Source organism: Carassius carassius, chromosome 41 (assembly GCF_963082965.1).
Source record: "Carassius carassius chromosome 41, fCarCar2.1, whole genome shotgun sequence".
NCBI classification, from domain to species: Eukaryota; Metazoa; Chordata; class Actinopteri; order Cypriniformes; family Cyprinidae; genus Carassius; species Carassius carassius.
Window position 1 is genome coordinate 16,265,211 of NC_081795.1, and position 144,179 is coordinate 16,409,389.

Sequence of the window (144,179 nt, forward strand, 5' to 3'; positions counted from 1 at the left end):
ACTGCACTCTAATTCATCAGAATTGAATTGTCTCTGGAACTCAGCCAAGTCCTTCTGGTAATCCTCTCTGCTAGCTTTACTACACATCATTTTTTATCTGTATTTTAGTTTTTCAGAAGACGTGCAGGGAAAGAACAAAAAATAATGTGTGGAAAATTGCTATACACAGGGGGAAGGAGTGCTGAGATTGCAGTTGACGTTAATGTTTCCAGTAGACTCTGGGATGTATGGCTATTATTAAGGGTAATAAATGATGTAGTTTTTGGTGGATTGTAGCTTTATTTCAGAGAAATTGGCGTGAAGCTTGAAAAATAGAACTGCCAAAAAATTTGTTTGGCATAATGGAGTTATCCCTTTTGGGGTTTTAATGTTTCTGTATTTTATTCATTGAGCAATTCAAAGGCAAATCTTCATCATAAGTATGCTACATTGCTGACTGATGAACGCTAGTCTAAATATGGCAGATTGGAAACCTTGGCGGAAAACAGCACTGTATGGTGTTGATATCCATTATGAGCACTATTATTAACATGTATGACTCCTATCTTCTCCTAAACTTCTACCTTGATGCTGATGCTTGATGAATCTTCTGCGTTTATCCATTCTGAGTACAAGATAAACCTAAAATCACTCCAAAGCTGTGAGTCATAGACTATGATTTAATGGATTGCAGGGGGCAAAGGTGCATCTAAATATGGCTGTAAATATCCAGGCTCTCTGCAGCATGAATCCGTTCACCGCAGTGACCCATTTCACTGTCCCTGACTAGAAAGAGACAGGTAAATCTGCAACTGTCACTTACTGTCATCATCCAGTCTTCTGCCCTTAATTTCTCTTTATTTGGGAGATTATGCAGTTTCTGTTACAAGATTATTGTTTCGCTGTTGGCTGACATCATTTAAACTCTTGTTTTGTCATTATTGTTCGTTATTTGTTGAGTCGTAGTGTAATTGAGGGAAGTCGTGGCCTAATGGTTAGAGAGTCGGACTTGCAATCGAAAGGTTGTGAGTTCGCGTCTCGGGCCGGCATGTACAGTTCTCTCTCCTCCTTCAATACCACAACTTAGGTGCCCTTGAGCAAGGCACTGAACCCCCAACTGCTCCCTGGGCGCCGCAGCATAAATGGCTGCCCACTGCTCCGGGTGTGTATTCACAGTGTGTGTGTGTGTGTGTGTTCACTGCTCTGTGTGTGTGTGTGTGCACTTTGGATGGGTTAAATGCAGAGCACGAATTCTGAGTATGGGTCACCATACTTGGCTGTATGTCATGTCACTTTCACTTGTCTTGCTGATTGTCATGTTCTTTAGGTTTGTGTGTCAAGTGTTGAGTCCTATACAGTACGTTCAACCATTAAAAAAATATATATATTTTGGTTATTTATATATATGGTTTATTTATTTATATATGGTTATATATATCTGTTTGTATGATGATTGTTCCTTCACATGGCTTTTCAGCAGTGTTAAGGCAAAGGCAGGGGGTGTATGGTCACCAGTAAAAGTGTTCTTGCTGGGGGTGAGGGGTCACCGGCGGCCCGCTGGATGGAAGGCCTTTCATTGATTGAGCACATTGTCTATCTGCAGGCTGAAATCAATCTGCCTGCATGCAGACAAACAGCAGATCAGGTTATGTCACTTCCTCCTGCCCTTAGAGAACTCAATGGGTGGCGAGAACTACTGGAACTGGCTCAAGTCTGCAAACAGTTCTGTTTGAACAGACCGACTTTATGGGCCCTGGAGAAGTGGATGGTATTGTGGGGCTTGTGTGCTCAAGGCATGTGTTGGATGGGCCTTGGATGGGTGAATATGTCACCTTTGACCCCTCTAGGAGGAATATGGGTAATTGCTGATTAAAGGGAAAGGTTTGTCACCTCTACTCTCAAATCATTCAATTTCTACAAAGAGATTTTAACTACAACCTCAGCAGCTATAAGCCCCTCTTCATCACGCTGAAATGAATACCCCCTCAGGGCAATTACAATCTTATGGCACGATTTCTCACTGGTCCTTGACTTATTGAGTGTACTTATTGATTATACTCATGTTACTTATTGATTATACTCATGTATAATCTGTTGCACCTTTTCTGTTGCATATTGTATGTGTATATATGTCTACATAATGTAGAATGTGTTCATACTGTGTATAATGCTAACTGTAAGTATGTCTGTAAGTATGTTACACTGTGTGTACTGAGTATATGTATGTGCATATTGCATATTGTCATTTGTTGAAGTCTGTATGGTTAAATGTTAATTGTTTCTGCACTGTCTGGAGCCCGCTCCCAAGAATTTCACTCGCCACGGCACATGTGTGCTGTGGTGATGTGACAATAAAAGTGACTTGACTTTGCTTGAGTGCATCAAGTATCTCGCAGATAAGATCAGCAGACACAGGTCATGTAAGCAGAGATGCTGAGTGCACTGATTGGCAATCAGGCACTTTTCTTTTGTTTCACTCTTTTCTTGCTTTGAAATTTGACATTAGAAGTGTTCTGGATGGTTTGCTGTACTCCATCCAGTTGTTACATTGTAAGTTGTAAGATCTTTTAAAGGAAATGTAATCTTTTATTCATTAAAAACACATCAAACTGATCTAAAGTGACAGTAAAGACATGTTAAAAAAGATTTCTTTCTCAAATAAATGCTGTTCTTTCTATTCTATGTTCTAGACATCAAAGAATAATCAAAAACCGTATCATAGTTTCCACAAAAGGGAAATAGGAATAGTTCACCCCAAAATAATTTTTTTCTGAAAATATATTCACCCTCAGGCCATCCAAGATTTCTGGTGAGTTTGTTTCTCCATTGGAACAGAGTTGAAGAAATGTAGCATTGCATCACTTGCTCACCAATAAAAGCTCTTCAGTGAATGGGTGCCGTCACAATGAGAGTCCAAACCGCTGATAAAAACAATAATCCACAGCACAACTCTTGTCTATCAATTAATTTCTTGTGAAGTAATAAGCTGTGTTTATAAGAAATATTCATTATTAAGGAGATTTGCTTCTGGCTAAAATATGAGTACTCTATCCGTATATTGCTTTCTCCAGTGAAAAAGTCGTTTTGTCTGAGTCAGGAGAGAAATAGGCACATTTTCACTTGAGGAATCTTTTTTATGGATTATGGACTAAGATTATGAAATAAATCTTACTTGGTGAAACTTTTTTCAAAAACTAAAAAACAAAAACACGTACCGACGCTTAACCAGTATCTTGTAATGTTTTTCTGCAGATGCCAGTTCAGCGGAAAAACAAGTGTTTACTGCAACCACTTTCTTTTATATTCACACAATTCTAAATAAAACACTCAAACTCATTACAGCTTTTTTATGTGTTGCTTGTGTTGATTAATGTAAATGAACTTGAACATTATAGAATTTATTCATTTATTGGATCTGCTCATTTACCCTGTAGAAACAATTAACAACATCAGGAGCTTGTGTTTATCTGAAATGAAGCAATTTATTCTTAGATGTTAAAGCAGTTCTCTGATTCCCAGTCACACCTTCCGTCATATCAGTCTTTTATTCCAAACTCTAACTAAACACTTGACAATCTTTAAAATCATTCATTGTAAATGATTACAAAAATAAAACATCTGTGCGTCTGTGCATAGATAAATTCCAGTCAAATTTAAAAACTGTCATAATGGTGTGCACAGCAGAACAAAAATGGCACAAATTAACAACCATGACAACAAATCAACTAAGAGGAGATGGCGCAAACTGAAAAGTCCATGTGATGTGTGTCTGTGTGACAACAATAATTTTTTTGCTGTTATCCATAAAGATTATAATACATAACAAATAATTTTCAGTTGCATTCCAAATGTAAAGTGTAAAACAGTTTAATATTGTTGTTCTGCAAGCACAGTGATCCTCCAGATCCCAGTGTCCTGCTATGAGGGGGTGGGCATTAAATATCATATTACTGCACACCATGGTATTATTTACAGTGGATTTCGCTCCAGCAACACAAAACAGTCGTAAAACAACACAGCAGAATTTGTCATGGTAGCTTGTTTTTCATTGAGCTCCATTGTGAGCCAGTCTGAACACTCTTCCACCCATGCATTTGAACTCTAGACTGAAAAAGTCATAGTAGTTTCATTGTGGAAAAGAAAATGTCACTTAAGCACAAAAGGGTGGAGGGATGAGAATATTAAAAGTATGTCTGCTCCTTACTTCAGGCAGTAGATCATATATGATGAGATATTGTCCTCTCTAAATCTGTTGGAGGTGGGGGACACAGGAAATCAGGGTACAGGATTTAGAGGAATAACAGCAGGAAACAGGTTGCTAAAAAAATCCTTCACTCACAGGTGAGTGTCTTTCCACTTTTCCCTAAATGATTGTATTAGTCAATGGAAGTAATTGCAGGAGTGCAGACAGGCAGGCTGCTGGTATAATTACACACTTCATGAGCAGATGATGTTCATCACTTTTGTATCCTCATCATTTTATCTCCGCGTTCCGGCCACCCCTTGTCTTCATGAAGGATGGCACCCGGATTGTTTTGCACTTCACTCTGATTGTGAGTCCTGGCAGCGTTCACTGTACTGTTCTCTGTTAACTCCCACTGTTCCACCTACAGGAGGCTGCATTTTGTCTGTCTATCTATCTATCTATCTATCTATCTATCTATCTATCTATCTATCTATCTATCTATCTATCTATCTATCTATCTATATAGGTAGGTAGTTTTCTATCTATTTATCTGTCTGCATGTCTGTCTATCAATCTGTCTGTCCATCTGTTTCTGTTTGATAGCGCACACTAGGAAAAGAAGACGAGAGCTCCAGCATTCAGAGGTTTTACCTTTAATGGTGCCAATGTTCCCACGGCTCAATGGCGCATGCACCAAAAAAAAAGATCAGCTTGTAATAAGTATGCCAACAAAAGGTCAGCATACTATTGTTAAATTCTCTACATGCACTGATCACATATGACAGATTATCAGTCTACATTATGGATTCCAGTCAACTGGTGCATATTTTATTGACTTTGCTGCTATTAAACTTGAGTCTAATGAAGGACTAGAGAATTTTTTACCAGAGATTAATGGCTTTTGCCAAGGATAATTTACTGTGCAGAGACTCTGGCATTACTCATGGAGGTGAAGTCATTGTAGAGGATGAGGAGCTCTTCCCATGATAGAAAACGTAATTGTCCTAACTTGGCTTTGTCTTATTTACAGCAATTTGTTGAAGCTTGTAAAACAGAGGTATGGCATGGAGTTATGGTCACACACTCCATCAAACCAAAGCTATCTCAGGCCCTGTGTTCACTACTGGATGATCTACAGTCATCAGAGGATGCTAGAGCTATACACCCAGCTGTGTCTAACCCTCGAAGACAGAAGCATGCATCACTGGGTTAGTTCACCAAACTGGGCCTTAAAGTCTCCAGTAGTATGCTTTCAGCTCGTCAGGCAGATGTCTCCTCGCCATTGAAGGTGGTTGGAGAGACACGCACACATTTTCTAAGACATGGGCACATTCTCTTTTTCGATGGTCTCGTGGTAGAAAACTTGCATTCGGACATCAAATTGAATTCTTGCTGGCATCCCCTTTGTGAAATGTAATGACATCTCTATCCACCCCACTAGACATCAGGTTTGTGAGGGGTCAGACACATATGATTGTGGTGCTAATCAGACGTTTGAAGACAGACATGCTATTTGGCAAGCTCATGCTCTTTGTGTAGCCTGGGGACTTTGTCAAACTTGAACTTCTAGCAGAACTTGTGAATTTTAGCCAGGAGCTTGCTGTTGAGCCACATGAGGACTGAACATACTGGTTTGCTCCATCGTTGTTTGTAAGGGTATCCAGAAAATTTTCCAATTTGACTGACGCACCACAGGACATTAAGAAACATGATCATGTATGTTGCGTTCGCATGACCTACATACTGGAGTCCCAAATTGAACAGGCCGAGTTGGAAGTTCCTTAGGCTTTTGCTCGCAAATCCAGTTTACCCAATACAACACTATTCTCTGACCTTGTCTCATTAGAGCCCAATGGCATTATGATGGTGGACATTAGAGTTACATTTCGAGAGGTTCATAGGGAATTTAATGACGGGCTATAGTGTTTCTGCTGGCCCCTTCAAAGTGAGGGTAAAGGTGGGGACCCTTCCAACCGCCATAGAGAAAGGGAAGAGTTCTGCAGTACTCCAGAGGCCAGTTACAGGAACTGTAGGCTCAATTTAATGCGCTGGAAACACTAGCTGTTTTTCAGAAACCTGAAGACATAGATATCTATGTTGAATGTCAACCAATCATTTCTTATCAAAAAAGTGATGACATTGATGAAAAGGTGCGGGAGAACAGCAGACTGTCAGCAGACACAACGCCTGGCTAACCACCCCCACAATGTTAAGGTGAATGCACCTCTGAATTGAGGTACATCTAGCCCTGATATTAGCCCTGGTGACGTTCTGTATTTGGGTAGCACTTTATTTTAGGGACCAATTCTCGCTATTAATTAGTTGCTTATTAGCATGCATATTACTAGCATATTGTCTGTTTATTAATACTTATAAAGCACATATTAATGCCTTATTCTGCATGACCATATTTTAGATCCCTTAATCCACCCGTACCTAAACTTAAAAACTGCCTTTAATATATCTTGTACTCAGTTCAGACGGGATATGGTTGTAATGTCCGTAAGTTTACGGGTTCCCAGTTGTGGAATGTTTCTTATAGGGTTCATGCTTATTAGCTGATTGTTATAAAGTTGACTCTTTGCCAAGTGTCGGAGGTCATTGTGAAGATGGTGCAGCATCTAAGAGCGAAGAGGAGTGCAAAGTGCCCCTTATATCCCCCTGGTCGATAGCGACACCTGCTTCACACCCCAGGTGTAATGGCAGTGAATGAATAGAGGGTAGGAATGTGTCCCCATCGTGTTTGGTGGAAGTCCTGTGCCATGAGTTGGCCTCACTCTCAGCTGTCCTGGGGCAGGCTCCTCTGCAGTCAGTCCATCTCTGTTGACTTCCAGACAAATTAAAGGATTATGAGCTGTACAAGACTGGTTGCTTTCACCAGTATCCTTATTTTGGCTTAAAGAAAGTTGTTTTAAATCATTGGCACTACACAGATGTTTCAGTCAATTTATCTTGAGTTGTCACATGCCACTTTCTATTTTATCCTTGTTATGTGTGTTTCAAATGTGAAGAGGTGCCGGAGAAGATGGGGTATAATCTGGAGGGAAAATGGGTGGTGCAAGTATGTGGAGTGTGATTTGGTTCCTGAGGTTGAACGTGATCCCGCTGACCCATGGGCTATGTGTAGATGTGTTTTGCCATCGCCATTAAAAAGGCTTGATTAAACTACACAATGGTGTGGTGGCAGCGTTATCGTATCCACTCCTAAACAGTCCACTATAATTAGCATAAGCAGGCCATGTTGTGGATATCTCAGCTGATGAGTTCTGCCATCGCGGTTAAAAATGCTTGACCATTCTATTTTTCTACCTGTCTGCCTATCGGTAAATCTGTGTGTCTATCCAGACCGTTCTCATCCCGAGGCGTCATATACTGACCCTTTTGACATTTCGTCAACATCCTACGCACATGGCACCCTCTAGCGTCAATATTAGAAGCAGATAAAAATGGGCCAGAAGGCGCCTCCTAGCGGTCTAACCCTAACCCTAACCCTAACCCTAACCTTAACCCATAATCTGTGTCTCATATTGACGCTAGAGGGTGCCATATGCGTAGGATGTTGACGAAATGTCAAGAGGGTCAGTATATGACGCCTTGGGATGAGAATGCGTTAGTCTATCTATCTAATTTTCTGCTATTCTGTCTAATTTTCTGCCTTTCAGTCTGTCCATCTATTTTTCTACCTACAGTATATGTCTATCTGTTTATCATTCTGTCGATCTGTCTGTCCATTAAAATGTTGTTCTGTTTTCTCGAGCATCAAAGCTGACACCTCAGCACTGCCTCATTTTGGAGCAATGTTCGACGAGGTTTGTTCAGGAAAACTTGTTTAAACATTATTATTGTAATTCTGTTTGCTGACACTGGGGGCACAGGAATTACACGTCACCTTTAAAAATCTGGGTTACTTACACAAAGTTTTACATTTTAATCTCAAATGGGAGTAACAAAAGTGTAGAGTTACTGAGATCACAAACAACTTTTGTTGAGTTTCGAGTGAGGCGTTAACCCATAGGTTCCTATTAATGTTAGCCTTTTACTCTAATAATATAGTGTAATATAAATCCCTATGAATAAGTGAATAAGATTTTTTAGAACTGTACCATATGCAGGTTTTCAGATTTACTGTTGCATTCGTTTTGCTTTGCTTACATTCTTTAATACAGCAGTTCAACAGTGGCCAGATGCCTACTAGGAAGACATTAGAAGACTTCCAAGATGATCTAAACATAATTAAAAACGAAAAACAATTTAATTATGTAAAGATGTACAATGTGTAGAACATAAAATAAAATATATTTGATATATGCTGCCGTATTTATTGAGGAACATGCAATTATTAACTTCTGGAATCAAAAACAAGTAGCTTTGCTATAGGTCTTGGATTTTAAAAAAAAGGAGAACAACTGCTTTAAGACATGTAGTTTTTAATGATGCATACTGTCTGAGAATGTCCCAGTGCTGTGACACTTGAAACAAGACACTCCCTTTTAGCAATTGGAATTCCCATTATTGCAAATTATGGTCTCTGTCAGTGTGTTGACCAACTTGACTGTCTGCAATTACTGTCTGTCACCAGTAAACCTTTGCCCTTTCCTGCCATGCAAAACATTCAATTTACTCTTTGTTTGCGCAGAAAACAATAAAAAGTCCCAAATGACACAAAAAGGGTTGGTGGGCCATAACTGGGCATGGAAGTGTGCGTCAGCGCAGAGGATAATGTGCTCCATATGTTGAAATCCGACACTTTGCATTAAGGCACAGCAACTTTAAGAGGTACACTGGTGATGGAGGGCTTCCTCCTGAGCCATAGACATGGGGCCAAAACGTGGCATAGCCCCCCTCCTCCACCCTAGCTTGCTAAACTGGAACCCAGCTCCCTCACCCCATCCAAAAGGCCTATAACTGGATCTGCAGACCACTGAAGGCTACTAATATAGAGTTGAGCCACAGCACAGAACAGATTATAGTATGATGGTATTTCTCTGGATCATGGCATTCCCTGGTGCCTGAGAGATGTTAGAAGTTCTGGATGACTCCACAATGTAATTAACTCTCCCCTTGTGGGTTTTTCTTCACATTCCCAGCTAGTTCCACTTTGCCCTACAGAGCAACTTCCTCTGTTTTGGTGACTAATATGACAAAAATGAGCCCAGCCCCCTGCACCGAGAATATGCGTGAACTATAAGAATAATGTGTGTCATACCAATACTTTTTAACTTTCTTCTCTACATGAAAATCTTGGCCCAGTTTTCAATGACAATGATTGCAGTCCCTTTCATAATCACATTAAGTCTATAAAAGATGGAGGTTTCAGCCTGTCACTAAAGACAGTGGTGTAGACTTGACTGTCTTTAAATTTCTTTCAGATATATCTAATTCTCCAGAAACATGTGGCTGGGTTTTAATTTGAAACAGACGGGCTGGATCTGTTCCTTAAACTCAATCAGAACGGATTTATAAAGTTGTGAACAATTAGCAGTCATCTGCCTGTCTTAAAGTAAACGTTTGAATTTTGTCAAATATTACAGAAATGTTCTACTTTCATTCCAGGTGTTATATGAAAACTTTTTGTATTTGTATCTGTTTCATGTTGTTTTAAATAACTTTTGTACCATTTTCCATATAAATGTGCATTTAATGACTCTTAAAATTCTTGACTTTAATAGCATCTGGTAAAACCATGTAAAAAGTAATCACAAACTTGCACATGCACACATCTAAAATGTATTAAATATTACATTTATAGTTTATATTAAATTTTTCATGGTTAAAAGGTTGGCCACATCACATGACTTTGGTAGACAAATGTTTTTCAAAAATGTAAGTAGTTCTGCGAACAACTTTTTTGTAAGAAATAATAATAAAATATTATGCCAAACTTTTTAATAAGATTATCTTTTCACTAATTTTCTTTTAGCAATGCTATTTTGGTATAGTATAGGGACCGATTCTCACTATTAACCAGTTGCTTATTAGCATGCCTATTATTAACATATATTGGCTGTTTATCAGTTCTCATAAAGCACATACTGTACAGTATTCTGCATGACCATATTCAACATCCCTAATCCTACCCAATAATAAACTTAACAGCTACCTTACTAACTATTATTAAGCAGCAAATTAGGAGTTTCTTAGTTAATGGTTTGTTAATGGCGAGAATTGGACCTTAAAATAAATTGTGACTGTTATATTTAATATGATTCTGCACTATGGAAACCCATTTTCACCACAAAAAAAAGAAAAAAGACATAGAAGTCAAAATTTTGACATACCTAGTTAAAATTATAAGATAAAGTCAAAATTATGAGATAAAAGGTCTTCATTGCTACAATAAAATTATATTGACAACATTTTTTTAATCATGAGATTATTTAAATTTTGTCATAATTATGACTACTGTGTCATTAATGACTTAGCATGTCAGAATTTCAACGTTTTTGTCAATTTGATTTGATAAGTTATGACCTTTATCTTATATTAAACTTTATGTCAATTATGATTCAAAGCATTTTTTTTATGTGGCAGAAATGGGCTTCCATACAGGCCAGTTGGATCACCTTGATAAACTATTTTTAAAAACAGAACATGAAAACCATACTGATCACAGAAGAGTTGTTTTGGTGTGTCTAGAGTACCGTTCTCTGTGGTCATTCCCAGCCCTTTCAAAAGGTGACATTTCCATTCCAAGGAGCATCAACCTGAAATGTGTTTGGCACACTCATTACAAACTAGAGTTGTTCCGATTCCGATACTAGTATCGGAAATATCTCCGATACCACAACAAATTCTGGCATCGGCGAGTACATGAACCCATATACCGATCCGATAACCTTTTTCTTAAACAAGACCTAGTTATGACCACTAGCTTTGCCTAACCACTGCACGGTTATTCTTCGCTGCTCAGAATGCATTGCAAACACAGGAAGTTGTGCTGTGTTGCCACAAGCAACCATAGACAGTAAAAGAAATGGACACAGCGACCCCATTGGAACTCAATTGAGACAAGTGAAGCCCATTTTTAGCGATTTTTAGCACTTCCGTTTCTGACGCACAGACTCAAACTAAGCTTGATGAGGTCAGCAACCTGCCTGACAGATGTAAATCTTCTAGTAGCTGTGCGTGCAAACTGCCATCGTTAATCTTGTAGAGACGGCGAGCTTGAGCGGGGAGTTCTTTGGCGTGAGTGAGCAGGAGTAAGTATTCTGATTAATTATTTTGTATAGTATTTTAAAATGTAACGCCAGGTCTTGTATCTATGGGCTTCTCTCTTGAGGTCTCCCCGATTGCCTGCGAGCTTCTCCTCCTGTCTGTATGTTAATTTCTCTACTGTGCGACAGAGAGTCGAGTGGTTATGACGCAATCGTTAGCCTATTTTTACAAAAACTGTTTCTACGGGGCCATAATGTAACATATAAGGTAATGGAGCCCTTTATACATTTTTGTGTATCTTTAGAAATAAATAATGGACAAATGAAGTCTTTAAACGCCTCAGATATAAAGTAATTCGCTGTCAAAGTGACGCCAAAATGAATGGGAGTCAATGGGATGCTAACGCAAGTGAAATTCTGCTACAAGATGGCGGCACGCGGCCGACTTCAACTTCCGGTCGACATCCTTCCTGCCTGTAAGCAACCCCTGTTTAGAGCAGCGAAGAAGAAATGATAACGCGCTAGCAGCACTGATCTATATATGACTGGATCGCTCATTTCATTTGAGAAAACTGTCATATCATAAACACAGACACTCAAAGATCTTCATGGCAGCCCATTAAAATAAATGTTTGGTTTAACATGAGTAAATTGACAATATATTAAGCTACTGTTGTAGCCTACAGTAGATTTAGCTATGTCTCTATGTAGTAATAATAATACGTCTCTATTAATAATAATAATTATGCCTAGACGGTTGCTTGTTTTCTACTTGTTTTGTTGTAAAGAGATTATCTGATTAATATATCTTTTTTTTTTTATATTCCTAGACTTATTTGTTGGAGTTTTTTATACAGTTATATTGTAAAACTAAAATACCTTTTTTAGTTTGCGGTGTTAGATTTTTGGCTGCATTTGAAGTTCTTTTTCGCTTAAGAAAATAAATAATACTGTCAAATTCATGTCAGATAATAAAAATACTGTAATGAATACAGTAGTTCACCATGTATTTGTTCATGTTTCATTAAGGGATCAGTCTGAAGCACACCATAAAATAATTCTAGCAATTTACACAGGGCTAGTAGTATATACAGCTGTATATACAGATACACACCCAGGTATCGGATCAGTACTCGGTAAGAGAAAAAGGGTATCGGAACATCTCTATTACAAACCTCATGAGGGATTTGATTCATTGCATGGAAACAGTCCGCGTGTCCCAGGCTGTCCTGCATGTGCAGCATATGTGAGACAAGAAAACAGAATGAGGGAAGGGCAGATGGATAGGAGCTCTGGCGCCTGGCTCCGTTATGTGGCCACAACTCCAGATGTACTCCGTCTTTGGATCTGCAGATCCCACCCACGCAAAACACAATGATCCCAAAACAGGGGCTGGCCTGCTCACTCCATCCACAAACGCCACCCACCCTCCACATGACTGGTGCACGTGAGCAGCTCATTTAGACGACTGAATAACTACAGCTGAGTCTCTTAAAACCATCAGACCCTCACAGAATAAACTGATATATGGCGTTGTATTGGTTCAAATGCTGATGACCTGCCTTGATAAGAGCTTCCCTATCAGTGAATATAACACACTGCAGGCGGATTGGATTAATTGGAGGTCTGCCTTTATGATCTTAATTCAGCTACCTAAATAAAGGCCATCGCTGCTGATTTACATGTAATTATGAATGTGGGGAAGTCCATTTCCATCTCCATGGCCCCCCATTCATTGTTGTCACAGGCAAAGGATTAATGCAATTAAAATCAATTGTTTCAAATCACGCTCCCTATTCAATTACTCATGCCCAACTGGCAGTTTCTGTCTGGCAGCCCCGGGCATGAGTGTGTGACATTAAGATACACTATCATTTCACATTAGACTAAGATTACCACTTATTAATTCATTACAATATGAAAGCTTGTTTACTGATTGTCAGTCTTGGTTCCTGGAAGGTTTCTTTTGCACTGAGTAATCTGCATAGACCATAGTTTATATTTGATTGGAGATTTGCAGCATAATTGTGGGCGCTCTATCTCAACATCTTAGTTGTCGTTGTCCCTGAGTGAGAGAACAGCCAGGGGGCTAAAATGACAGCCAGACAAATGCAGTCAGTGTTGGTTGATTTTGACGGTATGCTGTCTGCCATCATCCCTCTGAGCTGTGGACAACAAAATAGCTGTACACTTCAACGTCTGTGTGGATTGACAACATATGGCACTGAAACAGGGGAGGATTATTATGTAATACTTTAAAGGGTCAACCCAAAAATGTAAATTCTGTCATTCTTTACTCACCCTCAAGATGTTCCAAGCCTGTATGAGCTTCTGTTGCCTGTTGAACACCAAACAGTTGCTGGTAACAATTTACTTTCATAGTACAGAAAAAAAAAATACTATGAAAGTCAATGGCTACCAGCAACTGCTTGGTTAAAATCTTGAAAATGTCTTATTTTGTGTTCAACAGAACAAATACATTTATAGAAGGTTGGAACATCATGACAGTGAGTAAATTATGGCAAAATTTTCATTTTGAGTGAACTATACGTTTAATAATAATCATCTTATAAGAACACAATGATCCTTTTTGTCACAAGTCAGTCTGGCTCATCACCCACCACGTACTCTCTCACCTGAGTACTAATCACCAGCACCTGTTCTCTATCCAGTCACCATTTAACCAGCACATAAAAGCACACACCTCAGTCTTCACCTTGTCTGATCTCGTAGCTTCACAGTGGAACTTTTCTGTTACAAGCTACTTGCATAGACTCCTCTAACCTACCTCTCTACCTACCTCTTTGTCAGCACGAGACTAGACTCCTGTATCCCTCCAGAGTTCCTCCAATGTTCCTCCTGTGTGCCTCCAGCGAATCCAAGTTCTCCTCTCCTGGGTTTTCCCCAAGGTGTGTGCAACGATTCCTCCATCCTGGTCACCCCACTGGCAGAAAAGAGAAAGCCCATATCAATTCGAGCTATCGAAACCATACTCAAAGCCTCCTCCAGATTCACTCACCTGCATCTCTCCTTAATTTCATATATACCTGTTTTAAAAAAACCGTACGATCACTAACTTTCTGTTCCCGAGTCTGTGTATTACACTTTTAAAAGTGTATAAAAATGCTACACATACAAGGAATATATAAATGCTCTATATTTAAATAATATATTCAAATTTAAATAATGTATCATTATTTTGTATGATTAACGGACAATAATTACACAATTTTTATTTTGTGAACCATCGGCATCAGAGTGCTGGGTGTATTTTTCACAAAATACTTTTTTAATATTTCAGTGTTTTTTTTTATTTTGTGGATATTTCAGCCAACAGTTTGACTTGTACATTCAGTTGAGCAACATTAAAGGGGTCATATGATGCGATTTCACTTTTTACTGTCTCTTTAGAGTGTTACAAGCTCTTGGTGCATAAAGAAGATCTGTAACGTTTCAAAGACTAAAGTCTCAAATCCAAAGAGATATTCTTTATAAAATGAAGACTTGTCCACGCACCTCTAAAACGGCTTGTTCTAACATGCCCCCACATCTCTACGTCACTATATGGGGAGATTTGCATAACGCTGCCCAGATGTTCATGCAAAAAAAAGGCGTAACTTTTATTCTCATTGTAGTATTGTTGTTTCTGCCGCCATGTCATATAGACACTGTGTGTTTGGTTGTGAAAGTGAGACTACTTTGTTTGGCCTTCCAAAAGAGGATGATATCCACTTTGTCATACCTGGAGCTGATCCGTGCTGGTCGCTGAGGAAATACATCAACTTCACGCTGTGGATCGCCAGATTGGCTTTCACTGTGGATGAAATAGAGTCCACCCTGGGGTCGTCACACGTGGTTGCTGCAAGCCCAACGGATGCTCCTTCGTAGAATCCGCTGGATGTGCCGTTATCAAAACCGCTCACTCTAGGCCTCCGGCGTCTGCTCACTCAAGGCCGCGGTGTGTGACGATGTTTCATTAAGAAAGCAAAACTACTTTGTTTGGCCTTCCAAAAGAGGACACAAATAGAAATCATGCATGATTACATGTTGATATCACGTTTATAATGGAGTTTAATGTTTATGTAACATTTGCGTCACACCCTTTTGGTATTCGGCAAATCACAGCTCACTGGATAGCTGGCCAATCCAAGCACACCTCGCTTTTCAGATTGATGAGTCTTGTAAAAAAAAACGCGTTTCAGAAGGCAGGGCATAGATAAACAATAATGTACTGTATGTGGAAAATAATGCTTTTTTTTAACCTTAAACTGCATACACATTTCATTAAACCGAATAGACAAAATAATGTTCTTTTAGCAACATTATATGTCCCCTTTAATTTAAAGTTAAAGACTGTCTGTGGCAGCTCAGAATGCTATTTCCAATCCTGCTGCACCACAGAGTGCCACTTACATATTTGTACCATAAAAATCACATTATATTTGTCCCAAATTATTGTTAATGTTCATAATGACTTTATCCTAGACTGGAAGATTGTGTATCTTTCCGCTGTCCATATGCTTTATATAGGGAGCTAATAATAGCCATAGATTGTGCTTTCTCTTTCCGTTTGCTCAGTTTTGTCAAACATTGTACTTACAAAAACATATATTTAATTGTTTGATCAAAATTATTGCTAGGGACAGTTTGGCAGTCGCTGGTTATTGGTAGGAACACATCCCTAGCGTCCCCCACTAATTCTGAGCCCCTGGTAAAACATTGTTCTTCATCAGCATGGCTGTCTAACCACAATGGCCCAGATGACAGCACAAGAGTCTATCAACGAGCAATACATAGCAGCGAGAGAAAGAGTCATCAAACACCAACCCAAAGGAGACTATTATTCATGCTCGTTTTTTAAAATGAGGGCGGATTCATCTGTCATGTGGCTCCAGTTCAATAAAATATGTAAATAGAGCCAATATTCCACACAACTGAAGTGCGATGTGTTTTACCTACCCCTTTACTTAAATTTAAAGCATATCTTTTAAACAGCCAACTAAATTTAGATTTGATAGAGACCTCCTAAATTAATTTTGCTGACGATGAATTTCCTAATAAATCTCTGTTTACATGCTCAGAAAGGTTTAATGTTAGGTTGCCCTGGTGACACAAGATATGGAGCTACAATATTCTAACTCTTTATATTTAGGGTTGCAGGCTCTGTATAGTCTATAAGTGAATTCAAACCCTATACGCTATCAGAAAGGGAATCTTAAAGCTTCATAGATTCTGCTAAAAAAAAGTACTTCAGATAATAAGCTGAAGAGTCTTAATTTGCTATAGATGGCATTCATTTTAAACCTATTGGACAAAGGCTTTGCCAATAAATGTCAGCTTTATGGAATGACTTAGCCCTGGTAACAAAATAGTTATTGTTTCCAATTGGCAGGATTCCTTTCCCTCACCCTGGCAGCCACTTTTCTCTACCTTTCCCAGTTGGCAGGTTTTCTCACAGGTGGACAGTGATAACCGCACGTGCTCTCAACTGTGACTCGTCAGTTCTTTATCATGAGGTGGTAACTGGTTTCTAAAATCCTGCAAATTTGTTGAGTTAGACATTACCTAACTGTATGAGTACTATGTCCACATTGATTCAATTCCAGTGAGGGAATACATTCAGTCATTCATTGATTTATATTTTTGTTTAATAGATTTTTATACCTTCACTTTTTAAATTAAGCTTGCATTTCTAACTGTTATTGTTATATTTGATTGACCTTATTATTGTCACCTAGTTTCCCTTTATTGTTTTAAAACAAATGAAGATTAGAATATGGATAAAACAGATGGCTGGATTGCAGTGTTATTTGAGCCTCAGCACAGATGATTGTTTGGCAACAGAGGGAGGTGCTGAATATTCCCACACACACACATGTGTTGGTTGGAAAACAGTCAGTGCTGTAATAAATATACAGAAATTACACTGCAAGCTCAGCAGCTTCGCCCTATTTGAAACCCTAAACAGAGAATGTGTAGACTGTCATGTCAGACTTTTCTCTTATATGCTGTGTGAGCGGCGTGGAGAGGTCATGGATAATCTTCCAATGACCATCTGCTGCAGATTTTCCCCTCTCATTGTTTGTTTTGCCTCCTTTTAATAACTAAATCTCTGAGGTTTATGAGAGAATAGACAAATGGCGTTCATACAGGCTCCATGTGCTGAAGAACCCACACAAACGTTCATCCTCTTAATGCATTCAAAATCTACATACGATTTTTGAATTCTTATGTAGAATTGTTGTGAAAGAAAATGCAAACTTTGAAACATTGCCATGTTTATTACAATTTTATTACTACTTTTTTATTACTTATTACTAAGTTTTGAGGGTTAAAATAATTGGTACTTAAAATTGATGTATGTTTTTGAGATGTTGAAATATGTTCTGCTGTTCAATCTTAATATTTATAGACAATTTAGAATTTTAGCCATTTCATTTCTTTTCAGGCTCAAGCAATGACATGAGTTTGGGGAAGCCAGTTTGATACAGTCATTAATATTCTTGCAATTTCCTTTGCCCTTTCAGCAATTTTGAGTTTACAATTCGGAATAAAGTAGGAAAATATATTGCTACTAATATTTATTGCAACATTTTTACTTTTGACAAAGTAAAAAAAGTTTACACCGTCTAAAAAACTACCTGGAAAAATTTTCCCAACATCTGCATGAGCATCAAAACAAAACAGTTTTACCAAATTGCAATATATTACAGCGTTTTACCCTAGTCCTACGGCTAGAGAGGGCAAATCTCTTTTGTTGGCAGTGAGGAAAGGCGGTTATGATGTAAGTGGGTGTAATAGGATTAGCACAGTTTAGCAGTCGCGCTATGATGTGGTTACAACAGCGTATCGCAATCCCAGAGTGAGCACTTCAGAGCGTGACCTTTGCCCTTGACAAATTATGATGGTCAAATCTGACTGTGCAAGATGAAACAGGAACATAAATGACAATTCAAAACAATAATTATTATCAGCTGCAACCGGCCTGACATTAAATCTTGACAGCAGCATTTATGAAATCAATAATGGCACTCAGCAGACAGATGAGAAACCATTGAACTACTTCAGTAACCCAACTTGACCTAATTTGGCCATCGTCTCCTCCAGGTTTCTGAAGGGTGCTGTCCTCTAAGCTCAGTCTGGTAACAGTGGATGGCTCTTCCTGTTGGGCCAGAGTAAAGGCCTCTCAGTCACATCCCTTGTGCACTCAAAACCTGAAGCCTAAACACTGGAAGTCCTGAGAATAATTCCAGGACATTCCAGTTGAAGGGATGTAGGTTCAAACTGAGTGAATACTGTGATAGTAGTATGGTTGTGGCCTGGAAACTGCTTAATATAGAACCACTACAACAAAAAACACATTGTCTGACAAATCATTGGACCTCAATTTAGGGGAACTTTAAATGAAATATTATTGTACTAATCTCTAATTAAGCTTTGTGCTTTTTATATAACATAACACAGAGGTCTTCAACCCTGTTTCTGGGGACCCACTGTCCTGCAGAGTTTAGCTAACCCTAATCAAACACACCTGAAGCAGCTATTCAAGCTTCTCTAGATTGCTTGAAAATACTGAAGCAGGTTCGAAATAAACTTTGCAGGACAGTGGATTCACAGGAGCAGGGCTGAAGACCTCTCCCCCTTCAAGTGGAGTTGGAGATGTTGTTATTATGAGTTGCAAGCACATGAATGACCAAACAGTCTTATTTACAAGCGGGAAACTCAAAATGCACTGGTATATGAGTGTCTGAGCTGTAATGTCAAAGGGGGCATGGGGGAAACACTGATATATAATAAAGTGAATATCATACATCTATTATTTATAATCAGGGATCAATGAACAGAAACCAAGTCTGAAGTGGAATGTGTAAGTTAAAACCTTCATTGTTTACTTTACTTTACTATGACTAAAATTCTCCAAAGTCTCCACTCGGTTAATAAAGATCTTAAGGATGAACCCACACTAAAGCTGGACTCATGTCCAATCAACTGTGAGAAAAAAATTGCAGTGTTATAAAAGTTGCTATAATTGTAAATATATTTACAGATGATATTCATGGCTAGTGTAAGAACAAAAAATTAAATTCACAGTAGGGCCATTCGCACTGCTTTATTTCCAGAACTAAATGTACAGTAGCTACTAAAGTACTGGGACGATTTTGTGTGAACTATTTCCCAGTACAATTTAAAGGGTTGCATTCGCACCGACAGTGTGTACTAGGACGTAACGTAAGCCAGTCGGCAGCGATGTCATTTGTGCGCCACGTTCAACAACGTTAACAAAGTAGAACAATGTTAACAACAGGAGAATGGAGGACGCTGTGATCGAAGCTGTGTTTTTGTTGTGTCTCGCGAGTTTCACAGTAATGGACGTGGAATGTCAACGTATACATAAAACGACTGAAAGAACGAAAAGGAGGACTACAACTGGCAGTGCTACATTTGCTACAAGTGCCTGCACTTCAGCGTCTGTCCATCTATCGCTGTTCATCATACTTGCGAAATAAGTTGACACCATTTTTACAGTATGTTTACTCAACGTTTTAAATAATGACGGGTGAGGAAGTTTTCGAACGTGTCTGGCCAGTCAATGTCTACTTACATCCCGGTTAGTACCTGTTGTGCTGGTTAGACCCTTCTCTGGAGTAGGAGTTAATTTGGTTCTCGAAAAAGGCAGTCCGGTATTAAAATCGCACCCAGTTCCTGCGGTGCAAAAAGGCCAAAAAGTGGGTAGTTCCACAATTAGTTCTGTTACTATGAAAAGATTCTTGCCGTGCGAAAGGCCCTAATAAGTGCAGTCACATTTATCGTTGCTTGGTAAAAAGTCCAGTCATTTTTATTGGGATCAATTTAGGAATTTTGCATGAGGAAGAAATAAGTTCCCTATGCAATTTTCATCCATGTTCTCAAATTCTCTGCACTGACCAACAGTAAAGTGCTTGGTTTGAAAGAACTTCATAAATTACTACTGTCCTTTTTTATCCGCAAAATTTAGGCCTAAAATATTTCCAGTGTGGTTGTACTCATTCTTACAGTAGCAACTGTTTGATAAAAATGTATTAGTAGATTTATTGATATGGTTGAAGGGCTTTTATATTGCCAAAGCACTGGTACACTTTAACCTACAGACATACAGGTGTATCTCAATAAATTATAATGTCATGGAAAAGTTCATTTATTTCAGTAATTCAACTCAAATTGTGTAACTTGTGTATTAAATAAATTCAGTTCACACAGACTGGACTATTTTAAGTCTTTGGTTCTTTTAATTGTGATGATTTTGGCTCACATTTAACAAAAACCCACCAATTCACAACAAATTAGAATATGGTGACATGCCAATCAGCTAATCAACTCAAAACAAAGGTTTCCTGAGCCTTCAAAATGGTCTCTCAGTTGGTTCACTAGGCTACACAATCATGGGGAACACTGCTGATCTGACAGTTGTCCAGAAGACAATCATTGACACCCTTCACAAGGAGGGTAAGACACAAACATTCATTGCCAAAGAAGCTGGCTGTTCACAGAGTGCTGTATCCAAGCATGTTAACAGAAAGTTGAGTGGAAGGAAAAAGTGTGGAAGAAAAAGATGCACAACCAACCGAGAGATCTGCAGCCTTATGAGGATTGTCAAGCAAAATCGATTCAAGAATTTGATTGAACTTCACAAGGAATGGACTTCCAGACCACCTCAGCAGTGCCACAAACTGATCACCTCCATGCCACGTCGAATTGAGGCAGTAATTAAAGCAAAAGGATCCCCTGCCAAATATTGAGTACATGTTCAGTAAATGAACATACTTTCCAGAAGGCCAACAATTCACTAAAAACATTTTTTCATTTGTCTTATGAAGTATTCTAATTTGTTGAGATGGTGAATTTGTGGGTATTTGTTAAATGTGAGCCAAAATCATCACAATTAAAAGAACCAAAGACTTAAAATACTTCTGTCTGTGTGCATTGAATTTATTTAATACATGAGTTTCACAATTTGATTTGAATTACTGAAATAAATTAACTTTTCTACGACATTATAATTTACTGAGTTGCACCTGTATATTTACCAACAATTTCATATGAATGGAACATTTTGAGAGTCACACCTGTAAAATACTTGTAGAATCCCATACTGAGACTTCAGTTTTCTTTAAACAACCTTTCCTTCATCTCTCATCTTTACTTCAACTATAAAAGCAACACTACCTTGTTTAAACTTACAAAGCTTCTGACCAACAGTTTCCTGGCTCGGAAGAAACAACTCCCAGTTTAGCATGAAAAGACACATTCATCAGCCCGTCAGTAAGGCTCATTTTCCATGAGTTACAGTTCATTTAAGTTAGCAGGGATACACACTTCAGCTGAGAGGAGTTCAGAAATTATGTGCACTGCAATTCAATTTATTCTATAATCTAAAATAAGAGCTAAATGATGCATCTCACCCATCATCGGCATTGAGCTTTTGTGAGGGTGAAACTCATGCCCACAGGCTGTGAGAATGCCATTCTGTCTCTCATACCCAAATAAAGTGCCCTCCACAAAGAGAAGAGAGCATGACTGACGCAAACTGACTGAAAAAGACATGATGTCTGCTCCCAGGAAGCATGTGTGTGAATCCAACTTCACAAAAGACCTGCATCACTGGACACTAGTGCGTAATCACTCTGTTGTTTGCGGATAAAACATCACTAGTCAATGTCTATTCTTATCTGAGAGACAGAGAAAGTGAGTCATGCATATTGGACTAAGTGGATATTTACTTGTTTCGTCAGGATTTTTACGTCAAACATGTTGTGCATAATAAATGTAAATGTATGCATACTGCTTTTGCTCTCGTGGTGCATAGTGTCGACTCTTTGCACTGTAAAAAAAGAGTTTGGTAAAACTGAACATAATTTCATTAACGAGTAAATTAAAAGATAACTGACTTTAAAGGCCCCGATAAACTTGAATCTATATGATGTCAATTTGGACAATGTCAGGCCAAAACAAAGTTTTGAATTCAACTCTTTTGAACAAGCGAAAGCAAAAAGAAATAATAATAATAATAAAAAAAACTTGTTTGCATTGAACAAATTCTTCAAGACATTTTATTCAAACCACTCCTTCCAGGTAAAATACGAGATCCATAATATTGCTTTGCCAAGAGAAAAAGTAATCTTATCTGAATCAGAAGAGAAATATGCACAGATCAAGCAAAATCAAAAATGTTTTGGACAGCAGCAATGGTTTAAAGTTAAAACACCTTGATGATGGATTTGTTTCTTACAAACACAGCTTTTCACAAGATGTTTGTTGATGGACTGGTGTGGATTACTGGCGGATTATTGTGATGTTTTTATCAGATGTTTGGATTCTGACGGGACCCATTGACTGCAGAGGATCCACTGGTGAGCATGATGTAATGCTATCTGTTTTGATGAGGAAACAAACTAATTCACATTTTGGATGGCCTGAGGATAAGTACATTTTCATCATATTTCTTAATTTCTGTGTGAACTATTCCTTTTACTAATCTGCAGAATTAATTAATCTGTTATTATTGCATTCTCACAGGTAAAATATTATTAACATAAAGTGAACTCCACAATCTTTCCTTCTGAAGATGAAAACAATTTGCACAGCCAAGACATCAAGTGCCATAGTTTTAAATAGATGCACATGGACAACATCGTTAAACAAAGAGATGCGCTTAACATCAACACACAGCAAATTAACAGTGATGATAAATCAACAACAGCACAGAGTTGGGGGGGCTCACGTACCCTAAACAATTCCGCAACATTCTCTAATAAGAAATTAAGTGTCCTGTGAACTCTTTAGGCCATCAAAAGACATTGAGAGTTGGACTGTTCTGTCTAGAAACACACCTCCATCAGAGTGTGTTTATATGTGAGGTAGTGGAAACTCTCATGTTCATGTTAAAAACTGCCACTGTTGGTGAAAGAGAAAAAAAAGAGAGGAGAGAAAGAGATGGAGAAAGGGAAACTGAAATAGAAAGCTCTTGACTCCCTGCTGTTGTCACACTACAGGAAGTCATCTTTGATTTGAACATCCTTTGAACTTCTATTTCAAAGCATTTTAGCATCCAAGGACAGTGCCAAAACCAGACCCTTCTGAAAGCACGTTGGAAGCAGATGAAACGCCAGTGATATGCTTAATTTACATATTACACAGTCTGACCAATAAAAACATTACTGTTATTGAGATGAATAGACCAGATTATACTGGAGGTTATCCATCAGGTTAACCTCCCGTCAACCATATAGCAACTATTGAGAACACCCTTGCATCCACTAATATTAACCCCCTTGAAACGGTGTAGCAATGTGCTAAAACACTCAGAGTACCTTAGCAACCACTTAACAACACCCTGGCAACCATGCAGAACATGTATTTTGACAGACGTGCACCATTCACATTTTCTCACAATCACATCTGATGGAAACGGCTTCCATCAATAATGTGGTCTGTGGTAAGTAAATAAATAAATACATACAGAAGACACAAGTTGTTCACTGAATAGCCAAGAGCAAAATAGATTTTTTATATATAATAAATAAGAATATTCTGAAACCATTTTCATTGTGAGGGAAACAAAAAACAAAACTATTTTTTTTTTTTTTTCCTAAATAGATGTTCACATGGTGTTTCTAATAAATATTTAATGTCCATTTATTTAGCTATTTCATCGTTGGCACTTTAATAACATCATATGTACATGATCAACCTACCATCTTACTGCAACAATTTTTAACAAAATGTATTAGCTTATGTGCTAAATTAATGTTTTCCAGTTGAATGCATCACAACAGAAGAGTTAAACTGTTAAATTCAGGACTTAAGAATGTTTTTCATTAAAATACCCTTCATTAGTGTGTCGGTTAGCATGCATCCAATCCTATGCCTCTCCTCAGCACTCATTCAAGTTAACACACATCACACAGTGACATCTTGTGAAGGAGTTTGCTGAGGGTCTCACCTGCGGTAGGAAAACACAAGCAGAATTTGAGAGACAGGCTTTATTGTTGACATATTTCGTCAGTGAGCCACGAGACGCCTGAGCTGTAGCTGTGTCTGCATCGCACGTGACTTTTCCACGCCGAATGGGAAACATTTATGATCTAATGTGTAATTAGATGTTACTATTTTCACAGAGCTCTGCCCTAGAGGAGCTGCTGTTTAAACTCCCTGTGCCAGGAAACTTAAGGGCCATCACTATGGCTTTGGGCTCTTGCAGTTAACTTTAAATAACTCTGTGTTCAGCCCGGCAGTGGAAAACGATACGGCTGAAGAAACTTTCTCAGAACACTCTCAAAGCCTCTCTTTTAGTTATTATGTGTTGAAATATTATCCACATGATTTCCCATATTACAAAGCTTATATATTAGAAATCCCCATGTTCACATCTACAATACATTTCTTACAAAAAACATGGGCAAGTCATATTTCGCCACAGAATTAGAAGATTATTATACGTTTATCTGAGATCATACATAATATAATTAAATAAAAAATCATATAGATATAAATAAAACAATACATGAGTATTAAGATTTTTCCTTGACGTTATTTAAAAATGTAAGTAGATTTTCACTCAAATTCTTGTTACGGTTTTTTTTCCCCCATGATTCTTAGTTGAGATTCTGATTTGATTTTAATTGCTGTAATGCAGTAATTCGGTTTCTTTATGCAAAATGTAATTGTTTAAAAAAAATTTTTTTTATTGTTTTGTATTTTAATATATTTGAAATAGTAATTTATTCCTGTGATTGTAAAGCTGAATATTTAACACCATTACTCCTGTCTTCAGTGTCACTAATCCATTAGAAATCATTCTAATATACCGATTTGCTGTTTAGCAAAAAATATTATTATTAATATATTTACCTTAACTTTTAATTTCTTTTTAACAATCAGATGCTAAAATTTGAACAGTAGTGTATCCATGACATTTATCCCAAAAAACACAGCTTTTCAAGTGATTTTTCAGGGCTGGCCTGTCTCAATAATAAATCAAACAGCTTTTCTCCTCTGGGGGACTTGAGTAGCTTTAATATGCCTTATTTAAAAAAAAAAAAGAAACCTCCCAAACACCCATACAGAGTCCAGAGCAAACCTCTGGCACAACATCAAAGTTGAGCACGTGTCTGCTTCACTTCCTCCCTCTTCATCTCAGGGGGAGAACGGCACATGGAGCAGCGATGTGAGCCTAGTAATGAGATCCAGCCCCCTCTCACTTAGCGTTGTAAAACAAAGCCATAAAAAAACTTGTGCAGACTTGGCACTCATCATGAATGCTTAGAAATAGCATGAATGAAATTAAAGCTGTGACATTATGAGACATTTCAGCCGAACTGTAGCTGTAAAGCCCTTTACACACCTTTTCGCATTTCTGTAACCTTTCCAGCTGTTTGTGATCTGATTGTTTTTTTTTTTATCATTTCATAGAGATTGCACTCAAATTGAGCAGCTGATGCAATATTTTCAAGCGAACTGCAACTAGAAAATGACTATTCACAACATAAATTTCCATTTTATTACTTTTCCAGACTGACCTCCTTATTATTCCCCAAATCTTCCACAACTGTGGAAACACTGGCTGCACATTATTTTATTCTACACTATTGACACTAATGCTTCACAAGAAGACTAAATCGGAGGATATGCTATTCTTCAGTCAGCTGTGGTTTGTTTCTTCAACAAAAGCTTTGTGTTGCTGGTCTTGTGGGCGGTTCCTGCGGGATTGGTAAACATTTGCGACTGCGGGCCATGTAAACTTTGAGACAGCCAACGGTCACGTGAAAGAAACTGAGAGCTCAGAGAGGTTTGTTTCAGTGAGAGACGACACCAGATCTTGTAGACATTGTTTTATTTCAAGTGATATTCGGCAAGCAATCATCAGATCAACATATAAAAACACCTGCACCATTTCGTGTCAGGTTTATGTCATGGCGCTTTAAAATAAATACTTCTCTTGAGGAAACAATACAGACATAATATGCAAAATACAAACCAGACAAAAACAAAATGCCACAGAGGTGAAACATAAAAAGGGTCCATAAAACTTCAACATACAGCCCTTGAAACGAATCGCTAAAATGTGTAGTAGAAAACATCTTGAGTACTTTGTAAAATACAGAATCTTAGCAAAAAGGTTTTATATATTTTTTTTTTCCAGGTTTTCTTAAAATCATTGCAAAATATTAGCTGGTATCGTAGCAAGATTAAATGTTGAAGAAGAATGTGCTTTTGCATTTTTTTTTATTAGTATTCACATATATATTAAGTATCAACAAAGTCCTCCACTGGTCTGTATGGAGCAATGGCAGCCATATTGCACAAGGCTCATCTTCCTCAGGCACATGGAAGAACTCTCTTCTCGTTCACATGCTGCGCTAACAGGCATGGGGTAACCATGGCTAACAGCGGCGCGCTAACAACAGCTATATGACCCCCTCGCACTCGACGCGCTTTAGGGCGGTCGTTGCAAGTGCCCACACCTTTCTATTCATCCTCTGCCAGAGTAAGACAAAGAACAAAAAGAATCAACTGAGCATGTGAGTCCAGAGTTCACATTCGAAATCATCCTCCGTTTATGACACAATGTTTTTCACATTTTAGTTTTTTCACATATAAAAAAAAAATTTGGTTCCTTTCGCTCGTCCATCCGTCTCAACACAACAAGCCCTCACATGCTGGTTAAGAATACATGTTACAGTACAAAACCTGGTCCACATCGTAGATCCTCACCATCACCCTCAGACTGAATGTAAACAAGCTCTCGCATGGCTTTCGATCCGAACCGGAGTGCATGAACTTCAAAAATGTGTCGTTTTCCAACGTACAGTAACAAAAAAGCTTTAGCACCTCGGAATCGGTCCTAATGTTAAAAAACATAACTTGTCAAGTACTACAATGCATCAAACAAGTCTCGAACCGCTAGAGTAAGTTATATATTTAGTTCACAGCCGTTGTAGTTAGTTTACTTAAAATGAGCTAAACTGGGAAAAAGTTCTGTTGAGTTTGTTTTCAAGGGCCGATGCTGGGCGAAAGTGTGTACACAAAAGGGTAAAAAGAGGATTAGTGTGTGTACGCCGAATGCCTGCAGTCTTATCCCAGAGCTCCGAAAAACATTCTCAAAGTGCAAAGCTTACGAATAGCCTTTCACAATCCGCTTCAATCGTTTACTTTACATCTGTGAGAAAAATAACATTTAAATTAAAATAAATGTTCTAGGCACTACTGAATGTCCAAAGGCATTGCTGTAGATTGAGGAAGAGAGTGCTGGAAAGCAAATCCAAAAGTGATGACTTTGCGAAACACTTCTACGTGGAGATACAGACCCCAGTCGAATAACCAGACAGACGAGCTCCGAGTCTTTCGGCAGAGTTTCTGACAGGAAGAAGGGTCCACAAAGACGTACGTCAAGACAAATCGTCACTCGAACAGTCTCAAGCCATGATTTTTTGCGGGATCTCTATGGAAGCTTTGAGGAAGATGGAGTTGTCGCGAATGTAGTTCCTCTTCTTGATCTCCTCGTGCGAGATGAACTTGGGGTAGCCGAAACCCAGCGTGCTCTCGTCCAGCGAGTTTCGGCTGCTGCTGCATGGTTTCTGGAAGTTCTTCCAGTTGGGATCAGGGTTGAAGGTCTCCGTGATATGCTGAGGTTTGGACAGCGACGGGTCACTCTGGTCCAAAATGGAGAAGGTCACCTTGTAGGAGAAGGGCCATTCCAGCAAGCTGTCGTACTCGCCGGGCAGCACGCGGATGTAGATGGACAGATGCGAGCCCTCGCCGCTGCCGTTACCGTTCAGGAAGGCGGACACCTGGAGCTTGTAGCCGTAGCGGTGCGTGTAGAAGGGTGGGCTGAAGAACTCGTGGTTGTTGCGGAGTTTGGCCTCCTGCAGCTTGCGCGAGTAGTCGGTCAGTTTCCAGATGAGGACGCCGTCATGACTCACCGACAGCTCTTCCATTTCACGTCTCAGCTCCATGATTTCCTGCCTCTGCCGTCCCACCAGACTACACATCATGGTCAGGTGGGACTTTGTGCTCTCTTCCAGGTGTCGTCCAATTGCCAACTTTGGGCACTATAAACCAGAGCAGAGAAGCATAGTGTGAATTGGCTTGCAGTTCTCATCTGCATAATGCTATTAGCATAACTATAGACCTTGATCATCATTATAGACATCATATTTAATTTGAGACAATGTATCAGTGAAATAATTCAAAAATATAAATGTAAATAAAACATTTTTTAACTGAGAAATAAACAGACGTATTTAAAACTTTTTCTTAAATTTGTTTTAATAAATTAATTGATAAATCATTTAAAAATATAAAACATTTCCTAATTACTTATGTCTGTTTATTTGGTGTTATTATTTTATTGCTACATCTACCTAAATTGTTCAATGTATTAATGAAAAATAAAAATGTAAATAAATTAATAAATCACTTTTCAAATGGAGATACAAACAAACAAACATATTTAAAAACTATTATATAATATCTGTCAAATAATAAAATGCAACATTTAAAAAAAAATACAGTTTTAAAAAATAGCTTATGATTATTAAATAAAACATTTTAAATATTTGTCAATTTGAAAAAATGATTCATTAATCTTTTACTGTTTTTATCATTTAAAAAATATATATATTTTACTGTTGTATTTAACTATATTTATTACATTAAACAGTTGCCCTATGTCTATTTATTAGTGATTATTAATTATTTTACTGTTACATTTACCTAAATTTAAGTAAAAATGTAAATAAATTAATGAAGTATTTTACAAAGTTTTTGAACATGATGAATTTAATATTTTTTGTATATTTTTATATATATTTTTAAATAATAAATTAATAATTTCTTTTAATTTTAAGTAGCACTGCGATTCCTCTATACACTTAGGTCTATATACTGCAAGTAAAGGAAAGAGACCAGAAACGGTGCCGCTTGCTAAATGCATAAAACTTATTTCTCCAAACTCCCTTGATCTCAAAAACTAGAAAAGATGAAATCTCATAGCAGACATCCCATCATTAAAAATAGTTTTATACTATAAGCATCAAAGAATTTGTTTACTAACACAGACACAATTTTTACAGGTGTAGAGGAAGGAAAACTGCATCGGAGGCAGGGGAATTCAGTGAAGTTACAGCACAGGACTCACTCTGTGTTTGCAGCCAGCATCTTTGAAGGGGCAAAGGACCAGCGCACTGCCACAGCTCTCCTTCACGTGGTTGGCCAGATCCTCACGTGCGATGTTCGGGGTGCCGCACTGATTAGGACACTGCACAGGAAAGCGAGGGCAGTGGTACTGGTGGTTCTGGGGATGAAAGGCAACAGTCAGAATCTGTAGGTTGAGCTGTGATTTCTTTAGCAATAACAGCTTGAGCATTGAGGCGTGACAACTAAAATATGCATGGATTCATGAAATCATCATGAGTTCATCTATAATAATCACTGAACTCATGTTCCTGTACCTCAACTGCTGGAGCATGACACTAGCAACACCAGAGTCATGGGTTCAGTTCCCAGGAAACAAATACTGATAAATATTTAGGCTTTGGATTAAAGCGTTGGTCAAATATCAGTCATAAATGATGCATCAAAAAGCACACGAAATGTGAATCATCCTCTGTATGAGGAAATATATATAAGGTATCATAGGCTTTCACAACACAAAGGCTGTTCAAAAAGGTAGGCCACTTAATTATGCCCCCTCCTAAGATCCCTCGTTTTAACCAAATTGTCAGGCTACATACAAAGAAATGCATTGTGCTCATAAATAATTAAACTAAAGAAATGTAAACATAAAAGATAAATGCAAACAAACATATTTTTTATTTAATACCGAAGCTTGTCAATGAATTAAGTTACACTGTTAAGACTGCACAATTTGGATAAAATATTAATGGTTTTAACAATTGCCAATTGCACTTTTCAATAAAACAAAGTTTATTGTATAAAAAAAAAACAAATGTGAAATTAATGTGTTATTTAATAATGAACTACTCTAATATTTCACTGTAAAATCTAAATATACTTAAGAAAATCTAATAATAATAATCATTATTTTATTTTACAGTACAATTCAAAAATTACTACATTAATATTTATGCCTCTCTTAATTTCTGCATTTTCGAACGTTAAACCATTGAGCTTTTATTTAGTCAAAATAAATCAATAAAAACGCAAAAGAAATGTTAAAGTGTCTATTCTGTTAATAATAGCCAGTTTCTAAGCGCTTCTGCTCAATACAAGTTTGGAAAAATGGTTTATGCATGTTGCGTTTCCAAATGCACATTAGAAGTAGGACCCAAACTTAGAGCAGATAAATAGAGTTCATGCGGAGCAGCATTTACTGAGAACCAAGCTGCTCTGAAATACTGAAAACACAGGATCATGAGCTGCTCGCATGTCATTTTATTGAAATAAATTGCAACAGTCGAGATCTAATAATCACACTAAGGCTCATTGCAATCATGGTTTTATTTGGGTTAATATTGCAGCCCTATTTAGTGTAATTAAAAACATTTTATGATTTTATGCTTAGTAGGCTATGAACCTGTTAGCTTAGAGACATATTAACATCAGAATCCACTGAAATCAACTACAAGTCTAGTTTTTCTTTCAGAGCGCTGAAGTTGGTCACTTATGAGGACAGATGTAGCGAAGCAGCACACTAGGCTTCAGAACAGGCAGGCAGCTGAATCTCAGTGTTTTCAGGATGTTTACCGCTATGTGTGCGAACGCAGGTGTTATAAGAAGAAGCTAGGCCAGCCCAAGCTGTGGTTGGCACCAAACCCAGAATTTAGTATGAAAGCCAGTGTTTATGTAGTCACAGGCCCACTGCCATCCCACTCTGTGCAGCCTCAAAACCCCTTTAATTCACCACTGAGCGGCTACTGTTCCATTCACACTCGCCGCTGGTCGTGCGCATAGAAAGATCAACAGTCAACACTATTTGCATCCATTTTTCTATCGTACAGATGCAAGGCCACAGCTGAAGTCAGAGTGCTGAAGGATTTAGATGTAGAGGTTTGCTGTGCCGTGTCACTCACCTGGATGGTGTCGAAGACGAACTCTTTGCCACAGTACTTGCAGGGCTGTGTGCGTTTGGGGCATTCGGTCATGGTGTGCTGGGATAATAGTCTCCTCATCATTCTTGCGCCACACTTGTTCTCGCAGTACACGCTCTCCTGTGGACAGATGCCCTGGTGGTTCTAAGGGACATGAAAGGAGAAAGAGATGTCAGAGGAAGAAAAGAAACTAGATTTGCATTTCCTGAAGATACAACTACTGCTTGCAAAGCAGGAAAAGAACAGCATTAGAGGCTAGTTTAGGTGCTGCATAACTGAATTGGCAGCATCAGATTGGCTTTTTTACTGAACCATCAGCCATCATCCTGGCACAGATTTTTAATTGTAGAGCGGGCTGTAGATGGTAAAATTATTGGCATCTATGCTTTTATGAAGAATCTCACATTTTTATCTTCATTGTGCAAAAGGTACTTTGTAGTGTAAAGTTTTTCTTTAGATTATTAAAAAGACTCATTCCCGCAGCGCCCTATGAAAACCCGTCTCGGCTGGGATTTGAGCGCAGTACCTCATGGGCCTCTCCTGTGAACTCGCTCCCACAGAACTCGCACTTGACCTTGCGTTTGGGACAGTCGTGCTGCAGGTGCTCGGGCAGGTCTCTGCGCGTCAGCTTGACGGAGCAGCGGTTGGGACAGGGGATCACATTGAAGGCGCAGGTTGAGAAGTGGCTCTGGGAAAGAAACGGACAAGTATGCTTTTGTAATATAGATTTATGGTGACATAGTTCCCATTTTAGGCCAGATTTACCTAGTTCCCCCAAAACAGTTGCTGGTACCCATTGACTCCCATAGAATTTCTTCCACATTGTGGAAGTCAACGGCTACCGTCAACTGTCTGGTTACCAACACTCTTTAAAATATCTTCTTTTGTGCTCAACAGAAGAAAGTAAGTCATACAGGTTTGGAACAACATGAGGCACTAATTATAAAAGGTGAAAGCATTATTACCTGCAGTTGTTTCATCTGGCCGGTCCAGCGGCAGCCCTCTTCACTGTGAATACAGCGGATGGGCAGCGCCAGTATCTGCTGCTCCAGCTCAGGGTCAGGATAGATCTTGAAGACACCATAACACCAAGGACACATTAATCAACATTGTCTCCTCTCTTCAAACACACTCATTTATTAACCACTCAAGGACAGGAGTCTGGATTTAAACGTTCACTTATTAACTCAGACACAGTATACGCTTATGGTTTCTCCCATGGTAAAAGGGGATTGTCTGTTGATATGATTACTGTAAAGTCACGTCATTCGATGAGGATTCAAGTGCTCGGAAATGACAGCAATGCTTGACCATAAAACATAATAATTGTGTAGCATGCAAAACAGTGAAAAAAACTGTAAAGTGGATTTTGAAAGACTGGGAACAGAAAACTGTTTTGTTCAAAACACAAATACACTTCTACACAATCAAATTCAATGGCACGGTGATGGATGACCTCAACTAGAGCCCCGTGAAACGAGTGCGTACAAGTGCGTCTGTGTGTGTACGATAGATCCAGAGGCTACTGCATCTTCCCTTCATCCATAAATTCACTTCTCCACTTCTCCAAGATCAGTGACCGCACTTCAACAATCGAGTGTAACAAGAAAGTTACTAACTCTTGCTGATCAGCTTTGTCACGGTCAATCATTGTTAATAATGGGTATCCAAAGCCAGATATTTGTATGCACATTTTGAAATATTGCATATAAATTCTGTATGGAAACACCTAAATGCAAATACAATAATGTAATACTAAAATGTAAATAAATAAATTAATTAATTGTATTCTATTTTTTTTTATTGTATTCTATTTTGCTTATTTTTTCTTATAAGTGGTGATATTATTATAATAATTCTAATTATTTACATACTGTGATGGTTAAGCTGAATTTTCAGCATCATTCCTGCAGTCTTCAGTGTCCTTCAGAAGTCATTCTAATATGCCGGTTTGCTGCTCAAGAAACATTTCTTATAATCATCAATATTGAAAACGGTTGTGCTGCTTCGTATTTTTTGTGGAAACTGTGATGCATCAGGATTCTTTGAGAAATACAAGGTTCAAAAGAACAAGATTTACTTTAAATAGAAATCTTCTGCAACATTATAAAAGCCTTTACTCTCACTTTTGATCAACTTAATGCATCCTGTCTGCATAAAAGTATTAATTTATTTCAAAATAGAAATTGTGCTAACCCCAAACTTTTGAACTATAATTCTGACAGAGAAGGGGTATATACTAAATGAGACTTGAGATGTTGGGTGAACCCAAACTCAAACAGGCAAAGACAGGTCCTGAACAGCAGCCCTGTGGAGGTGGATGGGTAATCTGTGGGCAGAGGTCAGATCCATAAAAATGACTGTTTGTGCAATAATTGTGTATGTCCAGGACTCATGAGCATCAGATGCTCCTCCTGCAGCACTCCAGGCTTTCCAGGATGAGTAGAGTTATCCCGACAACTTCATACAAATCACAGTTTCGTCGGATTAGTGCACTAAAGCTCTTTCCAACACAGAACAGGTTTAACTTTGTGCATGTGCTCTTACAGAAGCATGTCAAACACACTTTTTTTTTTTTAAAGAACACCGTAATAGGGTTGAAATTCGGATAAGTGGGAGATGACTTTATGCCCACCCCACCAAAAAAAAAAGTTTGATTGAACACATTGCTTGTTATTTACTGTACAATTATGTATGATTACATAGTTGCATTCTATTCCTTGCAGACATTTTTTAAGTTTCATCCCACCATTAAAAAATAAAAATCACTCATTCAGAGTAGCTTTAAAATCGCTCTTGTTAAACTGAAGGTATGCTTTTCATCATCTGATTAGTCAGAGGTTTTATAATCTCACTCTCTAGAGCAGTGAGAAAAATGACTCTTTATTAAACGCCGACACTTTTTCCCAGCTCAGCCTGATTAATTAACTAAAGAGCAAGATGAAAAATCTGCCAATACTTTAATTAAAGATTTGGTGAAATTCCTCCTTTAATGTGGCATGATGCAGATTAGCTAAACCGCAGAGTATAATTGCCTAACTGAAATATTTTGCAAGTAGGAGGCTACTGCATTAATATTTAACTCCTTCATGAAGAGATTAACCCTAAACTCTCCTTTATAAATTATACACATTTTTCCCACACATCAGTGATTCTCAACCTGATGTTTGTTTGTGTATACACACACACACACACACACACACACACACACACACACACACACATTTTTTCCCCTGTTCTTTTCAGTTTAGGAACATTATAGACACTTTTTTTTTACTTAATGCACAATTGATGTCCAACGATGTACTATTTGCCATGTAAATGATTATATAAATAAAGCTTAAAATTAATAATTATGCTAAACAATTTTACATGAGTTCAGCAAAACTATTTCCAAACAACCTAGGACTGTTTAGATATATACTTTTATTATTTAAATTGCTATATTGCTATTTAAATATATACATATAATAGTTTATTATATACATATACATATATATATATATATTTTCATTAGTGGGATTATTTGGGTGGTTTGAGAAGCGTGGACGAGGGGCGAGTGCCCGGGGCAGTCAGTGACTCACAAACATAGCCTGCTATTGTTGATACATTAGCATTTCGTTCACTCTCGCAAAGCCACTCGAGAAAAGTTGAACTGCAAATAAAGGCACAGAGCGAGGCCCCTGTAACTCCACTGGGATGTAAAGAACTGTGGGAGATTGATCTGTAATCTGGTCTACAGCAGAATGGACGAGAGATTCGCGCTGAGTGCATTCTTACCTTGGCGTAATCCAGTGGGAGCTGGTCCTCCGGGCACTTGAAGACCCCCTCACTGCAAGCAGAAGAAGAGAAAGTTGTCAGAACAAATCAGATACAAATAACGGATTCAGTTCAGGTCTGTTATAAACAGCAGATTCAGAGTAAAAGCATTAGAAAATATATTGCAAGAGGAAACTAGATTTTCTGAAGAAAACATGATTGGCTGGCGAGTATAATCATCATGCAAAATCTAATAATATTTTCCTTGAATACATGAGTGTATGCCTCTTTAACATCATTTTCAAAAAGGTTTTAAAAGTTATACATTTATTTCTTGATTTTTTGTCACACATGGCTTTTCCCGACCTGAACTAATCTTGCCTAGTCTTAAAAAGGTCAAATTGTCTGATATTTAAGAAACTTTTCTTTCTATGTCATTTCCTGTTTTTTTCTACATGGTTACTAATAAAAAGAGCTCTCATTAATTTAAAGCTGAAATAAAATAAAATATAAATATTAGATAAAAACTTTAATGGAAATTAGACATGTTGCCTTGGCAACAAAATGAAAAAAAAGTTTAAGCTTTAAAAGTTTAAATAGGGAAAAAAAAATTGTTCAGATAGAGATAACAAAATAAAAATAACAGAATGTTTTTTTTAGTTTAAACCGAAAGAAAAAGTAAAACTAAAGAGAGTAAGAATTATATTTATGAATTATAAAATCACATAATTTTTTTTAAATAAAACTTGAATTAAAAATGAAAGAGAAAAAACAAATGCAAATTGAAAATATTAATAAATAGTATATAAATAATATCTAATAATGTCTGGTCACACATCACTCTGTTTATATATATATATATATATATATATATATATATATATATGTATATATACACACATAATGTACTAAATAATAATAAAACATGATGCCAAACTTCTTTCTTTCTAAAAATGTTAATAATGTTTTTCCTCATTATGATACCAAGTTTTTATTTTTATTTTTTATTTGTTTAAAGTTGAATCAAGGACATGACAGATGAATCATGCCAACATTTTATTTTATACCTCAATAATATATATCTGAATTAATTTAAACTAATAAATTAAAAACATGCTCATCATAGAAGAGGCTTTTTATTAATTGCATGAATTGCACCTTTTAAGGTAAATTTGAATAAATTCATTCAATGGGACAATAAAGGGTGCTATTCATGTCTATGGCACAAATGGTACATGATTGGTGGTTTGTTCAAATCCCTCACTTTAAGTATGCACACCAGTAGTAGTGAGTCCACCACTAAACATTTCTGTCTGACTTGCGGAGCGTCCTAATCTGGACTCTTTGCCCTTTTTTTCAAACTAGGATGAAGGTTAATTATGTACCCTAGTTGTGAACTGCTTACAACAACGACGAAAAAGAGCAGAGAGAAAGACACTGTGGTGGGACATAAAAAAAGAAAAAAAGAAGACATGAGATTCGTCCCGGCTGTGAGGCGACCAGCTGAGAGGGGCGTCGTGCCTCATTAGCGGGGCCCCTCTGGCAGCATGGGCCGTCCAGAACACTGATGTCACCGTGAAATATTCACATGGTTAATAATGGAAGTGACTGCAGATCGCACTGACGGCTGTAGGGGGAGGTGTGTGTGTGTGTGTGTCATTGTGTCCAACTGCACAGTGCTGTTATTTACAAAAAAAAGAATCCAAAAGGACCATCTGTGGAAACGTCCCAAGAGATGTGTTAATACAGCCCCTCTACTGCCTACAGACTGTATACAGAGGCCATTAAACAGCACTTATCAATGTGACAGATATCAGTGTTATTTTAGTATTATTTATATACACTGCAAAACATTCAGCACAAAAACGATTTTAACTCTAACTTAATCTAAAATTAATAGTACATTTCAGAATTAGGAAGAAATGGCAAGTAACACATTGAATTAAAACACAATTCTGAGGCAGAAAAACTGAAATGTGCAGTAGTCATCTTTTTACAGTGTACAAAAATAACTTTCTAACTCTGATTTTTGTCTCGTTTTCCAGTACAAACATCAATATACTACATTTACCAGAAAAGCAAAAGGACTTAAGCTATTAAGACTCTGAAAAAAATACAGTATTAATATCAAGTGAGTTTATGCTGAGAACAAGAAATAATCTCTGCCAATAATGTAAAAATAAACTTGTTTAAAAGGAAAAACAATACATTTTGATATTTCCTTTTTTCTCTGATTTACAACCGAGAACCGCCTCTTGACTGATGAACAAACATGAGACAGAGAGGTGGACAAGGTACACTGCAAACTCTCATGTAAATAAATGAATTGTCAGACTGATTCCTTTCAGAGAGGAAGATACAACCGGCAGCCATGCATTAATCTGTTGCACGCCTTTACGTTATTCTTCAGCGCTGTATTAGCATTTGTGTAAGAAGGACAACATCAGCAAATGCACTTCATCTTCAATGCTAAGCCAAGTTTAAAAGAAACACTTCAAAACCCTTGATGTCTGGCCCCTTCTCTATGCTTTGAAAGCCACGCATTAAGGGAATCTCTTACATTTTGTCTCTTAACTTTACAAGAGTGCTGATCTGACAGATTTGAGTTAAAGGGATAGTTCACTCAAACATCAAAAGTCTGTCATCATGCAGACCCCTTAACATTGCTCCAAACATCAAATCTTATTCACGCTTGCACATATTCAAGACACGAAGTGCGAGTCAGTAAAAAAGAAAAATGCATATCTTTACATTTCAATCTGCTGCTCACACAAAAATGTCTTTGGAAAACAAACCCTAACGCTAACCTTAACTCATTTTTAGGGCTGTTAAAGTTAATGTGTTAAATCAAGATATTGTTTAACGCAGATATTTACCAAATTTTATAATATTACTGGTTTATTCTGCTTTCTAAAAACAGCCCTAGTTTTAAACATTAAGAAAGAAAAACAAATAAACATACAGTTCTATAAATAAAAAAATTACATATGTTTTAAATATTTTTTAGACAACATGCAGCACAACAGCATGTTTTAATATTCTTTAAAAATGTTTTCCATACTGTTTTAATCATTTTTAACACACAACCGATTTATATTTCAAATAAACTGCCGATTTCTTTTCTTTTTACTTTCTACTCATCATAGAATTGTGCAAAAAATGGATCACAGTTTCAAAAAAATTACAGTAAAAAAATTAAGCAACACAAATGTTTTCAGCATTGATAATAATAATAATTCCTTGATCAGCAAACCAGCATATTAGAATCATTTCTGAAATTTTCAGCTGATAAATTAATTACATTTTAAAATATATTAAATATAAAACAATTATTTTAAACTGTAATCATATTTAAAAATGTTGCTGTATTTTTGATCAAATAAATGCAGCCTTAGTGAGACTTCTTTCAGAAACGTTAAAAAAAATCTTACCAACACCCAACCTTCAAACATTAGTGTACAATATAATATAATACAATATGGCAGTCAAGTCACCTTTATTTATACAGCGCTTTAAACAAAAAAAGATTGTGTCAAAGCAACTGAACAACATTCATTAGGAAAACAGTGTGTCAATAATGCAAAATGACAGTTAAAGACAGTTCATCCTTGGATTCAGTTATGTCATCATACAGCTCAGTTCAGTTTAAATAGTGTCTGTGCATTTATTTGCAATCAAGTCAATGATATCGCTGTAGATGAAGTGTCCCCAACTAAGCAAGCCAGAGGCGACAGCGGCAAGGAACCGAAACTCCATCAGTGACAGAATGGAGAAAAAAACCTTGGGGTAAACCAGGCTCAGTTTGGGGACCAGTTCTCCTCTGACCAGACGAAACCAGCTGTTCAGTTCCAGGCTGCAGCAAAGTCAGATTGTGCAGAAGAATCATCGGTTTCCAGTCACAATATCCTTTTAAGGTACTCAAAACTGCCCCACTCTAAATTACATGTGAGCATTGGGGCAAATAAGTGAAAGCGGAGTTCCTCCAGCATGCAGGCCGGACTGACAGATGCTGTGCTAGAAAGAGATGAAGGCCCGTGTGCTGTAACAGCAGGACAGATGAGAATGCCTGCAGACTAATTACATATTCATGTCTCTCACCCTTCATCTAACACAGAGCTACAGCCCTCTGATCTCTCTTGAACATCATCTTCTACTTCCTGTGGGCACATCAGGGTCAGATCTGTAGTATTAACAGAGCTGTTCACTTCTTATCAATGATTCTTGACTGCTTCCCAAACTCCTTAAGGTTCTCTGCCATGGCTCCAGGTCAGATTACCGAGCCGACTGTCGGTAAAGTGATACAGATGAGGACAAGCGTCACAACAACACACTCACACCTCTAACATCGCCTTTGACAGGCAGGCCACTGGGAAGTGGCCAATCGCTGTAGACAAAGCTCAACAAAGGGAAGCTTAGAGAAGAGAGAGTGAATCTGAATGCCTTCTTTATAAAGCAATATATTTCTCTTTCTGTCGCAGAACTGAATAGTAAGTGCACTCGAGGACGGTTGAAGGCAGTTAAATGAATCTCTGCCCTTGAAAAGTGCACTGCATGTTCACTTGGATAGAGGGAACCACAAGTGTGAGATTTCAGATCTTACAAAATAATTATTGTTCATTTCACTATTAAGCTTCTGATGGATACCGATTCTACCTCACAGTAAAAAAAATGTCTTTATTTCTCATATTGTTTTGTTAAATCTCACAGATGTGACTGTATATTTTATCCCACAACTGCAGCTTTCTAACATTTGTGACATTTTTATTTCATTTGTGAAATGATTTCTCATAGTTTTCACTTTTCATTTTACTTCGTGTAATGTCAAATTTTTCATCATATTTAAATCATTTTTGCATCATAATTGCGACTTTACTTTTCCTAATCATCACTTAATTTTCTACAAATTTCACATTTGTACTTCTGTGAATATTTCCCAAAACTGCAGCTTTATATATCACAATGTAATTTTATATCTCACAACTGTGAGCTTCTCACATTTCCAACTATTTCTTATATTCAAATTTATTTCTCCTTGTATCATTTCTTGTAATTGTTAGTTTAGATCTTACATTTGCAACTTCATTTCTTGTAATTGTTTCATGATTTCTTGTAATTATCTCAAAATGTGACTTTATATCTCACAAATGCAACTTTATATCTCACAACTGTGACATTCTCACATTTCTAACTATTTCTTATAATTGCAAATTTATTTCTCCTTGTTTTCTCGTCATTTCTTGTAATCGTTAGTTTAGATCTTACAATTGCAGCTTAATTTCTTGTAATTATCTCACAGTTGTGATTGTATATCTCACAATTGCAGTGTTCTTACTTCTGCATCTATTTCCTGTAAATGTAAACATAGTTTTCACCCATTTCTCCTTATTAAAATTTGTGACCATTTCTTGTAATTGCAAATACATTTCACACAATCATCACTTCATTTCTTTTAAATATGCTTTATATCTCACAAATATGATTGTATATGTCACAACTGAGACTCAAATGTATGCCTATTTCTCAAAACTGTGAATTTATCAACATCTTCACTTTATTTTTCATACAATTTTCTCATAATTTGTCACGTTATTTCTTGTAATTGTCAGTTTAGATCTCCTAACTGCTACTTTATTTCTTGTAAAAATTGTAGACTTCATTATTTTGTAACCAGGGCTTTTTATCTCACAGATGTGATTGTATAGCTCACAATTACAACTTCTGCAACTTTTTCTTGTAATCCCAACTTTATTTCTCATAGTTGTCACCTTATTTCTCACATTTGCAACTATTTCTTGTTAGTGTGACATTATTTATCGTAATTATCACTTTCAATCTCACATTTGCAACTTTATTTCTAGTAACTGTGACTTTATACCTCACAATTGGGACTTAATTTCTTGTAATTGTGGCTTTATATCTCACAGAGTGACTTTATTTATTATTTTAAACTTGAATAGAATATATTTTGGCCTTAATTGTTAGCATCCATGCTCCATCCATGCTCCGTCGCGCGCTCACACAGGATTTGCAGGTTTGATTCCACCCTGTCATATTCATTTCTCATTTCTGCTCTTGCTTCCCAATTGCCTTCTGTTCACTCTTAATTTCATTATTAACAAAGTAAGAAAAGAACAGAAAACCAGGTATTTAACTTTTCTGAACTACAAGTGAAGTACTCACTCACTGCTGCCCACCCTTTATTGCAGTGTCCTAGGCATGATTTACAACAGCTGCAGATGTGCTTTAATATGCACTTATAATGCAAATTCTGTGCACTGAGAAGCTGAATCGACTGTAAATGTATGATGACGCACTCAGAGGAAGTGTGTGGTGGTCTCTGGCATGACTCTAAAATCACAACGGTGGGCAATGACCTGTCAAAATTCTTCAGTCTAAGTTTATTTTCAACATAAAATATGTGATCGTACATGTAAATGTTTAAATCATAACATGTAGATTTATATAGTCACCACTGGCGACCTTAGCAAAACTTTACATTTGCAAATGAATACTTTTGGTCGCAAATGCAACCATTTTAGTCGCAGTATGGAACCCTGCTCACCATAACGGGAATGAAAACAACAGTATTCAAATTTGGACGCAGTGTGAACTGAATATTCATTCAAGTTTATTTCAAATGCATGGATACATTTTAGGAAGCACCCAAGTGTAGCAAAATACATCAAGGCTGCTCTAATGGCATCCTAACCTTGATTTCAACACCTGAACATAGCTGTAAAAGGTATAGGGAGTAATTTTTTGGTTAGAGTACGATACATGAGGGAGGAAAAGGAAAATCAATTTCATCTCATTAAATGTGTTGCAGTGGGACAAGCGGCTGTTATTAGTCCTGATGGAGATGCCACGCATTTTTAATCTCATCCCAGCTCAGTCCAGCACAACCAACATGTCCAGTTCTGCATGATTCTGCACTATTTGTAAATTGCTAATCAAATATATGCAAATTTGTGCCATGCTTTATGTCAAACTTGCAGTATTCAAGCAGCTCAAATGGTTCTGTCATTAAAGCAAATAGATTTCCTCAAAACTAAGACATTATGAAAGTCACTAAATTTTCCAAAATATTCACTCAAATTGTAAATGTAAATGCTGCGATGGTCCTAAACACCTTCTCAAGTGCTATGATGAGAACACAGGTGACCTAGCACTGTCCACTTGATCAGATTCCCGAGACAGACGGCTATTCAAATCAGCTGTAAACTTGGCATGGCATTAGACCTGGGAACAAAGAACCTAAGAAAGGTGTCAATGGAGTATTATGGTTCCTGGCGAGCTTTAATGGTGGCTTGAAAGAGCCTGATCTCATACAGTATATGAAGATTCAAAGTGGTTAAGGAGTGTTTCTACATTAGACTTTGCACACATATGAGAAGGAGACACCGGCCCGTGTTGAGAGGTGCTAAAAGCTGCAGTCAAGTGCAGATGTGAAATGGCCTGTGGTTTTGATGTTCACTCGAAATGTAATCTCTTTTTCTTCTGCTTTCTCCCACTTTGTTTACAGTCACTTACTTTGTTCGTATCGCTCTTTCTTCCTCCTACATAACCATGCATGCATATGCACACACTGGCTCACAATCATGAAAAATGGCATGAATGGCAAGCAAAGTTCCTCCGACAGACTGCATTTGCTGTTTAATTACAGACGGCAGGTCTAATTTTAGCTTCCTCGGTAAAGGGCAGATGTTTGCAGGATGTTCATCCATGAGAAGGCAAATGTTCTGCAGGGAAGCCATAGATTCCTGAAGAACGCAAGTGCATGACGCCTCAGATACTCTGACAGTTTTATTAAAAGAGACACTGTCCATACACACCAGAGCACTTTGATGTGCCTCAGTGATCCCCCTTTTTAACGCTGTCAAAAGGCATCGCACTGCTAACTATCACGATCGGGTAAGACGAGGCACAAGAAACACTTTGACGGGGTCAGAGGAATCCAACTCTAATAAACGGAGCAATTCCAAGAGGGTCCTCGCACCATCGGTGCTCGGACCCTAAAAATAACACAAGACCTTAAAGAAGAGTCACACTAATCCCAGATACTGAGAGGACGGAAAACCGGCACATCTGATGGACGACTCGGTTTTCTGTTAATCCTAAGATTTGAGACACTAGAAAACAGCGGTTCTCCTGAAGATAAAATGAGAGAGTCTTAAAGGAATTGTGCGCCCACAAATGAAAATTCATGTCATCATAAAGACGTTTGAGTTCCTTGTGCCTGTGGAACAGAAAATTTCAATGTTTTTTTGTTTGTTTGTTTTTTTAACAATGTTCAAAATAAAGAGGCTTTTAAATTCTAAAAAAGAACCATTAAAGTAGTTCATATGAGTTTAGAATTTTAGAATTAGAAGTTTAGAATTACTTATATACTATAAGCTATAGGTTTTATTAATATTTTGAATTAACTTTTATTTTTATATTTTTATATTATTCATTAAAATTTTTACAAAATGGGCTTGTCATTATATTAATTTTGTCTTTTTTTTTTTTTTTTACGTTTTTATTTATTTCCAGTTTCCAGTCATTTTAGTGCTTCAACTTATTTCAGTTAGCTGCTGAAGCAACATTTCTAATCTTGCTTTAAGTATCTAATATTTATATTGTATTTTTCCCCCATTCCATTAAACAAAAATGGTCTTAGTTTTACCCTGATCTGCTCTAGCTCTTCTTGGTGCGCTGACAAGAAAAGATTTCCAATTTGTTAATGAATATCTTTTGAGTTGGATCTTTTCAGTGATTCAAATGAGTCATTCTGAATGATTCACTCACATTTTGTAGTCTCTTGCTTCAAAACATTGAGACTGTGTGACCACGTGGAATTATAACTGTACAATAATTGTGCATACAAATGCACCGTTTGTATAATGACCCACTTGCTGACATTGCATGCACCGTATGTTACAGTACAGTTTGTTGGTGCCAAATTAAATATGGCATCTATTCTGACTAAGGTCTGTAGGAATGAGGTAAAGCGGGCGGCCACATATTTTAAAGCTGTCAAGCTTTCATTGTATTAGAAGGCGAAGCCTGATGAAGCCCTGAATGTGATAAATACTGAAGTACAAAGCATTTAATTAATGAAAATGACATTTAGGGCACACTGTAACCCTTTACTGTAAATTTACAGCGAATTTCTTACAGAATTGTACTGTATTTCCATAATACAGTATAAGGCTGTATAATTTACAGAGCAGCTGTAAATATACAGCACATTTCTGTTTTCCTCCCGATAAATTCGTAATACAGTATCAGACTGTAAATGCATTGCATTGTGGGATTGATTGTATTCGCGCTCAAATTCAGATGAGACGTGACGCAAACTGATGTGCCAACTGTGTGAGATTTTGTGAATTTGTAATTAAGCTTTTTGGTTCGTGTGAGCTTCGTTTCTTGTGAGCTTTTGTGTGGGGCTTTCAAATATTGCCTGTGACGCAGCAGAAATGGTTAACGTCGGGAGGAAGAATCGCTCATGCATCTGTGAGCAAAAGTGGATTTTAGCGCTTGAGAAGACTGTTTAACTGACTGATACGGTAAGCCAATCTATTTATATTTAATTATTACGTTCGGTTTTCTACATTGTTTAAGTTACACGAATAGTTTGATTTTGCGAGCGTTGTTTTCTACCGCGAAAAAAACCTCATTTTTTAACAAGTAACGTCACATTAACTTAACTTCGACAATTCACACAGCCAGCATACCATTTCATTTGCATGACCTGCTTATATAAGTTATATAAAATAAAAATCGCGAAAATAAAAATCACTCGTGCCACCGAGTGATTTACCATCATGTCATTTGGCTGATCTGCTTTTTTTTCTTCGTTTCAGGTTTTATAATCTGATGAAAAATCCAGTGCTAAAGTAAGTGCTTTAGTAGTGTCTAGTCCACGTGCAAAAATGCCATGGTGTCAGTTCTGCGATTGTACTTTTGAATCGTTGTCAGCATTTTGCCAGCACATGAAAATCCATAGTCATGTTCCAAATTCCCTTTTCAAATGTGGTATTCCGGATTGCTCCAAGACATTTAAAAAGTACACTGCTTTCAAAGCTCACATATTCAGGGATCACAAAGACAGGCCCTCAAAGTCATCTGTTGAGCAGTTAGGAATTGATGCCTTAGTGTGTGATATTGGAACATGTCAAGAAAAGTGCAGTGATTTGAAAAACTTCGTTTTACACTTGAAAAATCATATCAAAGAAGGCACCAGAGTGCCATGTCCATTTACATGCAATAAACAATTTTCTGTAGCATCAACATTGACTTCACATTTATCCAGAAAACATCGAAACTCTTCAGCAGAAAGTTTGCGTCGTACTATACTGCAGTCAAATGTTTCAGTACAGATGCCGTATGGTGAGGCATCTAACATGGCCGAACACTCACATCCACAGTCTGAATTCTTTGATTGTGGTGATGGCATAGAGCAGTTGGAGAATGCACTTTTGCCAGATAATGCAGATGAATCTCTTTTTTTGAAAAACATGGCTCTGTTTTATCTCAAGTTACAGGCAAAGCATATTCTCCCATCATCTGTGATTCAGTCGGTAATTGAGGGGATGCAAGACATCCATGATATTAGCCAGTCTCATTTGCTACTCAAGCTAGGGGAAAAATTGATTGCACTTGGTATTTCTGAAAATGATATAAAGAGTGTTTTTGATGTCTTGCAAACTGATGATCTTTTTCGGAGGTCTAATATTAATACACTTAGCACTGATAAGAGAAGAAAGTCTTTTTATAAAGACAATTTTAAGTTTGTGGATCCTGTCCCAGTCTGTCTTGGTCAAAATGAATCTGGCAAGGAAAGCTTTGCTCAATACATTCCTATTAAGAAAAGCTTAGAAGCACTGTTCTGCTGTAAATCAGTGATAGAACAACATAATAATTCACGATCTGAAGTCAGAGCAAAAGATATCCTCTCTGATGTATGGGGATTTTGCGACTCCAACTGATGTCCAGCATTCTCTTCATTTGCCAGAGAGTCCACACCTTATATTTCTTGGTATGTAAACAATAAAGTCGTTTAACCTTAAAGTGAAGAGCAAGTCATCACTTACTTGCCACACTGCAAAAAAAATGTTTTACTTAACTTCTATTTATTTTTTGTTCCCAAGTGTCTTTTTTTTGCATGAAGAAGAATTTACTAGACAAGTAAAAAAAATTATTGTTTTTCGAAATGTTATTGCCAAAAAAAAAAAAGTTTAAACAATTTTCAGAAAAAAGACATCATTTTTACTTGTCTAGTTTATTATTCTTGATGTAATAACTTGTAGTAATTTGTCTGGAATCTAGACAAAATAGTAACTAAGAAAAGCATTTTTTGCAGTGGGTTGTTGTTTCAATATTGTGACTTTTTTCAGGAAGAGAATGGTGATGGTATGAGAAATATAAAACAGATTTTAATTGGCAACATATGTATGGAAGAATCAACTGTGTTCAGCAAAATTGTGTGGTTGTGAAGTCCAGCTAATTAACTCTAACACTACTTTCATTTAACCAGGGAAAACTATTCCTCTAAATAGGAAATTGCTCATATAAATTAAATTATAGTATTACTGTATTGATGAACCCTACCCAAAAGCACTACTAAGGCAGAATGAAATGGTGTATCCTGTGAACAGAGTTCTTTTAACAGTTATGTAGAATTATGAATAGACAACTACATAGAACCAAACTGGAACCCACAATAATATTATTACTTTTTCCTTCTGATTTTTATTTTTATTACAGGTCAATCTCTGAGCAACCAGCGCTGGATGTTGAGTTTGGAGGGTCAAGTTGTGTGTGAAGGAGCACAGCCCAACTTCATCACTGGCCTGGCAGCGCTGTTTGCCTCCTTCTATAATTTCAATTTACAGTACCAGGAAGAGGCAGCATGCACCCTTGAGTTTGTTCAGAGGTAAGTCATTAGCATATTTGAAATATATGTTTTAGACTGAATTGTTTTAGACTGAATTGTTTTAGACTGAATTTTTATAAACGTTTTGTACAGCTGACTACTGGGAATAACAATATGGACCTGGTTTCACACACTGCAAAACATGCTTTTCTTACTTAGTGTTTTTGTCTTGTTTCCAGTCTCAAAAAAAACCTTAATTTGGAGTAATTCCCTTAGAAAACAAGACATTATATCTTATCTTATTTTACGTATCTAGTAAATGCATCTTGATTTAGGATTTTTTTTTTAATATTCGGACAGGAAACCAGACAAAAAGAAAAGCATTTTTTTGCAGTGCAGACAGGGCTTAGCTTAAAGGGTTAGTTCACAGAAAAATGTAAATTATATCATTAATAACTCACCCTCATGTCGTTCCAAACCCGTAAGACCTCCGTTCATCTTCAGAACACGGTTTAAGATAGTTCAGATTTAGTCCGAGAGCTCTCATTCCCTCCATTGAAGCTGTGTGTACGGTCTACTGTCCATGTCCAGAAAGGTAAGAAAAACATCATCAAAGTAGTCCATGTGACATCAGAGGGTCGGTTAGAATATTTCTGTTGTGAGTGCGTTCACAACACTGCGGTGACGCTGCTGATGTGCTATCTTTGTTATTGGGCACACCAGAAAACACGTCAGCAGCGTCGTGAACTTGCTCAGAACCGACCCGGAAGAGAAGACAATGTTGAATAAAGTCATAATTGTTGTTATTTTTGGATCAAAATGTATTTTCAATGCTTCAAAAAATTCTAACTGACCCTCTGATGTCACATGGACTACTTTGATGATGTTTTTCTTATCTTTCTGGACATGGACAGTAGACCGTAGATACATTTGCAATGGAGGATCAGAAAGCTCTCGGACTAAATCGAAGATATCTTAAACTGTGGTCTTACAGGTTTGGAACGACAGGTGAGTCATATATGACATATTTTATATTTCGGTGAACTTACCCTTTAAGCCAGGTCTAGGCCTTCGTAAAATAAGGGTATTTAAAGGGATGGTTCAGAGTAAAATCAACCTAGGGTCATTTTCACCATGACATTGAGCCAAACACCCCCCCCAGAAGCCTTTTCCAAAAGTTGTGTCTCGTAAATTACCACACTAATAATGATGACCAGAACGGTACCAAACTTCTACAGTAGTACAAATAGGTTCTGTACTCCTAAAACGAGGGATTGGAAGGTTTATAAGTACATCAGGAGTTTATTAAATAACAATTGCCTGACGGCAAATGCTACCGCTAACACAGACGTGGAGGTCACTTCCGTGATTTGGTAAAAGCTTGTAAGGGCTTGCGCCATCTTAGTATTTGGCTCAAGGTCATGGTGCAAAGGACCCTAGTTTGAAATTTAGTTAAATTAATGAAGTCACAAATGTTTGGACTGGATTTGGCAATGTGTGCTCTACATAAACAGGGTTTATGGCTGCATTTCAACTCACACTCTGGTAGGCCCTGATTCAGTACCTGATGAGGGGATTATATTGTTAATAAGCTGGGTGAATAATGGTTAAATCTCTCTCTCTCTCTCTCTCTCTCTCTATATGCACAGTCTATAATATTTGATTGTGTTTTTTCCTCTTTTCTGCATTTTAGACGCTTTGTTGACATCAATCCTGAACGTGGATCAAAAGCAAAAAAAGGAAAAGTGACTTCAAAGAAAACTGGCCAAGTTGTGCAAAAAAAGAACGCCACTGTAAGCCCACCAGTTTCCTCACTTCTGCGAAAACTTGCAGACTTTGAATGGAACTTTGTTTAGATCCTGTCAGCAAGTACATTAAAAGTAATTATGATTACTGCATCGTTAATTCCATTTATAAAATACAACTGCCATTTCAGCCATTTTGAGGTTCTATTCTTTTTTTGACTCTTTACATTTCTGAAAAAAAGGTACATTTGTTTAAGGTTAACAAGATTACTTTATTATAAAGTGTTAAGTGTTTAACTAACATTTTAAATGTAAAAAAAAAAAAAAAACAGCTGGCATTTCAGCCAAATGTGTTCATATAAGGCAAATGTCTGGTCGTTGCTTTTAAAATAAATGTTTTAAAACACAAATAATGTTGTTGGTTTCTATTTTCTTGTTTAAAGTTCAGAGTATAATGTTTTCCCTGTAAAAATGTTTTTAAAAATGTCTGTAAAATTGTGGTATATGCTGTATTTTGTAATTGCAGTGCAGTACTGTTAATTTAGGAAAATACAGTATGTGGCTGGCAACCCACCTGCCAGTATTTTACTGTAAATTTACAGAACAACGGTTTACAGAACTAGTACTGTAAATTCTGTTTACAGTACTAGTTCTGTAAAAATACAGTATGTGGCTGGCAACCCAGCTGCCAGTATTTTACTGTAAATTTACAGTACAACGGTTTACAGAACTAGTACTGTAAATTCTGTTTACAGTACTAGTTCTGTAAAAATACAGTATGTGGCTGGCAACCCAGCTGCCAGTATTTTACTGTAAATTTACAGTGAAAAGTTTTACAGTGCACATTCTCACGTCTCATCTGTCACTTTGAGGCGTTGATAAAAGTTTAAAACTTACATAATTTAGACGACAAAGACAAAGCCAGTCTGAATTAAAAAGCTCTTTAACAGTTTGAAAGGAATGTGAGGTCAATGATGTGGAAATTAGTAGCGAAAGTTTAAGCATAAAGGACTGCAGGATTAGCCGTTTCTTGACTTATCTTCCAGCTTCTCAGTCGGTGGGAAGGCGAGATGTTGTAAAAGGTCTGGGGTATTTTGAGATGGCTATGAGGCGAGCTGGAATAGAGGACGCTCTCGCAGCTCATTCTGAGATGAAAACATAATTCCTTAAAATGAGGAGATCTAAGAACTAGCGGATAATGTCTGTTGTATAATCTCACAACAGCTTGATAAATTAAATCTTCTGAGGGTTCATTTTGGAGGAAAAGCAAGTTGGAGAGGCTTTGAGCAGGTTCAGAGCTGTGGATGCAATATATGAAGTTTATGGGCAGCTCCAAATGTTCTTAACTATGTTGTTGGGTCCAAAAGGAGCTGATGCAATTTGAGATATGATCTCATTAAAAAGACACCAGCAAATATAGGAGTGGATATCAAATGATTTGCATCTTTGTTCCCGATCGATTGCTTTTAGCCTGCATAGACTTAGTGAAGCATTAAAATAGCATGTGTACCATAACTAATGAAATTCTACACAGTTTCCATTATCTTGCGATCGTCTCACACTCCAGGCTGGATTCTGTATTGAAAAATACAAAAGAAACAGGACTTGGGGAGACAAAACATTCGCCACGACCTCAGGCTCCGCTAGAGGCAAATTAGCAGCGTGCTAATCCTTAGCGCCGGTGACTGAGGATGGGTGGATTAATGTCATGCGCTGTTCTACCATGACAGCAGGTGGAACGGACAGATAATCCCGGCCAACAAATACTTATCTGGCAGAGATTCCCGCCACTAACCTGCAGCGGCCAGACTTTTCTCTCTTTACAGCACAACAGTGACCCACGGCTTTCTAAAATACTTGATTCTGACTGGTCGGTATGGAAAAAGATATTTGCATAATGACCACTAAACTGTTTAACTGAATGTTGTACCAGGCAACTGATTTCCTACGTAGCTGCACTAGTTTCATTAAGTATGACACTAGTCTTTTTATATATATATATATTAGTGCTGTCAATCGATTAAAAATTTTAACTAGATTAATCACACATTTTTTCTGTGATTAATCGCAATTAATCGCAATAAAAAATGTTTTTGTACGTTTTTAATATATTTTTTAATGTAATAATTTCACAGTTAATCAAATTAATGTAGAAACAACATAAAGACAGTATATTTTAAATACTTGTTTAAATGGCATCTTTTTATGAATGAAGGCCAGTATTACTGATATTAATACAGCTACTGATTTTTTTTATTTTTTACATTTATTATTAGGCTTCAAAAATATAACAGTTTTTAATTTAAGTAAACTTAAAACAATGCTAACATAAATATAATAATAATAAATGTCATGTTTACTCCTGCCCTTCCTGTCTTAACAGTTAGGAAATATACAGAAATTTAATAAAGTTATCAAAGTTATATGCAGTCTGCACTGCATAAACTATAAATTAAATAGTTAATCCTTATTAAAGCTACAAAAGTTATTTAGTCAAGAGCAGCGAGTCATTTTCTCTGTTCCCTTTGTTCTTTAACTTTACTGACAGGAAGCTTTATTGGCTGCTGTCCCTTTAAGAGCAGACAGACACGCGGATCTCACCGTTTATATACTGTCTATGGATCTCGCCTCATTCTCTCACAACTCTTTTTGTTCATTTTAGACTTTATATAAATCATTTAAGATTGCTCTTATGAGGATAATCGACAAAACTGGCACTTTGGGATGTTTATTGTTAGTTCAAGCGCTTAAGAGAACTGGATTCTGGCGCCCTGTCTATGCATTGTGTGTGTGTGTGTGTGTGTGTGTGTGTGTGTGTGTGTACGTGTGTATGTGTCACATAAGGGCATTCACAGACAGCGCATTCTCTTTTGTCTTGCCGCGCTTGAAATGTTTAAAAGCATTTAAATGAATAAGAGCGTGATCATATAATGTAAAGCTAGCCAACGGATGGCAGAAAATACCGATGCTGCGTTAATTGCGTTAAATATTTTGACACGTTAAACCAGACGAAAATTAAATCACATGCGTAAACACGTTAACGTTGACAGCACTAATATATATATATTTATTTTATTATAATTTTTATTCATGTATTTATTTTTAAATTATTTATTTAAATGGTCAATTTATTTCAATAATCATTTTTGTCATTAATTCAAAATTTATTAATCCAATTAATTGTTTCCAATTAATTATTTATTCATTAGTTTGTTTGTTTCATTCATTCATTCACTCATTTACATTTCCCAGTCATAATATCTCTTTTCCTGTTAGTGTCCTGTTGTTTATTAGAAGAGAAAGAAAAAAAGAAAGAAAGAAGGAAACTAGATATTCATGGATTGCAGCTAATTTCTGAACAGATTTCACTAAAACAAAACAAAAAATGTAAAAATATTTTTTTTATACCCATGAGTTCAGCATTTGTTTTATCCATTTTCATCATCTAACATATTTCACTTTTCATAATGGTGCATTTTCCCAATTCAGTGAGTGAAAAAAATTTAAAATACATAGCTGCCTTGCCATCCAATGTGTGAGATTATTGTTAAGCATCAACACAAAAGCTTCTTAGTGAGTCCAACAGTATCATGCCACACTAAACGTGGCTTGAATAAACTCTAAATTAACTTCTGAAGCAAGACTTGAGCGTGACCCAACGGATGGACAGAGCTTTTCATTGTGCTTTTCTGCATGAGACAGAGTACAGCACCAGGTGCTGAAAGAATAAACTAATGTGTGTGTTGTGTAGGACAGTGGTTCCCAAACTTTTCCATTCTACGACCCACCTAGACAAGTGTAATCTATTTCACGACCCACCAAAATATATATATATAAAAAAAAATAAGAAAACGATTGACATTACTTTAAGCCTAATCTTAAAAGTTTGATGACAGAAATTAAGTATTTAATAAAAATAAAAAATTTTCACTACTAATATTTCAGTTTTAATTTTTGTTTACAGACGTTAAAATATGTAGTGTCCATAAAAACGTGAAGCAGGCTCACTCTAGTGAACTGTAATCTGCGCTGCTGTGTTTTGTTGCAGAAAATACATTCATGATCTTCCGTTTGTGTCGGCGAGAACGGAGCACAATCCAACACTTATTTAGAAAAGCATGAGAAGCAAAGCAGAGCTATCTAACACAGTTTTGAGATTAAAATAATTGTGAAATTGGTAAAAAATTATAATAAACAGATGTGTCTCATTTTAAATAATAATAAAAAAAATATATTTATTTTTGTGATGGTTAAATAAATGTTCAGCAATATCTTCAAAAGACTTCTGAACTTTGGCAAATTTTTTTCTAAACAGAGATGATACATCAAGGAAATATTGCAAACTTTTGTACATTTTGTTACGTGGAAATGTTTAAATCTTGTAGTGTTACAATTAATCCTGCATTTGTGCCCTGCTTATGGAATTACATTTGTTTCAATAATAATGAACGAAACTTTATAAAACTGAACGTAACTTTTTCAGAAACTATCAAAAATATGCCATTACAAAAGAAGAAAAACACTATGAAAATGAAAAAAAATTAACTCAGTCGCACAAATTTAACAGGCTCTTCAAATATGCTTCATTCTTTGTTAATGTTTTTCAAAGATTCGTTTTCGCTAATCGTGGATTCTGAATTCATTGCTACAGATTTCGCTTACGTTTCGCAGTTTTTCGTTTGGTGTTTTGACACAAACATCTCATGGGGGTGGTGTTAACAGTGATCTACTCTGATTGGATAGTGAGCTTTTGATGGACAGGTGCTCTCTGACCGGGAAGTACAGACGCCACCCAGTGGCCTCTCTCGTCCTTCACTGTCGTCGCTCCTCTTTTGTATACTTCCTATCTCCTCCGGGGTTCTCGAGACCGGTGAGTGTTGCAGGTGTCGCTCATTTCCCAATCACTCCACGGCTCTCGGCCCCGCCCCACTCGTCACATTCGTGCAGCCCTAGACTGAACTGTGTGAGTGTGTGTGTGTGTTTTTATTGAAACGCAAATTTAGCTGCAGCCAAGTGACTTTGTGTGACCCACCTTGTTCCATTCTGTGACCCACAAGTGGGTCGCGACCCACAGTTTGAAAACCCCTGGTGTAGGAGGCTTGATTTAGCTCAACTCCATAGGCGCTTCAGGGAAAAACTCAACCACACCCCAACAGCACAGTTCCATCATCTAATTATACCATCTATTTCCTCATGCGCCCAAGAATCATCCAGAAAGAGTGGGTGAGAATATCCACTGCCAGCTCACAGTGCTGCAGATACGGACAGCGGCGTGCCGCATTAAACTTTGTTGCAGTTGAGTCAGAGTGTTGTAAAAGTAACTGAAAAGCAGGTGAAACTCTTTGTGAAACGAAAAGATTTTACCCTCGGTATCAGCTGTCTGAGTCACCGCGTGCCGGTGGAAACAAACTACGCACCTTACACGCGATGAGTCACCTCCAGTGTCCGGAGACAACACCTCCTGAGTGCTCTCCGTCTGTCTCCTGCTCCTGACTTAAAAACTTTTCAAACCAACGTTAAACCCAGTGACTCCCTGTGAAGGAGGATTATATAATTATGATGTGATTTCTCCTCTTTCAGTTCATTGATTAGAGGAAGACAGTCAGAGAAACAGAGCGGGCAGCTCGTCAGCACTTCATCGCAGATTCTGTGTGTGTGTGTTTGGTGTGTGTGTGTGTGCACTGCACTCCATTTGCTAGGCCCAAAACCTCAGTGGCCATGGTAACGGGGTGAAGGTGAGGCTCTTTATGCTGGAGAGAGAGGTGTGTGAGGGAGCGGCGAGTCTGATATATGTGCACTCATGTAGCTGATAAGAACATGCTAGAACTCCTGTGCACGCAGACAGTGAACACTCACACGGAGCCAAACTCAGCTCTCCCTCTCTCGTAGGCTCTGCTGCTATGAAACAGTACTGGCATTGCCTATATGAATGATAGGGTGTTCTTTTTGTACGTATCATTAAGGGTCAATGATGAGAACTCTTAGTTTTGTGCCTGTGTAGAAAACTAAGAATTCATTTTCTGTATCCTACATACAGTGATATCCTGTTTCCGCCACGGAGTAAAAAATAAAACAAGGTAATTTAGGGTGACCATATGAGCCATTTTCCCAGGACGCGTCCTTGCCAAGATTTCTATATTGCCCAAAACATCCAAGGTAGTTTGACCAATAACATACAGGTACATAATCAACCAATCGTGGCGTGTGAGAAGGTGAGATCTACAGAGAACGATCAAAGCAATGAAAATACACGTACATGTTAGGTGTGTGTTCGTTCATTCAACTTGAAGCGTCGCTGCGCACCAATCATTGTATGACACCAAAGTACCAAGAGAGCGATTTGAATGAATAAGGAGCCGTCTGCTCTGCTTTCTATAGCTCTTATGAACAGAGCCGCATTATCCATAAAGGCACTTGGGCCAGTGCCCAGGGGCACCAACCATTCACAACAACTAGGGGGGCACCACATGACACAAGCTTTAAAAATATTTTTCGTAAATTGTTTTATTATTAACTTGAAATTCTTGAAGGACCATACATAACTCGTTTATGAACACTAACTTAACAATAATAATAATAAATTATAAATAAAGATTACATAACCACTATCAGTCCCCCCCTTCCGTCCCCAATCTGTCAGAGTTGAGTTGGTCCACAACAAGTACGCGCGAATGTGTCATTTTTTTAACGGCTACAGAAAATGAATCAAAATGGACAGACATCAATTGAGTGGTTTTGCAAAAAGAAAAGTTAAAGAAAGACAAGGACGCTACAATTCAAACTGTTCCAGGGATCGAAAGTTTTTTTTTTTAAACGAGTGAAGAATGAGCTCAGGACTTTTGAGGTATAGTGCCCAGGGGCACCACACCGTCTTAATACGGCCCTGCTTATGAATGTCATACAATGATCGATCTGCACAGCACAAACAGCCAAAATCTGGATATTTTAGGCAATATAAAAATCCTGGCAAGGACGCATCCTGGGAAAATGGCTCATATGGTCACCCTAAGGTAATTGTGACTTTTTATCTCACAATTCCGACTTTTTTTTCTCAGAATCGTGTGATATAAACTCGCAATTGCAAGAAAACAACTCAGAATTGCGACTTCATAACTTGCAATTCTGACTTTATTTCTCAGAATTCTGAGAAATAAAGTCAGAATTGTGAGATAAAAAGTCACGTTTACCTTGTTTTCTTGATAATTCAGTGGTGGAAATGGACTTCCATAGATATCTATGGGATGAGTTTGCAGATTTTCCTCCATCTTTGTTTCAATGTCTGTAATACATGTAAAGGTCCACCAGATGTAAAATGTGTAATCCTGCATAAATCGCAAGAAAAAAAAACTGCAGAGTAATATGCAAAACGTGATAGTAGCACAACCATGCAGGAAATCAGTCTGTTATACCACAAACTGTTTTTATTTTTAAAAATACTTATTAATGAAAATAATGATAAAGATGGGTACACAAATTACTAAAAAATTACCATTGTTGGTCCTTTCAAAAGCCAAAAAAGGCGACTTAAGGACATGGAGCAATCCATATGCCTGGCCTTAAAGTTGAGGAAGGGGATTTCTCCGGCCTCTTTCATGGGATCAGTGTCACATTTGATCCGAGTTGAGACGTGGGGGTGGGAGTTTGAGCTGCTATATAGAGCGGATCTGCGCAGGGTAAAGCATGAAGGAAACCACCACAGTGCTTCTTTCACAAAGAAGAAGCAGTGGCTGTGACCTTCAATCCAGCCGGCCTCCGGAATTGACAGTCAATAACAACAAATGAGTGTACGCTTAAACCCAAGAGCTTAACCACTCTGCCAACACCTGTTGCGCTCTAAAAGAGAGGCTTTCACTGAGACAGGTGCCCTCCTCCTTCCTCAAGATCTGGCCACCCCAGCTGCTCCCCTCACCAGCGGATTCTTCAAATGCACAACAGACAGCATTCTCACACCAGTGCCCTCTCAGCTGTCTGAGACCCCTTACGAGTACATGCACATGCATTCAGTTTTGATTAAACCATGTTACATGCTAGATGAAGACGAGATGAGGCATGATGGAGTTACAGCTAAATGAAAAACACACAAGCTGCATGTGCAGAACAGGATGGGATTGGGTTTGAGAGGTTTACATTACCACAGTGTGCAGCCGAGAGAAACTAACTGCATCTAGACGCTCCAGATCACCGTTTGTTACAGGGATATTTGACAAATAATTTAATTATTTAATTCATTCACATGTAAAATATAAAAATGAGCAATTTATCCCAAAATAGCTTTGTAAATATGAAACGAAGTGCTGAAAGTACAATCAACACAAAAGATGACTGCTTAAAACTAGATTTTTTTTTTTATGTTAAAAGCCCTGCTGAAATAAAAAAAGCAAATGCTAAAGCCAGCCTAAGTTAGTTTGCTGGTCTTATATGGTTTGAGCTGGTCTTACCTGATTTAAATGGACAGCTCATCAAAATGTTTTAGCTGTTTATTAGCTGTATTATTTATATTATTAAATACTTTAATAGTATATTTACAATTACCTTTCAATTTTTCTTTAAGTTTTATTCATTCGGTTAAGTGCTTTTGCCATTTTTATTTGTGACTGACACACACACACACACAGGTTGCTAAGGTGTTCTGGATACCTTTAGAAGCATGTCTATGTGGTTTCTGGGGAGTTCTGGGTGGTTGTAAGTCAAAATAGCCCACTGCTGAGTGTCTACGGTGCTCTAGATATGTAAATCTAGTTTCTTCAGTTTTATCATCTGAAGGCAAAAATCATAACTCCTGAACAAGCCACACAATTTAAAGTATCAAAGCACATAAGCACATTCATTTCCCAAGAATGCATAATAGTGGTGTTTGCCTTAACAAGTACCGCAGATTAAATATTTATTGATTCCTGTCAGCTGAGGTGTTTCTGACAGGTATAGGTATAAAACAAGCTGGTCTCAGCATGCAAGGAGCGAGTTACAATGTGCTTTACTACAAAACTGAAATAGTTCCCTGCAAATCTGCACCCAAGGGAAGTAAAGATGGCAAGATTTCTCTTTAAATGCAAACATGCCCAGACAAGTCCCGGATCCCCACAAACCGTTCTATCCACTTTGTTTATGAGCCCCAGTGAGCGTCCAAGGCCGTCAAGCACCACAGTTTTTCACAAAGGAATGTTGTCTATGCGCTTGCAGACGATGGACATCTGAATAGGGCAGAAAATCCAGTTAGGAATGTTAAGAGCTCGTCCACTTTTTGTGTCGCCCTCATTGAACAAGTCCTTTAGGTCCTAATAACACCCTCTATGATGATAATTAACAATGAAGCCTCATGGCACTTCAAACCAAAGAAGCGCTGATGCAAAACATTTAAATGAAATGCAAGCTTCTCGGTAAAAGCCTCACCCAACATCAGCTTGCAGCTGTGTGGAACGGATGGAGAACCTTCAGTCCATAATGTCCGATTCACAGCTGGACCGAGGTGTAACCTCCCCATACACCCCTCTAGATGACATCACTCAGCTAGGATCTGGACTCAGTCTTTCAGACTTTCATCTGAAAAAAACAACGTATGTGGGACTTGTTGTACTCTTCACAAAGATATTAAAACTGCTGTAAAGTCACTTGACATCAAATTCTGATTCTTTTCAAAGACACATTTATGTAGTGCTTGTTTTCCTCATCTACTGAAGTGATTTGAATGTACTTGACAGGGCTAATGAGAATTCCTGGTGGTTGTTTTTTTCCCTCGGCTGAACTTGCGGAAACATATAAGTGGATTCGGACAGTGAAGCACCCGAGGCGTTTTCATTTGTTGGACCGCAGTCTTAAGCAACAACTCACCGACATCAGTTTATTTCAAGAATACAAATCAATATTACGCTGTTGCTTACTTTCTCTTCACTATGTATTGGCAAACATACAACTGTGTGAAATAGCTCCGCTCTTCTTCGGGGCTGGGTAACTCATATGATGCTATTTAATGTTCTATTCATTCAAAAATACATTAAAACTACAATTCATTTGTACAATGATTAGAATATACCTTTTATATCATGAGAATGTTTTAAAATTTTTCAATTTAATTTAGATATTCTTAGGAGCAGCAAAAAGTTTAAATATGAAGGTGGCACAACTAACGTGATATAATGATGAAAACAACTTAATTATTAGAATACAATTCTTGATAAAAAACAAAAACTTTTAGGCACAATCTTACTCTTTTTCAAAAATAAAATTATTTTAACAAATTGATTATTAATATTTGGAAAACTTCTATTGACCAAATCAAAGTCATGCGATGTGATCCACATGCAGAAAAAAAATATCATAGTTATTAAAAATATAATTTATACATATAATGGTTTGAATGCACCACTTTACACAATGTTTTACATTTTTCAAATAAAATTCATTATTATCTCTTATTCTTATTCTTCGTGTAATATCGCATAATTTGACCTTTAGATTAAAAGACATGGCTCCGGCTGTAAAATTTAATATGACTCCCAAAAAATTTCATTATGATAAAAAAACATTTTTTTTTTAAGGGCATCAAGTAAAAAAGGCAGCATGATACAACCGTCTTGATATCATAACGAAGAATACAATCTTCATGAAAATAATTAAGTTAATGAGAAAACCCAATTCATTATTTTGACTATGTATTATTTTCAATTCTAAGAAAACTGCTACATTGCTTATTAATATTGTAAAACTTTTGTACACCAAGTCATGCAGTTAAAAAAAAAATAAAAAGTACAAAAAGTCTATGATCCATTTTTACTTGACAGTTACACCACACAATACATTTGGAGTCATTTCATTTAGTTTTCTTAAACAGTGTTTGCCTACTCTGATCTTGTGTGTCACTGACCCAGCTAACAAATGAGTCTGTCTGGATGACTTCTGTGGCCAGTGGCACCTGTGTGAGGATGTGAGGGTCTTTGATGAGGCTGGGCAGGAAGTGAGAGAGGATGCCCGGTCACTATTCATCTGCTTCAATGGCGTGAATCCTGGAGAGGGACCCAGACTCCTGGCTGTCATACCCACACTGGCTTCCTCTCAAAACCGGACACCAATGCTTCCCCTCAATCTCCCTTTGCTCGGGAAAACTATACTCACTATCTGTGGCAGGCCAAAGAGGCTCCTTATTGTATCTCAATGGACAGTGGGCAATTAATTTGAGCTTTAATGTAAAAAAGATGTTGTTCACACAGATGGCCCTGGCTGGAAAGAAGTCAATTTTTCTTTTTTTCACTTTGCCGGTCACTGTTTACTCCATTCTACCCTGGTTAAACCCATCCTTCCGTTGCAAGGCTTCAATGTGCACCATCAGCTCTCAAGAGAACGCGGGAGGACTTGACTTCAATGCAAGACACAGAGGACTCTATTCAGACTCTCTAGGGAAAAAAGACATTCTGTTTGAGACAATTAGGCTGTGAAAACTGAAGCTTAATAGAGAAGTGAATGTTTTGACAGTCAGCTTTTGTACTTTTAGATACAAGTGGCTTCTGTATGGTGGCCTTGTCATGTATTTCTTAGAAATCTCAGAAAATGCAGTTCTTGTCATTTTAAGCAGATTAGTATCTACTCTAAGTTGGTCGACTAATTTTAATGGATGTGTGGAGCAGCATGTGAAGCAAATGTTTGCAGGAAAACTTTTAGTTTCAAATCCTAGTGAGCTGCCTACATAGACACCATGTTTATCATTGGCTGTTCCAAAAGGTAGCCTAGGTAGAAACATCATGCTGCCTTTTAAGAAACATTCCCAGTGACCAAATATGACTACCTCCCTACCATAGTATGTGAAATTATTATTCATAATACAGTAGATGAAAAGTAGAGATTCTGAGGTGCACATCTGACTTTACTATCCCATGAGGCCATGGGAGAGGGTTTGTGAAGTGACCCAACTGATGCTGGTATAGGCAACATAACATGGCGAATGCAGTCCCTCAGAATTTAATTCATAGGCCCCTATTTTCATACTATATATAACTTACTTTTTAACAGTCACAAAGTAAGTTTCAAACCAAATGTAGTACCTACTAGACAGTATGCAATTTTGGACGCAGCGACTGTTTTGGTCACATTCTAATAAAGCACCATCATGTTTATCCAGAATGCACTGTGAAAAGTGCGATGAAAAAAAAACACCCATCTAAGATGGCAATCACCTTTCTGCAAAATTTAGTTCAGTACATTCTCTTATAGTGACAGTCTTTATATTAATCAAACAACAACAACAAAGAAATCACTCACTGCTCTTGATTGAAAAGCTTTTGTACCTTCAAGAAAAATCTTTACAGTTCAGTATGCAATGCTGTTTTACATTTGATTACTTTATTCAATTTTTTGTACCTAAAAACTAATGTTAGACCTACCTAAAAAAAGAAAAAAAAGAAAACTGAAATCAGTTTATTTTATTTGTATCTTAACTCTATTGTATTTATTTCTGCTGTGGTTTGTAGTTAGATATAATTTTCATTTTTTTTTTTTTGAAAGTATTGTTTTTCCATAAACATAGCACATACCGAACCGTACCAAAACCATGAAACAAACTGAAACGTGAAAAAGTCGAACCGTTCCGCCCTACTGGAAAGCACTATTTACACTATATGTACTACAAAAAACATGGAAGTCCATAAGTATTAATAGAATATGTACACAAGAAGTTCAGACACTAAACAAACAAAGCTTGAATAACAGACTACAAACCAGAAACCGCTATCTAACAAAGCACCACATGACAAAATCCGTAAAGGGTGCCCTTGTATGTGCATTCAGAGATGTTAGCCCATATTATGAGAACCTCTTTTGTGTGCTGGCAGTGAACCAAATGCCCTCAGTTCAAGGTTTATCTATTCTGCATTAGCGTCACGGTCACATGACTCGAGCTGATTGCCAGAGTGATAAGGCCTGAGGGTCGGCCTCTCCTGACCCTCCCGGAGCTGATTAGACCTTCTGAGATAACCGACTTCCTTAAGCATTCGCCCTTCAGCAGAAACACGCTCCAATTACCACACAAATAAACCAACATGGGACAAATCCAAGTGAACGGCGTTTGATTGAGATGATTCAGGGTTGAATCTGAAACTGTCTTTTACGAGTCTATAGGTGTGCATGCAGCATGAAACTCAAGCTGAAGTAGCTGGAGGCCCTTTTCTAATAATGAATAACACACAGCAGAGGGTGATTCATAGCTGTACAAGAGCATAACCCGTGTAAATCCAAAATTTCCAAATGTGACGGCAGGTCTGAACTGATCAGAAGCTGACTGGAGTAACGGATGGAATAACTTAGAATTTTTACAGCGCACAACAATGAAGAAGAGACGGCTCGGTTATCACGCAATGCCAAGAAATCACATACTTATCTTAACACACTAGCACGGGAGTTTCTGATATTCACAATACATGTAAACCATGATCGAAACATCAACTGAAAACAAATTCAACAAGTTATGTATAATATGACATTTAGATCAGTGGTTCTCAACCTTTTTGACTGCAAGGTCCACCTTTGTGCACAACAATATTCAGAGGATGGGTAACGTTTCCAGCAGTTTGTGCTTTACTGGATTTTTTTACTCTTTTTTACTCTTAATTATTTATTTTTGATCAGACATTTTAGATCTTGGCATAACTAGAAAAATATTTATTTTTATTTTATAAAATTACCCATGTATTTCATAAAAGCACCTATTAAAATTGTATTAATTTACATGATCTTTCCAGTTCTTGAAATCCCTCTTTTAAAATTAAGCTACCTCATATATCCAAGTCTTTAAAGACTGTAAAAAATCCTGGATCTTCAAAAAATAATTTTATTTAAAATACAAATTTTGTAGCATTGTAAAATACAAAATATCTAGATTTTTAGTCATTTTAAAGCTTGTTTTTTCTTATTTGAAGTCATCTTTAGGCCCCCTTGGAAATTTGCTGAGGCCCCCTAGTGGGCCCCGGGCCCCAGGTTTAGATCAATTTCTCATTCCTTGGAGATTCAATTGAATGAAGTTTATAATTTATTATAAGTAAATAATTTTCAAACCAATGAAGGCCTATGCACAGAATTTCAAAAGAATTTCAAAAGAGTTTCAAAAATCAAAAGACTGATGATGAATTCACGAACAGTGAATTCCATTCTTTTGAATCGGATCTTTTCAATGAATCAGTTGAATCAGTTAACAAAACTGATCTGAATGATTCTACAAGGTCACAAGAAATCTGCAAACTAATATTCCAGAAATTGCAATTTGTGCATCTAGTCTCCTTAAAATCTTTTTTAAATATACTTACTCACGTAATCATTTTTTAAATCAAAGTTTAAAAAAAGCAATTTGCCAAATGTGTGGAAAGCCTGGTTTATATATAATAGGCACAGTACACTCTAAATAGGCGTAGTTTTAACTAGTTTTAAAAAGTTACTCATTAGCTGAAGACAAAAGATGGTAAAGAAAAGTAACTTATAAAGCAAAAACGTAGATTGGCTTTCTTCCCAGGGACACAAAAATGACCTAATGATTCATAAGCATTGTCTGCTTGCATTTAGTCTTCTTTTATTTGTATCATCAAAAAAGAAAACTGAGCACAGCAGCACGTTTTAGAAGAAACTTTCTCCTATGTAGGCGTGAGAGGAAAGAGGTTTACTGAGAATAGAACAAACATAAACACAAAGAGCCTTAGGCAAAACGCATCATGTGCTTCCTTGTTCCTCCCTCTATCCCAAAACGTACATGTTAATTCAGGGTTTCTGTGAGAGTCTATAGTGGACATTCAAACCCTGTGACCTTTTATATTTGAGCAGAGCATCAGCACAAGTTCTGTTCATATTCCACAACACGCAGACAAGAAAGAATCAAAACCTGTTTGGATATGTGGAAAATCTAGATAAGATCTGCGCCATATCCGTGACTCGCACTTTGGCATTGATGTTGTTGAATTGACCTTGTATTTTCAAAACAATTAAAAAACAAATAAAATCAATTCAGGCTCTCATGTTGCCTGCTGTAATAATAATAATAATAAATAATAATAAGTCAATGTTCTAAATATAAATACAGCGATATTCTATATTCCAAATCTGACTCACGTGAGGCTGCCAGTTAACTCACCTAAAAATATATACTACGGTTCAAAAGTTTTTTAATATTAATATTTATATTCAGCAAGTTCACATTCAATTATTCTAAAGTAACAGTAAAGAAATGTATAATGCTGACAAAGGTTTATATTTCAAAGAATGAAGCAGGGTTTCCACAAAAATATTAAGCAGCACAACTGTTTTCAAGACTGATGATAATAAATGTTTCTTGGACAGCAAACCTGTATATTAAAATGATTTCTGAAAGATCATGTGACACTGATGACTTGAGTAATGATGTTGAAAAATTCAGCTTTTCATCACATGGATAAATTACATTTCAAAATATATTACAATAGAAACCAGTTATTTTAAATTGTAATAATATTTCACAATACTATATGATCCATATAACGGTAGTGTATGCAGCAGTACCAACACTTATTTTTCCAAAACCTATTTCTTTACAGTGAACATTTCATTTTTATTTATGCATGACTAATGACGCAAGACTACAGCGTCACAGGGGAGAATGTGCATCTCAGCTGTCAATCATTCAGTTTTAAAACCAGTGTGCCATGTTTACAGTGTCAACATGTTATTCTCCAAGCAACTAACTATCCAAATGACCGGATGACACATAACACTATACTCCTAGCACTGAAGTGTTCTTTGTGGGCACTCCTGCTTTATAACGGTTTACTACTTTCATATAGCTGATACACTTGACTCTGATGGTTATAAACCAATTTGTAAAGCAGTTTTGGTTAATACCGTAAATGTACTTGTTTAGAATTTCCTGCTAGATGACAATGAAAGCTATTACACTGATATTCAATTCACAATGCAGACAATAAGCATTAAACTATATAGCAGAGCTTATAGATGCTTAAAGGTTTTTTTCACATGACTTTGATCATCTCTGTTCCATGCATAGCTACACCTGTCCTACACAACCTAGCAAACAAATTGCAAATAACACAAATTAGTGCCGAACAAACGATCTGGCAGTCTTTCAGTACAGCGATTCCAATAAAGGATTTGCTTTCTAATCCAACATGAGGCCCCCTCCAAGAGCCTTATAGTGCCTAGGGTCAAAATGACAGACAGGGCACACACACACACACAGGTCTGAAAATATTTTTCTACCACATTTATTTAGCTAGCCCACAACTCGATCTAGTAAAGCAAAAATATTTACTCAAAAACATTTAAAATCTTTACATTCTCCACAAGCAAACTGGCAACCTGTGACCTTAAAGAGCTTTTTCTACTTGACTTGAGTTTTGCTGGTATAAACTAATGTATATAGGTTGACTAAGTGATGTTAAATAATTAATAGTTTTAACTTGAATAAAACCAGTTTTTTAGGCTACTATTTTTGTCAGTTAAATGCATTTTTATGAAAGGAACTGCTCCGTTATGGTACTACAAACAAAAACTGCTCTCATATAACTATTGCCATTATGTTGAAGCGTAAGCTATATGTTTGATCATGTGATTTCATTAAACCGTTTACCATCCTGTCCTTTTCTTTTCTAAACGGTTCATGTTGCATTTCCTTGGCGAACACATGTAGCTGCTCTATCTGTCAGTATGTGTCTCCTGACGCTACAGCAAACTAACTTAATTTGCATATTTGCATACAAACATCCCTGGCATCCTATTGGCTGCCAGATCAACTCAAGGCCCACGGGCAGATATAAAACTGTCAATAAGCGCAAATGACTGACATGCGCGTGTTGAAACGATGATTGACAGAACTGTTTATCATTCCCACTCCAGTGTTTTAAACCGCCGACTCCATCGCTTTAAATACTGGTTATGTGTATCCTCTGTTGTTGTTGTTGGCACGCTTCATTCCTGACGCAAAACACACAGTATGTGTTTGTCAGACGTGGCTCCTTACCTGAGGAATTCCTGCAGACAGGTATCGCAGAATCGGTGTCCACATGTGGAAACTTGGACGGGTTCCCTCATTGCTTTGCTACACAGAGGACACTGAAAGCGTCTCTTGGGCTTCTCCAGGAACTTGTAGTCAAACCCGGGCATTGCTGAGGTTTACAGTAAGCGTTTATAGGAACTGTCGTTTGTTGTCCTCCGCTTGGAACGAGTCCTTCACGAAAGCTGATATTCACTTGCCGAAGACACACAAGCTCCCGTCGGTATTGTTCCGTCTCAGCTGTCTCTTTCGAGCAACACGGCTCGATCCAGCATCAGGATGACAGCTTAAACCCAGCGAGCTGTGTGTCTGAAGAGGCTGTCGATGAACCGAGATGAGAGACGCTCACAGCGCCTGTGGAGAGCAACACTGACAGCCAGCCTGGAGACAAAGCTCGGATCATGTCTGTTTGGGCATATAAAGCCCCACCCACTATGCATGAGGGAGGAGCCTAATTTAAATCTCTCTCTCAGCCTGGCAGAAATCAGAGTCAAGTTTATTTAGAGTAAGGGGATTATTTGAATGCTTTACTGTAAATAATTTTCAGGATTTCTCTTGAGGGTCTTCTCGCAACCTTTTTATTAAACCGTGGTATTATTGCAATGTGTGCATGTTTTGTCAAGTTAAAAATAATGACCAAAATATCAATTAGGGATAAAAACAGCCTAAGATGGTTTCGGCTGGTCTAGCCTGGTGGTTTGCAGACTGATTTTAGATCAGTTTTGATCACATCTTTAGCTGCTCAGGCTGGTCTCAGGCTAGAAGACAAGCTGACCAACCAGTTTCGTCAGAGGTGCCCATCTCCCAGTCTGACCAACTAAAGAAGTGGTCAAATCTCCTCTAAAACCAGCCTGCAAATTAGCTAAGACCAGGCTGAAAGACCATCTAAAGGCAGCCAAACAGCTTAGGCTGATTTTAGCTTGTGCATTAATGCATGTATGTAGGCTATTTATTTTCATCAGGCTATCTTTGTGCTTAACACAAGAATGTATGAAAACGTATATGTGCTTATATTGAAATCCCCTCTCCTCATTATGCACAGCCTGAATTGAATATAAGTGTATAGTTGGAGTTGTAGCCTATTGCTGCACAATTTTACATTAATATGAAAAATAATAAATGTAAATGAATATAAATGCAAATTTAGAACGTAAACTAATAATACTACATAAAAAGTGCAGAAAATATTTATTAAAAACATTTTCATTATTAAAAACATCCATTCAAAGGCAGTAGCTGAATTTTTGGTAACAAAAGGTTGCAAAAAGTTAGGCAAACGACTCCCTCTGTCGGTGGAAAGCGCGCGAGATCCGTGCAAGACGAGACAGTACGTCAACAGAACAACAGCACAAAAGGTGATGGAATTAGAGTTATATAGTTTATTCGAGATAGACTATTTAATAGTTCGTCTTCATGTAAACATATTGAAGTCTCGTCAACGTTTTCTATGTTTTGCATAGAAAAGCGCGCGCTACATTAGTGACACTTTGTGAACATCACATATTGCACAAGAATTACATCATGATGGACGCACGAGCTCTGTGTGTACTGCCATGTTGATGGTATTCATCTGAGTACGAGTATGCTTTTTGATATGCATTAATATTAATATGTATTGTGATTGTTCTAGCTATAAAATATTAGTTTTGGTTACACTGCTTGTTACAGTATAATTATATAATTTAATTAACAGGTAATATTAACATGCTTTTTAAATTATTTATTTTTGTAAGTCCCAGGCACATATTTCTGATACACTATAGAAATTTCAGTTATTGTTCTATTATGTGTTAACATAAGCAGCACATAATTATCTTCACATAGTTTTTTCTTCAAGGCAGTCTGACCTAATTGAGAAATCAGGCATTATTTACAATGCTACATAATAATAAAAATAATAATTATTATTATTATTATTGCTGCTGTTGTTATAAAAAGCTTCACACACAGTGTCTGTTACACGATAAACCAAGTCTTAATGAATCCACACGAGTGTCCTCATGGACAGGAGCTGAGGTGCTCTTCTGCCGAGTGTGTACAGGAATTTGGGCAGAGGAAGTGATGTCACTTTGAAACGGACTCTTCAAAAAATGTTGAGGAGAGAAATTATGAGGGAGAATATAGTCAGCGGGTTTTAACAATGAAAACAACCTTCAACAGTCCAAATCAACAGTAGATAATTACAATAAATATCTATTCAAGAACTGTTAACATTCATAAAAGAAATTATGGCTACACATTACATTTCACAGCCAACGGTGTGTTTCCATGGCAACAAGCCACTGACGTGACAGTGTAAGGCTGGCTCTCATCCTCTTCTTTCCGTCCAAGCCGACCACATGCCCCTTTACCCCAGGTGAACACTTCCCCCTCTGCCGAATCAAGCAGCACAGCATTTAATCACAATCCTGTACATCATTTGGCTGAATGGCATCTTTGTGCTTCTGTTTCTTTGCATGTCAGATCCTGTAAGATTCATTTATGAACAAAGACAACATGAAACAATAAAGGTCTTCAGAGTCTTGTAAGCCTCTGGGACACAGTCGGGGTTACATTCTGACCTTTAGCCACATGTCACATAAATTAACCCACCTGCCCCCACTAGAGCACATTCTGTGTCTGTAGCAGTTAAGGGCTTGATAACAGCCTTGTCTGAAGTGCATTGCCATTGTTTTAGTTGCCTGTTGGTTGCCAGGTCAAATTTAATTTAAACACCCTATGCTATGTTTTGTTTTTTGTCTAGTTTAAGGACCGTTACGTTTCTGCGTGTTGTGACATTTTTGTCCAGTTGTCATTAACACACTGTGCAAAAAAGGTGTAATTTTCACAGTAATTGCTTTTTTTATGTAATCTTATCAAGTAAACTAAAACAAGAATATACTAAATGCTCAATCTTTTTATAAGCTAAATATTTTTTTGAAGTAAAGTGTTTTAATATGCTTTTTCATTTGATTTTATGGTGTAATATGATCTTTTTCGTGAGATTCACTAATACATATGTCTTGTTTACCTGCTCCAATACCCAGAGTGAAAGCATCACCACACGTGGCCGTGATGATCCCCTGCAGTCCTGACACTTGATAGGGCACTCGACTGCTTCGGCGGGACCTGCAGCCAAGCTGCCTATGCTGGTTACAGTCGAATGTGCATTTAGGGCACATTCATAGTTTATAAGTTGATCCTCAGACTAAATCAAAACAGCACATTGAACTGTAGTGTAAATGAAGTGCTCTGACCTGTGACTGCAACAGAGTCTGCTGTGCCAATGTCTATAAACACAATCTTCTCAATATTTAGAGGAGCCGACTGGACGGGCTGGAACATGTGGACCTCCTCCTCCTGACAGGGAGATGGGGGCTCCTCTGAGCCAGAGACCATATCCAAACCCAGCCTGTTAAATCTGCATTTAGGACTTGGAGTTATTTATTCATTTTATTATCACTTTAGCAGCCCTATGTGAAAAAGAAGTGCACTTAATGTTCTTGAATGTGCAGTTGTAGTGGACTTCAATTCTTATAAGTATATTTGTGAGTAAAAATGTTAAGTATAAAACTATACTAGGGAAGTCGTGGCCTAGTGGTTAGAGAGTTTGACTCCTAACTCTAGGGTTGTGGGCTCGAATCTCAGGCTGGCAAAACCACGACTGAGGAGCCCTTGAGCAAGGCATCGAACCCCCAACTGCTCCCCGGCGCCGCAGCATAAATGGCTGCCCACTGCTCCGTGTGTGTGTTCACTGCTGTGTGTGTGCACTTTGGATGGTTTAAATGCAGAGCACGAATTCTGAGTATGGGTCACCACACTTGGCTGAATGTCACGAGATGACTTGCAGATGATATAATATTAATTAAATACAAGGTCGCTTAAGGGCACTTAAAGGGAGTACAATTTCATGACTATATTTAACAAAAATAGTATTTTATATTATTTTTAAGTGCATTTTGTAACAGTGTAAAATTTTAAAAATGTACTTTAAAGTACATTTTAAATCTTTAAATAATTATTTGCTGTGATTTAAAGTACACTTATTTTGCAGTTGACTTAATTATAATTTTGTAGCATTTAAAGTCATATATTTTAAATGTATTAAATTGCAATGCCTTCATTACAAAAGTGTAATTACAAATTTAAATACATTACATAAAAGTTTCAATAGAAATTACATCAATTTATTATTTTATTTTACCATAATAGCTTGTCAGTAAATTCAACAATACTTTAACCATATTTCAAAGACAACAGAAGTAATTAATAAATTAAATATAAAATGTACTTATTTCCTGCTTAAGTGGGTCAAAAAGCTAAAGTTCTATGCAATTAAGTGTTTTAAAGCATTGCATTCAGTTTACATTTAAAGGGATAGTTCATGAATTCTGTCATCATTTACTTACTCTCATGTCATCCCAAACCTGTATAAATGTCCTTCTGCTGAACACAAAAGATGATATTTTGAAGAATGTGGGTAAACAAACAGTTTCTGGTCCCTACTGACTTTTATATAAATTTTCTTCTGTGTTGGTCATTTCCTGTGATGATTCAACACTTCTTTCTGAAGTTTTAGTCAATTGTGCTGCCTTTAAGTCATGTCAGAATCTCATATTGTGTTGCTGTGCTCTTGTGGCTCAGTGGTAGAGCATTGCGTTAGTAACAAGGTTGTGGGTTTGATTCCCAGGGACCACACATAAAAAAAAAAAAAAAAAGTTTAGCCTAAATGCACTGTAAGTCACTTTGGATAAAAGCATCTGCTAAATGCATAAATGTAAATAATTACAGAAGAGAAATCTTGTCCTATTATGGGGGTGTTTCTCTGCTGCAGGGACTGGAGCACTTGTCAGGATAGAAGGAAAATGGATGGGGCACAATACCATCAAATTGAGGAAAATTTGCTGCCCTCTAACAGAAAGTGTTCAATGAGAACAGAAGAAGGTTTATCTTCCAACATGACAAAGACCCAAAGCACACAGCAGAACTGAGCACACAGTGATTGAAGGAGAAAAAGCTGGATGTCCTTGCATTGCCTAGCCATTGCCCACTGAAGATCTATGAAATGACTTGAAGACTGCATCAAATTTAACTAAACTTGAGCAGTTCTGCAAAGAAAAGTGGGCAAATATAGCAAAATCTAGATGTGCAATGTTAGTAGAGACATAGACAGATCCCAACAGACTAAAGGCTTAAAGCAAACAGCTGTTCAACAAAATACTCAAACAAGGGGGTGATCCTTTTTCCATCTCAGTGATCCTGTTTTTTTTTTTTTTTCCTGACATGTTGGTCTTATATCTTTCTACAACCACTGTTTAAGCACAAGCACACACACATTACATTACACAAATGTTTCGGGTCAGTTTTTTTTTTTAGAAATAAATACTTTTATTCAGCAAAGACACATTAAATCGATCAAAAATGACAGAACCAGCATTTACAATGTTACAAAAGTTTTCCCATTTCAAATAAATGTTTTTTTTTTTTTTACCTTCAAAGAATATCATGGTTTCCACAAAATTCTTAAACCGCAAAAACTGTTTAATAAACACGTGCCCCAGCAGCATCTTAAAATGATTTCTGAAGGATCATGTGACACTGAAGACTGGAGTAATAATGCTGAAAGTTCAGCTTTACATCACAGGAATAAATTACATTTTAAAATAGAAAACAGTTATTTCAAAATTTCTCTTTTTACTTTTAATCAAAAAACATTTAAATATACCTTACTTACCCCAAACTTTTGAACGGTTGTGTACATCTATGTATATACATATAAAATATAAACATCCAAACAAAATCACCTGATCACACATTACATTATAACATTGTCATTTTGTCACTATCATTTTATTTATCATGAATCGTCATGCTGTCGACTTGTTTTCCCAATACAATATATATATATATTTTAAAGTAACATAATATTTTTCATATGTTTTGGTTGTTGTTCATAATGAAATATGGGAGGACATATTGAGCACCTGTCATTCACGCAGGCCAGAATCTGCAAACTCACCTGCTGCGGGCAGTTGTGACAGTCTGGCCAATCCCAGCCGACCTGTCAGTGAGGAGATAACAGAGAGTGAGTGTGATAGAGAGAGAGAGAGTGAGAGAAAGAGAGAGAGAGAGAGGAGGATGATGGAGCATAAAATGCTAGGTCTGCCTGGAGGTGCTGCTGCTGTCTACAAGAGTAGACAGAGAAACCCAAAGAAACACAGTGTTTGAGTGACAAATGATGTTGCTCATTTACTGTGGTCTCCTCGCCCCAAGGAGATAAGCTCTCACTCACTGGTCACTGCCAGGACATGCGACGCTCCACAAGACACATGAACCAACTCATAACCCAGCAGAGCATCCACTGTGGGCTAAATACAAAGACGGCAACATGAAGAACCACAAATACAATTAAAACTAGATTTATACATGTGGTAAGGAAAATGTAAGTGGTTTTTGACTGTACAGACATTGCTAAATTAATAAATACAATTTCAGCATTTAAGAAAAAAAAAAAACGTACATCAATCATGTACAGTAAAACTAATGGTCAAGTCAAAGTTCTGTCAATCGACCCGAAACTCTGCAGTCTTTAGTCTATTAATTAATATTTTTAATTTGCCTTTATTTAATAATTTTCAGTTTAAGTGTTAGGTTCTCATGTCAATTTGGCTTTAGCTTTTAATTTTTTTATTTTATAAGTTTTAGTAATATTAGTACTTTAACCTAAACTTAATTCATTCCACTTATTTGCCAGAGCAGCATTTCCAATTTTATGCTTTTCATCTAATATTCATATTTTTTCAGCTTTATTTCACTTAAAAACATTTTAAATAGTGGCAAGTTGACAATAAGGTTCAATTAGTTAACTAACTTGAATAACAAAACGCACAATACATTACAATATTTATTCATCTTTGTAAATGGTAGTAAATGAGTAAATGTTAATGAAGTGCATTAACTTATGTTAACAAGCACAACTTTTGATTTTAATAATGCATTAGTAAACGTTGAAATAAAAATTAACTAGCAGTATTGTTGATTCTTAGTTCGGGTTAACGAATGAACCTTTGGTAAAGTGTTACCATAGTAGTTTTAGTTAACGATACCAATGATCCCAGGCCAGCAGGTCATCTTTATTGTGAATCCATGAGGTCAATGTTTAAGATTACTTTGTTGAATTAGCTTGCTTAGCAAGCGTCGCTAAACATTCCATTGTGAAACAACTGGTCTCTTTATACTGGGTTGTCGCAATTTACCTGTGTCACATCGTTGAAGTTCCCATGTCCAAGACAACCATTGCTTCCACTTCCAATGTCATGATTATACCGCTGTCTGCAAAACCAAATTGAGCAGATTATAATAGCTGCTGCTAATAAACAAAGAATTAAACAACTGTTCCTCCATCAGTGCAAACCACTGGATGAGAAGCTGGAAGGGAGGACCTTTAATCCTCTGTATCTACTGGTGACGCACACAAATGTACACCGCTGTGCTACAGTGCCAAGGGACAAGAGATGAGCTTTGGCAGTCTGAACAAATGGTGCTTAATGAGCTCTGTAGGAAGGATCGTTAAAAGGGGTGATTACATCCTCCTTTCAAACTTTATCACAAATGTTTAAATTACTCTGTTTAATTTCGCACAGACCGGTCCATTTTGTAGCTTCAGGCTAATAATTGAAGAAGAAAAAAAGCATCTGATGGACATGCAAACTTTCTTTGTTTTGGTTTTATGTTGCAATATGGATGGGAAAAAAAAAAAAAAAAGGGGACGTCACAACAATATGCAGAGACCTGCATGGAAAATTCTGGATTGTAAGAAGCATATCTGTTAGGCAGGTTGTGAAGAGATCGCCACATGAGACAGATTTGATTGTGAAACCAGACTGTCCTTCCAGGAAGCGGGAGATAAACTGGGGCTGCATCTGCTCATGTTGGTGACACCCCTGGGTCTGGTACCAGTTACACGTCCACCAGGTCTGCCATGAGAGGCTGTCTGTACAGCAGAATGTGTAGAGATTAATTTAATCAAATAAGGAGGGCCTGCAAACAAAGTATATAGTTATCTATTTAGTGGCCAAACAAAGTGCATTTATAATACATAACAGGTCCAAGAAAAATGCAGTACAAAACATGCAGAACATGTTCTATTGCATGCAGTAGAAAAGTAATAAAATAAAACAAAATGCAATTACAATACTTAAACCAAGTACAAAAACCGTACAAATCAAATGCAGTAAAAAAAAAAAAAAAAAAAAAAAAAAAAAAAAAAAGTACAAGTATAATAAGTGGCCAAACAAAATCCATTTACAATACGTAACCAAAGTCCAAAAAAGGCTGACAGAGAAGGCCACACAAGGCACCATAGAGCAGAGCTCAGAAAATTGTTGACCACTGACTCTGGAGACAGACCAGATGCCAGGCTGGTAGAACCAGGGCAGGACACATGGGGACTGGTCAGGAACTCGAACACAAGACTAGACAGGACAAAGCTCCACAAAAACACAGGTTAAATCCAAGACAAAGAATATAAACGAATGAACTAATAAAAGTAAAAGTAACAAAATAAGAAATTACCAATTTAACCATCTTAAGAGAATGATCAAACAAAACCAAGAATCAAGACTAGAAAACTAAATAAATATTACAAATGAAAGCAAGGGCAAGAACAAACAAATTACTAAAACAAGGAGCAAGACAAGAACATAGAATCACAAGGACTAGACAAAACAAGGGCACAAGACCAATCAGACATGGAGACACGGACACATATTTGGACAGAAGGGAGGTGAGAATGACAACAGACCAGCAAGCACAAAAGGGTAAGGTGCACTATAAATAGGGAGGAAAATACATGAGGGACAGGTGAGCACAATTAGACCAACTAGGGTAACAAGAGGGTGTGGTAAAGAGGAAACAAGGAGGAGGGGCTAAAAGAGCACATGGCCGAGAAAATAACTAACAAGGCCATGTGCTGACACTAGACACAGGAATCAAACATAAAACAAAGTCACAGTGCAAAACCCTGACACAAGGGTCATCTGCTCAACTGGGATTTCCTTCAAGATCACCAGCGCACCATTAGTGCATCTGCGACAAACGTGCAATATCCTGAAACAGATACAGAAATCAGGATACTGGTCAAAGTGGATTTGTTACATTCACAGAATGTGAGAATTTCATGTTTAACAGCTGAATTTAACGTTTTAGCTGTCTATTTTATCATACTTTTAAATTTATAGTAAATACAATTCGCCTTTTTGGCCCACTTAAGTAGGATTTTTACGCCCTCTGTTTGCTACATGACACCCGGTTAAGGTTCAGATAGAAATCCCAGTAGGAACACTGTAAACATTGCTGTTTAGAAAAGAGAAATTTAAAAGGAGTAAGGTGAGCTGTTCATTGCTCAACATCTCTTAATTTTACTCAAGCTCTTAATGCAACTGTAACTCCTTAAATTGGGTGATAATGGCTGTGTAACTCTACTGATGGAATGCGGAAAGTAAAACTTTTACCGTGTTTAAATGCAAAAAAAAAGGTCATTCTTGTAAAGCACCTAGTTCAAACAAAAATGAGCACGCATCACTAAATCCGTTTTTCTAACTATTAACATGTTCGTGGTTGTATTAAGCCGAAATCTCCCGACCACTTTCTTCTCTATCTTCTATCTTCACTATCTTCTCATACTTCTCAAGTTTATTGGCCTCTAAACGCGCCCCATCACTAGGCAACGCTTCCTTGTCCCCCACAGAGTTCTAGAGGGGACAAAATACAACACGTTTAGCAGGGGAATTGATCCCATCATTTTATCAAGAGTTATGCTAATCAAGGATGTAAACACAAAGTTAGTATTGAGATGACCGAAATCATTAATGAATCAACTACTGAAAAAAAGTGTTTTTTGGGGGTTTTTTTTGCTCTTGGCATCTGTACAATTATCTGCTTAATGTTTCTGCTTTGTAAGCCTATTCAGATGATGGCTTTTTGGCCTGATTAGGTTTTAGCTAGATGACAGGTTTACATTTCAGAAGCACATAAAGGACCCTTGTCTGCATAATGAACATCTATCTATACACTATCTATATCTATCTATATACATATATATTATTTCAGTTAATGTTTATTTTATTGCAAGTAATTATTAATCTTTTTTTAATGGTTTTAGTTAGCTACTTAGCTTTATGGCTTTGATTTCTTTCAGTTTAAAAGATATTTTTAAATGATCCAGAAGTTTGACAGTGTATTTTTATGAGCTGTACATCTTGTATGATATATAATATACTATGAAATTATTGTTTAAATAGCTTCAGGCTGCAAGAATATTAGATAATGCTTATGTAAGCAACTGAATAATGAAATAGTTGCATATAAATAATAAAACATTATTTATAATAATAATACAAACCCGTTTCCAAAAAACTTTGGACAATGTACAAATTGTGAGTGGAATGGAATAATTTACATATCTCATAAACTCATATTTTATTCACAATAGAATGTGAAAGTGAGACATTTTGAAATGTCATGCCAAATATTGGCTCATTTTGGATTTCATGAGAGCTACATATTCCAAAAAAGTTGGGAAAGGTAGCAATAAGAGGCAGGAAAAGTTAAATGTACATATAAGGAACAGCTGGAGGACAAATTTGCAACTTATAAGGTAAATTGGCAACATGATTGGGTATAAAAAGAGCCTCTCAGAGTGGCAGTGTTTCTTAGAAGTCAAGATGGGCAGAGGATCACCAATTCCCCCAATGCTGCGGCAAAAAATAGTGGAGCAATATCAGAACGGAGTTTCTCAGAGAAAAACTGCAAAGAGTTTGAAGTTATCATCATCTAAAGTGCATAATATCATCCAAAGAATTAGAGAATCTGGAACAATCTCTGTGCATAAGGGTCAAGGCCGGAAAACCATACTGGATCATGATCTTTGGGCCTTTAGACGGCACTGCATCACATACAGGTATGCTGCTGTAATGGAAATCACAACATGGGCTCAGGAATAATTCCAGAAAACATTGTCGGTGAACACAATCCACCGTGCCATTCGCCGTTGCCGGCTAAAACTCTATAGGTCAAAAAAGAAGCCATTTCTAAACATGATCCAGAAGCTCAGGCGTTTTCTCTGGTCCAAGGCTCATTTAAAATGGACTGTGGCAAAGTGGAAAACTGTTCTGTGGTCAGACGAATCAAAATTTGAAGTTCTTTTTGGAAAACTGGGATGCCATGTCATCCGGACTAAAGAGGACAAGGACAACCCAAGTTGTTATCTGCGCTCAGTTCAGAAGCCTGCATCTCTGATGGTATGGGGTTGCATGAGTGCGTGTGTCATGGGCAGCTTACACATCTGGAAAGGCACCATCAATGCTGAAAGGTATATCCAAGTTCTAGAACAACATATGCTCCCATCCAGACGTCGTCTCTTTCAGGGAAGACCTTGCATTTTCCATCATGACAATGCCAGACCACATACTGCATCAATTACAACATCATGGCTGCATAGAAGAAGGATCTGGGTACTGAAATGGCCAGCCTGCAGTCCAGATCTTTCACCCAAAGAAAACATTTGGCACATCATAAAGAGGAAGATGCGACAAAGAAGACCTAAGACAGTTGAGCAGCTAGAAGCCTGTGTTAGACAAGAATGGGACAACATTCCTATTCCTAAACTTGAGCAACTTGTCTCCTCAGTCCCCAGACGTTTGCAGACTGTTATAAAAAGAAGAGGGGATGCCACAAAGTGATAAAGATAGCCTTGTCCCAACTTTTTGGAGATGTGTTGATGCCATGAAATTTAAAATCAACTTATTTTCCCCTGAAAATGATACATTTTCTCAGTTTAAACATTTAATATGTCATCTATGTTGTATTCTGAATAAAATATTGAAATTTGAAACTTCCACATCATTGCATTCTGTTTTTATTCACAATTTGTAAAGTGTCCCAACTTTTTTTGGAATCGGGTTTGTAATAATAATAATAATTGTTTTGAAGAAATAATAATCCATTACATGGAAAGAGGAAATTCTTGTGAACCTGTATATGTTAACTGAATATGAACTGTCCAATTTTCAATCCAAATTTTCATTATGATTTGATATCAATCATGATGATGTCATCATGATTGATATCATATATTGCAACACATGTAAGTCTACTCCGACATGACATTTCATAACACACAGATGTGATCTTAATGAGGAACTAAGTGGTTACTGAAAATATTTTAAACACATTTTTCAAAAACCGAGCAGGTATCAAAAATGTAATTACAAGCATCTGGTATTTCCTCGAGCACTGATTACTCAACTTCCTATATTCAAGTTTATTTGTATAGCGCTTTTTATGATACAAATCATTGCAAAGCAACTTTAAAGAAAATTAAGTTTCTACAATATTTATTCATTCAACTAAAGCTAACCTTGAGATTTGTTAAACATACTAAGGTTTGAACACCTACACATACAGACTACTCTATACATAAGACAAAGAATCAAAAAATTGCATGGAGATTTAACTTTCACTTATTATTCATTTCATTGTTCAGATATACTACAAAAAAGAGAGAGATAAATCTAGGGCTGAAACGATTCCTCGAGTAACTGGATTACAAAAAATGATCGAGGCAGAGGAATTTTAAGCCTCTTTTAATTTATTTTAAATCTTACGTCAGGTTCTTTTGCAATGATTTTTTAAATGTGACACAACGCGTTTACGTCACCCACAAAGCGGAAGGAGACACAAGCGCTGCGTCCGAAATCTCATACTGCAAGGAGTCAGCAGTGTTTTGATTTGAGGGCGCGGGCAAACGTAAAGAGAATGTCGTGGTGTGTGTCCATTTCCGCGATGCAGAAAACGCGGAGGGAATCGCGGAATCCAGTCATAAAAACGGATTTTAGTTTAACGCGGAATGGCATGGAGTTTGCCAAATTTTGAATGAATTAATCAAAAATAGGTCATTGCACGATATGGACTAATATCTGTAAATATTAAGCCGGAACAGTCGATTTCATTTGAATCCTGTATGTTCTGTGTGTCTCTGTTAATGAATGGAGTAGAAGCGCGACTTCCTTTATTAACACACACTGAAGCGCGCGTGACGCTCGCGGTGATTTCAGCGTCTGCTGTCTCACTAAATAAGGACGTGAACACATTAACAACATCTCCAGAACTGCTCTGACAGTCACTTCATGAGCATTTGACCCTTTGATTTGAGTAAAACTAGCGTCACATCACATACACAGAACTGTAAAGATACGTCAACCTGTCAAAATAAAAGTCCGTTTTTTTTAGGTTTAATCACAACATTTTTCCATGTTTTATTTTTAATAGTAAATCTCCTTTGTTTACCAAAAAGTTAAGTTTGCTTAATTTTTAATAATTAAAAGATAAATTGAAGGAATGTTTTATGTGTTTAATGTTTAATGTGCATCTCAGAAAATTCTTTATTTTAAACCCCAACTGAATGGCACTTAAATGCACTTAATTCATCTGTCAACTTAATTGTCATTGTTCACTGTACAAGTACAGACAGAGAAACAATGGGTAATAATTAAATGTTTATTTTTGATGTATGCATTGTATTTTATGCATTTAAAATGCATTTTATTTTCTCTTGCATGATTAATATTGCACTTTAATTAAGCAAAAACACATTATATCCGATTAATCGATGGAATTTTTGGTAGAATACTCGATTACTAAAATATTCGATAGCTACAGCCCTAGATAAATCTGATGTTATTTCACCACACTCACAGTAACTGATTTGGTCTATTGGATCTTGAAGATCTCTTACCATGACAGGTCCTCTTAGGATATTGTGATTTTCTGTTTTTTATGTTTTTTGTTTTAAATTTTATGGAATCGATTAAATTCAGTTTTTACCACCATACAACAACTATGAATGGTTTTGTTTAGCTTTTAGAATGTGTGAAATGTTGTTTTGACTTGTTTGCTCCAGTGCACATGCATATTCGCTGGACCAACCTTTTATTTTATTTTTGTACTTTTTTAGTAATTACCATTTACAAACAACTATAAAGGTTAAATTTTTTTTTTTTTTTTTTTTTACAGAGTTAGTTACAACGAGAACAAAAGTCCAAGTGGTACCTGATGGTGGGGATGGAGGTTTTGATTGGGACAATATTATAAAAGTTACTTGTTTATATTTTCATTACTCTTTCAAGAATAAATAAATAAATAAAAATAATAAAATAATAATAAATGCATAGATTGTTCCTTGTGAAGCTGAACAGCAATAGGTAACAGTTGCATAGTTAAGATTTTTTTATATATATATCAAACCATATGTAAAGGCAATCTTGTGATGCATTCAATTCTTCCCAAGATACACAAACAATACACTGTCATTTTTTGAGTTTTTTTAATACTAACTGTTTTCCAAATCAACTGTTCTCTTTCCATTCCTTTTCTCCTCAGCTGTTCTCCTACTGTTCTGTACACTTCAACCAATTCACATCGACCCTGGTTGTCTCTCTGGTCCATTCCGTGCTGTGAATGATGACCACTTTCTCTCTGCTTGGTTCATTCATGAAAGGTATGCAGATAATTTTTTGCATCCCTGAAGCACTCTATTATATTAATAAAACCTTCTTGTCTGCATTTTTCATGCTTGGAAGAAAACTGATGACAAATTCGTTTCATTTCTTATGTGACGGTGTTACCTGCTAGTGTTTCTAGTGTGTTGTGTGACATCTATCAGTAAAACAGTAGAGAAGAACTTATGGCATAAAAAAAAAAAAAAAAAACTGATGCTGACTGGTTCTCTGAATGATATACAGGTCCTTCTCAAAAAATTAGCATATTGTGATAAAGTTCATTATTTTCCATAATGTAATGATAAAAATTAAACTTTCATATATTTCAGATTCATTGCACACCAACTAATATTTTTCAGGTCTTTTATTGTTTTAATACTGATGATTTTGGCATACAGCTCATGAAAACCCAAAATTCCCATCTCAAATATTTAGCATATCATGAAAAGGTTCTCTAAACGAGCTATTAACCTAATCATCTGAATCAACTAATTAACTCTAAACACCTGCAAAAGATTCCTGAGGCTTTTAAAAACTCCCAGCCTGGTTCATTACTCAAAACCGCAATCATGGGTAAGACTGCTGACCAGAAGGCCATCATTGACACCCTCAAGCAAGAGGGTAAGACACAGAAAGAAATTTCTGAACGAACAGGCTGTTCCCAGAGTGCTGTATCAAGGCACCTCAGTGGGAAGTCTGTGGGAAGGAAAAAGTGTGGCAAAAAACGCTGCACAACGAGAAGAGGTGACCGGACCCTGAGGAAGATTGTGGAGAAGGACAGATTCCAGACCTTGGGGGACCTGTGGAAGCAGTGGACTGAGTCTGGAGTAGAAACATCCAGAGCCACCGTGCACAGGCGTGTGCAGGAAATGGGCTACAGGTGCCGCATTTCCCAGGTCAAGCCACTTTTGAACCAGAAATAGCGGCAGAAGCGCCTGACCTGGGCTACAGAGAAGCAGCACTGGACTTATGGACAAATTTTGCATGTCATTCGGAAATCAAGGTGCCAGAGTCTGGAGGAAGACTGGGGAGAAGGAAATGCCAAAATACCTGAAGTCCAGTGTCAAGTACCCACAGTCAGTGATGGTCTGGGGTGCCATGTCAGCTGCTGGTGTTGGTCCACTGTGTTTTATCAAGGGCAGGGTCAATGCAGCTAGCTATCAGGAGATTTTGGAGCACTTCATGCTTCCATCTGCTGAAAAGCTTTATGGAGATGAAGATTTCGTTTTTCAGCACGACCTGGCACCTGCTCACAGTGCCAAAACCACTGGTAAATGGTTTACTGACCATGGTATTACTGTGCTCAATTGGCCTACCAACTCTCCTGACCTGAACCCCATAGAGAATCTGTGGGATATTGTGAAGAGAAAGTTGATACGCAAGACCCAACACTCTGGATGAGCTTTAGGCCGCTATCGAAGCATCCTGGGCCTCCATAACACCTCAGCAGTGCCACAGGCTGATTGCCTCCATGCCACGCCGCATTGAAGCAGTCTTTTCTGCAAAAGGATTCCCGACCAAGTATTGAGTGCATAACTGAACATAATTATTTGAAGGTTGACTTTTTTTGTATTAAAAACCCTTTTCTTTTATTGGTCGGATGAAATATGCAAATTTTTTGAGACAGGCATTTTGGGTTTTCATGAGCTGTATGCCAAAATCATCAGTATTAAAACAATAAAAGACCTGAAATATTTCAGTTGGTGTGCAATGAATCTAAAATATATGAAAGTTTAATTTTTATCATTACATTATGGAAAATAATGAACTTGATCACAATATGCACATTTTTTGAGAAGGACCTGTATATAAAGCGAAAAAAAAAAAACTTATGGCGTTGCAATATGGCGCTCTCTGGTGGCTGAGAAAGAAATAGCATGCTTTACTGCACAAAAATGTTGTGTTTTGCAAAGTTTGCTGCTTCAGTATTTGTAGATTATTTTTTCCATGTTTCTACGGTATACTGAAAAACAATGACAAGTATGACAAGTTCAAGGAAATGTTAAAGCAGTGTGATTTTAAAAAGGAGGTTATAGTGATGGGCGATTTTAATCTACACTGGGACGATAATAGTACAAGGAAAAAACTGCAGCAAATTATGGAGGGATTTAATCTTGTCCAGATGGTTAAAGGACCAACACGGATTACAAACAATTCTAGCACCTTAATTGACTCAATCTTTACCAATCACCCGGAACGGATTACAAAATCGTACAATATGTTAACTGGTCTTTCAGATCATAACATGGTGCTTATAACAAGAAAATTAACCAGAAAGCGATTTGCAGCTTATTCCGGAAAAAAGGAGTTCATTGGCATTCCAAGGAGCAAACAGGATCAATTTCATTCTGCAATAAGAAATATGAACTGGTACACTCTATTATTGGACAATGAATTGGAAATAATTAGTCAGAAATTTACTGAATGCTTACAAACAAAAATTAAGGAATTTGCAGTGACAGTTAAACATAAAAACAGAAAGTGTTCACTTCCCTGGCTCAGTGATGATATTAAACAGTTAATGAAAGACAGAGACAATGCTCTTAAAAAAGCCATAAAATCAAAACTATCGTGTGAGAGAAAAAAAATTGCTTCATTACGAAATAGAGTGATAAGACAACTACGAAAAGCAAAGGCAGACTTTTTTATCACAATTTTTAAAAATTGTCATGGAAACTCAAAAGCGACTTGGGATCAGATTAATAAATTAACAGGTTAAACTTCTTCTAGTAATAATTCAATACAACTAAAGAATAATGGCATGCTTTTGCAGGATCCAGCTGCTGTGGCACAGACACTAAATGAGTATTTTGTTGATTCTGTGGATACTATAATATGTGAAATATAACAACTTACTTGTCATTACTTTAGATGTGTTAATTGAGCCCCCACTATATCCAAAATCTGTATCTATATCCGATGTGGAAAAGGCAATTATAGAGCTTAAGTCTTCAAGAGCAAAAGATGTGTATGGGATGGATACACTTATGCTAAAACAAATAGGTCAGTCAATTAAGGGTCCATTAACACATATCATCAATGTGTCACTAGATCAAGGGAAATTTCCTGAGTCATGGAAAATTGCTAGTGTCATTCCTATATTTAAAGGTGGCAACTCCCTTCTTACATCTAATTACCGACCGATTACCATTTTGCCAACAGTATCTAAAGTTTTTGAAAAATTGGTTGCTAAACAAATCATCAATCATCTTAATTGCAGTTCTTTTCCTTTGCACTCAATGCAGTTTGGGTTTAGGGCTTATCATTCTACAGAGACAGCAACATGTTATTTTCTGGAAAAGGTTAAATCAAATATAGACAAAGGAGGGATAGTGGGAGGAATATTTTTAGATCTTCGTAAAGCATTCGATACAGTTAACCATTCAGTTTTACTGCATAAACTTCATGCATTTAATTTCTTTAAAATTTATTAGTCTTATTAACTCATATCTTTTATCTCGTTCTTAAAGTGTAAGAATTGACCAATATAATTCCACCCCCTTACTATTATCAACTGGTGTTCCACAGGGTTCAATTTTAGGTCCAATTCTTTTTAGTTTATACATTAACGAGTTACCATCTTTGTGTAAGAACTGTGACACTTTGATGTATGCAGACGACACAGTTATTTTGGCCTATGGAAAATCTGCAGAGGAAGTTGCCTCTAAACTAACTGAGGCCATGTCATCGATTTCAATCTGGCTTGAACAATCCTGTCTGCAATTGAATATATCTAAAACAGTTACCATGTTTTTTTCTAAAAAACAATATAAATATAGAACCTGAAATTTTTATATCTGGAGAAAGGTTACAGGTCGTCACAGAATATAAATATTTAGGATTATATATAGAGTCAAATCTCAATTTCAAAACTCACATCAAAACAGTTAGTAATAGGATTAAGTTCAGTCTAGCAAATTTCAGATTCATTAGAGATTTCATGTCAACAGAAGCTGCTAAATTATATTTCTTTTCCATGATTTTATCCCACATAACATATTGTTTAATAAGCTGGTCCAATACTCACTCTACAACAATAAAACCTTTAGAAAGATTATATAAACAAGCATTAAAAATACTGGATAAAAAACCATATCACTACCACCACTGTAGTATTCTGAGTAAATATCAGTTACTTACTTGGGATAATCTAATAAAATTCAAAAACATTTGTTTAATTTATAAAATTAGATATGGTTTAGAACTTCCTCCTCCACTATGTGATTTTATACATTTTAGATCCAGTGAGGTTAGGGTAACTAGAGGGGCAGTGAGGGAAGACTGCATCATACCCCGGAGAAAAACAGCTTTTGGTCAGGCTGTCTTCTCCGTAAGAGCAGTTCAGCAATGGAACACAGTGCCGGTGTTCTGTCGATTTGTGCTGCCTTGTCGAAAAATGCTACCTCCCATTAAAACCAATGGTAGCATAATTCGATAGCGAAAAGTGTTACCTATCAGATTTTGCTTCATGCATGATATTAATAAGGTGTGAGGCTTTATTAACATGTACACCTACCCCAACCCTAAACCTACCCTTACAGTATGATAAATACAGTGTTGGTAGCATAATCTGATAGGTAGCATTATTTGTCAGAACACCGGCAATCATTAGAGAGTCCTCGTCATTCTTTTCATTCAAAAAGAATGCAAAAAAATGGCTTGTAGAGAGCCAAACTTGTGGGCACTAATGCTTTTATGTGTGTATTTAAATATTATATCATTTTTATATGAATTGTACTTATTAACCTTAATTTGTTGTATGCAATTTTATTTTTATTATTGTGTGTGATTTTGTACTTGTGATTATTTTTAAAGTTTGCCTTGTTTAAATCTGGCTGGGGGACTACCGATGAAAATTAGCACTTTTGAGCTAACTCGGGTACATTTACATTGTTTTAATGTTTATTAATGTACACTGTCCCCTTTCAAATAAAGAAATAATAATAATGAAAATCATATCATAAGTTTTAAATGCTGATTTGTTGTCCAAGAAACAGTTTAGATTATTATCAATGTTTAAAACTGTTTAATATTTCTGTGTGGCACTTTTTTGGTTCAGGCGACATCGACGAGCTGAAACAAGAAATGTCTTTACTGTCATGTGCATAACTTCTGAATGAAAGTGTTAATTTGTTTTTATTTAAAAATAGCATTACAGTAAAAAAAAAAAGACAATCATATTGTGTATATATAATGTTTCTAAACTCATTTAAATATTTTTTTTTTAACGTTAGCGCCTATCAGTAGTACCTTAGAAATCACAGTATTAAAAGAAAAGTACGGTAACAACAGTGTTATATCTGCTGTAACCGGTCTGAAAACGCTGGGGACTGTAGGAGGCGTCTTCTATCCCTCTTTCCTGGTTTTGGTGGGGAGAGACCGGGGGACTGGAGCAGACGAATCCATCTGTCCGCCGCTCACAGCGCTTCCGTCGGTCGGGATATCCTGCCGTTTTCTTCAGAAACTTGGAAACTGTTCTCGATGCTTGAATGCTAGAAAACGCCTGATACCCCCTCCTCTGTTTTGTTTCTTTTCCTTTTTATTCTTCTTTCCTTAAAGGCGTTTCAAACGTGTTTGTCTCAGGAAACTAGCGCTACATATTCACAGAAGCATAAAGTACTGAGGTAAGAAGTAGCCTACACGTTTGTTTGTAGCACGGATTGTGTTCGACTAGAAAGAATGGACTGTCTTTTGTTCTTAAAAATGTTTATGTAGCCTACATCAGTCATAAAACTATTATACTTAATACTTATGTTGTTAATATAATAAGGTAGGCTAGACGCACGTATTGCACCAAAAGTATAAAAAGAGGCCTCAGAAAGGTTTTGCCACAAATTAGAGTTTTCTCTTTGTTCTCAGATTTACTGTAGGATTAACAGATACAGATTAGTGAGTCAACACCATGCAGCTCTGGTATGCAACAAGGCTATTTAAATTAAAACTAATCCGACATGTTCGTTGTTTTATGACTGTTAAACTTACACACGAGTAACGCGCTAAACTGAAAGATAGACCTTTATTTTAAACCTGCAAGTTTGCCTCATTCTGAGCAGCCATTACTCATTTCTTCTTTAATGGTGTGCAATGTTACAAAATGCCAAGCTGTGATTCCTAACTTTGCGTTTCTCCTGCAGAAGCATCATCATGAGTGTACTGCCCCCTGTACGGAAAGACCGCGTCATCAGCCAGCTTCCCAAGGTACATCCTTTACACACAATTCACTGATGCTCAACTTATTGTTTGTTCTGTAACCCATCCAACTTAACCGATCTGAATCCATTTCCTCGAGTGCTTACTGAAGTAATGGGTGTTAATGTTCACTCCTGTTGTAGTGCTTCAGTAAAGGTGCTGCTTTGAACACAGAGGATGAGTTCCACGGGAAGGTGAAGACGGCCTGTCAGCAGCAGAGGACAGGAACTGTGGGGTGGGATGATATCTTCTGGTCAAACAGTCTTTTGAGGATACTTTCAGAACTGTTTGGATGGTTTATGCAGCATTGTTTTATTCCGTGCCTTTCCCCCCCTGTTTTGTCCAATAGGTTTAAGATCTCAAAGGTCATTGTAGTGGGTGATCTGGCGGTGGGGAAAACCTGTCTAATTAATAGGTGACCAAAACTATAGAGTTAACCGGTTAATATTTAATAGCCATATCAAAGAATTGAGCTTGCTTTTCAGTTATTGTTTGGCTGAATATAGTGATTTAATCTACTGTTTTTATTTTTTATAAGATTTTGTAAAGATGTCTTTGACAAAAATTACAAGGCCACCATTGGTGTGGACTTTGAAATGGAGAGGTTTGAAGTTCTTGGGGTCCCTTTCAGCTTACAACTGTAAGTACATTTTTATGACAGTCTCTAAAACAAGTATTTTCGATAATTATTTCAAGTAAGTGTTTGTTTGAATTTTTCAGGTGGGACACTGCAGGACAGGAGAGATTTAAATGCATTGCCTCTACATACTACAGAGGAGCTCAGGGTATACGACTCACTGGATTGTTATTTTTAAAAAGTATATATTTTTTTGTTTAACAATAGTTTACACTATATACACTATAATATATAATATATCTAAATCTGGTAAAAGTAATAAAAATATAATAAAGTTTTTGTATTTTTTTTTACCTTTGATGTATTGATATAATTTCCCCATTCCTGTTTTACAGCTGTAATCATTGTGTTTGATTTGACTGATGTGGCTTCACTGGAGCATACGAGGTAAATGACATCATCGCAGTTATTCTGCCCTCTGGGTTAATGGATACACAGCATGCTTCAAGCTTTGAAAATGTATCATCCTCTTCTAAAGGCAATGGCTGGAGGACGCAATGAAAGAGAATGATCCTACCAGTGTATTACTCTTCTTAGTAGGCACAAAGAAAGATCTGAGTGTGAGTGATCTTTTTTTTTTTTTTTACATTTTTGAATTGACATTACACTTACATGTTTTTATATTAAAATTCATGGCCATGCATAATCCAATACTGTTTTCTCCCATATACTTTATGTATATATTTATATATGTGTGTCTTTCCTGCAGTCTCCTGCACAGTATACACTAATTGAGCAGGATGCCATTAAAATGGCAGATCAGATGAAAGCAGAGTATTGGGCTGTGTCCGCCTTGTCTGGTGAGATCCTGACTAGAGACGTTGTTACAGTGTATTATATGTTAACGGGATTTGTATCAATTCTGTGTAAATAATCAATTACAAAGTCACAAAGTATTTGGGAAACCCTAGGGGTTGCTACTGTTTATTTAGATGAATAACTCTTTCTGTGACTGTAGGGGAGAATGTAAGAGAGTTTTTCTTCAGAGTGGCATCTTTAACGTTTGAGGCAAATGTTCTGGCAGAACTGGAGAAAACTGGATCCAGACGTATTGGGGAAGTTGTTCGTAAGTACATTAAAGATCACCCCAAAATGAACATTTGTTAAATGCATTCACCTTCAATCTTGTTTCTTCATCAGAACAGATTTGGAGAAACGTAGCATTACATTATTTGCTCACCAATGGATCCTTTGTAGTGAATGGGTGCCGTCAGAAAGAGAGTCCAAACAGCTGATAAAACGTCGCTTGTAAATGATGCTTTTTCTGTGTATATGTCTCAGCTTTTTAACTGGAGAAAGCCATATTATGGATAAACTCATATTTTTGTCAGAAATTAAAAATGTCTCAATGGATTTATTTATAACAAACACAAAGCTTTTCCCTTCACAAGACATTCATTGATGGACTGAAGTCCTGTGGATTATTGTGATGTTTTTATCAGCTGTTTGGACTGATGTAATGCTAAATTTCTCAAAATCTGTCCAGTTGAAGAAGCAAACTCATCTATTATCTCGGACGGCCTGAGGATGAGAACATTTTAAGTGAACTCTTCCTTTAACAACATTATTTAATCCATTGGAATTGTATTATCATGAAATATTACTGGTTCCCCTGCCTGACTGTTCTGAATTCATGAATAGAGAAAAGTTGTTTCAGAGTTTATACATATAAAAGATCATGAAGCAGTTATTATCTGTAGAAAAAGATGCACTGAAGAATAGTCACATTGTCTCTGAATTTAAATTGAACTCTATTTTCTCCACACAGAAATCAACAGCAACTCAAATAACATGTCTGCAACTTCCAAGAGGAAACAGACCAACTGTTGTCAGTAAAGACAGCAAACATTTGCACCAACATACCAAAGCAAACATACACACAAATGTACATAAACATACATTGGTAGAATCTATAAGATAAGAAAAGTTGGATGGACAGTATTCCAACTATGTGACTGTGCACAGAGCAGCATGGTTTGTTATTCATAGGGTGAAACTGAATATCTGCTGGATGAAAGAAAACATTCCTCTGTTGGAAAACTTGTGGTTTGCATTTTTTCTGGCAAAGCAGTATTCGGTTTTCCCACAAGATTTATGCTCAGTAATAAGTGATTATTCAACTGTGTTTTATCTCACGTTTGCTTAGTTTACAATCAGTAGTGATTTTAAAAGGTACACAAGAGGATCATGCATGAGTTGCACAAAAAGCAATAACAGTGATACATGTATTTTTCTATATCAAAAATCTTGTTTATTAAAACGGTCATTTTCCTTAAAAAGTTATATAGAATTTTTTTGGTACATGTTAAAATTATTGCTTTAAATATATTAAAAGTATTAGGGCTTATATACTTTGTTTCCTGTGACTGACATTTTTATTCTTAATAAAATGTTTCTCTTTAAATGAGCCATTTATTTAATTCTTTAAAAACCTCTCGATAAATGTTTACACAAATGTGTTAATATATCATAATAATGTTTTTTTCTAATGAAATACTGATCTTAATACTGTTAATATTTTGATCAAATCTTTAGTTTATATGAAATTCATTATTATTGATTATTTTAACATTTTCAAGCGAGTAAATACAATCTGATAGCGACCTCTACTGGTATTTTAGTGTAACAACAACAGACCATTTATGACCAATATGACTGAATGCTTAAAACATGAAAAATGTACTGGATCAGATCCATTTAAATTGAAATGAAAAGATCAGTCTTCACAAGATTCATACTTATTCGCATACAATAATCTTTGTCACAACCTGCAAATGATTCAATGGCTAAATCCCTTTAAAATTAAAAACATTACATTAAATGTTCCCCTTATTTCTTTATTTTTAACCACTAAAGTTCTTAAAAGACTCCAGGTATTGACTGTCAATCTGAGACTGCATCTTATTTGGAATGCAGTGGGAATATTTATAGTTTTCCTTCAGCCACTTTCCTCCCTCACTGTTTTCAATGGCCACGCAGCAATGCCTGCAAAGAATAGAGAAATACCAACACTCATTTTACCAACTTAATCAACACTACTGATAAGTGATAAGTGAACAGGAGCTATAACACACTCACAGAAAACAGCTGTCCAAATCCCTTGTGTTGCATCTTGCAGCAAGTGATGTTACAAGAATGTCAATAATCTCTCGCCAGTCAGTATCTTAATAGTGCACTAAAGGGAGATTCAACATATAAAGATACAAAGGTTTCTGGTAGAGAGGGGCAGCAACTAAGTTCATCAGGTCTCAAAACACTTTTGTTTTTATTGCATTAGCTCTTTTATGCTCACCTACAACAGTAGCTCATTGATTCTCCACCAGTTTGATAGCTGTTCTCATAGTTCTTCCAGTCTCAATCCACTGGTCTACTATTAGAACCCAGACCTGAAGGACATCATAAAATATTAGAATCAGAAATATCACATTTTGCTCTGTCACTAAGAATCAGATGCATCAATAACACAAAAACACGGTTCTGCAGTCATTATGTGATGGGATTATATAGTAAAATAAGACAGAGTTGACTGATCATTGATCATAAATCACTGCAAATATGATATGTAAAAAGATTAATTTGATTATAATATCTTTTAACTTTCAACTTTAAATGCCCTTTTCCCAGTATTTGATAATGCATTTTCAACCAGTGACAATATATGAGCTTACATACATCAGTACTTGGCTTTAACACATTAACAGACTCTTCTATTAGTTTCCAGTAGTTTACGCAATCTGACAGTGCCTGGATCAGTTAGGAGTGACAGAAAACAGTGAGCAGAGATCATAAACTATAAGACAAGATACTTCAAGATACGCCGTTTTAAAGCTAGGTTATTCAATAACGTACATGCATAGGTCTATACTGAGAAAAGTTTGGCGTGCAACAAGAATGATTGTTTACCTGCAAATTGCAATATATTCTTGATGGATCAAGCCATAAAAACTTCGGTCCCTTTGTGTTTGGTGCCATAAGAGGCAGGTACCAGCCCTCTTGTCTCTTTTGGGGAACTGTGAAAACTTCCATTCTGGAATACTATACTATACTATAGTATTTTATATTTTATATCAATTCTCTGTATGTATGTACTGTACATGTGGAACAATTGACAATAAAGCAGACTTGACTTGACTTGATTAATTTCGAGTATAATTCTTGGGCTAGGTTAGAACATGCGACCACAATTATGGGAAAGACTATTAACTCTACCGTTGTCCAGAAGGCAATCAGCAACACCCTCCACAAGGAGGGTAAGCCACAGAAGGTCACTGCTGAAAGGGTGGGCTTTTCACATAGTGCTGTATCAAAAAATTTTCATAGAAAGTTGACTGGAAGGGAAAAGTGTGGTAGGAAAAGGTGCACAAGCAACAGGGCTGACCACAGCCTTGGGAATATTGTCAGGAAAAGCTGATTCAAGAACTTGGGAGAGCTTCACAAGGAGTGGACTGAAGGCAGAGTCAGTGCATCAAGAGTCACCACACTTAGATGTCTTCAGAAAAAATGTGCTACAGCTGTCAAGCCACTTCTGAACCAGAAGGAAACATCAGAAGTATTTCACCTGGGGTAAGGAGAAAAAGAACTGGACTGTTGCTCAGTGGTCCACAGTCCTCTTTTCAGATGAAAGTAAATTCAGCATTTCATTTGGAAATCTCTGGAGTCTGGAGTAAGACTGGAGAGGCACAGAATCCAAGCTGCCTGAAGTTCAGTGTGAAGTTTATGAAGTCAGTGATGATTTCGGGGGCTGTGGCGTCTGCTGGTGTTGGTTCATTGTGTTTTATCAAGTCTAAAGTCAATGCAGCCATCTACCAGGAGATTTTGGAGCACTTAATGCTTCCATATGCTGACAAGCTTTACGGAGATGCTGATTTCATTTTGAAGCAGGACTTTAGCACCTGCCCACAGTGCCAAAACCACTTCCAAGTGGAACTCACCTGACCTGAACTTCACAGAGAATCTATGGGGTATTGTGAAGAGGAAGATAAGTAACATCTGATGAACAATACAGAGGAGCTGAAGGCCGCTATCAAAGCAAACTGGGCTTCAATAACACCTCAGCAGTGCCCCAGGCTGATCACCTCCATGCCACGCCACACTGAAGCAGTAATTTGTGCAGAAGGAGCCCCAACCAAGTATTGAGTGCATAATTAAACCTGCTTTGGAGATCTTGAACATTTCTGTTTTGTAATTATTTTTGATTGATCTTTGAGAAAATATTCATTTTTTTTTTTAGATACAGATAGTTTCCTAAGCAGTAAGTCATAACATCAGAATTAAAACAAAAAACTCTTGAAATATTTCAGTATTTGTGTGCAATGAATCTAGAATATAAGAAAGTTTGCTTTTTTTTAAATTAAATTACAAAAATAAAGAACTTTTCCATGATATTAATTTTTTTAGATGCACCTGTAGCTGTATCGCTCCACACCTTACAGTACGCCTCACAGAAAACTTTCAGCATTTTCAAATTCTCCAAAAAAAAAACAAAAAAAACAAATTCTGTATACAGATTTATTCACATATATATATATATATATATATATATATATATATATATATATATATATATATATATATATATTTCTAACTTAACCTCATAAGTTGGTGTGTATTCAGGTTTAAGTTCCCATTGGGATAGAAAGACATGTACACACACGTACACACGCACACATATATATCGAAAACCAATTTAAGTCAGGCCAAAATTAGGTTTTGCAGTTATTTTATTGCATTTTTTCAGACATTTTGGATTTACCTGTTATAAAGAAAACAAAAAGAACTACAACATGCTGTAAGAAATCAAGTATGAATATTGAATTTAAAATGGAAAGAATTAAATTCATATGATGTTTTATATTTAATGTAGGCTAACAGAAATGCATTTATAGCCTAACAACAATTTTGAAAAAATAGCTATAGTTTTTATTGTTACAACAATTAATGACCGTCAAAAAAAAAAGGTTCAGATAGGTTTTGAAAGCTTCTTATAGGTTACACACTTTTTAGACGATAGCATATGAATATAACTTTCAATTGCTTATAGGCTAACTATGGAAAAAAATAATAATAATAGGCAAACCTGATACAAAAAGCTTAGACAACTAAGTGTCTTTAAGTGCAAGGTGCCAGGAGCAGCCTTTCCAATGAAGTGAAATTCCACTGAATTTCCACCTCATTATGCAGGACTCGCCTAATACAGAACATCCATATGATCCACAAAAGATCAAAATTATGATTCTATGGACAATTTTTGCTATTGAATCTTTTGGTCTTTTATATTTTATTTTCTGCCGAGATTTTTCATATGCGACATCTTGATTGAGCAGCTGTTTTATTTCATTGTTTAATATAGGGAAATTTTTTGACCGTATATCTGAAAATCACCTGAAAATCATGTGCAGTTTAAGATAATGGATTCCTCTGTACACCAGATATAATGAGCACAGTTTTGCGCTGTCATGCCATCATTTTAGAAATGTTTTCATATTCCAGCATTTCAGATTTATGCCCCAAGAACTTATGTGCTATTGTAGATCATAAACATTTGAAAGAAAAGGCGTATTACAAAATTACAGTGTGGTGTGAACAGTTCGCCAGGTAGGCCTATGCGGATCACGCGCTGATGAATATCCAGGCCAAACTTTTTAATGAGAATTAAATTAATAGGCCTATCGGGCGGATTTTCCAACAATTTTGCATGTTGCCTCTGGTGATTTTGTTTTACATCATTTGTTTCCAATCCAATTCTTTGCATAGCCCACTGTTGGACTCAATGGAGACTCTTTGAAAACCGACCATAAATATTTTGCTTTTGGACTTGCAGATACTCAATTCCTGATTTGTTTGGTTATTTTTTTTAGTTCGTTGTTTGTACCCTTTTCAGCTGTCTTGTACCAATTGTTAGATTGTCATAATGAGTTCAAAGAAATCTCATCTGGAATGGACAATTTTAATCATATGATCTTTTTTTCTAAGAAATACAGCCATGGGAAGCTACATATTTAATTGTTTGAACGCAACAGCCATGTACAATTGCAAATATATATACATATGGACAAACGTGCGTTCTCTTCTCAAATTACTCTTTTTCACTTGGCGCCTGCGTCTGTTAAAGTCTCAAAGTTAAGATCCACAGGAAAAGCAGTTCATTAACTGCATGGAGATCTGCATTGGTGTGAACTGAAAAAGCCCACTGTTTCAATAGGTCACTACCCATTCCTTTTGTGAAATTAGAATGCCCAATCTCGTTGGGTCGGAAGGATCACCCCATCTCTTGTTACTATGGAAATCGCCAAAGGAACCTCCTCCTTGCGGCGTCACCAAAGTAAAACTCGAGGTGTGGGGAGCGATGGGGTTACTTGCGGTCAAAACACACATAGGCTATCCATTACCCGCCTACATTCATATCCTGGTGCGCGTGCACACAATAAACACGACTTGATTAAAAAGAGCCTACACTCAAATTGTGTTTGCATTTTATTTAGAAAACTATGCTGTATCGTGCTTTTGTATTTGTAGATGTGATGTAAAGTTGTATTGTTTTTACTCAATTGTTTTTTTGCTTTTGCATTGCAACCTTTCCCTCTCGCAAATAAGAGAAATGCGAATTTGCCTTTTGCAAATGCTCTATCCATTGGAAACGAGAATCCATCAGAAATCATTGCACATTGAACACTTGCCACACGGACGATAGGAGGAGGAAACAGATGCACATTAGTGTATTCATGTTCATTGGAGGAGGAAAGGGTTAGTTAAATGACATGCTCCTCCCATCACTGACCGGGAATATATTCAAACCTACTGCAGCCGGTGAAAGAAGCCGGTTCTCGAAGGACAGGAGAGGCTGTGGTGCTGTCTGAGAGTCCGTGGTGCTGAAAGTGTCGCCCGCCGCGATGTGGTCCGTGTTTTTCGTATTTCTGTCTTATCTAGACAGGAACTTTGTTAAGGGCGAATTCTTAGGCCAAGCTATAGATGCAGAAAAATTGAGCAAAGAGCTCTTTTACATGCTCAATAACACTCTTTGCGCCAAAAGCTCGGTTGTAGGAGAGTATCTCCTCCATCAGGTCACCGATGGAGCTCAAGAGGTTCGCTCTGTGCATGACTCTGAGGGCCGCCTGCTGGACTGCTCTGTGATCCAAAACGAAATGCAAGTTAAATCCTTCATGCATGTTTGTAGACTTGGGCTAAGAAACCAAATGAGCTCTGATTTGAAGATGAGTTTGACAGGGGTGTCCGAAGCGAAGGAGAACTGTAACAAGTTGAAACCAAAAGGCGACCGAAACGTCATCGCGACGGCAAAACAAGCAAAAGAGCCGAACTCTGACGCGGCGAACAATAAAAAGACGCGAACGAAGCGAGGCTTCACTTATCCCGGGACACTTTGGTGTGGTGCAGGAAACATCGCAGATCATTATGATCAGTTAGGTAAGTTGACTTTAATTCACTGACTTGAGTAAATGTTGAATTTTCGTACTGAAGCAAGTGTTTATACATGTGATTTCCCCCCAGGCGAATTCGAAGAGACCGACAAATGTTGTCGCGTTCACGATCACTGCCCATACGTCATCCATGCGTTTTCCTCCGACTATGGATACACCAACTTTAAATGGCACTCCCTTAGCCACTGCGACTGCGACAATGCGTAAGTTTGATGTGGTCCAGAATATGTATGTTTGATAGATGACAGCAGCCTCCAGCAGCATGACAAGCTAGATACCTACTTCAATTAAAACTACTTTAAAAACGTAATATATATATATATATATATATATATATATATATATATATATATATATATATATATATATATATATATAATAGGTAAAAAAAATCAAGTTAACGATTGCAACAGGTTGCCAATTTTTGATGTTTGTTTTTGAATGAAAGTTCGAAGATGAAGATGTTAGAGCTGCAATCAAATCGAAATCATTATGTACAATGCTGAAAAAGAAAATAGATATTTTAAATCATCTCCATATTAATTTAAGCTAATGAACACTTATATCTGCATCTTACAGCTTAAAGGAATGCCTGAGACGTGTCAATGACACTTCATCCCGAGTGGTCGGACAAGCTTTCTTTAATGTGATGGAAGTGCCTTGCTTTGAGTTTTCATTTGAAGAGCAGTGTGTTGAGCGTCACTGGTATGGGGTGTAAGTATCAAACTCTGTGTAGTTCTAAATTCTTCCATATACACTAGTGTACAGTCTACAGTAACCAAATTAATAGCCAAATTAATGCAATTTTGAACTCTTCTCTCCATCTTAAAGGTGTAAAAAGTATGACAGAGTTCCCGTAGCAGTGATTAAAGAATCAAACGCTTATGACTTTGGAGGCATTGATGTTATTGATGTATTGACTATCGCTCCTCCTAAGAAGAAAGAGTCAGATGAAGACAACCAGAACGCTGAAAGCACAACACAGTCGTCATTCCCTGAATCAAAGACCACCACCCCTGTAGAGCCCTCGCTCACGAACGTGGTGACAGCTGCAGAGGATTTCATTAAAGTGCTCGCCACAGTCTCCACCTCTCAAAGCTCGTCCGCAGACACAGGTAAAGGAGAAACTCAGACATCAGAGAAGAAGAGGAAGAAAAATTCCAGCAAGAAGAAAAAAGAGAACAAGAAGAAAAGAGGAAAGGGTAAAGGCAGGAAGAAGAATAAAAAACTTGATGCCGTGTTAAAGGTCGACGAAGGAACGGCCAGTGTGCCGTCGACCGGTCAAGCAGAGGAGGTCATGGGTAAGAACAACTTTGGGGAGGAAGCAGCGAAGAAGAATCGGTTTAGCATCAAAGAAAATAATTTCATGAACAGTGAGCTAGACTCTGTAGGAAATTCTAATAAGATGATGAAAGATGATCCTCGGAGGACAGTGAATGATAATCAGGATGTTGCTAGCATTGCCACCTCAATAAAGACAGATAAAGAACCAGAGATTCTAGAGCAGAGACAAGCAAACGACACAGAGTTAGTCTCCTCCTCACCTGCGGCTCACATTACCCCAGCTCTCCACGATAAGAACAGAGCTAAGCTGAGACAAAGAGCCGGAAAGAAAAAGCAAAGAAAAAACAACCCTTCCACAGAAGCCACCCAATTTTATTTCAAGGAAGAAACTCTCTCGACTAGTCCTTCTGATGGTGTCAGCCTCGCAACGTCATCAACCGAGAGTCCAGTTGCCGCTGTAAGAAACAAGGTGATGCAAATTACACAGTACATGGAAGAAAAGGGACCTGTATTCACTACTACACAAAAAACGGCCATTGTTAGAACCAAAAGGCCAAGTTTGAGGCATAGAGTAGGAAGAAAGAGAATGAGGAAAATCATTGTTTCCTCTACAGAAGAACCAGCTCGTAATATCAACTCTCAGGATCCAATATTGTTCACAGGTTCTGCAACTGTCCGGCCAACAGACGTACTAGAGCGCCTGGGATCAGACCCACTTGAAAACCCAACAGAAAGTTCGAAGGACACCAGTGGAAGAAGAAACAAAGGAAGGCGTGTAATCAAAATGTGCTATGAAGCAGTTCTGCCTGACGTTACAGACACAACACCCCTCCCGACTCTGATCGAAAAAGACACTAGGTTTCAGTTGAAGGGTCCAGAGATAAACACAAGACCAATGTTTCCTCTTCTACACACTAACACTCCATCCAAGGCACCCCGCAGACCTAGTGACACGAAAATGAAGAGAAGCAAGGAGCGAGGAAACCGAGAAAAGCGTGGGAAAATTAAGAGAGAGTGAAATTCAAGAAGCTCCAAATGGTTGATTATCTTCTAGGCTGCCATGCGATATGCAGCAACATTGTTTTAATAAGCAGCATGTTTTTATCTACTCTGTTTTTATAGCTCCCTTGATGGTAGACAGACAGATCAGATCATTTTTATGAAGCATGTGATTCGTGACATGATTGCTGAATAAAGTAAATAAGAGCACTGGTGTACCTTCAATGGTTTGAGAAAACATTCTTCTGCTTCATAGTATGGGTTTTGTTTTTAATAAATGAAGTGTTAAGTGTTCCTCTAGATAACCTGATTAATTACAGCATTTGCTCTCCTGTATAAAAAAAATAAATAAAAAATAAAAAAAAAAAAAATCTAGCGAGTGCACTGTGTGCACAGACTTTGGCCTTACTAGGTTTTCGCCAGTGGACTTAAGGGTCACATTCTTCTCAATGGATAATCTGCTTTAGGGACCTAACCCACCGTCCGACATTAAATGAGTATTGTAACACTGAACTCAAATCTCCCATCAGCTGATCCTCACGTGTTCTTGAAATATGCAATGGAAGATGTGATTTAAATCACAGTGTTACAATCCATATGAAGTAGCTGTTCTTAAATATTCAAAATTAATTTATGTAGATGTCTGGACATGAAGGTGTGAATTATGGGGTTTGGAGGATCTGACCTCATTATTAGGACTTGATTAATTAAATTTGGGGCCATTGAAAGCATATATATTTCATTACCGCGGTACATCACACCATCTTACATCAGACCAACTTCCTCCTCCCCAACCCCGCTGTACTCAGCAGTTTCAGAACGAGTGTGTGTTAAAACAATGTGGAGTCTCATACTAGCTCCCAGGTTCCCAGACACAGAATAATAATCCAGCATTCAGAGTGTGTAGACATTATGAAATAATATACATTACAAAAACAGTACAATAGTATCACTTACAGAGCATAAAAGACAATTCATGATTGTTTCCACAGTGCAGTTGCAGTCATGGAAATGGGGTTAAGAGGGTGGGACTGTGTTCCCATGAGAACAAGAGGCTTTTGCTGAGTTCTGTCCACATGCTGAGACGGACCATCTAAAGACCACAGAGGAACTCAAATGAATGTAAAGCGTGTAAAAAGTACAAAAAGTGGCTAGATAACTAATCTGGCTATTTGGTTTAAAACTACATGATTTGAATTTACTTTACATTTTTAACAGCTACAGTCTTTAAATGAAAGCAAGTTAAAAAATGAGTTGAATGATTGTAATTTACACTATAAATACATTGGAAAGTAGTAGTACCACTGGCTTTTTAATACCTTTCTTCACTATACTGTTTTTAGAGGAAAACAAGGTGTCAGACTCTTTCACTAATAGGCTATTGTTTTACGCTATTTGCATAATAAACGCTGGCAGTACAAAATACATATGAACAAATGATAGTGATTATTCTAATTTCTGACAAATTCTTATCACCAAAACATTCCATTCATCTCATATTTAGAACACTGATGAAGTGACAGCAAACATTTACCACAAAATGGATGGATGTAACCAGTGATGGATGATGCTTACTTGAACATGAGGAGGAGCACTCAGCTCATACACCACTGTGTTTGCGATGTCAGCTGCACTGTAATATTTAAACATGTAAATGATGATTTTCAACATGTTGTATATAAAGGAATCAAAACTAGTCTATAACCTTTCACTTTTGAAGGTATGAACAGCTATTTCTTGGTTTTCCCTAAAGAATCGGTCATCATTAAACCAGAGAAATACACTGTTAAAGAAAGAGAACATTTCGTACCAGCAAGTCTTTGGACATGCAATAATCATATTACATATATAAAGTGTTCAACAGAAGCAAATCCTGATCCTCCTGCTCTTACTGTGGCACGTATGTGGGTCTTGGCCTCTCATTCTCATAACTCTTGCTTCAAATCTTCTGTGAGAGCCGTCACTGCATATTTGCTGGCACTGTAGAAGCATTGTAGATGATCCGGTGTCCACAAACACTAAATAAAATATGTATTTTAAGACATTGAATGCTTTTGTGTCTTCACATAGACAAGAAATTCAGTACACAGAACAAAGGTGCAATAAAATACACCTATACCTGTTAATATTAATGATATGACCATCATCAACTTTTCTTTCTTTCATAGACTGGCAAGCCTCATGGGTGCACACTGACAGGTCAAAGACATTCACTTGAACATTTGACCATGACTAACATGACACATTCTGCAATTCAGCTAAGGAATAACTGCTTATTTGATTTACATCCATACATCGTAGTCCTCCAGCCACCGGTTTTGCCTGCTTGTGTTTCGTGCGAGGTGCTTACATAAATTACCTGCAATGTCTCACATGATTTCGTTTTTTTTTTTTTTTTGAAGCAACATATGAAAATTTATTCCTCATAACTGTTTAATTACCTCTATTTGCTCCAAATTTCTGGCACCTGCTGGACAAGAGACTTCCCGATTGCAGCTGATCCCCACTGAAGCTCCAGTGACAAGAGCAACCCTGCCTTTCCAGTGAGCCATATTACAAGTTAACGCATACATAAAAACTGCTGCCAGTTTCCCATGGGCTTTACTGCAATCCCTTATGTAAACGAACACTACCTTTGAGAATACAGCCAATAGCAATTTACTGTACTCGATTTTCCAAGATTTAAAGTTCTAATGCGAACTCAGACATTATTTGAATAGCAAATAACTTTCGCAGATTTCACAAAACAAGAGAAAAAAAAAATATTAGCAAATCAAGATCCATAAAACAAGGATAATCAAAGTGACACTACTCACGTGTTCAGACGTTATGCTGTGAATTCTATTACATGACAACAGATAATAAGTTGTGTTTGAAACTATCCTTTCACCACTTTCCTTTTGGGTCAATACTTAAAAATTTCAATTCTGTCATCATTCACGAACCATCCACTTGTTCCAAACCTATATGAACTTAAGATATTTTGAAGAATGATAGTAAACAAACAGTTGACTTAAATATAATTTTTTTCTGTACTATGGAAGTCAATGGCTTACGTTTAATGTTTGTTTACCAACAATTTCCAGAATATCTTCTTTTGTGTTCAACACCTGAAAGAAATTCATACAGGTTTCGAACAACTATTCCCTATTACTTTAAAATAAAAACACGTTTGGCAAGTAATAAAAAGTGACTTTTTGGTTTCTATTATATCAGCTCTCTAGAGTTTCTAAGCACCTAAAGCATTCTGCGTCTCAAAATGGTTAACACTGGCATATTTTCTTAAATCATTTCAGTCAATACAATGAAAAATGTAATGATGAGATCATGATGAGACAGAACAGTGTTTTTGTGTTTTGACAAAATGCATTTCATATTATTTAGAGACTTGACAATATTATTTACAACATTCTTGTGATCTTTTATTGTCTGCAAACTTTCACAATGTTTATTAAAGAGATGCTTCATCCCGTTTCTCTGTTCAGTTTAAGTCAGCTGCTCCACAGGCCTCATCTGAATGTCACCAATCTACAGAGAGTAAAGGAATAACTTAAAATTATAATTCAATTATAAGTCTATTATTTCTTATAATAAGAATGTCAGAAAGACACCAAACATTAGTTTGATGTATGAAGCTTACCTGAACATGAGGAGGAGCACTCAGGACATACACCACTGCGTTTGCGACGTCAGTTGCTTGCAGGCACTTTAATATATAATTTTTAGATATTAAAAAGGTAAAAAACTATCTATAACATACTCCATGGACAAGTATCAGGATTGGTCTATACCTTTATGCTTTTATAGGTAGCAGCAGCCTTTTCTGGGTTTTGACTAAAGAGCCGGTTGGTTAACTCCGTCTCCACTAAGCCAGGAGATATAGCCTGTTAAAGAAAGAACACATAATGCCAGCAAGTGTTTAGACACATTTATTTTGAATAATCCTATTAGTTCTCTTACTGTGGCACGTATGTGGGTCTTGGCCTCTCGTAACTCTTGCCGGAGACCCTCTGTGAGAGCCGTCACTGCATATTTGGTAGCAGTGTAGAAGTGTAAATCAGCATTGTGGAGGACGCGATGTCCACACATACTAAAAGTAAGATATTTAAAGATACTGAATTGTCTGGTGCATGGCACAGGTAGCAATAAAATAAGTATAAAATGTCCAATAACACAAGTACCCATTAATATTAATGATATGACCATCATCAATATTTCGTTCTTTCATGGACTGGTAAGCCTCTCGGGTGCACACTGACAGGCCAATGACATGCACCTGCAAAATATGAAGAGGACTACCATAACACAAGCTCTAGCTCTATGTTTTCAGAACAGAAATACATATTTATCCAGTGATGTACATACATCCATCATAGTCCTCCAGCCACTGGTTTTGCCGCTCAACAGAGGCTCTGGAAGAGCCAAACCTGCATTATTAATGCACACGTCAATGCCCTGGTGCTGAACTTTGATCCAGGAGAACATGGATAACATGTCGTCTTCTACAGACAGATCACATTTATATGGGATCAGAGTGCCACTGAATCCACTACTGACACATTCTGCTGCCAGTTTCTGCAAATGGAAAAAAAGACATTGATATTCACATTTCATGAAGGGTACAAAGCTCAGAAAAAAATTGGCATTGGAACAGCAAGTAATGGCAGACCAAGCAGAAATTGTGACACTGGCACAATGTTATAAAGGGGTTAATTATTATACCAATATTTAGAACTTTGTCCTGCATTGTTCTCTTTGACATGAAATACTGTCTAACGAAGATGCAATTGTATAGTATTTCGAACTTTAAGATTTTATTAATAAAATGTGATTAACCAGAGATGTCAAATATAAATGATGACTCTAATTTCATTGTTGGGTTCTGACACCATTTACTCTTATGTTGTCCCAAAACTTTACAAGAGTGTGAGATTTAATGAGTAATGTGCACGGTGCCTTTTTTCTACAAATTTAATGCATTGGAGTTGTCAAACTTTTAAAAAAGTAAAAAGAACTTCAATAGAACAAAACTCTTTATTCCTCTGCTACAAATGCATACTGTAAATTACCTCTATCTGCTCCACATTTCTGGCACAGCCGACCACCTTCATGCCATGCTGGACAAGAGACTTCGCGATTGCAGCTCCGATTCCCACCGAAGCTCCAGTGACAAGAGCAACCCTGCCTTTCCAGCGATCCATTACAAGTTCACAAAACTCCTACAGAATAGCCTCTACTGCTTGCAGTTATATTCACTGCATCCCCCTTTGTCAGGGAGTACTGATCTAGCCAATGCACGCCCAGTTATACTGTACTTCCAGGGTTGCCAGATCTCACAAAAAAAGTGAGATCCACCAGTAAAAATGTAATTCTGTTGTGGTAAAATACACATTTTTGGTGGGGTTCCCCTGGTAAACTTCACATTTTTTGCGCAAAAATATGGGGTCACTTATACCTGTGGACATAAAAAAAAATCTGTTGCAAGTAGGTTGCTGTGATTTTGCTAAGTAAGATATTTTCCTGGATCAACATCTTCTGATGATCCTGGATAAACATTGATAACATATGATAACATTGAATCTGTGGGAAAGGATAGCTGATTAACAAGAGTGTAGAAGCACCTAACCCCGATCATAAGCCTAAAACAGATATTTCCATAAAAGTTATGCCTTAATTCTGATTGGGTGATTGGAATGTTGTTCCAGAATCAACAAGGTTGTTGATCCAGGAACATGTAGCTAGCCTATTGGTGAAATCACGCTCACCGTTAAAGAAGCCTGGGAAAACTGTGAACTTGGCAACACTGTACAGCACACCAGAATCCTGTCCGTTCGCCCGAGATTTTCGAAGTTTTGCAGTTGTATTCAATAATTGCAGTACATACAGTCGAGGCCGAAAATATTGGCCACCTTGGTAAATAATATCAAAAAAGTCTGTGAAAATGCATCTGCATTGTTAATCCTTTTGGTCTTTTATTTAAAAAATTCACATAAATGTATCCTTTCATTGTATAATAAGAATTTAAAATGGGGGGAAATATCATTATGAAATAAAGGTTTTTCTCTAATAAACATTGGCCACAAGTAATAGCCCCCTTTTATTCTTATATATACTTACATATACTTTTTGAAACCTCCATTTGCCAGTTTAACAGCTCTAAATCTTCTCCTATAATGCCTGATGAGGTTAGAGAACACCTGACAAGAGATCAGAGACCATGCCTTCATCCAGAATCACTCCAGACCCTTTAGATTCCCAGCTCCATGTTGGTGCTTCTCCTCTTCAGTTCACTCCTCTCATTTTCTATAGGGTTCAGGTCAGAGGACTGGAATGGTCACAGGAGAAGCTTGGTTTTGAGCTCAGTGAGAGAGGGTAAAGGCTGCCTTGTCTCCAAAAATTTGATTGATGAGGGTCATAAAAGCCATCTGTTCTGGACACCTGTTTGTACACCCCCTCCCCTCCCTGTACACCCCAGTGACCTAAATATGAACTTATGAACCTAAGAAATAATTTCGGTGGGAGTTGTGTTGGGATCTATGTGCTTTTTAAACTCTGAAAAGGGTGAAATCGTGAAAATGGTATAAGGGAAGTTTTTATTAAGGTTTTAAATACACAGTGCATTTCAAGAAAAAGGTTATAAACACAGACAGAAATGGAAACAATGTAATGATAGTTTTCGTAGTTGGAAAAGTGTAAAAATGGTGTTAAAGTTGTAACAAATTAAATAAAAAGAAAACTAGGTTGCTGGATATTTATATCAGATACGTTTCGTTAAGCAACACGTGAAAAAGTTGTGAGAGCTTGTAGGTTACAGAGTTACAGAGTTTTATAGCATTTGTACCTTACCTCAAACTGAAAAAAGAAGCGAATGTAAAGTAGAGTTACAAACCAGAAAAGTTGGCGTTTGTCACGATGTTAGAAAAAGTTAAAACAAAAGAAAAAAGATGGTATGCATTTACGCGGATCTAAAATAAAATACATCAGACAAGATACGTGTCATATCTGTGCAGTACTTTACCACTTACTACCATTTAAAAAATCGAGACTGTTACTGACAGAGAGAAAGACTTTAAACAAAAGAAAAATAGATCTCACAGCAAAGTGTTAAGGCATCTCCGTTGAGTCGACCTCACATCACCGCTGACCAGGGGCGATTCTAGGGTCAGAGCTTTAGGGGTGCTGAGCACCCAATGAGCCCCACTGCCACCACCCACCCTCTTTTCACACAAAAACAAAAAATATGTCTATTGAAAAATAACTTTATCATTTTAACATTGATTCAACTAAATCCAAAATCCAGATATTTTTTTTCTTTTTTTTGAGACCTTTTCAGAACAACAGCTTAATTGTGAGAGTTCACACAGACAGCCCCCTGTAACAAACACAAAACCTTCTTCACTCAGCTGGTTTTCCTGACCGTTAACTCCATGTGCCTCCTTTTGTATCAACAGTCATCAGATTGGTTACATTAGATTTAACTTTATTGTCATTGAACAAAGTAACAGGTACTTGGACAACAAAATGTAATTCATCTTCTGTAAATTATTTACAAATGGCCATCTCTAACATATCTGGATGCACGCCTGTCTGAACTTTCATAAACCAATATGTCATCAATAAATAATAATAAAACAAGCTTCATATCAAGAGCAAAAAAAAAGAAGGTAAAACCAAAATGTCCAAAATATCCAGATTATTTACAGAGGTCTTGAAAATACTTAGAAAGTAAAGATATAAAAAAGAAAGACAGGGAAATCTTTGAAGTACTTCCCCTGAATCCCCATTTGGCTCTACTTTGGGAGAGTTAATTTAATCTATGTCGCCGCACTTTGAGGGTGGCAAACCTGTCAATGACCCTTTGGTGTTCAATTTTTTCAAGCAACTCCTTCTCAATAGACATCACAGCTAGGTGCTGGAGTCTGCTTTGGCCTGTGGTCCTCCTGAGCCATGTATGGAGCCGACGCAAGGCACTAAAAGACCGTTCACATGTACAGCTGCTAACTGGTATTGTCAAGGCAACCTGCATAACAGCTTTCAGTGAAGGAAACATTTCCGAATCTAGGAGTTTGTACACTGCTAACATGTCCTGAACTGTACCAGCCTCACTCTTGCGCTTCAGAAAGTTTTTTGCAACTATCACTTCCTCTGACGTAAGTTCAATATGGTAATGCAGAGCCAGTGCTGTCAGATGAGGCTCAGACAAGAAATGGCGTGAGGTTGGACTGCATGCCTGAATTCCATTGAGCACATCCTCATTCACACCAGAAAAACGCCTCTCAAGTTCACAGATCATTCTGTCCAGACAAGGAAACAAAAGTTTCCTCTTTAGATCTTCAGACTCTGAAGAGCCACAGGTTTCACTGCCTGCCCCACAAGCTGACTCAACAACATATTCATCCATTCTCTTTGTCTTACGCCTCTGTCCTGAGGATGATTCTACTGCTATTTGGTTTGCCTCACACATAGCTATTGTTCTGGAGTACAGACCTGCAGCAGTGGTATCACTGCGTTTCTGCTTCATGGTGTCAGTCACTGCATTTTTGTATGTCACTGCTTGGGCAATGTCAATGGTCTCCTTCTGTAGGTATCTGTGTAAACCTGCTGTTACAGACAGGAGAGTGTGGAAAACCATCAGCAAATACACTGAGGTGAATTTACTGAGTTTTGCCCTCAATCCAACTGCTGTAGGTGTCTTGATTGTGGAGAGGCACTCAATGATAGCAGGGAAATTATCAATCACTGCAGTCACTGAATGAAGCTGGCATGCCCAGCGTGTAGTTGACAACTGCACAAGTTCTCTTGGCTGCAACCCTACCTTTTTTTGAGTGTCCACAAACTTATGGTGGTTTACAAGGGAGACACTAAAGAAAGAATGGAGACTTTCCAGCATGTTGAAGAACTCTGTGGCTTCAGAGACAGCTTTACATGTGTGACATAAAACAAGATTTAACTCATGTGCATAGCAATGTACATAAATTGCCTCAGGGTGCAATTTTTTAAAATGACAGCTGCCCCATCGTAGGTCTGTGCCACACATTTCAACTGATCAATTCCCTTCTTTACCAACTGATTTTCAATTGCAGCTGTTATCGAAGTAGCATCAAACTGTGACACCTCTGTAAGGGCTAGGAACCTTTCTTTGACGGCATCCTCAACAGACACGTATCTAACACAGAGTGCCAACTGTTCTGTCTTTCCATCCCTGGCCTCATCAGCCATAATGGCATACATATTTGCTCCCTTTATCTCACTGATGATATTTTCTGTTAGTTCTTGTGAACAGCACTCTATCATCTCATTTTGGCTATCAGATGAGAGGTACGTGGTGTTTGAAGGGGCTGTGTATCTCTGCAAGAAGGGATCAAATTTGGTCAAAAGTGACATGCACTCTAGGAAATTGCCTTTGTTGTGACTCTCATCCATTTCGTCATGACCTCTGAATGCTATGCCTTGCTTCCCCAAGAAGCAGGTTACTGCCATAATACGCTCTAGGTACTGCCTTCTTTCACTAATTTCAGTGTTACTTGCTGCCTCTATCTGCTCTACAACATTCCCTTTTGACAGGCTTGCTTTGTAGCTGTTCCAACAAACCACACTGTCCTTATGTGACTGTGTTGTTTCATGTTTTTGAAACTTGCTAAGTGCCTTTTGCCAGTTATTAACTCCATCATTAACAAGTGCATCCTTTCTGACATTTTTGCCAAATACCCTACAAGGAAAGCAGAATGCAGCATTTTGTCTAGCTGAGTATTCCAGCCATCTGAAACTTTTGAACCACTGTTCTTGAAAGGCTCTTTTTTGTGTGCCAAACTGAGTATGAGGGTATTCAGACAGCTTTAACTGTTTAGGACCAGTGTCCTTATCCCCTAAGTCTGAACAGCTCTCTTCTGTCTCTGCTGCTTTGGCTTGGTGGTCTCTATGTTGCACTCCCTCTGTCTCTTCATTTCTTTCACTAGTCAATTCCCTCTCATCCCTTATGGACTCTCCCTGTTGTTTTCCTCCTCCTTTATTATGAAAAAATGTGGTGTAAAATAATGTTACCAAAAAAAAAAAGTAATATAGGCTACTTAATGCCAATAAGTTTGTATAGTATGAGTAGTTACTGTTTTGCTTGCCATTATTCACTATATGTCAATTTATTGCTGTTGTTTCCTCACCTGGTTGTTCCTGCATGCTCTCCCTTTCCCTTTCTCCTTTGCCATCTCCCTCTCTTTCCCTTGGCACTGACAATCATACACAAATATATTGTAGGCAGGAGAGTTAAGGTCAGTTTGTCATGTCACAAAAATGAGACCATGAGACCATTTACAGATTCTAAGGATATGATCAAAAGGCACACAGAGGCGTGTCATTTTAAATGTCTTTATTATTATTATTATTATTATTATTATTATTATTATTATTATTATTGGGCTTAGAAACTTTTTTAAATGACAAATTCCTTTCACAAGAGAAGCTTGTGAGTTTGAAATAAATAAATACAAAATAAAAGCAGGGGACCATTGCCTAGATAAGTAATTTGATACAACAACAGCGGGTTTGCATTATCTTTTACTTTAGCTTAACTCTTTTCAGCAGAAAACAAAAAACAAAACAAAAATCAAGACAGAGGTCATTATGGACTGTCCCTAGTCTCTCACCTGAATCTGTCTTTTTTCTTTTAAAGAATTGTCGTATGTCCATTGCTCACTGCCAGGCCACAGCCACAGACACACACACACACACACACACACAGAGAGAGAGAGAGAGAGAGAGAGAGAGAGAGAGAGAGAGAGAGAGAGAGTAATGCTAGGAGTTCAGGAGTTAAGCCTGGTTCAGGTTAAATCCTGTGTGTGATGAATGAATAAATACAGCAAAAGAAAAACATGAAACTTTCTTTTATTGTCTAGTTTGATAGTCAGCCACAACTGAAAAATAACAGATATAAATCTAGGAATTAATAACAATTCATTTAAAAAGCCACAGTGAGTGTTTTCAGTGATACATCGTTTTATGTATGTTTTAAATATGTTTTCACTCCAAATGCCAGGGCTTCATGTTTCCATGACGACTGACCAGAAAAGACGCACGTGACGTCATGTTTACATGACTCCCGATTGTTAAAATGAGTATTAAATTAACGATAAACTTTAACAACGTACGCACTACACAGGTACTCAGGTTATTTGTCGCGCTTCTGTTTTTGTTTCACGCTCTAGCAGTTAATAAACAGAACTGCATGCGTCTAGCGGAAGAACATTAACCGGCGTTACTTCTCTCCGTTTATTACTATGGACGAGTCACCCAGGTCCTGTGCTACTCCACAGCGGCGGCGACCTGCCAGACTAAAATAGTCCGAAAATAAACACTTATTATAGATGTACCACCATGGTGACTCCAGTACTCACCGATATGGTTTCAGAATCGGTGAATTCGCAACTTAGTTGCATCACAACCGATCACAAGACATGGGTTCTCACTCTGTGTGTGTTTCGCGCTGGATGACGGTCGTGCTGAGCGGTGCAGGTACAGAGGAGAAGTAGAAGAAGAGAAGAGGATGACACCATTTGCTATGCGGGGATGTTTTCATTTTCCTCCTTAACACATACATTTTAAACCACAAACTACTGAGTATGTTTTGGACATTATTTAACCGTGTAAAAGACGAATTTTTTTTTTTAGAATAACATTTCTTACTCCAAGTTTTAGGGGTGCTGAGCTCCTTTTTAGGGGTGCTTCAGCACCCCTAAAAAGGGGCTAGCCTCGCCCATGCCGCTGACACACTAGAATGAGGCTTGGGAATGCTCCGGAAAAGCCACGCCTACAGCCCTGCCCTCTCTAGCGCTGGAGGCGTGATAGCAGCATCAATTTGGCTGTAACAAGTGTTTAAAAAGAGGGTTTTGTTGAAGCTAATTTATCCGTACCTAGTTGTAAAATACGAACAGTGTTTTTGTGAATTGGAAAAATTGGAGAACTATTCTGTAACAATAGCCACGACATCATCACCTAAAACTCCTGAGAAGAGTGTTGAGTTAGCTATGGGACATCTAATGTTGGCACTGAGGAAGATAAAACATGGTCCGTGTCTGGCCAATTTCCTCCACGAACCTTTGGACAATGTTAAGCGTGAGTTTCATCTATCCCATAATCGTATTTGCAGTTACGATTTTGACAAGAGAAACTCATATTTAAACAAAGAATTAAGAGTGAAATAACTCTTATTGTATAAGATTATAGATGATGAGAGTGAATGTTATGTGGACAATAAACGTTTAATGAAATTAAAAAAAACAAATGTTAGCTGTGAGGGGAATGTCGAAGGAGTGGTGTATGACAACTCAGTGCCTCACAAAAAGGTATAACCCTCGCATGACTGTTAAAAATATTCTTGAACTTATGCCTGAATGTGAAGAAAGTCTTAAAATAGGTAACATTTTATGTCTTTGTACTTATGTAACCGATGTGTGTGTAATGTTGTTGTCAAGAAATGATCCTATAGACGTATATAAAATTATTGACATGCTATTTTTTTTAATGTGTGTGAAATTCCTTCAATATCTAGATGATGTATAATTAGATAATGTACAACCAATCATATTGAACTTGTATGTGTCTTCTGCAACGATTGCAAATAAAAACCTTTTGACTCTAATAACTAATAACAGAAGTGTTGGTAAGATGTCTGAATTAATGAAAAAAGTGTACTACAACCCAGCGCACCCTGGTTCTTTGGGAGGTAAAGAACAATTAAAACGTGGTGTACTACAGGAATACGGGGTAACTCTGAAGGATAAAGAAATATCAGATTGGCTATCATCTCAGGACACTTATACATTACACAAGACAGCACCTATCAAATATAAATGGAATAGAGTGATAGTGTACGGAAAAGATGTACAGTTTCAAGCAGATCTGGTTGACATGTCTGCTTATTCAAAAGTAAACAATGGTATCAAATTTTTACTGACTTGTATAGATGTTTTTAGCAAGTATGCTTGGGTGCGTCTGCTGAAGAATAAGACAGGTGCAGAGGTTACGAAAGCATTCACCTCTTTACTCAAAGAAAACCGTATACCTCAAAAATTACAGACCGATAAAGGTACAGAATTTTTCAACAAACATTTCCAACAACTGATGAAAAAGTATAACATAAATCATTTTGCTACAGCAAGTGATGTTAAGGCTTGTTGTGTGGAGCATTTTAATCGAACGATTAAATCATATATGTGGCGGTTTTTAACAAAGTGTTAATAGAATATCTTACAAGATCTTATAGAAGAATATAATGCCAGTTATCACAAAAGTATTAAAATGCGACCGTTGGACGTTAATAAAGAAAATGAGACAGATGTGTTTAATAATCTGTATGGAAATTTACGTAAAGGACACCTGTCTTTAAGTATAAAATAGGGGATGTAGTTAGAGTTTCAAAAGTTAGAGGGGTATTTTCGAAGGGTTATGAACAGAATTACACCGAGGAATATTTCACTATAGCCGCTCGTATACCACGAAACCCTCCAGTGTACAGACTACAAGATTATGACGGTGATGTTTTCGACGGGTGCTTTTATGAAAAATAATTACAAAAAATCAATGTGAACCAAGACAAATAGTTTAAAATAGAAAAGATTTTAGATCGAAAAAAGAGTGTCCGCAAAGTGCTTTGTCTTGTCAAGTGGCTGGGCTGGCCTACTAAGTTTTCCTCATGGTTACCAGAAAAGGAAATCGTGGACATACAGAATCCATTCAAGTAACAACCGGAGGTGTCATTAGTAACATTTGTGAAAAACTACACCATGAGTGAGGGCGGCTTTTATATCACGCTACCTTGTAATGCATCTACGGATGTTTACCCTGACAACCGTATCTCAAATTACAAAACGAGACTAGCAAGAAGTATGAACCTCAAAGGTCAATGGGAAGTCGGTTTAATCAAATTTTATTATCCTATTTCCTGGTATACATTTAATGAGGAGGATGCCGCCTTTATTATTAACACCAACCCTAATATACTGGGATATGATGAGAAGCATTACAAAGAGGACAGTGATGTGATTATCTACATTAAAGAAAAAAATCTACAAAATGTATCTAAAGTGTGCAATACGTTAAAACCGGGTTATTATGAAGATGTACTATTTCTGGTTAGAGAAATCAACGCCAACCTTCCACCGAAAGTCACACTTGCTTACGATCACATCAAAAACAGGATATTTCTAAAAGCACCGACAAACACATCTTTGATATTTTATGGGAAGTTGGCTATTATTCTAGGATTAAAGTCTGGTGTGTCTCTAGGAACTGCAAAACAACAACCCGAAAATAGTTCTGACGGTGCACCTGTCGTCACATACGCACCGCATCAAGCTGACATAAGAGGTGCATTTTATAGCATGTACATATACAGTGATATGATTGAATATCAATCAGTAGGTGATTCGTATGTACCGCTACTGAGAACTGTACATATAGACGGTACATCTAATGACAGCATCAGTGTTAGATTCGACAAGCCGCATTACATACCTGTGAATAAATCTAATATTACAGATATTTGCATTGAGGTTAAAGACGATCAGAATAAACACGTTCGTTTCACTTATGGTAAAGTTGTGGCTAAACTTCATTTCAGACCGGTGAAATAAGTTTTAGTTTTAGCAAAACTATTAAGCAACTATGGATCCCGAACTATATGTCACATACTACCGGAACCAGGTGGGTAACAGGTTACCAGGATACGCGGGCGGTCCTGTTATGTACGGAGCAGGCATAGGTGGCATCTTCAAATCTCTTTTTAGGACGGCACTAACGCTGTTGAAAAGAGGTTTTAGTATAGTAAAACCACATCTTAAAACTGCTGCTAGAAATATAGCTTGGGATGTTGTGACCAGTGCTCTATCAAGATCGTATAACGACAATGATAATAATAACGGACAAAATGGCAACGGCTTAATGGTGATGTCACGAGGTTCTTTTAAACCACCGGGTGAGCGTCTACGTAGGGGGAGTGGCCGTGTGAAGAAAGCTAAACATCTCAGTAACAAGCGTGCAGCCCCAAAATGTAACCGGCGCCCCCGCACTAAACGTGTAAAGAAAACCGTCCGTACCAAAAGACTTCTGAACACTATTTTCTAAACATGGCTCTATTCCATCGCATGTCCGAGGAGTGTATTAAATCAGAGTTAGATTTATTCACGATCCCCATGACAGACGTCCATTGACAAAAATACTTAGGTAGAAATACCACCTCTATCCGCAATAACCGATTCATCACCATTAGAATTTTTTATCGCTGGCACGGGGGAGGATTATTTGGACCTTAATCATTCTCTTTTATACACTAGACTCAAAATAACTGGACCCGACGGTTCTAATATACCGGACGGATCACCTGTTGGTTTAATAAACTATCCGGGAGCATGTATATTCTCACAGGTGGATGTCTCTCTGGGGGATCATCTTATAAGCCAGAGTTCCAGTACCTACCCCTACAGTTGTTTGATTGAAGCTCTGATTAATTTTGGAAAAGATACACTCGAAAGTGTCTTTTCAGCCGGTTTGTTCTTCAAAGATACACCGGGTCACATGGATGCTACTGACCCTGCTGGAGAAAATACGGGGTTAATGAAGAGAGCTGCATTAACCAATGCTAGTAATGTGATAGAATTACTAGCCCCCATTCATAGCGACATTTTCTTTCAAGAAAAATTAATGTTGAATGGTGTAGATATAAAAATAAGAATGACAAGAGCTAAAGATGAGTTCTGCCTAATGCGAGATGATGCTGTTGGTTATAAACTCAATATTGTGTCAGCATCTCTTTTTGTCAAAAAAGTTACTGTTTCACCCGGCGTCTGTTCGGGCCATGCTCAGGCGTTTCTAGGCACTACTACTAAATACCCCATATGCGTTTAACCTGCGGATTCGTGATAGTGGAAAATGGTATATTTAAAGTTGCAAAAGCATCCAGAAATTCATTCCAACCACGCGGTCTGTATTCATTACGGAGCGTGTGAGGTGCCGTTATACTAACATGTGCGAACCTACAATTACATTCCCTTTAAATACAAACTCGCCAGAAGTTGTCCATGAAGACACTGAATTCAGAATGAGTTTGATGTTTTTTAAACTTCATTGCGGCACATTGTTTAAGATTTCGTTGACAATCTGATCCTCGCTTTCATCATGCGACGGTGCAGCAGCAGGTGCACTAACAGGTGCAGTGGCAGGTGCAGTGGTAGGTGAAGTAGCAGGTCTATTAGCAGGTTCATCGGCATGAATAGTGTCCGTTTTCGGTAGTGAAAGAGTTAAAGTACTACTCTCCAAATCACCTTGTTTTACTATAGTTAAAAACCTCTGTAAGACGCTGGAATAAAGTTTAGCCGTCCCATGCGAATCTAAATCACTCCTCTGCAATACGTTTCTTATAGCTGTATCTAAATCGTTCTCCACAGTTTGTTGAATTGTCTCACGAACACCGGCAGTTCTTAATTTATTCATCTGATTAGATGAGGTAAATTAGGTAAAGTTTTTCGGCATATTCCATTCCTAATGCTGTCTGGAGGTTATAAAACTAGTTATAAATGGTATTGCCACACTTAACAGAGGTACAAGAAAACCGCCTCGTTGATTAATCAACCGCTTCTTTCTTTTGATGTTAATCTTTTTACTAGCTGCGTATTTGATCTCCTGTTTTTTTCTTTTTTAACCTCCGGAACTGGTTGGTGTTTATGTTACCATGAAGTGCATTAAGAGCTATCTCACACAGGGATAGAATCAGCTGATCTGACGCTGACTGTAAAATAACGCGACGTTGTCTCGGTGAAGCCTTATATAATAGTTTTAAAAGAGGTAAGTTTTTACAGAGCCTATCATTTTCACCAACAGTATTTACCGTAGTCTTTTCTGTACATACACCACCTGTTGATCTGAAAACAATCCTGATCTGAGACGAAAACGCTCTGGTGTTTTAGCTTTAAAGTCAATCAAAAGGAATCCGTAAGGTTGATTGGTAGCATCCTTATAACACTCCATAAACAATTTTGTATTTCCTGGGTAAATCTGACGTCCTAAAGTCATTATTTGCATCGAGTCTCTTGGACTCTTTACAAAATAAGGTAGTGAGTATTGAGTGTGATAGTCCTGCTGGTTTTACCGTGAAAAAACTGATTCTGGGTTATCAATATGATAGAAAATGGTTTATGATGAACATATTGTGTGAAAGCTCGCGAGAGTTCATCGTTTGAAAAGGCTTGACACATCAGATCGTCACAGATAATTAATACATTGACATTAGGAGGTAATAAAGTTTCATCCGTTAAAGAGTTTGGAATACCTTCAATAAATTTTATATCATACAATGACAACAGTTCGTCATACAAAGGTTGCCAATAACTGTATAAAAATACAATACTGTCAATTTTTATATTGATCAACTTGTGTGCATTACACAATAATTTGTTTACAAACACAGTCTTCCCGCTTCCGGATGGGCCAGAGATTAAGGCTGAGAAAGGGTATTGCATACGAAAGTCAAAATCCTCTTCAACATACACATTTTGTGTGCTAGAAATACCATTAGTAGCCATAAGGAAGTGGGGTGTAATCGGGTAGTAGAACGCGCTTGTCATATACAACTTTGAATCTTTTCAAAACTGCTCTATTATGTAACGTGAACTTCTTTTTATTCCGCACAATGGTCTCTGTGCGCGTGAGCAAGTGGCTAGTGTCACGTGATGTTACATACCCCTGTATCAGACATATCATGCTTTCTAGAGTTACAATTTTCGCATTAGCAGAATGCAGCGTGATCCTTTTAGATTTAAGAGTTTATTTTTTGTGTTCTAAACGCGTACGATTTCGGTCCCATTGACGCAAAAGTCCTTATGAAATCTCCATCATCAAGTTCATCCGTCAACTCACCAAGATATGCACCTGTTTTAGGTACCCAATCTCCATCTTTCGATACAAAGATAACGCTGTCTGTATCAACGTAAAAAACACGGGGTCCTAACTGATCCATGAGATCATATAACTCCAAACGCCCGTAAGCCGTGGTAAATGCTGCGATGAACACATTAACATCACTCGCGGGGGCGGGGTCTTCATCGGCATAGCACCATTGAACTAAAGCCACAGTGTCCGGCACAAATGAGAAGTGTTTAATGACGCGTCCGTTTCCAAGGATATAGCGGGCGAAATCTTCAGGGTCTGTTAAAAGCTCCGCTGTAGCTTGATTACACCTAAGTCCAAATCTACCCCAAAGCGAATTCAATAAATATTTATTTATAGATCTGCGTGCGGGGTTAAGTGCTATTTTGTCAAGGTCGAGCTGAACTCCCTCCTTCTAAAAATAATCTCTGACGTAAGACTCCTTTTCAGCATCTGTCACTATGCGTGATGGAAAACCTGAAGCCTCCTGTTTGAATTTGAGAAACGTCTTAACATAACCGCTGAATAAAGTGTCTGAGTGGAAAATGCCAGACTTCTTCAATTCTGACTACCCCCTTAGAGGATTTGACAGGCAATATTGGATGCAGTAGTTTACGTAGTTTATGTACTCATTTAATGAGGCCGAAATAAGATTTGACCGGTTCAAAATCTTTTAAAATGATCTCAGGATGTCCAATAGGGTAGGTTTTACACAACTGTACGTACGGATATAGAGATGTGAAATCCAGATATGACACGCGCTCGCCCTCGGTGGTCTATATATAATATATATAAAATATAATTTGCCTTAAGACGGCCGTCTTCATACATCGTCTCAAAGTCAAAATAAATATAGTCTTGGCTATGTTCTCTAGGCTTGGCTGGTTGAATATAGCAACAGTGCTGAACTTCACCCATCAGAACTTCGGCGCAATGCGCACATCTGGATGGTGCACATTTGTGCATTAATAGCTTATCACCGGACCATTTTGTTCTGTACTCTCTGTAACATTTATCACAGTATTTTATGCTATCACACTGAGACTTCGAACCATCACTTTGTGTTTGTTTATGCATTTCATAACAGAAATCAGATCTACAGTAGCCTATCTCAAACAATTATCGCATTGCAGCGGTTTCTTGGGATGCGTGTAGCAAGACATGTTCGCGCACACATTACATGTAAATTTGCAATAATGTACACTACGATCACTAAACCCTTGATAGCAGTACTCACAAACATACGAGTAACCTAAGAAACCTTTCAGATATTTTATCCCATAAAAATGATCTTCATGCAGGTACAAATACAACATCTTGTGATGGGGCTCATCCATATTTTTATACACTTCCAATTTACCTGAATCCGATCTGTGAAAGATAACTATTTTCAGGTCTACAAAGGCTTCAAATTTAGAAACATCATGCTGCGCAATTTTATCTTGTGGATCGTAACCCAGATCAGTATGTATATTTCTGCACTGTAAAAAATGATTTTTTGGCCTTGTAAATAAAGATAGCATGATTTAAGTAAATTTTACAAAGAAATCATATTTTGTCTTTTTACTTCAAAATGTCACGTTTAATTCAATAAGCTACTTGAGGTTTCGCTTTAATTTATTGTACTTAAATACATAAGTATATTCTAATGGAACTACCCAAGTAATATTTACTAGTGTTTTGTCATCTAATGAACTAATGCAAAAAATGACAAACGCAAGTAAAACTTACTCCACGAAGCCAAGCAATCTATGCGCATGCGCATTGCTTTGTTTCTTGGTTCAGATTCGGAAGTGGCGCGAAGAGGAAAGCAACGGTAACTTTTCTTGAAGACAAGACAGATGTGATTTTTACACGGTAAGTTATGACATTTTGTTCATTGGTCAATTAAGTTACATTTGCAGAAGCTGTTTGCAGTCCTGGTGGTTAAAGAGTTAACGCGTTAAGTTAACTGTTAACATAGTTGAGGTTGCTAAAGAACTGATTTGCATAAACATCCGTTATTAGCAAACGGCGTCTGTGTCGAAAACAATTGTCTTGTATTTTACATGTAAGGTTAATCTACGGAGACACTTGATGTAGGCTACAGTGAATTTTAAAATGAACTTTGCCGGACGTGAGCGGCGCGATGCGTCGAGACAAAATAGCTAGCAGCTATAGAAAGCGTCCAAGGGTGTGTGTTTATTTATCTGTGTGAATAAATAATTGTGACCTTGCTTGTTATATGAATTATAAATAAAGGTTTCAATTAAAAATTGGACATGTAACTTGTGCTTACAGCCTCGAAAGTCATATTTAACGTTACGAGGCTGGAATGATACCCGAGCCCAGCATGGGTGGGCCATTAACTTTAAACGTGACGGAGAAAACTGCGTGCTAACGTTAATCCCACATTAATCCACATCAAATACACTGTTTTGTTTTATTGATAACAAAGATAAGCATTTGATGGATATTAATCAAGTTAAAAAGAGATTATATTGTACCTATACAATTAACAATACTGTATGTCTATACTTGAACATTTATTGTTGATGCTTAGGCTACTTGAATGCAGTTGTTCCAAAATAAATTAACTGTTATTATTTCAAATCAATAAGATCAGTATATTTATTCAAAATTGGTAAAACATTTATTTCTGACATTAACATTTCTAATATGTTCCACAGATTGCAACTCTTCAAGCTCCATGCAAGGTAAGTTGGCAATAATTCTTACAGCTTACAACACTGATTAACCTTGCAGTATGACACAGATTTCCATAGAAATAGGGCTACACACACATGGTGTGTATATATATATATATATATATATATATATATATATATATAATATATATATCACTTCGCAAGATGTAAACACTGGTCTAGCAGCATTTCATATTCACATTGTTTCATATTTAAACATTTTAAATACATAATTAAATCATAAAGATATTTTTGTAAAATTTTAATTCTGGTTACAACTGTAAAAAAAAAAAAAAAACTGAAACTGGAAGTTCTTCTGAACCAGTGCTGTTTACGTCTTCTGAATTGGTGTGTGTGTGTGTGTGTGTGTGTGTGTGTACATCTTTTGTTTATTGCAGCTGCCACAGCATGAGGTGGTTGTGTAAAAATGCAGCTTTGGGTCAAACAAAAGACTACAACTTTTAAAACACTTACGGCTCAAACACGGAAATTCTGGCTGTCAGTCATCGACCCCTTGTCTTTATACTGATTGCCCTTGTTCATTTAAAACATTTAATGCTCTTCGAACACATTTGTCCCGAGACCACACAGAATCAGACAAACCAACAGAGGTGCTTTCATTTAGTTGTCTTCTATGCAATTCATCGTCGTACTCTTCAGAGAAGCAATATTTTGAGCACCTTGGCAACCATCTGAAGAGGTACGAGGTAGTGACTTGTGTATTCAAAAACTGCAGCTTCAGCACAAGCATTTATTCAACCTTTGCTACCCATAAACACAGGAAACACAATAAACACTCCATTGAAGATTTTAAAATTGAAGTCTTGAAAAAATACCCAAATCACACTGTTTTGCAAAATGATTCAGAGGATGACACAGAACTGGATGAAACTTTGGATGAAGCACAAGATAATTTGTCTGAAGATATAAAGAAGAAGTTTGGTCAACTTTTTCTAAAGTTGGAAAGTAATTTCAACGTGTCAAACAGGTGCATTGATCAAATCATAGATGATTTCTTCTGCATCTGCTCCAGTTTTGAAAGATGTTGTTGAGTCCACTTTAAAGAGCCATAACTGTGACATAGATCCAACAGTTATCTCAGATTTGGTGAAAAATCTGTGTGAATCAAACCCAGTCAGTTCAGCTTTAGGGAAAGATGGACCTTTTTCAACAGCATATAAGAGGAGAGAATTTATGAAAGCACATTTTTCAGTTGTTGAACCAGTAGAATACATACTGGACAATAAAGACAACAGAACATTCCAGTATGTTCCAATACTCCAGTCTTTGTTGCAAGTCTTGAAGCATATCGAAGAAAAGGACCTAGTCACTCAAAAAAATACTGGATGTGGATCACAATACCAGTCATTCCATGATGGATCTAACTTTCATGAAAATGAATTTTTCACCGAAGATGTCGAGAGATTAAGTCTTATTCTGTACATCGATGACTTCAAAGTGTGCAATCCCTTGGGAACTTCTCGCAAGATTCACAAAGTCACTGCTGTCTACTGGGTGTTAGGAAACTTTCCAGCACATGCACGATCAACATCAGCATCTATAAATTTAGCCATTCTTTGTAAGGCAGATGACACAAAGCGATTTGGATTTCAGAAAGTTCTAGGGCCACTGTTATCCGATCTTCAAAGCTTGGAAAAAGATGGTATTTTTATTCCAAGTTTAGGAAAAGTCATGAAAGGCACTGTGGTGAGCGTGGTAAAATAGGGAGGAGGTTTGACGTATCAAAATTTGAATACCGCCCAAGCCTAACACACACGTACACACTTTTTTCCATGTAATAATATATTTAATAATATAATATTAAATATATAATATATAATATATAATAATATATTTAATGACGGTGAGACCAAATCTCTGTGTGGGGCACTTGTCACATAAAATTAAAGAGAACATGCAACTTAAGTGTACATTATTGTAACCATTTTGCTCTTATTTGTGTATTTGACAGGATGTAAGCAGAGACATGATTAAAGATACCATCACCAATCATGTAATGAAGATCATTGTACTGGGCAGCTCTGCAGGAGAGGGAGATGCCAACATAGCTGATGTCATCATCGTCATTGAGGGAACTGAGGTGCTGTTGGGATGTAAGAATCTCACAAATGCGTGCCTTTTGCTCATGGGCTTCATTTACTCCCTGAACTTAAGCTATCCCCCAAAGCTGAGAAACACATTTGAAGTGTTTCAGAAAATCTTTCTTGGGCTGGATGCTTTAAAGTTTTCTCCAAAAGTTAGCTCTTTGCATAGAAAGCTACTAATGTAAGCCTGCTAGTTGGTTTTTTTTTTTTTTTTTTTACAGTTTTTGTATTTGCTAATTTGTTCAGCAAGTGAGAATGCTCTAAAGGTTGCATAGTTTAAATTAGAGCAAAGTTTGTACCGTTAAACAGAAACATTGTAATGCAGTGCTGCTAAAGAAAACAGAAGCAGAGTTTTATTTGTTTTATCAAAGTGTTGTATGTAAGATCAGTTAAGCATCTCCCGTAAAATGTTTGTGGTCTGTTATAGCCTACACAAACACATTGAAACATCTTCGATAGTATAAAGATGCTGAACAATTTTGGCCATGTTTTTGGCCAACAGTTAATCTTCATGAATGTGTCCATTCATTTTTGTGCATTTGTTCAAGAATGTAATTAAAATAAAACTCAACTCAAGGAAAATGTCTTCTCATTTTTTTTTTTTTATTGAAAATATAATTTGTAATTTATTACTAGTGATGTTAAGTAATGTTTACATGATTTTTAAAGTAAAGGTTACTCAGGATAACTAAAAAAGATAACTAGGACTCTTATGTAAAAAAAAAAATTAAAAATCCTAGTAGATTTTATAAGCCTTACTTAAGTAAAATATACAGGCAAAGAGTCAATAAAATTTACTTGGAAAATCCTAGTAAACATAACTTAAACATTACTAATTAAAGCTACTAATAAATGTTTGTAAATTTACTAGCCTTTTCTGAGTGAAAAAAGTTAGCAAGCTTTTTTCAAGTAAATACTACTCCAAATTTTTTACAGTGTGGCTAATGTCATCAATTCGGCGTCGGTACACTGTGGATTTAGAAAGTGAGCTATGCACATGCTAAAGCACATATTGTCTGCGAAATATTTGGGGGCAAACAAATGCATTCTATTTTTCTGTATGACCTAATTATGTGCCAGGTCTGCAAACTTCCTACGTGCACCACCTTGTTTGTTTCGCGCTACAGAGATAGGCTACATAACTCTAAAGCGGTATCAAAACTTACATCCGTATTGCTTTGAACGGTTCGTTCGATTTGGTCTACAAATACATTAACATCGTGATTGTTATCAGGCGTTAGAATGGCATTAATGTCTGTGGGGAGACTTGCACCTTGCAGAGAGATGTTAAAAAAAACCCTCACCAGCTAATAATCTGGAAAGCGTAACAATCTCGTTCAAAATACACTGTAAAAATATATTATAAGCTGCAAAATCATCTGTTGCTATTTCACGAAAATTTTAAGTTCTGCGAATTTCTAAACCATTAAATCAAGGTCTTGGGATAATCGTAAAATCACACACACTACCTCCTTCTCTCACTAGTCTATCTATGTAAGGCTGACTGAGACCCATGTCTGGAGCTGTGGGATCGTAACCTGAGGGATCGTTATTAGAAGGCCCTGCACCGTCCTGATCATTGCTGTCTGTAGCGGCACCCAACCATTCGTGTTGTTCGTCTATAAGCTCATGTAATCTATCCATCATGTTAAGAGGATTAGGCGGTAACATATGTACATGATTGTTAATAATTTCACGTAATTGTTCTGTATTGTTTTGAAAATCATATCTGGGTCTTAATGATCTCTGATCATCTTCTGAAGTGTGGGTATGTAAATCATTGTGACATCTTTTACTACTCATTTTGAAATATTATTATTTTTTATTTATTTTTAAATCGAAAACACACCTTTTTTCAAGTTTAAAGACAAGCGCACTCCTGAAAACACCAACACCGATTCACAATGTGACATAACCAGATGACAAAAACAGAAACACAGCAGGTATAAATTCACCTTTTCTCCGCAAGTAAAACAACACCTAATATGGGAGACAATAACATGCAATACTGTAAGGTATAAATCAATGACAACAACAAACAATATTAATAAATGAAAGACACTAGTGATAATGATAATTCACTACCAAGAAAAAAACAATAATAAATGTAAGAAATAACTAACTATAATAATGACTCGTTGTCAATAACAAACAATAATGTTAGAAATATTCGGTGGAAATAACGAATCGATGTCAAAAATAAAAAAATTAATAATAATAAAAAAACAATAGGCCTACAATACATGTCAAGGGCAATCACGCATAACACGCTGGTACAAATCTGATAACATTCTTTGCATGAGATTTAAACGTTCCGTGATCAGAATAAGAGCATTAACAGATACATTTTGTTCGACTTGTACCTAATGGATTTCTCCCGGTACCCCGATCATGCGCTGTTGAAACTGTCGAAATTCACCATATAGCTGTTCGTGGCAACTTCTCCAAAATTCAGCCGCATGACGTAAGGATTCGTTGTGCTGTTGTTGACACTCTATGATGTTCCTCAAAATCGACACCACATCACTTTGTGCGTTACCAACGATCTCTTCTGCACCCCGATAGGACAATGCTTGACTGCTCAAATCGAAAAGTGTGTCAAACTGTCGATTAACATGGCGAAGCATATAATAATCAAGCCTTCTATTTAAATCACGTTCACGGAACAGCTCTTGAGGATTTTCGTGAGGTAACTCTTCCGTCTCCTCCTTGCTTGCCGAATCGTTAAAAGACACCTGGTCCTAGGCATGTAACATCGAATCGGTCCAGGCTGTTAGTCCTCCTTCGTCATATCCTTGCCCTGTAAATGTTGATAAAGGTTTTATTATTTTGTTGAATAAAACGCAAAACCATTCAAGTTAACAGTCAAATACAGAGCTTAACGGTTTAGACAATCTGAGAAAGAACTACTAATAATAAATATAATAATAATGAATATCATAAGCATACATTGAATACATTGTATCTATATGTCTAAGCATAGGCTACATTGTGTCTGTTCTTTGACCATAGGCACTGAAAAACAACCTCATCATGTCATGTTTAAGAATAGTGAATAGTGATCCATTGTGTAAATAATGTATGTAAACATTTGAACATCTTATTCAAAATTGTTTTTCACATTTTACAACTATTACATACAATGAAACCCAAATGTTTCTTTGTCAGCCAAACTTTGTTCTCCTGTCGCTTACCGAAATTAATATCCTCTGAGATTCATTCAAGTTAATATTTCAATAATTTAACAACACTCTTTACTGTTGACAGTTCTCTGATGTTTATTAATAGTAACATGGCATGCAGGTTAACAAATAACATGTTATCTTTAAGTATGTTTAATGTTTAAAATTATAATCAAAAAACGACATTGTAGATCACATAAATATTACATTCATTAAATGTTACTATGACAAGTACAGAAGTAATTGCTTTATGAATATAACTCAAATTGAAAAGCCAAGGAAAGTTGTGTGAAAGCATGAAATAAAGCAATGCAAAATTAGGTGAGTGTCTGAGATATTTATTGTCTCTCGATGAGAACAGCCTCCATGTATGTCCATTCATAAAATGATCAGCTACTGTACCAGTGACTTCAGCTCTCTCATCCAGTCTGAAACAGACAGTGACTTTACATGATGATCAATATATGTGGAAACATCACAAAAGCAAATCAAAGCCATATTATAACATCGGTGATGATGAGACACATGATTTCTTATCCAAATGTAAAAATAATTTTCTTGGAGTAGCTGCTGACTTATGTCCAAGAAGACTGCATCAGAACACTTTAAGGTTTATGCACCGTTTTATATAACCAATTACAAATTAGATTGATTACAATATTAACATTTTCACTGCAAGAAAATTGTTTTCAGTAGCCTATGTATGTGACTTATTTAGGTAACAGAAACACTGGCTACATACAAACTAAACATTTTATAAATGACACAGGATAGCTAGCCTATAGCTATATTTATTAGGCGGCATATTGTTTCAAGCATTGTCGTGAATACACTGCAGTAAAAGTCACCAGTAGCCTAACTTAGCTAATCATACTATTCAAACAGCAATTAATGCCCCACAAATGAAATGTATAAAAAGCTAAACACATAACAAAATATGATTAAGAAACTATATCCCAAGGTTAGCATAGGTTATTCGGTTATTGTTTTTCTGTGTGCCTGCAATCAATCAAGCAAATCAGCTTACAGACGATTAATATTACACAAACTGCATTGTTTTGACACTGTTACAATGCTTCAGTGCTTAACTAGACACTTCGTTACCTTTTCAAAATAATCCAAGTAGCGATTTGAGGAGCGTGCACTGATTAAGGAACTAATGAATATTCATGTAAAAGTAGTAGTTGTCTGCCATTGTTTCGTTTATTGTTGGATTTGTAACGTAGCACGGCTTGATGATAATTTGCAGGTAATGAGCATGACAAAACTTTTAGTTGTTAAAGGTGGATAGCCCTGTGGGCGTATCTTGAGAACACCTCTAAAATCTAATAAACTTCAGTAGAGGATGCCCTAATAACATAAATCTTTAATACTCATACACGTATAACGTTGATTTATGTATATGATTTTTACAACTTGACTGAATGTATCTGTTACCGGCATGATCTACGCCAGACACCGTCTGGCCTTTATCACATATCCTTGTGCGTAAAGACCGCCCGATTCAAACGTTATCACTCGATTGAATGGGCGTTATCAGCGGTTATCAGCCCATAGATATGGGCCAGGAGGGGCCTCCTGCGCCTACTAGTAGGCTCAGAAGGCTGTGATCATCCACCCACATGGTTGATCACCCACAAATATACAAGAGAAGACTCCAGATCCAATCCCAGAATTCCTGCTCACCGGTAATCGGAAGTCTACTGGACGAACGCGGCAACGTTGCGATATTTCCTGCTTAATATTTTCAGGTAAGACTATTAAAATGATAAAACTGAGCATTTAAACTGTAATGGAAAACAATACATACACTCGTATTGCGTGTCATGATTGTTGACATGAGATAACCGTATTGCGATGTATCTGCAAACGTTATCGCTTGACCATATTTCGTTATTAGCCTGTCGTTACGTTAACGTTGCATGCTATGTGAGCATTAACGTTGCTGTATTTACGTCTGAAGCTAATGGGGGAATTTAGTTTAGTTAAACTGTAAAAATGACTTTTTACACTCTTACAGGCTTAATTACATATTGTGTATGCTCGATAACGCCTCACTGAAGCCATATCATAGGCCTAATGTAACCCATATTGACTTGAGAGAAATATGAAACACAAGACGTATTTTACGGCTGTTTGGAAATCTATCTCACCAAATATCCCTCGACACTGAACTTGAAACATAAAACCCAAAGGTCTGCCTGTCTGTCTGTTTAGATGTCAGTTCTGCCTGCCTGTGTTACATTAATGTCTCTTTACCTAACTTTTTTGTCACCGTTTACAGCATACATTTCCAGCTGGTTGCAAGGACTTCTGTGGCAAGTTTGTTTTATTACTTCCATGCTCTATGTCTTTGTTGAACTATCCAAAATTTGGTTTTGGGCTGTTTAGAATTTATTGTTCACAAATCTGTCTTGTGCAAGTTTCTCTCTGTTTATGTTTTAGGTTGAAGATGGCCCAGAGAGGTAAGCCTTACAGTTGCTAATCTAGAAGCATTAGGCAAGAGTGTCTGAGAACGATGGTATGATCTGCAACACATTCTTTTTTTTATTACTGATTTATTACTGACTATCTATTTCTTTCTTTGTTGTTATTCAACAAGAGAGAACTCCCAGTAATGGGAATCAAAAGGAAACCCAGAAATCATTTTTTAAGGGTGGAATGACACGAGTTGGTTCAGAGTTAATACCAAGAGCTGCATCAGCTACTGGTTTGGACACCAGTGTCGTAGAAAAAAGGTTTACTTTTGCGCCACACTAACAAACAACATGTCAAATAAATATTTAATTCCGCTGCACTGCTTGTATAAATGAAGTGTTTTGTTAACATTCGGTTTAATTTGTGTAATACCCTTTCGCTATTTTTTGTTTTTCAGAACTGGATCGGTAATTACAAAAGATCACAAATGACTAATGCTTCGTCTGAACCCCGGCCAAAGTTCACATTAGAGAGCTGTCGCCTTACAATCTTTTGTAGGGACATATTCAAAAACAAAGGTGAGAAACAAAATTTAAAGACTGTTTTTATTTTTTTATACTAAATTGTTTTTCATACATGGTGGCCTTGTTGACATAAGGTTTATGAGGGTCATGAAACGTCATGAAACAGATTTTCATGATAGTCTTTGGCAAGTACTTCACTCACGCAAATTGCATTCATCAGTTTAAGAATGCTGAGTGTATTGAAAAGAATCATCAGGTCATCTACTTTACACGTTATTTTGTTTTTACAGAGTTGTTACAGATAAATGGTTTTTCACAACCCCAGTGCTGATTGTCGTTGTATGAATTTACTTTAAAAAGGAGATGCTGACTCCAATGAGTTAAGTTTTCTGTGCATCTATTTTTTCCTCAGGCACAATGAATGATATTAAGGGCAGATGTGCCACATTGAGGGAAGATGCAAAGCAGAAATACATTCAAGAAGCAGCAGCATTGAGGGCACATGGGTAGGCACAGGACCTAAACTCTGATATGAGGGATGCCCGAATTAAAATGCACCTTAAGAAGCTGAAGTTAGAGGTTTGGAAACAGGATTCATTTGCTAAGCATTAGTGGTATTCTTAAAGTATTAGATGGAAGGATGATCAACAGCAATTGTGGTGTGAGCAGAACATTGTGTTAGACAACTGGATTGTTTATCTCTAAATTTTTATCAAAATTTCAAATGAGTTCGTAAAAAAAAATATTCCAGCTGATTTTTGTTTACAAGGCTATCAACATCAAATATTCTCACATTGAAGAAATTGTCAAAGACTCATACCACCATCTCAAACTGGAAGCAGCTGAAGAACAAAGTGGTCATGATATTTCTTAAATTAAAATTTAGTTACCCCTCTGTCTGATTTTGATTTACATCAAAGCCGCTTTCTGAAATGGAACCCAGGAAAACCTGCTTTTATCTTATGATTGATTATCAGCAAGATCTGAGATGAATTGATCTGCAATACCCACATATTCCTTTGGCAACAGTTAAGAATGAACAAGCTGCCTTTGAGATGTTGCTTTAAATATAGTGATGAGTATGATTTAAACTAACTGGCTTGACTTTCAAAATATTTGTGTTTTTCCTTTGGTAGATGGAGGCAATTTTTGCTGTGTCTGCCGCGTCCATTTTGATGATAAGAAGAAGAATGCAAGAAAGAAGTGGCGTTCATGGTCTCAGTGCACAGTGTGCCAATCATGGTCACACACAGCATGTGGCTTTAAAAAGAACGTGCCTTCACCGCCAGTGTCAAGACACAATGCAAACACCCTGAAGATGTATCTTGTTACTTGTTTGGGTTGTTTTTACTGTGTTGACGGCCCCCAACCCATCCATACAAACACACACACACAATACATACATATGCTGCAAATTTATTGTAATGACTACACTTCACACGTAAGAAGAAAATTGTGATCTTTTTGTTATTTTCATTCATCCCAATTTTTATTTATTATTGTTGTTTGTTGGGACCATCAATGTGGTCTCCTTTATACAGGACTTATGTGGGGACCAATAAAGTTATATTGTACTGAATTGAGTCTACATGTTTTTTTTAATATATATATATACACCTGTTGGTTCAGTAGTGCTGGGTTTTAGCAAGCACCTCACCATAATATTCAAAACAGTGGGTCAGAGTATGATTTAATGTTATGATTAGATGCTTCACATAACTTTACAATTTTCAAAGTTTTGCTGTCACTAGGAGATGCTTGGCAAAAATTATATTGAAAAGATGGTAAGTGGTACTTGTAGAAACTTTGGTATACAGCTGAACACTACAATTTATTTATTTTAAATTTAAATGGTTTCTATAGTATTGCTTGCTTCCACAGTGAAGTATTTTCTTCACAATTACTGTTACACTTTTATTTTAATGATAAACATTTAAGAGAAAATGTGAAGGGTATCATTTTATCTGTGTTAAGGATATCAATTGTTTCTCCTTGGATTCAGATAAATAAAGTTTATTGTCAGTTTATGTGAGGGAGGACTGGTGTGTTCCACTTTTGTTTGCAGTTGTCTGCCGTGGGTAGACTACATTTCAATTCAAAGTGCTGTCGGTCACAATTATATTTATTATATATAATTAATTATACATTTAAAATCTGATTAGATAGATGTGTTTACAATACCCCTAAACTCCTCACTGTACTCTCAACTCACTATTTACAACCTCCAATTCTAAGAAAAACACTAATGTTAAAAACTACAATTCCCTATAGGTAAGCAATGCAGCTTGATACAAATCAGCACTACAGTTGTAGTTTATCTGGTTTGCAAATTAGGGTTGTAAAATTATATATTTACTGAACATGTATATAACATGTAAATATCTAGTATACCCAAACTATTAATTACATTGCATCTATATGAATGCAAAGAAATTAACTGACATGCTTTCAACCATGCTTTTTAAATGACACATGAGTTTTGGTAATATGGACTGAGAAAACATTCAACCATCTTCTGCTTAGAAACCTTGTAAAAACTTTAACTTTTACCAGCAATCTTCAAATTATCTTATTTTATGTTCAACATAAGAAAGCAACTCATACAGGTTTGGAATGAGATGAGGGTGAGTAAATGATGACAGAATTTTCATTTTTGGGTCAACCATCCCATAAATAGATAGCCTATATATATAAGCCATGTGTGTACCAAACAGAAATGAAAAATGAGTCTTTGTGTGTGTGTGTGCGGACCAGGTATTTGTCATGTTGTGGGTTCATAAATCTGTTTACAAAGTCAGAAACAAACAAACAAGCAAATAGCTTCTTTTTATATAGGCTATGCCTATTGAGCCTTCAAAGAGCTCTCTGAAACTACACCCAAGATGGCTTGTGCATGTGAAATGAGAAAATTAAAACTTTTTCGTAGAGCTAAACCACATACATTTTTAGAAAGTAACATATGTAAGTATGAAGATTCTACATGGCTCCTGTTTTGAAATACTGACCTTTGAAACATCACCTTGGTGCATATTTGAAGGCTTATAATTAAGCAATAAAAAGGGCTACACACATGAGACCAACTGTTATAGAGAGCTCTTGTCAAGGCCGCCTTAATGCATGGGCTTACCTGGCTGAAGCCCAGGGGCCTCGCAAGTTTAGGGGCCTCCGATGGTCTGTGTTTTTTTTTTTTTTTCCATGTTCAAGGCTCTAAAGCTATTATATGTCTAGTTGCTTAATGTTTAGTCAGACTGACAGCTCCCCCGTGACAGGTGAAGTGACAGCCCACCACCAGGGGTGGTCTCCCTTCCTGCGCTACTGGGTGTTTCCGTGTCATTCATTTAGTCGGAAGTTTGAGAGCGGTGATCAGAAAAGAAAAAAATGAGTCGGAAGTTTGAGAGCGGTGCCCAGAAAAGAAAAAACCTTATTAAGAAGGAGTTGCGCGAAAAATGTCTGCTAAAGAGCATCCCAAAGCTCACCGGATTTTTTAAACCAGCTTCTAGTGCTACTGAAGATGCATCCAGCACCGCGCAGGTGGACGAGGAACAGCAGGGGACTGCCAGCAGCAGCATCAATAGAGGGGAGGAGGAGGAGGAGCGGGGTGCAGGTGAGTATCAGAGAGAGGACCAGGCCGCTAAACAGTCAGATGATGACCCATATAACAGTGACCCGGGCCGCTGGGGAAATAATATTGACCCACAAGTGCGGGCTTATTGGGCGAAAATGGGACCGAAGGTCTGTCAAAATAAAAATGCGGACGTGTCAGCATCGGAACGCAAATATAAACAGCAGAGAAGATTTTTCTCAAAAATGCATTTCAAACGAAAACTCAGTAATGGAGAGTTTGTGCCCAGAGAATGGCTCTGTTATTCACCATCAGCAGGTAGTGTGTTTTGTTTTGCATGCAAACTATTTGGCCAGAACACGGAGAAATCAGCATTTGTGAGTGGGGGTTATTTTGACTGGAAACATGCAAATGATCGCATAGCAGAACATGAAAGCTGCGACATTCACAGAAAAGCCATGATCACTTACATCAGTCAGGCAGCTGACAGGGGAACAGTGGATTCAGGACTAAAAAAAACAGTTCAATGAGGAGTGTGAGTACTGGACACAGGTTCTACAGAGAGTTGTTGCTGTTGTGAAGTTTTTGTCTGAACGGGGACTTGCTTTCAGGGGTGACAGCCACAGGTTTGGAGACTCAGATAACGGCAATTATTTGGGGTGCATGGAGCTGATTAGCCAATTTGATCCTTTTTTAAAGGCTCATATTGAAAAATATGGAAACACTGGCAGAGGAACCCCACCCTACCTCTCCCTGAATGTGTGTGAGGAATTCATACAGCTGATGGGACAGAAAGTGCTCGAGGAAGTAATTAGCAGAGTGAAGCTTGCAAAGTATTTTGCTATCAGTGTGGACTCCACGCCAGATATCACCCACATTGACCAGCTGACTTTCATCTTGCGTTACGAGGAGCGATTTGTAAAATTCCTCCCTATTGAAAACCACACCGGAGAAGCACTGTTCAACTCTGTTATTAGTGTTTTAGAGGAGATGGGCATTGACATTATTAACTGTAGAGGACAATGTTATGACAATGCTAATAATATGTCAGGAGCCTGTGGTTTGGCCGTGTTGGTGTTGCTATCCACGGTGCTGAAATGAGTGTGTTTGTGTCTGTGCAGGTGCATGTCATGTGATTGGTTCAAAAGGCCTGCTGAGGTCAGAGAAGAGGCTCCTACATTTATCTGTTGCTGTTCTTGCTGTTATCAGTTATATCAGTTCAGACAGGTTGAGTATGTTTGTGCAGACAGGTGATGGTTGGTGATGATGTTTTTCATAATAGTGTTTAAAATCACACATTTTGGTTTTCGTCAACGTAAGTTGCTTTGTTGATAAATAAAGTGTCTTGTGTTTATGCTCAAGAGGGCTCAGTGATATTTTAATAACAATATTATGGTGTTTTCTGTCTCAAAGAAGGAAAACTCACTGTTGTTGCCAGGTCTTGAAAGAAACTAATGCATTTTATGATGTAGATTTACACCATTTTAAAACGAGACTAAATTGAGTGGATGGCGGGGAGATTTGGGGGGCCTACAAAACCTCTCAGCCCCGGGGCCTCCCATTAGGTTAAGGCGGCTCTGGCTCTTGTCCTCATTTATGATGTGAATACAGTCAACAGCTTGGGATACTGTCAAATCTGGTTAAAAGTAATTTGAACCCATTTAAAATTTAGACATTTAAAATCTGATTACATAGATATGTTTACAATCTGCCTAAACTCCTCATTGTACTCTCAACTCACTATTTGCAATATCCAATTCTAAGAAAAACACTAATGTTCTAAAAACTACAATTCCCTATAACTACGCAATGCAGCTTCATACAAATCAAGCACTGCAGTTGTAGTTTATCTGGTTTGCAAATTAGGGTTGGAAATTAGGGTTGTAAAAAGATATATCTACTGAATATATCAAATATCTAGTACAATCAATCTATTAATTACGTTAAGAAAATCTAAATATATTTGTTTATTAAAGATATTTTAGGCGAAATGTAAAACCCGCAAACCCCGCCCACAACACAATGCACTTCCGTAACCTTCTGCTACCAAAAATGTATCTCTCTGAATCGAAGGAGAAATGTGCAAAAGTTATATTAACATATCGTATTGTTGAGTTATCTGTTTGTTTGTTTTTTGTGGACAAATGTTGAATTTATCATTTAAAAAAAGTGTCTCGTGAATAAAATACTTTCGGGCGGAACTACGTCATACAAGCTACGTGGTTTCAGCGATAGCAGCGTAACCACCATGGCAACGAAATAAAAAGGTAAGGATATAAAACTAAATGTAATATACATTCACTGGACGAAGAATGTGAAACTAAAATGAAAGCAGCCAATGGGAAGAAGAAGAGAAAAAATGTGTTCATTTACATAGGCTTGGATCTGGAGAATTTCAAGCCAATAAGTTATGTTGGAACCTACTGTATGTGGCACACTGTCACATAAGGATTATGACTGTAAATTCATTGTATGTCATTTATTAAGTAAATTACTTTTCATTGACTTTAAATGTGCTGTGAATAGAGCAGAGCACCATGGCTGAAAACATTTTTTTTACAAACTCATAGTTGCTTCAGAGGATTCAAGATCCAATAATTTATTGTCATTTCAACTCAGTCAAGGGGATTTTGATGGTGAGCTCACAAAAAACAAAACACCTCCCACACATTGACCACATTTGTACATTACAGTAAATAACATATTACATTATGGTAAACACAATTTTTTAGATTAGATTAGATTCAACTTTATTGTCATTATGCAGAGTACAAGTACAGAGCTAATGAAATGCAGTTAGCATCTATCCAGAAGTGCAAGAATATAGTGTTTTATATACATAAAAGTGAGTAAGTAAAGCTATGATATACAGAATGTACAGTGGAGTTGCTATATACAATATTGATCAGAGTATATGCAGAATATAAATATGAATGCACTGTAGGGATTGTATGTACATTATGAACAGAGCAATGAAGGATTATATACACATTATGAACAGCAGGAACGTGAGAACAGTGGTAATAAATACAGTTGGATGAGTGTGCAAAAATATTGTTGAACAATGTATTTTATGCAAAATAACAGTAGTGCAATATTTTTTATAGAAATATTTTACTGTGCTTGTACAGTAACCATTATAGACAGTTTGTACTCATACAGACCGACTAGTGGTGATATGTATGCTTAAATACAGTGAATAGATCAGACCTAGTAAAACAACATATCTGCACAAGTAATGCAGTAAATTGATTATATTCCTCCACCACCATGAAAGGCTTATATGATCTGCAACAACATCAGAACCATTTCTTTGGACTTAAAAAGTTTATGAAGTGTTTGTGAACCTCAGGTTCAAATATACAGTCTGAGGATTTTAGGCCAGTTGGGACTTTTTCTACTCTGAGAAGCTTTGTAGATACAGGCCCTGTCCTGTCATACCAATGCTTACAGTCCTAGTTATCATTGTCATCATCATTGTCATCTTCATCATTATCACCATCATCATTGTATACCAGTGTCTGTATGCTTGTCATGGGGAGGGCTTGACACAAGTAGGGGTGGTCTGCAGGAACAATGTCTGGTACATGTGGGTTAAACATCACAGTGGCTTGATGTCGTTTTCTTTCCAGCTGTTGGAGACCTTGAATGAGAGCAGCTTACTGCAGTCCTAAAGATTTAAGGAATAAGGAATTTCCATCCGCCTGGAAAACAAACACTTACAGTAACACTGGTTTTGTACCCGCACCAGGTTTATACATTTATACTATTACTATTCTATTATAATACTACATACACAAATTAACTTAGTTTGATATTAATTCAGATTTGAATTCTATGCCATTAATTTAATCAAACAAGAACCATGCTGGAATTATAACCAACCTTTGGACATGCTGGGCATATGGTTCCATCATTTAATGTGGGCAAATATCAACCAAACTTCTTTGTCGGAAGTGGTGATGCCTAAACTGGGTAGTGATTGGTGCTGAACATTCAACGACACCTTAAGCATGTCATCCTTGACTGCATCCCAGGCATGAAGCTCTCTCTTCTTTGCCTTACTGTATGCACTCTCAGAACAGCTTGGTGTCGCATCATCAGGTTCAGCCAGTTGAGATGTAATAGAAGGGTCGAAGGGTGGGTCTGTTTGAAGCTGGGCTGGGGAAGACCTTGACTGAGGTAAGACAACTTTGCAGGGCCAGCGATAGACCTCCTCATCAACTTAATTTTAACGTTCCTGAAACGTGTGGTCATCTTAAGAGCTTTTCCCATATCTGAAATCAAAATATTTGGCAATTATTACATAAAGCAAATTGCAACCCATACCGTACTTCTTTTACAGCCTAAAAGACAGAAACACAAGAGTGAAAATGGGATGCAGTCAGATGAGGGATATTTGGTGTGATAGTTAGATACAGCTAGCTAGATAACTAGATATATAGATTGCAAGATAGATCGATAGATAAATACACATCGAGCTAGATATAGATAGATAGATTATATAAATAGATAGATACACACCTAGCTAGCTATATATATAAACTGCTCAAAAAAATAAAGGGAACACTTGTGGGTTATATTGTGTTGTTAAGTATTCCCTTTATTTTTTTGAGAAGGTATATAGATAGATAGACAGACAGACAGACAGACAGACAGATAGATAGATAGATAGATAGATCCAAAGCTTCCTGATATGGGATCAAATCCAGCAAGCTTTGTTCATGCCCACAGAACTTTATTTTACACTCTAGTCAAGATCCCAAGGTTTCCAAACAGCCGTAAAATACGTCTTGTGTTTCATATTTCTCTCAAGTCAATATGGGTTACGTTAGGCCTATGATATGGCTTCAGTGAGGCGTTATCGAGCATACACAATATGCAATAAGCCTGTAAGAGTGTAAAAAGTCTTTTTTACAGTTTAACTAGAAACTAAATTCCCCCATTAGCTTCAGACGTAAATACAGCAACGTTAATGCTCACATAGCATGCAACGTTAACGTAACGACAGGCTAATAACGAAATATGGTCAAGCGATAACGTTTGCAGATACATCGCAATACGGTTATCTCATGTCAACAATCATAACACGCAATACGAGTGTATGTATTGTTTTCCGTTACAGTTTAAATGCTCAGTTTTATCATTTTAATAGTATTACCTGAAAATATTAAGCAGGAAATATCGCAACGTTGCCGCGTTCGTCCAGTAGACTTCCGATTACCGGTGAGCAGGAATTCTGGGATTGGATCTGGAGTCTTCTCTTGTATATTTGTGGGTGATCAACCATGTGGGTGGATGATCACAGCCTTCTGAGCCTACTAGTAGGCGCAGGAGGCCCCTCCTGGCCCATATCTATGGGCTGATAACCGCTGATAACGCCCATTCAATCGAGTGATAACGTTCGAATTGGGTGTAAAGACAGCCTTTCATCTCGACGGCATTAACTTCGATTGTTTGAAATGCACGGATTTTTAACAACTCCAAAATCAATGCGATGATATCTTTGTAGCGTTTCTCCCCGCAAAGTATTGTGAATCGTTTGCGTTTAAAAGTTATTCCATCTTACATTGGAAATCAAAGATCTTAATAAGTCAAAAGTCAATAAGTCTTAACTTAAAAATGTTATAAGCGTGTGTGTGTGTGTTGAGGCTTGCATTGAAGCTTGCATTGATGCTTGAAAAAATAATAAATGTAATTACAATAAACTAAAAATGTCATATATATATGTATATCAACCTCTGTCTTGTTAAAACGTACATTGGGTTCTTTGAGTGGATGGGTTTTTGGGCGGTTAAATGACACAGACCCCTTGAAATTAGTTAGTTTCACAAGCCAGTAATCACACAGACTCCAGATGCCGGACACGTTCACGTTTCGATGCACAACTTGAGACGAAATATTTCTTTCCTGCTATATTGTTAAATGGGGTACTTTTAATTACATATGTCTGGTTTATTTACTAGATAACACAACACAAGCGCGGCAGAAGGAAAGTGTGTGTGTGTGTGTGTGTGAGAGATTGTTTGTAAGTCATATTCTGTAGGCTTGTTTGTACATGTTTGTATTTGTATGTTTGGGTATATTTACGTGTATTCATACTTTTTGTATATTTGTGTGTGTGTGTGTGCATGTGTGTGTGTGTTGAGGCTTGAAAAATCAAGGTACATGTGTTCGTATGGCCTGTTTGCATTGGTGTTTGAAAAATCACCTTGTGAATAAAAATAATAAATGTAATTAAAATAAAACTAACAATATCCTATATATACCACCCTCTGTCTTGTTAAAACGAACATTGGGGTCTTTGAGTGGATGGGTTTTTGGGCGGTTAAATGACACAGATCCCTTGCCTTAGACTTTTGATGACTGCAGCACCACACAGCACTCAATAAAGAGTCCTGCTGAAGATACCCAAGATTCTCCTGGTCTTCGCTTGTGAGTTTCCAGCACAGCCACATTATGAAGATGCTGCCTCTCAACAAGGCCCTGAGCTACTCATGGCTGCGAGATCAGGCTGCATTTATACATCTTGTAACGTGATCATGAGCTCCAGAGAGGTCGGTTGCTTGGGATTTCTGAGCTTTCATTGGAGCCAACATTCCAACACTTTTGATAAATGTAGACAAGAAAAAGCACAAAATCATGAGCCGAAATGTATGAGGGCCTTCAGCAACTCAGACAGCTCTAGAATAGTTAGAATAACTTATTAGTAATACTAATATTAGCAGTATTATCTGTATGTATATTCTGCTGTTTAGATACGAGTAATCTATGTTTCATTCTATGAAATTTAAATAATGATGGTCCACATCCACATTTATTGGCTTTATTAGGGGTTCAAGCATGTAGTGCATTGAAACCCTATTGTAATTTCTTTTATTTTTTCCCCCATTTCCAAATTCCCTTTTTTTTTTAAATCAAATGTGTCCATTTGATTGGAATAAACAAAATATACAGCATATAACTAGTGTATTTATTCTCACATAATGTATTATAATAGTACCAAAATACAGTGGGGCTCGAAAGTTTGGGCACCCCTTGCGGAATCTGTGAAAATGTGAGTAATTTTCAAAAAATAAGAGAGATCATACTAAATGCATGTTATATTTTATTTAGTACTGTCCTGAGTAAGATATTGTACATAAAAGATGTTAACATTTAGTCCACAAGACAAAAAAATGCTGAAATTATCCGCAAGGGGTGCCCAAACTTTCGAGCCCCACTGTAGTATGACAACAAATTGTCAACCCTGTTACTGTGATTATATCTATGAAACAATCTGTCATTTAAAATTTGATATTTGTAAAAGTATCAGCATTGAACTCTTTCTAATACCATGAGCATGGCCAAATTAATTATAAAACTATCAACATGCCATAATCAACCCTGTTACTTTATATTTAGTTATATTCCAACATATTACTTTTCATTAATTTACTAAATATTAGACATCCAATTGATACAATAACCTTCATTTATATATATATATATATATATATATATATATATATATATATATATATATATATATATATATATATATATATATATATATATATATATAGATATATATATATATATATATATATTTATATATATATATATATATATATACATACATATACACACACACACAGTATATATGTATATATACATACATTTCTGAACAGGGAAAACTGTTAAGGATATAAGCTTGTAAGGATAAGAATATAAGCTTCACATGTTCTATAAAAGTATCTTTGTTTTGGATTAAATCCAATTATGCTGTCCAGTGAATGTCCTATATGGGGTTATGTAACATTTGATCTTCTTTCCCACCTCAAGAGTATATTGCTTTTAACCTAAAGTGGTATCCTAGTTATACTTTGACTTCGAGGTTCAAGAACTTAGCCACTTAGCCATCATCATACTTGCTATACTTTGTGTGTTCACACTTTAAGTACTTTACCGCACTTGGCCTCAGTATGACGTAGCCTCGCTCAATGATTACTGTTTATGTTCTTTCACTGACTGCTGTCAGTACATGTAAACAGTCTTTTGGAACAGATATAGCCACGCTGGACTAAATGTGACCATGCTAACTAATCCTCTTTGCCTCGGTGATCCCATAGAGTCTGGAGTCCTCTGGGCTTCAGAGGCACAACAATGTTTTCTGCCTGATGAGTGGAAGAACATGCAACCCTATGGCTGGCAATACAAACTCTTGCTGCTCTATGTAAGTAATAACAACTCCTATGTATAGTAAAAACTAGAAACCTGTACTAATAATACTTTCTTAATTGATACAACCTACTTTTATTTTATATTTATGCTAATTAAAGTTGTATTTATTTTATACAAAACACAAATTTTGTGTTTTGTCATTTTTAGTAGTTTTTTTCATGTCAATGTAATTTTAATTGTTTTAATACCTCAACTTCAACTGAATGAATGTTGCCTCAGCGACTAGCTGAAATATTTTTTTTGATTTATTTCAAAATTCAGTGTTTTTCTTTTTTAGCCTTTAGTTTTAGTTCAAGTTTTAGTAATAAATTAAACTAAACAAAAATGACATTTTGGTAGGTCACGATTTTAGACCATTGTAGACTATTTCTTTTGTGTGTTTATCACAGCCAATATTCAGACTATTTTAAAATGTATTTTCTCAGTTTATGCATGTTTACAAATGGAATACAGATGGTTAATAAGTTATTTCTCTTCAGCAGTGGTCCTTTTTGTGTGCTACCATAATAGTACAGAAAAGCATATTTAACCTGAGATGAGAAAAGTTCTGTTGTTTAAAGAGAACAACGCATCACTGAAATGTGTTTGAACTTATGGCAATGAGTGTGTTTTTTATGGCTGTCAAACTCCGCTATTCTGTTCTGCTTTTACAGTTTGACGTTCCCAGTGAGGCTCTGAAGAACCCTGAGATGTGTGCTTTGTTCTAAACAGCTCAGACTGAAGCAGGACAGTCATGAGTGCTGACGTAGCTAACAGGCTGGATTTGGACCCTGATTACAATGCTGAACTGGCTGACATGGTAGCAGCCATGAACGTGGCTGCCAACAGACTGACCCCTTCTAATGGAAACAGGACCACCCCACATCGCCTCAGTCTCTCCGATCGCAAGCTGTCACTGCAGGAGCGATCCAGTAACCAGAATGGCATCATCCCACGAATAGCCAGAAGACCCACTATTGAATCGAAGCGGGTGTCTATCTCTGATGGGGATGTGAGTTGGGCAGGACATTTTATACTTTTGCAGCAAAGTGTTACCTGAGATCGTTGAGCATCAGTGGAGTTCATTATACCTGAGCTGTCAAGATATCAGATTTTCACTATACCTGGTTATCAAGCGCAAAAGAATTCATAATTTAGGTGTAGGGTTTAAAATTTGCACTCATAAATTGCTAGTAAATCTGGCAAATAATTTTAGAGAAATGGCAAGATACTGAATTAAACATTCAATACAAAACTAGAAAGACTGAAATATTTTTTTGTAAAATAATATTTTTATATGTTTTATTTACAAATGTAGATATTTGGAAAAATGAAAAAAGCTATTAAAATTTTAATGTTTAATGTTTTTAATGTTTAAAAACTGTAATGTTTATTTATTTATTTATTTTATGTTTATGGTCAGTGAATCACACTCAAAATATGAGTGTATTACATCATCAGTAAGTATTTCTTGATTTTATTTTTTATATTCTTCCCACAGGACTGTGTCCAGCTAAACCAGTACAAGTTGAAGAATGAGATAGGAAAGGTTGCTGGTTCTACTTAAAAATCTTAATTTCTTGGTTTGTTTTTTATTTATTTGTTTATTGACTATTTCTGGTAACCTTCTTTTTTTTCTTTTTTTTTACCCAGGGTTCATATGGGGTGGTCAAATTAGCATATAATGAAGATGATGACCAGTATTACGTAAGCATATTGGTTGTAAAATTATATTATCTTCTTTTAGCATTTAAACATAACATTATATTATATTATATTATATTATATTATATTATATTATATTATATTATATTATATTATATTATATTATATTATATTATATTATATTATATTATATTATATTATAATTAATACTTACAAAAATGATCACAAATTGCAATTAAATGGCATTATAATATAATATAATATAATATAATATAATATAATATAATATAATATAATATAATATAATATAATATAATATAATATAATATAATATAATATAATATAATATAATATAATAATTTATTGCAGGCTATGAAGTTGGTATCCAAAAAGAAGTTAACGAAGCAGTATGGATTCGCACGTAAGCAATAGACATTTACATTACATTTACTCTTATGACTGCAGATTATTAATATGAATGGTGTGATGGTTATGTAGGGCGACGTCCTTCCAGAGAATCCAGTGGATCCCTAGAGAATCTTTTAAAGCATTCTGGCCTGTTGGACCGGGTATATCAAGAAATTGCTATTCTGAAGAAACTTGACCATCTTAATGTGGTTCATTTAGTTGAGGTGAGTCAAACACAGTGTCTCAGTTTTTAACAGGATTCTTCACCATGCAAGGCAAATGTGTTGGACCAGTGTAACTGTGTTATTTTGGTATCTTTTATATAGTATTTATTTTTTATTTTGAATTAGCTTTTATTTTCATATTTTCAGTTTTAGTTTCAGTCATTTCGTTATTTGCTTTTTGTCATTTTTGTTTTTTAAATTATTTCTATTTAGCTTTTTACCTTAAAACTTAAACGTATTTATGTAATTTAGCTGTCAAGGCAATATTACTAATTGAAGTTTAAAAAAAATTTAATCTAATATTTATATTTTATTATATTCCAGCTTAATTTCATTAAACAATGTTTTAATTGAAATAACAACTCTGCTGTAACAACTAACCAAAACGCATCTGTCCTGTGATATTTATCTGAAGGTTCTTGACGACCCGGCTGAGGATAACTTGCACATGGGTAAGTCACTGAATCATTCGTCAGCAATCTGTGATATAGAACCCTTTTCTTTTTACTCTTTGATCTATTTTTTTCTGTTTATTCTGTGTCTCTTTCATAGTCTTTGAGTTGGTACCTAAAGGGTGAGTATTTGTACCTATACGTCATTGACACACGTTTACAAACGAGAGATTTCTTTACTTTGTTTTTTCGCCCCGTTCTAGTCCAGTGATGGAGATCCCAACAGACAGTCCTCTAACAGAAGAAATGGCCCGCTTCTACTTCAGAGATGTCCTCCTAGGAATTGAATACTGTACGTTTCCCTAGTCTAGGGTATTTGAAGTTGTCATGTGGCATTTATAACCTTTAGGGTTTTATTTTTTAGTGCACTATCAGAAAATCATACATAGAGACATCAAACCCTCCAATCTGTTGCTGGGGGATGATGGGCACATCAAGATCGCAGATTTCGGTGTCAGTAATGTGTTTGAGGGGAACGATGCTCTGCTGTCAGACAGTGCAGGAACACCGGCTTTCATGGCACCTGAAACTCTGACTGACCAGGACCTCAGATTTAGTGGAAAGGTCAGGAGATTTATTAAACATTTCTGTTGACATACAGTGAAGACATCGATTCTTTATTATATACAATCGACTCTCGTTGGATTCAGGCTCTGGACATATGGGCAATGGGAGTGACGCTGTTTTGTTTCATCTTTGGAAGGGTAAGATATTCACCTTTTAAAATAGCATCTGTAGATATAATGAATACAAATCTTTTAATATTTCTTCGTTCAGTGTCCTTTTCATGATGAATACATCTTAGGCCTGCATGAAAAGATCAGGACTGCACCAGTCGAGTTCCCAGACATGTGAGTCACCAGTGCTGAAAATCCCTGTTCTAAACTATTATAGGAAAACATAGAAAGAAATTGAATCATTTTTAGTTATGCATTAATTAAATTGTAGTGTTTTTTAGCAACTGAAAGTGACAAAGGAACTGTATGTTCTAGGTGAAAATGGCACTGAATATTCATATTTAAATAAAGTGATATTAATATAAAGTATCTTTACTATTTTATAAAACCAAAACAAATCTGGGGCTCTACTTCTGCACAGGTCTGTGATCAGTGATGGGCTGAAGGATCTCATCATCAGAATGCTTGACAAAGTCCCTGAAACTAGAATCACATTACCAGAAATCAAGGTGAAATCATTATGAAAGATTGCTGAGAAGTATTGTAGAGTGTATGCGTGTGTGTTACTCTGAGTGTGTATATGTGGGCAGCTGCACCCGTGGGTCACACTTGATGGCACGGATCTTCTGCCTCTGGAGGAGGAGCACTGCACCGTGGTGGAGGTCACTGAGGAGGAGGTGCAGAACTCCGTCAAACTGGTTCCCAGCCTGTCTGCTGTGGTGAGTACATCTGAAGGAAGAAAAAAAAAAAAAACATTTACCATGCGCTGTAAAAATTTTTTATTTAATATAAATAAAAATTAGGAGGAAAACAAAAACTTTATAGGATTAGTTCCCTAGGATTAGTTCTTAGGCTGAGGTTACGCGACAATGATGTAGTCAAAAACGGAAAAGTTTTTCCCTTATATAGTATAGTATACATGACGTTTTCAAAACGTTTCGCGTTTACACATATCCGCGAAAACGGCCAAAAACGCTGTATAACGTATGCCAGGCCAAGATGGCGATGGGCTTCTCCACCCACTTTGAGCTTCAGAAACTCTCTTCAGGAGTCTACGGGTGACGTCACAGACACTACGTCCATGTTTTTATACAGTCTTTGGTGTTTACACGGAAACGATAACGATAAGCACTTGGAAACGCGTTTTCAAAAAATATGTGTTTTCAGTCCCCAAAATGCTGTTGTTGTATAAATGAACAGGCAAAACGCATAAAAGTTTCCTGTTTTTGGCTGAAACCATTGTTGTGTAAACAACCACTTAGTTTCTCCCAAACACGCACATGCTGCAATGCATTCTGGGAGCAAACACATCCATATTTTTCATTACGAAACTGTTATTGTTGGAATTTTGTTGGTCTAACATTCACTTTCATTCAAACCCAGAATTGATAAGATATAGTAATGTTTTTGAAAGAAGTCTCTTACGTTCACAATTTATTTGTCAAATGTTATTGCAATTTTAAATAACTGCATTCTATATTAATATACTTTCAAATGTAATTTATTCCCGTGATGGCAAGCACATTTTTTTCCAGCCATTACTCAGGAATCTTTATATATTTATATATTTATATATATATATATATATATATTTTTTTTTTTTTTTCCATTGTAATGTCTTTACTGCCACAGTTGATCAATTTAATGCAACTTCTTAAAAAAAAAAAAAAAAAAAAATAAAAGATGCTTTAAAAGAGAGTTTACCCAAAACTGAAAATTGTCATCATATACTTACAGTACCCTTGAGTTTTTCCAAACCTGTATGAGATTCTTTTTTTCTTTTAAGCACAAAAGAAGATAGTTTGAAGAATGTTGGTAACCAAACAATTGACTAGTGTCAACTTTTTATGTGTGTCTCAAAATGTCCAATGTTGTGAATCAAAGAGTAGGTTGTGGTTCTTTGTAAAAGTGTGCAGTCTAGAGAATATGTCTAAATGTTCTCTTTTGCACTGTATTTTAAGATCCTGGTGAAGTCCATGCTGCGGAAGCGCTCCTTCAGTAACCCGTTCGAGTGTCCCAGCCGCAGGAAGGGCAGGTCCATGTCTGCCCCTGGAGTTCTGAATGTGTAAGTCCAGAATGCACATCCTCGTCCACTGCACGTCACTGCATCCTGAGACTCAGAACACCTGTGATTTCACTGACATTGATATCTTGTTCTTATTTCTCTCAATTATTTCTGCAGGGATATGTCACTGTTTCACCCTCTAAGGTATCACACAATATACCTTACTGCAATGATAATCAGCTACATTTAGTATTTCAAACTCAATGCTCATGTTTCTCTGTGTGTGTGTAATACATATT

General features: G+C 36.9%; 5 protein-coding genes and 2 long non-coding RNA genes across 10 annotated transcripts in view; 5 read left to right on the top strand and 2 right to left on the bottom strand.

Annotated features, from left to right (window-relative positions):
* Positions 1–26,173: 26,173 nt before the first annotated feature.
* On the bottom strand, positions 26,174–66,265 carry LOC132122874 (TNF receptor-associated factor 4-like). Its single transcript, XM_059533366.1, has 7 exons — positions 65,746–66,265; positions 35,187–35,238; positions 32,372–32,476; positions 31,933–32,094; positions 31,389–31,550; positions 29,495–29,650; positions 26,174–28,406 (listed from the first exon to the last, which is right to left on the bottom strand). Exons 1-7 carry the CDS (start codon positions 65,886–65,888, stop codon positions 27,771–27,773), a joined length of 1,416 nt encoding a protein of 471 aa, XP_059389349.1. The 5' UTR covers positions 65,889–66,265; the 3' UTR covers positions 26,174–27,770.
* Positions 46,552–48,996, top strand: LOC132123290 (uncharacterized). Its single transcript, XR_009426487.1, has 3 exons — positions 46,552–46,635; positions 46,914–47,082; positions 48,716–48,996. It is a non-coding gene; the product is annotated as an uncharacterized LOC132123290 (long non-coding RNA).
* Positions 66,266–86,386: 20,121 nt separating the features above from the next.
* On the top strand, positions 86,387–89,259 carry LOC132123291 (ras-related protein Rab-34-like). 2 transcript variants are annotated; one of them, XM_059533845.1, is made up of 10 exons: positions 86,387–86,513; positions 86,648–86,739; positions 86,851–86,919; positions 87,043–87,144; positions 87,225–87,289; positions 87,477–87,528; positions 87,620–87,701; positions 87,851–87,941; positions 88,100–88,207; positions 88,910–89,259. In XM_059533845.1, exons 1-10 carry the CDS (start codon positions 86,460–86,462, stop codon positions 88,975–88,977), a joined length of 783 nt encoding a protein of 260 aa, XP_059389828.1. In that variant the 5' UTR covers positions 86,387–86,459; the 3' UTR covers positions 88,978–89,259. The 2 variants fall into 2 exon arrangements, with proteins under 2 accessions (XP_059389828.1, XP_059389831.1); XM_059533848.1 differs by having other exon boundaries at positions 86,854–86,919.
* A 5,425-nt stretch (positions 89,260–94,684) lies between these two features.
* Positions 94,685–98,082, top strand: LOC132122875 (uncharacterized). The gene is made up of 4 exons (XM_059533367.1): positions 94,685–95,562; positions 95,647–95,779; positions 96,156–96,290; positions 96,408–98,082. The coding sequence occupies exons 1-4, from the start codon at positions 95,031–95,033 to the stop codon at positions 97,876–97,878; spliced, it is 2,271 nt and encodes a 756-aa protein (XP_059389350.1). The 5' UTR covers positions 94,685–95,030; the 3' UTR covers positions 97,879–98,082.
* A 3,174-nt stretch (positions 98,083–101,256) lies between these two features.
* Positions 101,257–103,165, bottom strand: LOC132123292 (dehydrogenase/reductase SDR family member 11-like). Its single transcript, XM_059533849.1, has 7 exons — positions 102,929–103,165; positions 102,225–102,434; positions 102,041–102,135; positions 101,820–101,949; positions 101,651–101,743; positions 101,500–101,565; positions 101,257–101,387 (listed from the first exon to the last, which is right to left on the bottom strand). Exons 1-7 carry the CDS (start codon positions 103,058–103,060, stop codon positions 101,346–101,348), a joined length of 768 nt encoding a protein of 255 aa, XP_059389832.1. The 5' UTR covers positions 103,061–103,165; the 3' UTR covers positions 101,257–101,345.
* Positions 103,166–125,243: 22,078 nt separating this feature from the next.
* Positions 125,244–128,264, top strand: LOC132122876 (uncharacterized). 3 transcript variants are annotated; one of them, XR_009426445.1, is made up of 5 exons: positions 125,244–125,494; positions 126,028–126,264; positions 126,346–126,481; positions 126,619–126,739; positions 127,098–127,389. It is a non-coding gene; the product is annotated as an uncharacterized LOC132122876 (long non-coding RNA). The 3 variants fall into 3 exon arrangements; XR_009426444.1 differs by lacking the exons at positions 126,346–126,481; positions 127,098–127,389 and adding an exon at positions 127,822–128,264; XR_009426443.1 differs by lacking the exon at positions 126,346–126,481.
* Positions 128,265–138,275: 10,011 nt separating this feature from the next.
* Positions 138,276–144,179, top strand: part of LOC132122877 (calcium/calmodulin-dependent protein kinase kinase 1-like) — a 6,424-nt gene continuing 520 nt past the window's right edge. Inside the window, exons 1-15 of the mRNA XM_059533368.1 lie at positions 138,276–138,462; positions 139,124–139,461; positions 139,951–139,998; positions 140,103–140,156; positions 140,484–140,535; positions 140,613–140,746; positions 141,162–141,198; positions 141,299–141,320; positions 141,402–141,490; positions 141,563–141,762; positions 141,849–141,902; positions 141,976–142,049; positions 142,297–142,384; positions 142,466–142,594; positions 143,837–144,179. The exon at positions 143,837–144,179 is cut by the window's right edge and continues 520 nt beyond it. Coding sequence (XP_059389351.1) covers positions 139,204–139,461; positions 139,951–139,998; positions 140,103–140,156; positions 140,484–140,535; positions 140,613–140,746; positions 141,162–141,198; positions 141,299–141,320; positions 141,402–141,490; positions 141,563–141,762; positions 141,849–141,902; positions 141,976–142,049; positions 142,297–142,384; positions 142,466–142,594; positions 143,837–143,944 — 1,347 coding nt within the window. The 5' untranslated portion in view covers positions 138,276–138,462; positions 139,124–139,203 and the 3' untranslated portion in view covers positions 143,945–144,179. The remainder of the gene's footprint in view (positions 138,463–139,123; positions 139,462–139,950; positions 139,999–140,102; positions 140,157–140,483; positions 140,536–140,612; positions 140,747–141,161; positions 141,199–141,298; positions 141,321–141,401; positions 141,491–141,562; positions 141,763–141,848; positions 141,903–141,975; positions 142,050–142,296; positions 142,385–142,465; positions 142,595–143,836) is intronic.

Coding starts and splice junctions, on each gene's coding strand:
- LOC132122874 (XM_059533366.1), bottom strand. CDS start 65,888: ATGCCCGGGTTTGACTACAAGTTCCTGGAGAAGCCCAAGAGACGCTTT. Junction 35,239..65,745: donor TGTCTGCAGGAATTCCTCAG/GTAAGGAGCCAC, acceptor TTCTGCTTGCAG/TGAGGGGGTCTTCAAGTGCC. Junction 28,407..29,494: donor ATGCTGGCTGCAAACACAGA/GTGAGTCCTGTG, acceptor TCTGGTTTATAG/TGCCCAAAGTTGGCAATTGG.
- LOC132123291 (XM_059533845.1), top strand. CDS start 86,460: ATGAGTGTACTGCCCCCTGTACGGAAAGACCGCGTCATCAGCCAGCTT. Junction 87,145..87,224: donor GTCCCTTTCAGCTTACAACT/GTAAGTACATTT, acceptor TGAATTTTTCAG/GTGGGACACTGCAGGACAGG. Junction 87,290..87,476: donor ATACTACAGAGGAGCTCAGG/GTATACGACTCA, acceptor CCTGTTTTACAG/CTGTAATCATTGTGTTTGAT.
- LOC132122875 (XM_059533367.1), top strand. CDS start 95,031: ATGTGGTCCGTGTTTTTCGTATTTCTGTCTTATCTAGACAGGAACTTT. Junction 95,563..95,646: donor AGATCATTATGATCAGTTAG/GTAAGTTGACTT, acceptor ATTTCCCCCCAG/GCGAATTCGAAGAGACCGAC. Junction 96,291..96,407: donor GAGCGTCACTGGTATGGGGT/GTAAGTATCAAA, acceptor TCCATCTTAAAG/GTGTAAAAAGTATGACAGAG.
- LOC132123292 (XM_059533849.1), bottom strand. CDS start 103,060: ATGGATCGCTGGAAAGGCAGGGTTGCTCTTGTCACTGGAGCTTCGGTG. Junction 102,435..102,928: donor GAAATGTGGAGCAGATAGAG/GTAATTTACAGT, acceptor TTCCATTTGCAG/AAACTGGCAGCAGAATGTGT. Junction 101,566..101,650: donor CTACCTATAAAAGCATAAAG/GTATAGACCAAT, acceptor TATATATTAAAG/TGCCTGCAAGCAACTGACGT.